This window comes from Canis lupus, chromosome 4 (assembly GCF_011100685.1).
Source record: "Canis lupus familiaris isolate Mischka breed German Shepherd chromosome 4, alternate assembly UU_Cfam_GSD_1.0, whole genome shotgun sequence".
NCBI classification, from domain to species: Eukaryota; Metazoa; Chordata; class Mammalia; order Carnivora; family Canidae; genus Canis; species Canis lupus.
In genome coordinates, this window is record NC_049225.1 from 84288013 (window position 1) to 84432191 (window position 144179).

Genomic DNA, 144179 nt, shown 5'->3' on the forward strand with positions numbered 1-144179 from the left:
AACCTCTAGTGGACTGTGCTACTCAAATCTTCACTGATAATTTGGGGAAAACACTAATTTTATTGTAGCATGACTTATTTAGTTGGATTTCTCAATGGATAAATTTGCATCCTTAATTTTAAATAGACAAATAAATGCATTAAAACAAAGTTTTAGCCCTTTATCACCTTAAATGTATTGACTATTTACATGGGATAAGGCCATGTAATCACTTTATGATTGTGTGTGACACTTTATCACTTTAATGCCTGGAAGAGTAGATGCTACATAAATATTTAAATAAATAATAAACCAATTTCGTTGAGAAGTTACAAGAAGTTTTCTGAAATTCCACAACTTAGCAATTTCTCACTTTCCAGATTCCCCCAAGACCCAATATTCTGTTTTTTTAGATAGTTGGTGATACTAATTATCCTATGTCAATCAGACTATTGTAATGCACAAAATAAAAGTTCTTTGGAAATAGAACTACATTTTACGCTTCTGTACTTGTCTAGTAAATTGAAGAGTTTAAAAAGTTGGGAATAGTCTAAATGACCTGAGATAACTTGGCTTTCTTATATCTGTTCAAAGCGTTAAGCAACCTGTGGGATACTTGAAGGCTTTTCTTCTAATAAATACCTTTTGGGTTTTCTACTGGGCCACATTTATGTACAAAGCACAGCCCTAAAATGTTACTTGAGTTTTCAGGGAATATGATATGTGAGCATTTTCTGCTTTTGACTCCAGCCGTTTTGCCCATTGTCTAGGATCTATGCATAGGAACTGTCTATCTCTTCCAGCCTATTCTTGAATATGTATGCATGCTTATATACGTATTTTTACATGTATGTATTACCTATCAAGAGACAAAAAAGAAAAGATGATACTATCTAAACCAACAACGATATATATAGTGAATTACTGAAGTATGAGATTTTTTTCCCCCTTAGGGCAATGACTCCCAAGTGTCAATTCCAAATAAGTGCTAATTTATACCAAAACTTTCTTCTCTGTCTGCTATTTGAAAGGACATTGCTTCATTCTAAAGATATGTTCTTGATATTCTTTGATGTTAAATTAATTTAGTAAATGATTGCGCTTATGGATAGTAGTAAAAGGCAAAACAAAACAAAATACCTGACAAATCAATCCCCTAATAATGTACAGAAAATTTATGGATAAGATATAGTGATCTGACTGAGCATATTGGTTTATGTGAAGGAAAGTTGAAGTTTTCTAGAATTGTGACTGATTCACACTGAACCAGGGAACTGAAATTCTCATTAGAAAGCCAATCTGTCAAATTAGAAATTACTAATATGGCACCAGGCACCCAAAGTCACAGTATTTATGCTTATGCGTGAGTGCGTATGTGTGTATGCATGTGTACATAAACACAACTATGGGGAGGTAGATCATAGTAATAAGATTGAGTTTTAACCAAGGAATGAGGAATGGAAACAAAAAGTAGTAAATAAATCACATATTTAAAAAAATAAATCACATGTTTCATGGTGTCAGTATTAGAACACATGATGTATGCTTTTGCCCGCGGTGCCCAAGATACAGTACCTGAAATGTGAGATCTTCCTCTGGCAAATTCAAATGTAGTCTAAGAGAGTGATCACCTAAGGAAGTACTCTGCTCTCACTCTTTGCTATACACATTTCCTGAAATTCTTTCTGATGCAAAGCCATTGGATATGTTAATAAATACAACCTCAGAGCTAGTATAATTTGCTTATCTATGTAGTGAATTATCAATTTCACAGTTTGGCTCTCAGAAGTTATTTTTAATCTCCAAATTCTTAAGGGCATTTTCTTGAAGTATCAGAATTTTAACTACTAAATACACAACCTATGGAAGCAATTTGGAAAATATTTTGAAGCAGGGTTGTTGGTGCTTAATTCTTAAAAAAAATATGTTATGAAAATACAGTTAGTATTCTTGCTTATTGGAGGAAATCCAATATAAGAACAAAATCAGATATACATCTTTTGTATTTCTCTTTCTCATCATTTTATTTATTTATGAAAATAAAACTCTCACAAACATAAATATACTAAAATTTTGCTATTGCAAGGGCTTTTTAAATAATCAGAGATTTTTCTTTCCAGTAAGCATTTTCACATTTAGGTTAGAAAGCATTTATTGTATTTAGTTTAAAATGCAAGCAAGTGCATTTTAATTTTATTTTGCTTATTAGTGAAAATTTTCAATGCTGTTTTTTAGTTATGCAGATATTGATTTGGAATTGGCCCATACCTTATAATTGTTATATGCCACTATGAACTGTAAATGTTTGGATATCTGATTATAAAAATTATTTGTAAATAATTGGCCCACTGATTTGAATCCTAAAAATGTCATTTCTATCTCCTTGCATGCATCATTGACTAAACCTATTAGCCTGGTATAGGTAAAGTTCCCTTTGAAACTCATGACTGACTTCAAGTTTCATCTCAACTTTGTTTCAGATAATTCAGATAGTCAGCGCTGCAGACCGAGATCTTTCACCTGCTGGGCAGCAATTCTCCTTTAGATTATCACCAGAAGCTGCCATCAAACCAAATTTTACAGTCCGTGACTTCAGAAGTAAGTTTAACCACATGGAAAACTTACCTCTTATCATGTAACTTTGTAAAAGGACACAAAGGTAGCAATCAGGGTTATTTCTGAAAGCATCCAAGTTCATAAAATATGGAAATCCATATAGGAGAAATACAAAATTCTATAGCTAGCAGTAAATCAAATATTTGACCTATATAGGTTGTATCTAATGAGGCAATTTGCTTCCATTTATAATGTGGACAGTGTCTTAATGAGTCAAGCAAAAATAGCCTATCTGGGAAATTGAATACTTTTCTATGTTTTAAATATATCATTTGTGCCACATGCTCATTACTTCCACACACAAATAGGTGACTTCTTGGTAACTGGTTCATTTGAGTAACACAGGACAGTAGGCTAAGAATACAGGCTTTGTAATTAGAGGTTTTCCTTCCCACTCCATTATCTTAAGTGGCAGATTCTCAGTGTATTAAGCCATAATTAATAATTTTAAACTCATAGTTGAAATTAATCAATCTCAGAGTATTTATATTAAATAAAATAATGCATGCAAATCCTTTAACACAATACCAAGGGGATTTTAGTTATCACTTCCCCCATCAGATCTGCGCTTACATATCTACCACCAATACTGCTACCATCACCACCACTGCCAGCACTACTAATACCTTCACACCTGCTACTGTTACACTCATTACAAAAATACAAAGGACACTGGATTGAAAATATTAAAGCTAAGTACTGGTCAGTTCTTACACTATTAGTTCTGTGACTGTGGATATTTTAATCCCTTCTAAATTTCCATAGTTATGAAATTGGGATTAAAGACACCTGAGTTCCTAAGATTGGAGAGTAAAAAGTTCATTTCTTACCAAATGCTGTGTTTGCACAGAACAAATAAACCAACTGTGATGAGATGATGATGATGACGATCATGATGATGGACAGAAGTCAAAGGGCGTCTGAGAAAATTTACTTTTCTGCAAATATTTAGAGGAAAGACATCAGACATTTTGTCTCAGAAGGAAATTCAGTAGGATTTGCTTCACCTAATACTGTGGTGTGAGGAATGGCTGTAAATGCAACAGGGCCCCAGACATGAAGAGCCTTATAAGTAGAGAGACTACATATTTTGTTATGAAAACTAAAACAATTTGGAGAACAGAAATGGACACCATCAGTCATCTTAATTAGAACAGTTCACATAAAATAAAGCTGTCCGAGACAAACCAGACCATATGGTCACCCTAACTACAGGCCATTTAAAAGGATTATAACTTAAATCCAATGACTTCAGAAGCCTTTGAAAGGTTTATGATAAACACAGTACGTTCAATTTGCATTAGGGACATCAGTTTGGATGCAGTGTGGAAAAGATAATGGAAGGGTATAGGATTACTTCTGATGCTATTGCAGGAGTGGGTGAGAGATTCTAAGATTTGGATAATGGCTGATGGAGATACGTGGAGAGAAGTAGAATTCACAGGACTTGATGCTAGATTCCCTAGATTCCGTATGTAAATACATTGGATAAGAAGACTAATCAGACTTCCAGATCCATAGCTTGGGCAACAAGATAGATGGTCACATCATTCAGGAACATTGACTATTTTCCTCATTGTATCTTTGCTGGAGAATCTATATTTGATTAGTCATGATAATATGAATCAGATCATTTTGCCTCATAGCATATTTTTTTTTCACAGTTTGAACACCGTTTGCTATTCATATGTCATTTACTATATTCCCTGTTTTATCTTAAGTTATATTTTAAGGGTAAGTGTAAGTTTCTAAAAACTGAATGGAAACATTGCTTTCACCTCACATATTTACTTAAAAAAAAATCCCCCCTGGGGGTAGAACATTTAAGTTCTACTCAGCAAATTCCAGTTCTGTACCACAGTGGTATCAACTGTAGTCACCATGTTATACATTAGCTCTTCAGGCCTTTTTCATCTGATAATTAAGAGCTGGTATCTTTTTACCAATCTTTCCTCATTTTCCCCACTCTCACATTTCTACTGTCTGTTGTTAGGGGTTCTTTTTTTTTTTAATTTTTTAGATTCCACATATAAATGTTACCATGTGCAACATTTCTCTTTCTCTCTCTGGCTTATATCACTCAGTATAATGCCCTCCGGGTTAAGTCATGTTGTCACAGATGACAATATTTCCTTCTTTCTTACAGCCGAATAATACTCCATTGTGTGCATATGTATTTATGGTTTATATGATATAAACTACCTTTATTCTTCAGTAGAAACCATTTTAAGAATGGACATGAGGTTTAATATCTTTTTTCCCCACCATGAACAACACAAAGAATTTTACATGGTCATATATCAATAGTAATAATAGAGTGAAAATAGAATAGTCCCCCCTTTTCTTTTGGGGGATGTGTTTCAAGACACCTACTGGATGTCTGAAACCAAACTACAGGTAGTACTGAACCCTGTATATATAAATGTCTTTTACTCTACACACATACCTATGATAAAGTTTAATTTACACATTAGACACAGTAGATAATTTACAGCAATGATAATAGAATCATTATAACATTCTGCTCTAATAAAAGTTATGCAAATATGATCTCTCTCTTCCTTAATCCATCTTGTACTGTACATACCCTTCTTCTTGTGATGATGTAAGACGATAAAATGCTTACATGATGAGATGAAATGAACTTTGGACCACACATCAGAAAGTGGATCATCTGCTTCCAGGCCACTGTTGACTTGGGGCAGCTGAAATCAGAGAGAGTAAAACCATGGATGGGGGGGAGGGGCCTGCTGTAAGCATAAACAAAAGGGTAGGGCGCCTTTTGATATAATGCATTCAGGAACGTTGAATCCATGGCTCCTCGAGTGCAAATATATCAGCTTCTCCAGCCCCTATTTTTATTAATAATTTTCACCCAGGTTTCGAACTTCAATCCTGACTGTTCCTTTTCCTCAGACACAAGTATTCAATCAGTTACTGAAGATTTCAATGTTAATTCAACTAGTATCCATTTCTTTATTCCCTCTGTCATCATAAGTACCCGACATTACTAAGTCTCACTGGGAATATTATAATAGACATTTGGCATCTTGATTTTTTTTATTTTCTCAATTTAAAAATATCCTCTATATAATAGCAAAGTCACTTCCCCATGGAAAACAGTATCCTCAAGTAGAGTTTCTTCAACTTAGTGTTTCTACTGAAATGAGTCTAGAGAAACTGCCTAATTTTTAGCTGTTGAATCTAGAATACACAAAGAGATGAATGGAATATTACTGAGATAGTAACATTTTCTGACATACCTCTATTTTCATGAGTAATATATATTTCTAAAATTAGTTTCCGTGATTCCAAAGTGGATATCTTGTAAGGCTATAAGAAAGGAAATATTAATACATTTCTTCAAATAGAAAAATATTTCTAGGAGTTACTTTAATAGACACAAAAAAAGAAATGGTGTTATGAATAAAACCAAATTCCCACTTCTATGTGTAGGAAGTAAAGGAAGTAAAGAACAAATGCATTCAAAATAATACTTTTAATTGCAGCATTATTTGCATTTATATAAAATTTGAAATTTTTATTGCCTTGAATTATTCTCAGTAAATATTGCTCTTATTGATTTTGTCAGTATTAAAAAGAATTATTTTTGTACTTATATTAAAATGGTAATTATTATAATTTATTATGTTTAAAATTTTTAATGAATCTTGATGTTTGTAATACACTTTTCCATTTTTCTTATAACAATTGATATACAAAAGTGAAAGATATATATATATACACATACATACATATATTTTTTACCATATTATGATACAGATCTGGGAAAAATAAAAAAAATACTCAATTGATATTTGTCATATTTTAATGAATAGATTTTTACATGAGATCTTTTATAGATTCATGCTTTGTAATCTCTGCTCTTCTATCATGTAAGAAAACACCCACATATGTATTTTTTTATCAGAGATTTTGATGTTAAAAAAATGGGTCACACAACATACTTCTAGTCTTACAGTTTTATATTCTTTGTGAATTGAAAATGTAACTCTCACACCAGACAAGATTAATGTTTCTTCTTTTCCTAAGGATTATTTGGATTACATTTGATTACCTTTGGCAGCTTTCAAAACAATAAAAGAAAGAATTAAAATACGGATGCATTTTGCTTATGCAAGAAGAGCTTCCTACTGTTTAACCAATACCAACTTTAGGATTCGAAGCAAAGCTTTTAGTAACCCTCTTATCATAAATGTCATGTTTTGTAGACAACACAGCTGGAATTGAAACCCGAAGAAATGGATATAGCCGCAGGCAGCAGGAGTTGTATTTCCTCCCTGTTGTAATAGAAGACAGCAGCTACCCTGTGCAGAGCAGCACCAACACGATGACTATCCGCGTCTGTAGATGTGACTCTGATGGGACCATCCTGTCTTGTAATGTGGAAGCGATTTTTCTACCTGTGGGTCTCAGCACTGGGGCTCTGATTGCGATCCTACTGTGCATTGTTATACTCCTAGGTTGGTTTCAATATTAATCACATATTCTCTCTCTTACTCTCAATCTCTCTCTCTCTCCTCTGTGCCGCTCTCTTCACAATTTGCCACGTCAGTTTTTCTTCATTGAGAGTCACACCTGGCTAGAAGGAAGATTATCTACATTGAGTATTTTAATTTATGTATCATCAAATTAATGATAACTTATTAATCTTCTATTTAACACCTCACGTGTATATACCGTTAGGAATAAATAAATGACATCAAAACCACAAAGCTGTGTTCCAGCCCTTAGGGATCGTCAACTAAGAAAACAGTTTGCTGCACTCACCACTGTGTGAAATTTTCTATACTAAAGATCCCCGTTTACAGCAGTGTTTCCTTAAAATGGTTTTTACATTCCAGTAATTATGGCTGCCTAATGGGATATTGTATAATTTTAAAAATATACTGGATGCATAGCAGCCTTAAAATGTCAGTTTGATAAAGGAAGAAACGAGAAAGAATAGGAGAGGAGTGAATGAAAGTGAAAGCACCCTCCAAGTTTGCTTTTTTTTTTTATTCCTGTTTAAACTGTCAGCCAGAAGTAGTTCTTGACTCCATTTTTCTCACATCTCCTCATGTCCAAATCTACCCATTCCCATCAGAATATAGTGCACCGACCTATCTAAGCAGCACTGCAAAGGAAAAGGACTGAAGTAATGTATTCTGTAACATCTCTGTAAGAATTAATAAAAATCTGCTTTAGGGGTTTCCCTCTTCCATCACTTCTGTTCAGCTGGGCCCTCTTTGCTTATTAACTTTCTGGCAGTTTCACAACATGAGAGAGAGCTTTTCTGTCTTGGCAGGCATTTCTTTACATTCAAATTGCAACAGACGTACAATCGGGCACTGGGGATCCGTGTATGTATGCTTTGCAAATGTAGATACCCTACCTTTGTCTTTAAGACATAAAACAAAACAAACAAACAAACAAAAAACCCAGGATGTAAAGCGAGGAGTAACGCATTATATGACAGTTTATACAGAACATTCTCTAAGTCAGAAGCTCCTGTTAGTTTGAAGGTTGAAGTTCTAGTCCAGTTTGCATGGTAGAGATATTAATGCCACACAAGTACCTGTGGGTACAGGGGAAAAAAAAGTTTCCTTTATATCCTTATCATTGATAATAAGTCATCTCTGGCATCTGTTTGTGCTGATGATATGAACCTTACAAGGGAAGATTCAAAATAACATTCCCACACCTAAAGTTGACTGCCATCAGGTAGGTGAGTCACCTCAAATCAAGTCTGTCTTTCTTTCTTTCTTTCTTTCTTTCTTTCTTTCTTTCTTTCTTTCTTAAGATTTTATTTATTTACGCATGAGAGACAGAATGAGAGAGAGAGAGAGAGAGAGAGAGAGAGGCAGAAGCAGGCTCCATGCAGGGAGCCCGATGTGGGACTCGATCCCAGGACTCCAGGATCGCGCCCTGGGCCAAAGGCAGGGGTTAAACCTCTGAGCCACCCAGGGATCCCAAGTGTTTCTTTTAAACGCTTCTCTCTTGTCTAGGAGCCACCTGAGCCCCAGAGTGTTTATTTCCATATCAACCTGGCATGATTTGGTGGGTTCCCGGTGCTCACCTTTGGCCTCTTTGGCCCCTTTACAGCGTAGCAAGTAATCTTCTCAGGTCAGCAGCATCCTCCAAGTGCTTCCTGAGTATCCACGGTGCTCTTTCAACTCTTCCAGCACATGGATTTCAAGTATACAGCAGGGAATGGGTGGTTAGCCCTGCCATGGGGTATACCCAAATATCCAACTATTCTTGGACTTCCTTAACCAATCTCAGACTCCTGCAGATCTTTCTACTTAGTCTTTTTTTTTTTTTAAGTTTTCATTTATTTATTCATGAGAGACACACAGAGAGAGAGAAAGGCAGAGACACAGGCAGAGGGGGAGAAGCAGGCTCCATGCAGGGAGCCTCATGTGGGATTCGATCCCGAGACTCCAGGATCACGCTCTGGGCCAAAGGCAGCCGCTAAACCGCTGAGCCACCCAGGGATCTCTTTTCCACTTATTCTTAACCGTTTTCATACCTTCCCCAGGATGAGGGGAAGCAAGAGCATCTTGTGGTGCCCTGGTATCTTTTGGGGAGCCCTCAGGCACAGCAACTAGTAATGCCTTTCTCAGCCAGAGCAACTCTAAAGCCATTGTGTATGCAGGGCATCTCTATGGGGCTTGCACTTTCTCACTCACTCCCCCCGAGGTGAGCTATAGGCTTTTTAGTTTTTGGATTTCCTTAACCTCCGGAGGAGTGCAGTGTGTTAACTGTCTCTCCAAGGCCTGTTGTACAGAAGCTCTCCCTGTATTTCTTTCCTCCCTTCCAGTTGGTCAAGCTTTAATTTTGGAGGAAGAGGAAATAAAGGAGCTTTTGCTATCATGCAATCTTCTCTGATTTCTAATCTTATGACAGGGATCTTCCAGATTCTGCTGGAGTAAATCAAACACACTTTGGCTTTCACCATATTACCATCTCTGTGGAGAAGAGAGGGTTTTATGATGAGCAAAGGTGAGCACTGACTTAATCATTTGGACCCAGGCCCATTCACTTCTAGAGGAAATAAATGCTTTCTTTTTTTCTTTTTTAAGATTTTATTTATTTCTTTGAGATAGAGAAAGATCGAGAACACAAGCAAGGAGGAGGAGGAGAGCATGAGGGAGAGGGAGAGGCTGGCTCCTCACTGAGCAGGGGACAAACCTTTGTGATTTATAATGACCTGAGCCCAAGGCAGAGACTTGACTGACTGAGCCACCCATGAGCCCCATAAATGCTTTCAATTTAATGGATTGTTGTGCATCAACTAGGAACAGAAAGAGACTTAAATTCTGAGAGTATATAAATTATTCTAAAATATTATCATGCTTCATGAATGTAAATTGAACACTTCTCAATATGGCAAGACACAGAATTGAAATAATTAGGGGTCTTGGCTGACATACTTTATAAAACTAAGGCCCTTATATTCTATACTCTTTATTCCTTCCTTTCTGCTTTCCTTCCTTCTTTTCTTCCTTCTCTTTTTAAAATGTATTTCTTTTTAAAGTTATCGTCACATGAAGATTTGGGTTTCTTTTGTTAGAAATACAAGTAATGTTGCAACTGGGATATCTAGCTCTGAGTAATATGTAAGTGTTACTTATGGGCTATAATATGCAAGTTTTATTACACCAACCCTGTACAGCTCTCTGTATGCTTAGAACAACCATTCTTTCAAAAAATTCATAACGTACTTTTTAGATGATAGTAAAGTCTTTACATATAAGTTAAATGCAAGACTGTAGTTGCTTGACTTTGTGACGAATTTTGCTGAAATTTGTTAGCTCCAATTTCAAAATGAAGTTGAGATCGAGACAAACACCAAACAATGTAAACATCGATCTGATCCTTATTGCATAGTGTGTTTACTTTGAAAATAATGTGTCGGTCAGCCCTGATCAATTTTATGGAGGGATGACCTACATATTCTCAATTTTTTATATATTCTGCAATTTTTGTCTTGTTCTAGCCATAGTTGTGCTGTACGTAGCTCTGCGAAGACAGAAGAAGAAAGACACTCTAATGACCTCCAAAGAAGACATCAGAGACAACGTGATCCATTATGATGATGAAGGAGGTGGGGAGGAGGACACCCAGGCGTTCGACATTGGTGCTCTGAGAAATCCAAAAGTGATTGAAGATAACAAAATTCGCAGGGATATAAAACCAGACGCTCTCTGTTTACCTCGTCAGAGACCACCAGTGGAAGATAACACAGACATACGGGATTTCATTCATCAAAGGCTACAGGAGAATGATGTGGACCCCACCGCCCCCCCATATGATTCATTGGCAACATATGCGTATGAAGGAAATGGATCAGTAGCAGACTCCCTTAGCTCTATAGACTCTCTCACCACAGAGGCTGACCAGGACTACGACTATCTGACAGACTGGGGACCCCGCTTTAAAGTCTTGGCAGACATGTTTGGGGAAGAAGAGAGTTATAACCCTGATAAAGTCACTTAGGGCAGAAGCCAAGGATAAAACACAACCAAAAGGAGAAATTTAAAAGAAACACAAATAGAAATCTCTCTCTCTCACACACACACACATGCATACATGCACGTGCACACACAGACACACAGACACACACACCAGGCTTTGTAGGACACAATCATTTGATGATCTGGTTTCTAGCAAGTTGCTGTAGTTATCATATTGTCAGTTTTGTTTTACTCTGCCAACACAAGATAAATCCTATTACATGTACTTGCTTGGTTTTGTTTTGTTCTTTTGGATACACACTGAGACAAGCTCAGGCCTATTAAATACAATTTACTGACATGACAACATAGAACGGAGATAGCTATGTGGCATCACGGTGGAAGAGTGTTAGATTTTTCTTAATTCCACTAAAGTGCCTATTGAAACTCTTATCATTTAAAATGGTGTACAATACACTCTGCTGTGATGGCATTACAGGATTCAGAGACACAGAGGACAGAAAACAAAGACACTGTCTTTATGTCAAGGAGCAATAGCAACATGCTGACTTCTAATTCCTTTTGAGGAAGACAGAAGAATACTTTCTGAACTCCATCTTCTTATAACTCAAAGGGTTTTTTTTGTTTTGTTTTGTTTTCTTTTCTTTTTTAAACTGTATGCCAAAACACATTTGTTTTTCCTACCCTTTCAGAAAGTGGAAATAAACGCGATAATATAAAATTCATTATGTAAGTCCTGAATTTTAAGAGCAATGTTTGACCTTAACCTTAGTTCCTATTAAAGGTGTTCAGCAAAATGTTACTTTTTTCCAAAAAAAAATAAATAAATAAATTTCAAAAAAGGAAATGAAAAAAAAAAATCCCTCTTTATAAAGAGAGGCCTCAGGGCTGAAACTCCACATTAAATAAATATTGGTTTTGTCTTAATACTGTGCTGGTGTGTGGAAAGTTGGTTTTAACAAATCACCAGATGATGGAAGTCTTCAGTCAGAGACAAAATTTTTAAGTTGTGTTTCTATGAAAATTTTTAAGGAAAAAAGTGCCATTAATTTAAACGTGAGAAGAGAAATTCATTACACAGCTTCTCAGAGTTTCTTGTAAACTAGTGAGTTTTTTGTGAGCAGAGAAAATAAAATACATATCAAATAACACAGGATGGATTTATAGCATGTCTAAAAATATTTATTATGTTACTAAGCAAATGAAAAATCAGGGATTTTAGAAAATTCAACCAGTGACTAATTCCTAAAATAAACAAAAATGCAAAATTAGGCAGTGGATTTATTTATTTAATGAACATGGATTTCAACTTTGTAACCATTATTATTTTATTAGATCTCACAGTTGCTTCTTTAAGCGATCACCTAAAAACAATTCCAATACAAATGACCCCGCGCAGCTCCTGTGCTCTGTAAAGAAGTGTTACTTTTTAATTTGATGCTGATTTCTGAGAAATGTTAGATTTTATAAGCATACCAGTAAACTACCCTCATACACTTTACTTTCAAGTGAGTTGTACACTATCTAGAAATGCACTTCACAAAACAGAGAACTATGAAGTGATAGTATATTTTCTTAATAATATAATTATACAAGTCACTACTCAACTATTGAGACTATCTATAGGAAAAAAATAAAAATTGCTTATAAGATCGATCCTGAAACTGCGGTCAATACCTAGCTGTATTTATGAAATATTTATGAATCTATTTGTATTTGCAAAGTTGTAAAGTAATTCACTCACGGGAAAAATGGGTAGAAATATGAATAATATAGGCAAATTATATTCAGTCCTATTCATTCTTAAGTATTCAAAAATATGTAAGCAAAAATTATGCGGTGGCAATTTGGCTGTTTGCACTTGCACTTCACGTCCTTGTTTTGGTGTCGTGTAGTTGCACACCTTTCTTGTTTTCCCTCATAGAAACAATTACTGAACTTCTTCCTCTCAGCACCCAGATTTTACTTGTGTCTCATCTCTGGGAACCGCACTAGAATATTCATGTAGTGTAACAATTTGCGGCATGATATGCCTTGGGAAATATTTATGTAATTTTTTAAAGCTGGCAATGTCATAACCATACTGGAAAAAAAAAATTAAGGCGACTTCTGGGTCTGTCCTAGCGACATGACTTGCTATGCAGTGATGCATGACCCCTTAAAGAAGGTTAATATGCAAGATCGCTTCCAGCTGACAACATGATTCTTGTCAGGAGCTACTGCATTTTGTATTTTGCTAGAGAATCTAACTGCCTCCGCACGCCGTCATATATAGGAAGCAATGATGGCACAAAGAAAACTTGGGAAGGGCAGGTCATTTCAAACCACCTGCCTGAGATGTTAAGCAAAAAGGTGAAATGGGTGAGTCTGACTTTTAGCAAACTAAGAAGCTTTAATTCAGTACTTCTAGTTATTTTTGCTACACGCTGCAATAGTTTGCTAGGGCTGCCATGACAAAGCACCACAGGCTGGGTGGCTTAAACAACAGAATATTATTTCCTTGTGGTTCTAGAAACTAGAAGTCCAAGATCAAGGCATCAGAAGGATTGGTTTCTTCTAAAGGCCTCTCTCCTTGGCTTGTAATTTCTTTTTCTCCTTGGCTTGGCCATTTTCTGCGTCTTCACATAGTCTTCCCTCTGTGCTAATTCCTCTTCTTTTTAGGGCACCCAGTCATACTGAGCCCACTCACATGACCTTGGTTTACCTTAATTAACTCTTGAATGCCCTGTCTCTAAACAGTCATATTCTGAGGTACTGGTGATTAGGACTTCAAAATATCAGTTTTACGGGGATGCAATTCAGCCCCTAACAGTCACACAGATGTTAACAGAAAATTTAAATATATGTGATTTATAGGAAATAAGCAAAGAAATGTGAAAAGAAATAACTTTGAATGGAAATCATTTCAGGTACAATAGGAAATCTGAGGAGTGATCTGGTGAAAAGGGATCTCTCAGTGATCATAAATTGGAATGATTATGGGTTATATTTTAGTCTAATCGATACTTGTAAATTGTTTCTAATTTTTTAATCTTTTAAATCTTTTAAAAATTTTTAATAAGCAGCCCCTGGCCTTCATTCAGGAAATAAATGGTATTAAAAAAGGCTTAGAATTTTCAGGGAGAATTTTGGCTAATAATACTAATCATACAAAATTTCTTAATTACATTACATATTTACCTTTATGGAAATATATATGTACATATTCTATGTAACATATGTATGTAATATATATATATATATATTAAATGCAACTTTTATGCTTTAAAAAGTATTAAATCAACACATAAAGTGAAACAGTGTGATATACTAAAAATATTTTAAAATTGCTTTTCTGGCAAATTCTATCACTAACTGGAAATATACTATTGGGCAAGCACCTTTGCCTCATATTCCATTCTTTTTGGTAAAAATAATTTGTTGCCCTTGGTGTTATCTCAGTTTCTTCTGTAATTTCTTGATGCTTACATTCTAGTAACAGTTACAGAAAGTCTATTAAATCATTTGCATATTGATTACATAAAATTAAAAGAATTATAGAGATCTTTAAGATATAATTAACAAAAACCTTTGAACTATGGATTTGATTAATTATACATTGGCTCATCATGTACCACATCGGGAGAGCCAGGCAAACATTTCTTAAGTCATAATTGTCAAAATTCTTCAGCAAGACAATAGTAGAATGTGCACAGAAAGAGAGAGAAAGATCCTGAGCCAAAGAGGAAAAACAAGTGATGGGAAGAAAAGGTTAGAATTGTGTGTCCTTCCTGTCTTTAAGAGGAGACATTTTAGAAATCCTTAGAAAAGGTTTAGTGACTAATGTACTAAAGTGAGAATTTTTAAAAGATTTATTTATTTATTCATGAGAGACACATAAAGAGAGGCAGAGACATAGGCAGAGGGAGAGGCAGGCTTCATGCAAGGAACCTGATGGGGGACTGGACCCAGGAACCCCAGGGTCATGACCTGAGCCAAAGGCAGATGCTCAACCGCTGAGCCACCTGGGTGCCCCGTAAGATGGGAATTCTTAAATTCAGGTTTATTTGCAGCTATATTTAATCTGGGCCCCAAACTAAGAAAATTACTAAGATGTGAGTAGCAGCATCAGTCTCTTTCCTAAGAAAAAAAGGACTGGGAAGGAGATAATTTTACAACCTTGTGGTTGAAAATTTCTCTTGCCTCCTCCCCTAATTCATAGTTTAAATAGCTACACAATTCTTATTTGGATTAAAAAATATTTTGGGCGTATTTCCTATCATATTCTGGCATCCAACCCAGCTGACAAAATAGAGGGATGAATGTATCACCCTTTCCTTTTATGTGATATATATTTTTTTTCCTGATGATATTCAGAGTTCTTATCCTTTGTGTTATAGAATTCCACACTAATGTATCAAGATGAGTCTTTTCTCATTCTCATGATTAGATACCCAGGGTGTCCTTTCCATATGGAGTCTCATGTCCTTTAGTTCTGGAAGATTTTTTGTATTTACTATCTGATGGTTTCCTCCACTGTGTTTTCCTCTTCACTCTTTGTGGGGTTTTTTAATTGTTTGTTAGACATCTTGGGTTTAAGAATTAATTGCATTATCTTTTAACTATCTCTTATCTTATGTTGTATCCTGTTATCATGATTATCTTTTCATCTTTGTTTTTCAGGTTTGTTTGTTTGTTTTTGTTTTGTTTTGTTTGGTCTTCCAGTTCTATTGATAAACTTTCCAGGGATATTTTTTTTTCTGATTTCAGGAGCTTGATATGGTTATGTTGTTGTGTTCCATCATCTCCTGTTGCTCTGCTCTTGTTTTTAGATCATTTGTTTCTTTACTCCCTCTGATAATGTTAACTCTAGCTGTCTTAAAAAAAATGTGTGACTTTTTTCCCCTTTGAGATGCACATATCAAATAGAATAGGGTAAATAGATGTATAGACATTCATTTTAGTTAATTCTATTTTGATTCATGTCTCATTCTAGGTCTCTGCCATATTTGATATGTCCAAGTCCTGACACATTCGAGGACTATAATGAGAAGACAAGTTCTCTACTGTGCTGCCACACTGGTTTTCTCATTTGCAATTTTATACCCGATTTCATTCATCACCATTCCATTAGCTTCCCAATAATTTACCCAGAATCCTTGTCTGCTAATAGGCTATATGCCATCTCTCCTTTGTTGTGGAGATGCACTCACACGCAAACACTCACACAAATAAATATATATGCATATATGTATAATTTAGAAATATTTTTCTATAGAGAAATAATGTTTGCATCTCTATAGAGAAATAATATATACATATTATTTATATGTTTATATATATTCCCTTATCATTAGGTCATGTAATAACTGTCTCAGAATGAAAGGAATTTACCTATATAAATGTAATCCATCATAATGACCCAAAACTTTGAAAAAAACGTTTTTCTCATATATATTGTTACCAAGCAGGTAAATTTAGTTTATATATGTACACATGCATACGTATACACACAAATATATATATGTAATTAGATGGTTGATAATTCCAATTTGCAGTAAATTTTGGACTGCCACCATTTTTTTTTTAAGATTTATTTATTTATTTTAGAGAGAGAGCACAAATGGGAGGGATACAGGGAGAGGTAGAGAGAATCTCAAATAGACTCCTTCCATGTAGCATAGAGCCAGATGTGGGACTGGATCCTGTGACCCTGAGCTCACGACCTGAGTTGAAACCAAGAGTCAGACACTTAACTGTGTCACCCACATACTCCTTGAACTGCCACTTAATTCCTTTATTCAAGTCCCTTATGTTTCTTAGTATAGTAGATTTGCATAACAGTCAGAATCATTAAATTTCTCAAAAGAACTTAAACTGCAATAGGAGCTTAATTGTATTTTTTAATTGCGCTTTAAGATTAAAGAAACAACAACAACAAAAGATTAAAGAAACAGAAAGCAAAGATGTCCAGACAACTTGTGCAAAACCAAGAAATAGTAATGTAATGGGTGGCAAAGCTCTTCAATTGTGAAGTTCAAGTAAATCTAATCTTGATTTCTATTCTGGGATTCTTCTCACTGTTTTTCCAACTCTTACACTGTTAACATGTCACATTTCATTGATGAGTGTAATTAACACAAACTCTTGGGTATTCTGGACCACATTACAACACATTATTGTACTTCCTTATTGTAAAGAAGAAAGAACCTAAACATTGTTGATTCTTATCAGTGTCTTACTCAAGAACAAGAGTTTTAAGACATAAGAGTATCCTACAATACAGTAAAAAATTATACAATTGAAAATTTTGATCTATCTTACCAAGAAGCAATGTGTTTAAAACTATATCAGTGTGCACTTCTTAATAAAGATTCACATTAATTGCCTAAGTACGGTCTTAACTTTCCCAAACTTTTCAATCTAATTATGTCTTTTTTTCCCCTTCTTTTCACCCTTGTGTCACTAGTCCTTATTATCACTTAAATTTCCAATGTCTTTCTTTTTTTTAAGATTTTATTTTTATTTTATTCATGAGAGACAGAGAGAGACAGAGAGAGGGAGAGAGAGAGAGAGAGGTGGAGACACAGGCAGAGGGAGAACCAGGCTCCAGGCAGGGAGCCTGAAGTGGGACTCGAACCCAGGACCCCGGGATCATGCCCTGAGCCAAAGGCCAATGCTCAACCACTGAGCTACCCAGGCATCCCAAATTTCCAATTTCTTTTTTTTTTTTTTTAATTTTTATTTACTTATGATAGTCACACAGAGAGAGAGAGAGAGAGAGAGGCAGAGACATAGGCAGAGGGAGAAGCAGGCTCCATGCACCGGGAGCCCGATGTGGGATTCGATCCCGGGTCTCCAGGATCGCGCCCTGGGCCAAAGGCAGGTGCTAAACCCCTGCGCCACCCAGAGATCCCCCCAAATTTCCAATTTCTAAATGCAATTTACTTACGTTTCTCACAATCCATCGTCCAGTGGTATTCGCCATATGGTATTCACCATGATTGAAAATTCCAATGTGTTGTCACTGACTATTACCTGAGACAATTAGCAGTCCTCCCCTTCCCCTCTTCTGCTGTCAATATTTTTAAAACTGTGATAATAGTAACAGAAAGTGCTGCTAATCATTGAGCATATATTCTACAAAAAATATATAGCTACAGACATTTGATGCTCACCATAACTTGATGAGTTAATATTATCCTTATTTTACATGAGTTTAAACTAAGCTTAGATGTGTAAAGTCACTTGACTGTTTAGATGCATTTAACACATGATGGAGCCACTACCTTAACACCATTATCGTATGCACACTCCATCCTTTTACCCATGGTATACAGGATTCTTCATTTTCCCACCTCACTCACTTATAACTGACCACTTAACAATCTGAAATCTTGTTTTTCTTTCTACCAATGCCTCTTGAAGTAACTCATGACTTCATAATTGAAAACCTCAGTGATACTTGCTTTCACTGTAGAGTTAAGGACACCTTCATAGCTCATCTTCAAATTTCTGTTTCCACCTCTCAGTTCACCCATTTTTTAAATCTTTTAATTCCTCACATACCCCTCACACAGTTTATATAAATAATTCCACAAAGTTCTCCCAAAAGCTTTCTTGTCTTTTAATATTTCATGTATTTTTCATGTCATTGACATTTGGAGATTCATTATAAGTATGATTCTCACTTTTGTATAAATAATATTCAAATAATCCTCAAATCTGTATTTATACGTTTTCTCTTTTTATGAGGTGAAAGAGTTTTACTTGCATATATTTGCTAGTTTCTGAACACATCACCTAGTCCATCTATTGGCTTCAAATTCATCAGATCCCAGTCTAAATCTTCCTCTTTCAGAACTTAGTACTTCTATTGGTATAGTACTATATATTATATATATATATATAATTATATATAATATGTCATATATAATTCTATTAATAATCATTTATATACTTAATAACATATACAAAATAATTGTTTTATTTATTGATCTGTTTAATCTGGTATATTCATGAATCTCATTTCTAGGTCTGATAAGCTCTTCCTGATAGATTCTTTCATTACTTTATTATTTTATTATTGAAATAACCTTTTTAAAAAATAAACTTTTAAAATTACTAAGGCAGTACAGAAAGTTCCCATGTGCTCCACACCCAGTCATACTAAAAACATCTTATATTAGTTTGGTGCCTTTGTCATAATTAGTGATAATATTTACACCTTTTTATTAAAGCCCACACTTTGAGATTTTTAAATTTTTACCAAATGTACTTTTCCACTCCAGGATCCCCTAGTTGATAGCACATTACAGGTAATTATCAGGTTTCTTCAGGTTTTTCATGTTATGATGGTTTCTCAGACTTTATGTATGTATGTATGTATTTAATAATCATGACAGTCTCGAGAATTACTGGTCAGGCATTTTGTAGAATATCCCTCAATTGGTATTTGTTGAGTTTTTCCCTCAAGGTTGGACTAGTTTTTTGGTTTTTTGAGAGGAAGACCACAGAGTTAAAGTCCTACTTTCCTCACATCGTATCAAACAAATGTGCTATGGAAAAGATTTATTACTGTTGACGTAACCTCAATCATCTCTCTGAAATGTTTTATCAGTTTTCTTCCCTGTAAATAATTCATTTTTCCCAAATCCCATACTGTACTCCTTGGAAGAAGGTCACTCTGTGCAACCCACAATGAAGGAAGTGTAAAGTTATCCTCTACCTTTTGGAGACAAATTACCAACATAAAATATTTGGAGTTTTTCTGCATGGGAGATTTGAATATCCTTCATCTACTTATTTGACTAGGAATACATAACTGTATTTGATACTTTGGTTCGTAATCCATGACTATTTCAGTTAGTGCCTTTGCCATTTGCATATCCTCATTACTGCTTAGTTTTTGTTTTGGTTTGGTTTGGTTGTATGTCTTGAACACTTTCTTACTTTTTGCCACTATAAGCTTCAGGCTCATCTTGTATGTTTCCAGCCCTAGATCTAGAATCTGCCTTTTCTCTGAAAACCTTGCTTCCTTTTGTGAGAAAATTGAATTACCAAAACCTGGATGTTAAGTTACTGAGATCTTTGTGTTTCTAGGTCCTCCTAGGTGGCAAAACAAGGGTATATATGTATCTAACAAGTGTGTGTACGTAGTTAGGTAGGTAGGTAGTTAGATAACTCGATATCTAATCATCTGTACTTTTATTAAACTAAAACAGTGCATTATATAAATTATATATAATAATTGTACGTTATATATAATCATTATATACTGCCCTCTCTCTCTCACTTATATGTAACTTCTTATTCCAGCACTGAAAAACCTACTTTCCAATATTTGCTATTTAATTATTTAACTCCAACTCATAGATATAGTGGGTCAGAAATGATATCTCATATTCTCATGCAAAACAACATTATCAGAGTTATTTGACCTTTAGTGTTGCAGACCGGACTCATTTCCGAAACGACTTTGGTCCCAACGTTTCACTCCCATTCCCTTAAGTAAGGTTGTTCTATCCATTTGTTAAACAGATGATTTTGTCACACTCTTCATTCAATCATTGGATCATCTAGCCTTCTAAAAAATATTTTAAATTTTTTCATACATTAAAGTTTACTGTTTAATGCTGGAAAGTTCTTTCTATAGATTTTGAAAAATGCATGGTATTTTGTATTCATCATTACGATTCCATATAAAATAGTTTCATAAATTAAAAAAAAAAATCTCTGTTCTTCAAAATTCTTAACAGCTCCCTCCCTGAAACCTTTTGTCTCTGAATATCATTCCATTGTATGGATGTACCACAGTTTATCTATTTATCTATCAAGGGACATTTTGGTTGCCTCAACCAAAACGTTGCAATTATGGGTAAAGCTGCCCTAAGTGTTTGTGTTCAGGTTTTTTGAAGAACATATATTTTCAAATCATGTGGGTAAATAGGAGTTCAATTGTTGGATTGCATGGTTAAACTGTTTTCCTTTGAAAGAAACTGCCAGAGTGTTTTCCAAAGAGGCTATGCTATTTTGCACTCCCCCCAGCAATGAATGACAGCTTCACTGTTAATTATTCTTACCAACACTGGTATTAGTATAGATTTTACCAATTTAATGCAGTAGTACTTCATTTTTTTTAATTCCTAAAGACAAAATATGTTTGGCATATCTATATCTTTATATGCCATGCCAACTCTATATCTTTTTTTGTTAGGGTGTTTATTCAGTTTTTTTTTTTCCAAATTTTTCATAGTTTTTATGTCTTTTTCTATCTTTTGGTTTTAAGTGATCTTTGTGCATTTTGGATACAAATCCTTTATGAGGTACACACTTTATAAATATTTCCTCCCAGTCTGTGGCTTGCTTTTCAATTCTCTTAAACTGTCCTTTACATACCACTTTTAATTTTAATAAGGTCTAAGTAATTAATTTTTTCTTTCACATGTCGTGCTTTTGTCATTGTATTTAAATGTCATCACCAAATCCAAGATCACTTAGATTTCCTATGTTTTCTTTAAAAAAGTTTAATTATTCTACATTTTAATTTACATCCATAATCCATTTTGAGTTAATTTTCATAAAAGCTATATTGTGTGTGTTACATGTATTTTATTTTGTAGCATATTTACTTTCAGTTGTTCTAGCACACCTTGTCAAAAAGGGTTTCTATTCTTTACTGAATTGCCTTTACATTTTCATCATAAGTTAGTTGGTTATATTTGTGTGGGTGTGTTTCTGTGCTCTCTATTCAGTTCCACTGATCTCTGTGTACACTCTTTTGCAAAATTAAGCTGACTTGATGACTGTCACTTTATGTAAGTCTTGAATTCCGGGAGTGTGGAGTATTTCAACTTTGTTCTTCAATGTTGACTATTCTAGGATTTTTCCTTTAAGGCCAATTTTTTTATATCTACAAGATAGCTTGCTGGGATTTTGGTAGAAATTGCATAGACTATATAGTTCCAAATGGAAGAATTTACATTTAACAATAATGAGTCTTCCAATCCATAAACATGCTTTCTCTCTTTTAATTTAGGTGTTCTTTGATTTTTTTTCATAATGTTTTTGCAGATTTCTGCATACATGCCTTGTACATAATTTATTAATTTATACCTAAATATTTTTTTTGTGTGTGTGTGTTTTATAAATAGTATTTTTCAAAATTTAAAAGTCTGGTTGTTGCAGATATATAGGAAAGCAATTGACTTCTGTTTAAATTAAACTTGTATTCTATAATCTTGCTATATTTACATATTCAGGAATTTCTTTGTAGATGTCTTATTCAAATAAAGAAATTTTTATTTCTTCCTCTCCAATCAATATATTTTTTATTTCATTTTCTTATTGTACTAGCTAAGAATTTCACTATTATCAACAATGTTGATAGCAGACATCCTCCCCGTGTTTCCAAACTTAGGGCTGTATAGAGTCCTTCACCATCGATGATGTGATGTTAGATAAATATTAAAAAAAAAAGATATTTTCATCAATTTGGGAATACTTCCCTTTATTCCTATTTGCTGAGATTTTAAAAATCATGAATGGCTGTTGGATCTTGTCAGTGTTCTTCTACATTAAATTTTCTATATCGAATTATTGATACGGTGGATTACATTAATTAAATTTTGGATGTTGAAACAGATTGAACCTTGATGGAGTTACACTTGCTTGTGGTATATACACGTCATTCTAACATCAAAACCGGGCACATTGTTGAAATAGAAGAAAAAATACAAAAATCCTAAACAAATGTTAGCATATCAAATTCAATTCTATGTAAATTACGGTAGTCTCTATTTTCCCTGATTTTAAGCCATTTCTGGTTTTGATATTGGGGTAATGTCGGTCTCATAAAATGAGTTAGGTATTATTACTTCCTGTATATTCTGAAAAAGATTGTAGACAATTGGTATCACCTTTTCCTTAGCTCTTTGGTAGAATTCTCCAGTGATTGAATCTGTGTCTGATACTTTTGTTGTTGTTGTTGTTGTTATCTTCTTAATTATGAATTTAATTAAATAGATACAGGGTTACTCAGGTTATTTTTCCTTGTGTGAGTCGATGTAGTTTATTTCTTCAACTGATACCTTATATCTTAAATTATCAAATTTGTGAGCATAGAGGTTTTCACAGTACAGAAGTTCCCTCTTGTCCGTGGCTTCACTTTCCAGTTAAACTTACCTGCAGGTCAGAGAAGATAAGCCTTTTTCAGATATATCCTCCGAAGGTCAATAGTAGCCTAATACTATGTCATAAAACTTCATTTTACTTCATCTCATCACATAGGTATCTTATCATCTCATATCATCACAGGGAGAAGGAGTACAGTACAGATTTGAGAGACCATGGGCACATAATTTCTATTACATCATATTGTTATAATTATTTTTATTTATGTTGTTGATAATATCTTACTGTGTTTCATTTATAAATTAAACTTTATTATAGGCATGGGGTTTTAATAGGGTTTGGTACCATCTACAGTTTCAGACATCCACTGGGAGTCTTGGAACAGATCCCTCATGGAAGGGTTGGGGGGGTGGGTTGTTCCCATTTTATCATTTTGATATTTATACATCTGTAGTGATGAACGCCCCCTTCTCATTTCTGATATTATCTGTTTATGTCCTCCCACTTTTTATTTTTTCCTTTCCTGGTTAGTCTGGTAAGAACTTTGTCAACATTACTGATCTTTTCAAAGAACCGGGCTTTGTTTCTATTGAATTGTCTAGTTCTTCTTTAAAATTTCATTGATTTGTGTTCTAATTTTTCTTAGTTTTAATTCCATTATAATTAACATATATACAGTCATATCAGTTTCAGGTGTAGAATGTAGTGATTTAACAGTTCTATGCATTACTCAGTGCTCAGCATGATAAGTGAGCTCTTAGTCCCTTTTACCTAGTTCATTAATTCTTATATTTTATTTATTTTAAGCTTAAATATTTTTTTTCTCATAGGTCTCTAAGATACAGCTTTAGTTTGTTTCTTTTAGATCTTAGAAAACACTATTTCCACTCCATCTCTTAAACTTCGATAAACAAGATTTTTGTTTTCATTTAGTCCAAAATATATCTTTAATTAACCTTAAAACTCCTTCAATATGTGTCCTACTTAGAAGTGTTGCTTAATTTCCAAATATCTAAAGATTTTTATAGTTATATTCTTTATTATTGATTTATTTTAATTGCATTGTGAATTGAGAACATTTGCATGCTTTTTAAAATTTATTAAAGTGTGTTTTACAGCCTGGAATGAGATCTATATTGGTGACCATTCTATGTCACCTTGAAGTGATGTGTATTGTACTGTCTGAATGGAGTAGTCCATAAATGTCATTTGGATAATAATAGTACTGCTTAGGTTATGTATATCTTTTCCCCCTCCAGATTATGAAATCTTATGTATTACAAAGTACTGGGATTACAGGTGATTTTGTAGGTTATATCTTTACTGACTTTCTTCCCTGCTTGAGCTAACATTTACTAACAAAGAAATGTTGAAGTCTCTTATAAAATGAGTAAATTTTTCTCTACTATTCCTTTAATTTCTATCAGTTATTGCCTCATCTACATATTTAATTTTATAATTATTTTTGAGAGTTAACTCTTTTTTTCAATGCCTGGGAAATGCTCTTCTTTACCTCTGTTAATCTTCCTTGTTCTGAAGTCTGCTTTGTCCAATACTCATATAGTTATTACAGCTTCCTTTTGATTAGTATTAGCACAGTATCTGTTTCTCTCCCTTTGCTTTTTTCCTATTAGAGTCTTTATGGTTTTAAAGTAGTTTCCATGTACATAAAAATATCATTGTGTGTGTGCATGTAATCCTCTGAAAATATCTGACCTTATATCTGACCTTAACTAGTGTATTTAGAACATTATACAGGAGCCCTTATATGTGGTGGGAGGTGTTGAAGAGGGGGAATGTTCTATAATCTTCTGATTAAATCCCAGTGTTTTAATAAGACTATGTCTCAAGTGTGAGACCTTCATAAGTATTTGTTGAGGGTCACTGGTTTTTATTTATTTTTTATTATTGTTTTTTTAGATCATCCTGCCCCATGCCCTTCAGTGTTTTCCAATCTACTTTTTTAATGTTTTAATTTGTTGCATGAAAAAATTTCATTCCATTCTGTTATATACTCTCATATGTTGTTGCTGTAATTTTTCCATATAAAATATGTAGTTAATATAAGGAACCAAATTTGCACTTCACTGAAATAAACTAGAATAAAATTTAATGGATGAGAACTTAAGAAAAAAGAGATGAAACGTTTAATTTTTGTATTTTTCCACATAAATTTTTAAATGTGGTTGCTTATGTGCATGTGTATTTTTACGTACATATATATCACTCAAAATATTGCAAGTGGTGTATCTATACTTTCTGAAATCCAACAGTATTAAACAAAGGACGTGATGTTTTAGAACTGCTATATACATATCTGTTCAACTACAATATAGAATATCATGTTACCATTTAAGAAGGTAATGTGAGAATAACCTTTAAATCACAAACACACACATATGTCATTAAGCTGATGGACACAAAGAATGAGCAGAGCAAAAGTCCAGCCTTTCCTCATTATAGTTTATAATAAGCATTTATTGTAACATCCCTTAAATTCTTGAAACAGTGAAAAGGTCATATGCAGAATAAAATGATAAAAATTCTTTAGGTGCCCAGCATATGAATGTTCCAGCTGTAGACACAGAAATGGAAAGGAATGTGAAATCATTACTTTAAAATGCTGGTTCATTATGGCATCTGTAAACCAGCTTGATAAGATTAAGTCACCTTCAGAAAATATAGTACAAATATATTTAAATCATCTGTCCTTATAAGGTTGTTACATTTGGGCTCAGATCATTCTTTCTCTTACAAATATTACCTTGTATATATATTCAAGTGATATGAGTAATCTACAAAGTAGAGAAACCTGTAGAAATAATCAAGTGGTCCTTCAATAAGAAAACGATTTAGAAATTAGTCTAATTATTTTCGTATGTATATATACACTGAAAGATGATTTGAATAAACATTCAGTGATAATATAATGTATTTCACTCACAGCTATATGTCTTCATACTTTTTTTTTAAAGATTTTATTTATTTATTCATGATAGTCACAGAGAGAGAGAGAGAGCGAGAGAGAGGCGGAGGAAGAAGCAGGCTCCATGAAGGGAGCCCGATGTGGGATTCGATCCCGGGTCTCCAGGATCACGCCCTGGGCCAAAGGCAGGCGCCAAACCGCTGCACCACCCAGGGATCCCCATACTTTTCATCTACACAATCCCTCTGAAATTATTGCCTCTCAATTTATAATGCAAATACAATTCCTCAACCTAATTAAATAACATACCTATAGTCACATTGCTTGTAAGTGACAATTATATGGAGAAAAGCAAAAACAAGCAAAAACAGCAGCAACAAAAACAATAGCTCTAAAAGCTCCCAATTGTTTTTATCTTGCAAAGAACTATTTCTACAAAAATATAAAGAGATATATATGTATATGCTCTTATGTCTATTTTCTCACATCAAAGATGCTTGGCTTCTGAGGTAGGCCATTCTATCAAAAGAATCCTAATTTTAAAGAATATCAATATATTAGAAAAGTAAACCTCTTTCTTATTGCACCACAGATGTCATATTTCACCTGGTAGTTCACTAAAAACAAAAGTGCATTTTCATCACATTTTTAGTTATAGAATTTGAACCTTTAATTTTTTTTTCAAATGTGAACACTGAGACACTGAGAAGTTATATAATTTCCCATGGTCTCAAAGCTAATAATTTTCTGAACTCTGCTACGGACATTTGTTAGACTGACTCCAATGGTTAAGCTCTTTCCATATCATTTCTCTGTCTCCTCTTGACATACCTAAGCTTGATAATCCCTTACTTATCTCTAGCCTATTTCATTTTCCATTCCGTATGGAAGTTGTTTTCAAATTATCTGCTAAGTTCATTTCCAATCACTGCCACACAGCACAATTCCTATATATCTTCCCATGTATCTCTGCAGAAATGCATGCTTCCAGCTTTACAGAGGGGCTATTAATTCTGTTTATTCCACATATTTCCACTCATTGTTCTTACCTTGTCTCATATCTTAGAGGGACTATTTAGAATATTTTCAGGAATGCCATACTACAGTGCCTTACACAAGTATATAGTATCTGTGACCTACAGGCGTTCTGGAATTTAAGGCATGAAGTTCCAAAGAGTATAATTTTCAGGTCAATATACTTTGTTTGATTCTTATTCTTATACAAACTGACTTATTTGTCTTTGGTTTTATTTTGCCTGATATCAAGTAGTTAAGAATTTCAATCTACTCTAAGCAATAATACAGATTTATATTGTCTTGGGTGCTTTCATTGTGATTCATTCATTCTTTCAAGAAATATTGATTGTGGATCTAATTGGCACCATTTAGGGAAAAAGCTACACAGGAGAGACTTATATTTTGTTTTTTTTATATGAAAAAGGCATATTATATAGACAAGGCAGGTTATAAAGAATTTTGAAAAAAATGTCTATCGTTTTTAAAAGTACTCAACCCCCATCATAATTAATATATTTCCAATCATTCTTCTTTAAATTACCACAAAGTGAAAAATGAGCCATTCAAACATGCTTTAATGCAACCCTCTTTCTTTTCTAAGCTATCAGGGTCTGGCCATTATGATTACTTAATAAATTTCACAAGAGTATTTAAGAATAATTTTGTTCTGGGATTCTTAATAAATTATTGCAGTCTGCATCAGCAAATAGACTGTCTTCATAGTTGTATAAAATGATGAACTCACTTATCTAACTAGATATAAAGTTTATTTTCAAAATAATCTGCAACAATGTAATAATATTTCAATTTAATTATTTTATTTTTATACTTTTTCAACATTTTATCTATTAGCCGGCATCTTTATTTTTGTTATCATTCAAAAAGAATTCATACAAGTATTTATTGATGATCTACTCTGGCAACACATTACACTAAATATTGGAGAAATAAAGTTGTCAAACATTCACATTCCCTGATATCCCTCCACCAATACACACGTATGTATGTATAAATAGGTATATATCAAATAAATGTATAAAACTGACATTCTTCTAAGTTTGGAACCTTCGGAAAGGGAGATTCTCTATTTATGCTTTATTCTTATGACGAATCGATCGTTTTCCTCTATGCATAGTACATCTCCCTAGAATTCATAGAAGGTAAACTATAAACACCATGCAACACCATCATTATTTATGAATTATATAGTTGTGTAATTAAGGGTTCTACTTTCAGTTAATTATTTCAACCCTCAACCTTTTTTGCTTTTGCTTATTACACATAGATTTCAGTGACCTTTTCATTCAGAATAAGGGACAAATAGTATCATTTCATATTATAACCATTAATGAAAAAGAAAGTGAATTTTAGGAGGACAAATAAAACAACCACCTGATAGCTGCCTTTTCATAGATCTAAACTTTAATATATTGGAAAAGTAGTAAACAAAGCAATGGATTTTGATAAGACTATCTGAATATGAAATTTCTTAGCTAGCTTATGAAGAGAGCATGGTATCTCATACAGTGTCAATCCTTCCCAACATCTCAACAGTTTCCCTTTCCTTGTGTGTCAAGAAAAACTGTTCAAGAAACTCTTTTACAGTTGTGGTATTTTTGATCAAAAATATATTTATTTTGTTCAGTGATACTTTGAATTTTAACAAGGTAGATAGCAGGGTGCCTGAGTACCTTAGTCTATTAAACATCTACTCTTGATTTTGGCTCAGGTCATGATCTTGAGGTCATGAGATCGAGCCCCATGTCAAGCTCTATGCTCAGCACAGAATGCCGTGCTTGGTATTCTTTCTCTCCCTCTGCCCCTTCTACCACTCACACACCCTTTTTCTCTAAATAAATAAATAAAATCTTTTTTTTTTTTTTTTTTTAAGGTAGATAAAAGCACCTGTTTAGCCAAAGATGATGTAGTACAGTTTTAGTTCTGGAGTTGCAGACACCAGCATGCTGGGTATTTTAAAAAAGTTGAAATTATTTTCTGTAATAATAAGAAAGGATTGTCTTGGATCCCTGATGTGTGATAAAAAGCACTTGTACTGAGTGTGCCTGAAATTTTTATAATGGGTGAATCTGAAGAATTATAACATTGATGACACCCAAAGACATGTGCATCCCTAGATCCATGTCCTGGGGGCTTCATCATGTGACATAATGTCACCATTTGGAAATTTAAAAATGTAATGCAAGGTGGGACTTGAAAATATACTTGGAAATTGGGACAAGCCCCTCTTTTTTTTTTGTATCTGATCACCATATAAAGGTGCTTGGGTGGGTTCCCTAAAAACATGTGGCCAGTAGCAAAATCCCTGGTATTATAAGAAAGACTGTCATGAACACCAAGCTCAAGTTGAGTCTTCTGATCACTGCAGTCTCATAAGTGACCACAGGAAACCACTGGAAGAACCAACCAGCTTGCCTGGGCCAAATTGCTGGCCCACAGAATTGTGAGGAAATAAAATGTTGTAAGCCACTACATTTTAGAGGAGTTTGTAATCTACAAGGTACTACAAAGACTTATATTTAGATAGAGTCATAAGTCTAATATGACTATAATGAGATAAATGTAATACTAAATAGCATCTGCTTATCACTTTATATATAACACATATTCACTGTGATTATTTTATTTGGCCCCATGACTTTCTAAATTCTTATTGCATTTTTTGTTGTTCATTTGTCTCCTTCCATATTGTAGTCCTAAATAACTAAGTACAGTGTATGATAAAGTAAAAGTACTCAATGGGCCACTGAGCAGAATCACAGATATGTACTAACCTTCAATAAAATACATTTATCATTTTTGGCAATAATTAGAAATACTTTTGGCAAATAATTTGAATAACTTGCAAGATAGTATTTGAGTTTATTTGGGTAATAAAAGAAAAATTGAATATTGTACTATACAGACTAAAAATATTTATCTATGTCAACACTCAGATATTTGATAAATTAGCTCTTAGCTACTCTGGTAAGGTGAAAAATATTCTCCCCCAAAGATATTCATAGACTAATCTTTGGTATCTATGAATGTTATTTATAAAAAAAAGCTTTTAATGATTAAGCTAAGGATGTTGATATGAGATGTCCCCAAATGCAGTGACATTTATCCTTATAAAAGAGAGGCTGTTGGAGATCTGAAAAACACAGAGGAGTAGGCTATGTGTACACAGAGTGAGTGAGGTTTGAAGACGCCAGCCTTGAAGATTGGAATGATGTGGCCACAGGCAAAGAAATCAGGCAGTAATCAGAATTGGGAAGAGGAAAGGAACAAGTTATCTTTTAGAATCTCTTGAGGGAGTATCTAGACCTCAATTCTGGAGAAGGGAAATTAACTTTGGACTTCTAGCCCCAATGACTATGAATGCAAATTTCTCTTGTTTAAATCTGCCAGATTTGGGTGATTTGTTATAGCAGCTGTAAAAAAACTAGTGGAATTCTAATCTATCAAAATAGTTAAGCAAATTTGGAATTATCTTCCAAATTTACATTAGAAAATTTCCAAAATAAATACAACTAATGACTCATTAATGTAAGTAAATACCTGGTGAACACAAAATGTTAATAACCTGGATTATCCACTGTTGTTTTAGTATTTATAAAAAAAGGTATTCGATGTCTTAGGTTCCATTTAAATGCCTGTTAATAAAAAGTTCTGAGTAGGTGATACATTCAGAGTGGTGAGTCCAGTGCCAGTTCAATTATAACCATGATATTATTACTATAGATTTTCAATTTTTTTCAATATTCAGTATTTTTAGTATGAGGGGAAGCAAAAATAAGATGTAAAGTTTTCATTGGGGGATTGACATTTATATTTGAAAAGTTTACTCTGGCTGGTATAAGGGAAATATTATATAGGAAAGAGTGGAATCTGGGAAAATAGGAGATTGTTACTGTATACCAGGTAAGGATGATTACATTTAATCAATATACCATGAGTATATTAGCCTCCAGCTGTTGAAAATTTGGGTGATTTCTGGTGTGGGGCTATTAATAAAGCTGCTATGCAGACTACTTAAAAATCTATTTGTGTTCTCTGTTTTCATTTGTCTTGGGTTAATAACCAGAAACAGAAATGGTAAGTCATAGGATAAGTGCATGTTTAATTTTTTTGGAAACTGCCATACAAATTTCCAAAGTATTATATTATTTCCTACTCCCCCTTCTTTTTCTGAGATTTCAATTAAAAAATCAATAATCACTATATATTTGTCCCAAAAGTCACACAAGCACAAGGTCTTTTTTTTTTTTTTTTTTTTCGGTTTCAACTTTTTTTTCTTTCTATACATTGGTTTGGATGGTCACTCCCTGATTTCAAGTTTATTGATCTTTAGTATTTTTAGTTATTTAGTTTTTATTGCATTTAAAGTTTTCTTCAGGGCCAATATCTGCTCTCTAGTAACTTCAGTGAACTTTTAAATTATTTAATGAATTAAATTATTCACTGGGAATTTCATGTATTCATAGTTTCCATTTCCCAATTGAATTTTTCTAGTTTTATTTTTTAAAAATTAAAATCTGATCATATTTTAATATTCTTTTTATATGCTAATTGCACCATATTGTCATTTCTGGACCTTTTTTATCATTTGGTATATCTCCTGGTTGTAAATCACATTTTCTTGCGTTTTTAAAACTTTGGTAATTCTGATTGCCTGTGGAACCTAATGAATGCTACATTTTTTTATGTCTAGATTTTGCAGTCTTCCTTAATAGAACATTGTGTTTTATCCCATTGTTCATTTATTTGCAGACATCACATATTTTTGATGCTAATGTTTATAGACTGTTGCAACAATTACATTGCCTCTACTTCAAGACTAGAACAGTATACTCCTAACCTAGGTTATTTCAGGGGTCTCTACTGATACCTATGGTGTTTCTAAGGGTCTCTTAACTCTGACTGCGTAGAACTCAAATATTTCTTACCATATATGAGCTCTGCTGCTTGTACAACTGAGAGTTACCCAACAATGATCCCTTGCCTAGTTTTGTGAAGTCTTAATGTCTGCATGCGCGGTGTTGTGTTGCGGTAAGAGCTGAATGGAACTCCTTTTTAGATCCCTGCAAGTCTTTCTCTCTCAACTACCTTTTTGTCTGGGATCTTGGATTACAGAACTTTCACCCCTATTTCCATTCTCTGACTTCTGAATTCTTCTTTATTGTGCTCTTGCCCCAAAAGTGTCTCTAAGCAGAAAACCTGGATAATTCAGGAGCCTACTTCATTTTGTTCTCCTGCCAGCAAGGATTAGTCTTGCTTCTTTTTTGTTCTCCCCTTAACTGAAAATAGTTATGTCTCACTTTTCTCTTGATTATGGTGGTTTGTGGTAGGAGGAGGACTCATCTGGTACCCCTACTCTATTGTAGCCAAAATAGCAAGGCTCCTAGCAAGACTCCTAGCTCTGGGAAAGGGTGGAAGGGGAGGTGGGAGGGGGGTGGGGGTGACTGGGTGACAGGCACTGAGGTGGGCACTTGACGGGGTGAGCACTGGGTGTTATTCTATATGTTGGCAAATTGAACACCAATAAAAATAAATTTATAAAAAATCTTATTGAAAAAAAAAGAGAAAAAAATAGCAAGGCTCTGAAGTAATGTTTTTGACCAAATAACAAAGAATGGATCCTGCAGGTGGGGAAAGGGTGAGTCTTAAATAGGATCCAGAAAGACTAATCCAGAAATCTTGAATACTTAAAAAACCAAACATATAATATTTTCTTTTTTTTTTCATATAATATTTTCTTATAATCCTCCTCAGTTGTCTTGTTTTGTTTTGTTTTGGAGGTGGGTCACATACTATTTCTTACCACAAGCCTTCTGACAGCAGAGCATCTCCTTTTTCACTTTCCCATTCAAATCCAGTATCAGATTGTGTAGCTCTCCATGTACTTACCCTATCTGCCCCTTTCTCTGCTTTTCATTGTGACTGTTTTAGCAAGGCTCTCCCATTACATCTTGACTAGAATATATACAATATTATCACTTGCTTTATTATTACACTAACAAAAAGCATGGCTTGAAAGTAACGACTTTAAATATGTTAGTCCATTCAGGCTGCCATAACAAAATGCCACAGATTGAGTGGCATAAAAAACAGAAGTTAAAAAAAAAAAAAAAAAAGAAGTTAATTTTCTCACAGTTCTAGGTGCATAAAAGTCCAGTCAGTTTAGTTTTTGGTGGGGGCTTGCCTCCTGGCTTATAATTCAGGTTCTTTCCTTACATGGCCTTTCCTAGATGCCTGTATGGATGAAATGGAGGGAGTTGTGGGAAGAGCCAGCTCTCAGGTGTGCCTCCTGATAAAGAGACTAATACATCAGGTCCATTAAGGCCTAATTTAACCTTAATTACTTCCTTAGTATCTCATCTCCAAATACAGGCAGATGGGGTGGGGGAGGGCTTCAACGTATGAATTAGGCAAGGGGAGGACATGGGGGTCATAATCAGTCTCTAATAGACTACTATTAAGATTTATAACACCATTAAAATATTTTTTAAAAAACTAATATAAAATATTAAGACTTTCAGTAATGGTTGTATATATGAAAAACAAAACCCAAAGTTTCTTTACAGTTTTCTTCACTGATTGGTGCATAACAAATCATCTTTTCCTGTAGATTTAGGACATGATGATATACTTTTCTTTTATTTTGCAAATCTATTAGGTATACACATACCCACATAGATATGAAAATATATAAAATTATAAGCATATTATATTAATTACATTCATTAGATACCAAATATGTAAAATCTATGTCTCTATATATCAGTACCAGAATAATAAACTGATTAGGCTATAACTTTCAGATAACATTGAGAGAAGTAGAAATTAAATTATCTTTTCATGTTTACAAAGTAAAGTCTCATAAATTGACATTCATAATCAGAATTATTTCCACATGTTTCTTGTTACCTGAGCTCTGTGATAGATTATTACTAAATGAATGTGATGGACTTCATCCGAGTTCTACATAATTTATCATTGCCTAAAAATTCAAGGACATGACTGGAGAAAATGCTGAGAATATAAAAATTGGGCATGTGATTATCAGGCATGGGTCTTATGTAGTATACCAGGAGAAATTTTAGAAAATAAAATTATATGTATGACAGAGCATTTTTTTAAATAAAAATTTGTAAAGCAGAGAAAAGAAAACATTAAGGAACTTAGAATACTATCTCATTGCACACATTAAATTCTAACCACTAGTTTAAGAGACTACAAACAAGAAGAAAGTACAGAAAATAACAATGAATATATCAGTAGAAATTTTCGTAAAATTTTATGTTAATTTCCACAGAATATATTAGAGTAAGGTCAGCTGAAGTTAAGAAGGAAATCATGATTAATCATAATAATTTATCCAAGAAGTAATAAATTTCACAAGTAAATTTTTTATTTTACAATCTTACCTTTCCACTTAAATCATTTGTGATAATTATAAAATCTACTATACTTACTTACTTACTATACTTACTATACCTGTAGCTAACGATATTTTTCATAAAGTGGTAATAATGTGATTTTACACAGCTAGGAGTATGAACCCCCAATATCTGTCTTACTTAAAAAATATATAAATAACATGTATGTATGTATGTTTATATATGATATACAGACAGAATGCGATTGTTAATAAATGCAACTGATGCTAATTAAATGTGTTCATTGCACAGAAGAAACTGATTACTCAACTTTCATGTACCTCCTTTAAGAAAGTGATGGATGATTTAGCTGAGAGCATTGTGTGAATTGTAACACCCTTCAAACCAGTGCTATCATTAAATTACTGTGTTTCAAATCTTGATCATTTTTGCAAACCTCCGCGGTCTTTTCCTCTTCATCCACCGCCACGTGACTCAGGGGGGAGCACGGCAGCTGCAGGGGCTCGGGGAGGGGCTGGGGGGGCGCAGGCCTGGCGCGGGGGGCCGCAGGGGCCGCCCCCCTTATTTCCCTGGCAACGCTTTTTGAATCTCCATCTCCCCCTGGGGGGCAGGGGTAAGAGGGAGGTGCACCCTGTGCAGGGGGGGCACCGGGGGGCAGGGGTAGAGGGAGGCGCGCCCTGTGCAGGGGGGGCACGGGGGTGGCAGGGGTGGAGGGAGGTGCGCCCTGTGCAGGGGGGGAGCCGCCGGGGGTAGGGGTGGAGGGAGGTGCGCCCTGTGCAGGGGGGGCACGGGGGGGGCAGGGGGGGAGGGAGGTGCGCCCTGTGCAGGGGGGGAGCCGCAGGGGGGCAGGGGTGGAGGGAGGTGCGCCCTGTGCAGGGGGGGCACCGGGGGGCAGGGGTGGAGGGAGGCGCGCCCTGTACGGGGGGGGGCACCGGGGGACAGGGGTGGAGGGAGGTGCGCCCTGTGCAGGGGGGGAGCCGCAGGGGGGCAGGGGTGGAGGGAGGTGCGCCCTGTGCAGGGGGGGCACCGGGGGGCAGGGGTGGAGGGAGGTGCGCCCTGTGCAGGGGGGGAGCCGGAGGGGGGCAGGGGTGGAGGGAGGTGCGCCCTGTGCAGGGGGGGAGCCGCAGGGGGGCAGGGGTGGAGGGAGGTGCGCCCTGTGCAGGGGGGGCACGGGGGGCAGGGGTGGAGGGAGGCGCCCCTCTGTTAGGGGCGCGGGCGCAGGTGCCTCAGGCCGCAGGACCTGCCCCCGACGCGCGGGGCCTGCAGGGCGGTGCCAGGGCGCCCGGTGTCAGCCTGACCTCGCGGTCCCGGGGACCCGGGTCCGAGCCCAGCCCCCCGCGGAGCCCCGAGCGGGGTGGGGGCCCGGGGGGGGGACCCGGGGGGACCCGTGTGCCCGGGGGCGGGGCGGGCACAAGGCCCGGGAGGAGCCCGGCGGCCGGCGGAGGGGCCGGGCTGACCTGGTGGCCTCGGGCACCTGCCGGGGCCCAGGGCTCGGGGACTGGGCGAGGGCGCAGCGGGACCCCGGCCTCCTGCCTGCTGCGGGCTCAGCCCCCCCCCCCCCAAAGCCGGGCCTTGCTGGTTCCCTGCGAGGAGCCCCGTGCCCCAGGTCAGGGGGCGCAGGTGCGCTGGGCGGGACAGACCCGGAGCTTCCATGGGCCTGGATTTCGTCCACCGCCCGCGTAGCCACGCGCCGCCTTCTCAGAGCTGCAGATCTGTCAGGTTCTCTGCCTTGGGGCCGCAGGGGATCGACTCAGAATGAGTAGCGGCGACACCGAAGCAGCCTGTCATGGAGACATTGATTGGATGTGCCACTTTTTAAAATTATTATTATTTTTTTTATGTCATTGAACTGTTGCACTGTAACAGCTTCTCTGTGTCTTTCCTGACCTCAACGTGCTTGAAAACATCGTTTCTCGTCCCACATGCCCCCCTCTGTCCACCAGGATTGATCCCAACAGACTGTAGCTTAAAAGAAAGGACAGAAATGTTTGTACTCCGGTTGCTAGTCAGCCAATGCTGAGATTTCCTTGTCCTATTTTCTTGTGTTGCTTACACATAGACCCACACGTACACCTGTTCTTGCTTTTGATAAAGATCTATGGCAATCTCATATTCAAAAGTATCTATGATTTTTTTTCAAAAATATGATTTTTTCTTCAAAAGTATCTATGAGTTAAAGAAGAAGAGCCGTTTTCCTCGTACTGTCACATAACATGACTTACGTATATATAATATTTTCCAAAACCACGCAGCGTCAAAGAGATGATGCGCTAAATTTCCTACCTCACGTCTGTTTCCTGTTAGGAAACTGTGTGCTTTGCCCTTGAACTAGGCCCTCCAGACCCCAGCCACCAGGGCACAGCATGTCCCCTTGACGGCCAGGCCCTCCAGCTGTGACCAACCCATGAGACCACATTCCCATGCAGATTGCTGCAGGGTTGGGAACAGACTAAAGCCATGAACAAAGCTATTCTAAGGCTTTTGTCCAAATTAAAAAAAAAAAAAAAAAAAAAAAAAAAAAGAAAGAAAAAGAAAACAAAAGAAATAAAGAAAAAAAGAAAAGAAAGGAAAGAAAGGAAAGAAAAAAAAGAAAAGAAAGAAGAAAAGAAAGGAAAGGAAAGAAGGAAAGTCAAAAGAAAAAAAAAAGAGAAGTAAAAAGTAAAAAGAAAAAAAGCAAAGAAAAAGAACAAAGAGAAAGAAAAAAGAAAAGAAAAGAAAAGAAGAAAAGAAAAAAGAAAAGAAAAAGTGTTCTTGGGTTCTACATGGTATGACCTCAGAAGCAGCTGAGCCCCGTAGTCACCATGGGGTATGAGATGACCTGCTCATGGGACCAACACAGGAAGGCCAAGCAGAGAGAGAGAGAGAGAGAGAGAGAACCAGGGCTGAATCTCGATGCCATTTTTGAAGCTAGAGATGCCTTTTAGATTTTTTGTTTTAGGAGCCCACGAATTTCCTAGTTTGCTAAAAAAGATTATGCATTGGGTTTTTAGGACTTTTCTGTAGGTGAAGAAATTTTAGATTAACCGCGGGAAGTGATTTGTCCTTTGTCAAACAGTGACAGCGTTTGTAACTAGACTTTTGTCTCTTTAGAGCTTTCTCAGCTGCTGGTTCTCAATAAGGGTTTTAGTTGCGTGACGGGAAAAATGTTGTATATGCGAAAGTTAATGTCCCCTCTGTAGTAGACCATGAACACGATCAAAGAGTTGTTTTATGAAACCCACTGTTGTCTGCTCCATTTTGTCTTATTATTTTGCTAAAAGAGTGATCGATTTGGAGTTCCATGTGATTAGGAATAAAGTTATATGGAATCTGAACTTCACTTTATTAAATTATGGTTGCTTAAGATACTACAGAAAGTTGGGTTTTGTTTGCTGGTTTGTTTATCCTTTGAAATTGTTCAACATTTTAACCAGAGAGAGGGAGAGACACTCAAGTGTTCTTGGTACTAATGACAGCTATCCAGTTATGTCCTACCTTGAGGTAAATCAGTTAACAGGTTTGGATTTCCGTATTTGTATGGAAAATCCGAAAAAATGATTGGATTATCTATAATCGATTTTGCAGTGTTATTAAGGTTAGTGTTAAAACCAGCATGTTATTAAGACCGTGCACAGCGTTACCACGCACCATGTTGCTATTTCAGAGCGCTCAGAAACTGGACAGGTGTTATTTGGCCTCTGATGGAGGACCTTTAACAGATCCTAGCCAACCCTTAACAGTTTGGAAAGTTTATATAGAATTTACGATTTTGTACCGTGTAAAGAAAAAAAAAATTAAGAATGTGGAACTCTGGCTTCAGTGGAGCAGCATGACCATATGTGAAAAATTAACCGCAGCTAAATAGCAGATGTGCCATTTAGTCAGGGCCTGCGTTCTGGGTCACGCTTCACACACACTCCTATTTTTTGGAACTTACTGATTATTAATAGCGTGTGAAGAGTGGCCCTTTTTCAGCCCCAGCATTTTACCAGCTTACTTTATTGCCCGGATCCTGAGGGCATTTGGATTCGTGACCCTATAGATATGCATTGACAAATATGGACATAGATATTCGTGACCCTATAGATATGCATTGACAAATATGGACAAGCTCTTGCTCATGAACGCAAGAGCCAGGCACGCCGTTGCAAAATTATATTCCAAGTAGGGGTTTGAGCAACTTTGAGCATTGAAACTGTGCGCCGAGCAGCATGCATGGTGGCTGCAGGGCCTAATGAGGTGATCAGTGGGCGACACTGATGCAGAGCTGCTTACCGGTCAGAAAAGCAGATGTATTTGCCAGCAAGCGGTGTGGGCAGAACAATGCCCTGGGGACAGGGGGGCACTATAGTACGTGACGTAAACTATGGGGAAATCACAGCGACAAAAGAGACCTGCTGTGGTGTAGAAGACGGAGATTAAGCTGAACACAAAATTATATGTATGATTTGATTGCAACTGTGTTTAACGTACTCCACTAAGACTGTGGCAAAACCACAAAAGTAAAGGATTCGGGTCTCTTTGGATTTTTGTTCCTTATTTTAATTTTCTTTTTTAAAATTTTATTTATTTATTCATGAGAGACAGAGAGAGGTAGAGACACAGGCAGAGGGAGAAGCAGCTCCCTGCGGGGAGCCCGATGCAGGATTCGATCCTGGGACCCCGGGGTCACGCCATGGGCCCAAGGCTGATGCTCAATCGCTGAGCCACCCAGGTGCCCCTCCTTATTTTAAATTTTATTTAATATTCTCTATTTTGTGATAAAAGGGATCAAATGAAAAATAGAAAGTAGGCCATCTTATTTGAGAATAGCCATCTTTATATTGCTGAAGTATAATATCTCAATGAGTTTCATTTATTTATTATATAGAATATTGTAGACCTACTATGTCATAACCTGATCAAACATTCATGACTCAATATGAAAAATATTAAAATATTATCAGGGTGACTTATGTTTCAGAACAGTATTTTCCAAAAGTTTTTATACATGAATTGCACAATAAAATTGTCATCTTTTCAGTTTAAAAATATGAACATTTGCGCATCCATTTGTAAATCCAAATTATAAACTTGCCTTGCAGTTAATTTATCTATGAAGTATTTGTAATACCTAACCTTTGTTTTCTCAAGTCTAAAACCGTGTATCAGCAGATCCCATCGTTTATTGATATTTGTAGACCATTGTTCTAGAACCAGAGGACCTACCATGCAAAGGCATGTGCAAAACTTAGAAATCTCCCTGAGAAACACAGGTATAATGAAGAAATTGCAAGGAAAGTATCAAGGATTCCATGGTGTAATACAAAGTCTAAATCATTTATGGGGTGGTATTTGAGAAGGCAAATAAATAAGACATTTTTTATTCATTGAAGCTCATGATCATTTCCAAGATCGTTACAAGAGAAATGAAAATGTTATCATGTGTATTACTGTTAAATGATAACATCAGTGATGTGGGATAGGTTGTGAACCCTGCTATTTATTTATTTGTTTATTTATTTAAAGATTTTATTTAATTATCCATGAGAGACACCCAGAGAGAGGCAGAGACACAGGCAGAGGGAGAAGCAGGCTCCAGGCAGGGAGCCGGACGTGAGACTCGATTCCAGGACCCCGGGTCACGTCCTGAACCAAAGGCAGCTGTTCAACCACTGAGCCACCCAGGAGTCCCTGTTCTGAGGCATTTTAAGCAAGAACCCGAGAGACATTTGGATACATGGCCTTTGTTTTAATTGCACAACTCCAAGTTTACAAAGAAGCCTGCGCTTGCTTCTGCATTGGCCTGGGGAGTCTGGAGGATATAAATGAGCACTGGGCTCATACCTGGGAGTCTGCCAGTATTCTGCTCAACAAACATTTATTGTTTTACTTTTAATCACGGACACATTGATTCTAAGATATTCAGTTGTCCATTGTCGCTTAGTTTCCAATTTTGTCAAATTTTCAAACATCTGATTCAGATTTCATGTGCTAAAAAATGTTACTGCATCTACTGTACATCACTGTTATTCTGTTTACAGGCAGACTATTCTTTTTAGCTGAAAATAGTTTATATTCAGATGTAACATAGGCATGTGAAGGACTATGAGGAACGTCGATACCTCCTGCAGTAGATGTGGATTAGGGACCAGTTTAGTATTCTTAGAAAACTGAGAGGTCAAGAAGAGTAAAGGGGAAAATAAATAAATAAATTAATTAATTAAAAAAAAAAAAAAAGAGGAAAGGGGATGTAGATTCCAAGAAAGCCAGGGTTTCATTTCCTAATCAAGGAAGCAGAAGGGAAAAGGGAACTTCTTAGAAGATCAAGGCAGTGGATCACTGGAGAGGGGAGGTAAGGGCTTTGAGGGGTGTGTGTGTGTGTGTGTGTGTGTGTGTGTGTGTGTGTGTCCAGGCTCGACAGTAAGTGTGCACTGACATCCAGTCAGTTCTAGGTTCCATGCTATGCACTGGCAGGGCTCCAATTCATTTACAAGCATTTCATCACAGAGGCTGCTCAGGGGTCCTGCTCAGGGCTGACATTCTTGGTATGTCTTCAAGTGCAAGTTGTGTTAAATTATTTACCAATTTATTTCTGTTCCCTTTATAAACTCCGCATGTAGATAATCTGGTGTTTGTTTAAGTGACCGCCCGGGACCCGAAGCTTAATTGGAAGAGAATTATGTATGAACTGGCCTGATTTTGATAGTAGAAATGCTCTGCACTTGACAATAGCGATGGTAAATAGGATTGCAGGAGTCAAGACCTAAGAACATCAGCACCTAGGACTTCAAAGTTCCGTTAAGCAATAGGAATATTAAATTCTACTCCAGTCAGAGTTTTCTGTTCATCGTTCATAACTGTATATATCACGCCGAAAAATTGGTCACCGGTAAATTATATCGTAAAACATGCAGAAAGCGATTCTTCAAAATAGTTTTAGTATTGAAATATAGACAAAATATTTACAGCAATTGGAAAGGCTGTATATACCATGCACGCATGGCATTTTAAATAAAATAAATACCATGCATCTATTTATAAATTATCAACTTGCATTGCAGTTAATTTAAATATGAAATAGTAATAAAACTTAATCCTTTCTTAAGATTACATGTGAATAGAAAATTTAATAATTTTGTGGGGTTTTTCGTTTTGTTTTGTTTCTATTTATAGACCGCAGTTCTAAAATCCAGAAGACCTATGATGGGAAAGATACATAAGCAGCTTAGGATCCGGCTGGGGAAGGCAGTTACGATCTCTTAATGCAGAATTGAGATCCGTAGGAGGAACTGAAGGCAGTGGTGGCGGATGGACTTGATAAGAAGATGAACATTTTCCTGGGCACGCTTCTTAGGCTTGGCTTACCATCTCTGCCCCTTTGTTGCCCCCGTCCATCTCTTTAAACCCTTACTTCTCATAGGAATGATTCATTCTCAGATGCCCCCATCATCTTCCCTTTGGACTGGGTTCAACTCTTGATATATTTATACCATTCTTTAAAACAAGAACTCTGTTAACCTCAGTGAGATTTGTGAAAGAAATCATGTATTTTAATCTCTTCTGCAAGACATAGCTCCCCTCTCATTTGTGTAAGTTGAAAAGTTATCATTTTCACAGACTTACCTATTCAATGTCCCTTAACATCAACCTCATTTAGTGAATGGAAAATAAATGGATTGTACATTGGCCTTTGATCTGGTTCCTCAGGATTTTAGGGAAGGCTGATCATTCTATCAGAGATTGTTCCTGAACAAATGGTGACATATGGATTTGTCAGTAAGAGCACACCTTTCCAGGTGTTTTCTTTACAATTAATTGTAAAGAATATATTTTTCAATATATTTTTCAAGAATATAATTTACAATTAATATTATAGAATATATTTTCTATGCAATCTCATGAAATAATACTTTGGTATTTTGAAAACAAATTGTTGAGATTTTTCATCATGAGTGATCATGTATTACTTTGTCTTTGTCTTTTATTCTTTTAATATGTTGTATTAGGCTTACTTTTAGGGTAGAAACCAATCTTGGATTTCTAGGGTTAAATCCAAAAGTATGAAGTCCTTAGACAGTCCCAGCAATTCCCACATTCTTACATACATCTAACACAGAAAATATATAGAAATACAATGTCAAACAATGTGCACAGGATGATTCTTATACAGAAGTGTAAATATAAAAATCTGTATTTCACCAACCTCACTTTGCCACCCCTCACTATCTCATGTACAATGTAACTTTTCTTTAGTGATATTCAAATGATTTCATAAAATGCACTTCTACTAGGCTGAAGAGACACATTACTTTTCTAGGTATTTTTTTCCAAATATGACATGAGATAGTAAAAAAATATAAAATGATTTCAAGACATGATCATATCTTTTTATTCACAGCAGCACTCTGAATCTAGCATTTTTACATTGCTGAATTGAGGTCGAATATTAAGAGATGATGTACCAAAGTGGCATGTTCATCATTCTAAATTAACTCAATAATAAATTGGAATACATTTGGAGAAGGTAATAGAATAAGTGGTAAATACTCCAGTTTCACTCTTGTATAAGATGGCCTTTGTTCTATATTTAATCATAACTTTAGATATTTATCCGTTTTCAATACCACCATCATTTTCCCTTTCAAGGAAAAAAAAAAGTATGATGTAAAATAAAGTTCTGACTTCTTAGCATAAAAGAATGAACCCCATTCTTTTAGGTATTAAAAATTTGTAATAAGGCATTAAAAATATGTAATATTGCAATATTATAACATGTAATATGGCACAAAATGTAAATAGCAAGAGAAATAGAATTTGCAAGATACGTTAGTGGAATTTTGTGAAATCAGTTCTGCAAGGAAATTGAGTTGATGTCATTGCTGATTTGCTTGGTTACCAACCCTGTGGACTTCTGAAGTATTAAAGTGCTTGGAAGCCAAGCATCATCAGCTAAAGGATTCATGATCGAGGAGCAGAGTTGTTCCTTGGTTGATTTTAAGTTACACCAAATACCAAGTTCTAAGGGATAAAAAGCAGAGAGTAGCTAAATTCTGGGAGGATGAATATTTTCAAGTCTACCTGGGTTGAGGAAAGCTTCCATTACTACACTGCTTAAGAGAAGCCAGAATTTACAAGACTCGAAGGAGTAACTAGGGACTGATTCTTTCTCTAGTAGACAAGAATGGAGGAAGGAGGTAAGTAAACTGGAAGCAAAAGGGATGGTTTAAAATATAACTCTGGGCTTTCTGCGCTGGAGCTCGTGGTGGCGGCAGCAGGTGCGCCCTCGACATGCAGAACGACGCCGGCGAGTTCGTGGACCTGTACGTGCCGCGGAAATGCTCCGCCAGCAACCGCATCATCGGCGCCAAGGACCACGCGTCCATCCAGATGAACGTGGCCGAGGTTGACAAGGTGACCGGCAGGTTCAACGGGCAGTTCAAGACCTACGCTATCTGCGGGGCCATTCGCAGGATGGGCGAGTCTGATGACTCCATCCTCCGGCTGGCCAAGGCCGACGGCATCGTTTCAAAGAACTTCTGACGGGAGAAGACCACGGATGGGGGACATTTGTCATAAATAAACAGTAAAACCCCCCCCCAAAAAAAAAATAACTCTGGGAGCGGAGTAAACTATGAGGTATTAAGGAGATTGAAGAAAAAAGAAGAAAAGATTGAAAAAGATTGAGTGTGATCAAGTATGCAAATCAAAGATCCTCTAAAGGTATTAGCTGTAAGGCTGATTTTTTCCCCTTATGTTTCAACAGGGGTTGTTAATTAGACACTGTTTTGGTTCCCACTCCTCATACATCATGATATTTGGGAAACGTAACCTTTTAATCATGATTTATTTAAGCCTCCATTAGATAAGTGTTTAGCTTGTAAATGGGTGTCATGGTAATGGCGCAGAACCTAGTTTCTAATCCTGAGGATTCTTGCCAGAGAATTGAGGAAAGAAAGACTATCCCCCCCACCCCAGTAATCCTTGAGCCAGAGATACCAGCAAAAGAATCTCCCCAAAACAAGGACCATAGGCTTATTCAACACTCAATATTCTAAAAATGGTAGAACTCATGACACCGGGATTGCTGAGATAAGCATCCCAACAAAATAAATATGTATTTAAGAATAATTACTTTACTTCCACAGCACATCATCTGCAATAGCAACTTTCAGGCAAACTCTTGATGATGTATTTTGATTCGAGTATTGAGGATATGCGGTGACTCAAATTTGAACCCTCACCTTTGCTGTGGGAAAATTATACCCATCCTTTGTAATACCAGTTTCTTAAATCTAATACTGAACACACTGGCCTTCAATCTTTTTTTTTTTTATTTAAAATTAAAAAAAAATCTTATCAATTTATCTGAGAGAGAGAGAGGCTGTGAAAGAAAGACAAAATGAGCATGGAGAGGGGCAGAGGGAGAAGAAGAAACAGGCTCCCTGCTGAGCAAGGAGCTTGATGTGGGGCTTGATCCCAGGATGCTGGGATCGTGACTTGTGCCAAAGGTAGATGCTTAACCCACTGAGCCACCCAGGTGCCCCTCAATCTTTTCTAAATGCATCTTGAACTCAAGATCCAAGGCGCTAATCTATTTTGTTCATGTGTTCATCAATATTTTTTTAATATAGAATATCCATACAGACTAGTTTCATTTATTTAAAATTCATGAGCCCAGTGCCTTTCATCAGTGATCTCCTAAGAGGAATCCTGAACATTTTCTCTATGTTATTAAGAATTCTATAATTTTGGGCACGTGGCTGGCTCAGCTGGTTAAGCAACTGACTCTCGATTTTGCTCAGGTCATGACCTCAGGGTCCTGGGACCCAGCCCTGCTTCGGGCTTTGCACTTAGTGAGGAGTCTGCTTCAGGAATCCCTCTCTCCCTCTGCCCTTCCTCCCACTCTCACTCTCTCTCTCAATCTCTAAAATAAATAAATAAATAAATAAATAAATAAATAAATAAATAAATAAATAAATCGTATTTTTTTTTTTTTAAAGGAATTTTATATTTCTGTTAGGTCCCATTCCCTTTTAAAATTCCCTATTTCCTTCACGGAGAAAGAGAAACCCGCTTCCTAATGGCCACATCTTCCAAACGGCATTTTCCAAACTACGTGGTCTTGTCAAGGATCCCTAATCTCAAAGTAGACTATTTTACTTTACCTGTTCCCACCTTCCTTAGTGTCAGATGGCAGGAGGTGGAAGCCGCCGACTCGTACCTCTGGATTCTGTGATCTATGAGCACAGAGCACGTATGGAGAACTTGGTTCTATTTAGTGCCCTGTCCAGTCTAGGCTATAATAGGATAAGGTCTGGCACAGAATAAAGTGTGTCACACACAGGTCACCTACACCACCAGTTCAGTGATGTCTAAGTACACTCTTACATTTTCTTTTTTTCCACAGCCTATGGTGGGACTTCCAAAATTAGGACAGGGTGTCCTAGGTGTTGTTAAACCTAGTACTCAGACCACTGACGTCTGATTCATACACATATTATAATTATTATAATATATTATAATACAATTATTAATACAATAATATATTATAATACAATTATTATGATATAAGTTCCAGATTGCCATTGCTTTTTTACTGCTTTCATCTGCCCTTGTCCAGCTTTTCCACTCTATTTTCTTTTTTTTGGCTAATAAATATAAATTTCCTTCTCTCTCTCAATTTCCCTGTAACATCTGGAGTTTGGCGTGTGCATAGTTCTCTTTCCTCCATTACTCTTCTCTTTTGCAATTGACTCTCCAAGCAAATACCACATATCTTTCCATAATATAATCGGTTTGCTCGGTTTAAGGAAGAGATTTGTGCAACCTTCCCAAATATCCTGGGCAAAGTTTATTCATTTTGCTTTCTGAAGTATGATCTATCTCCACCACGAAAGTCTTGCTAGATGCCTGGGAAGGTCTAACGTGGTGCTACCTCCCGTACCACTGCTGGTTTCAAGCCCTCCTGGGGTGCTCAGTGCCTAACCTTGGGGCAAGCTGGTGCCTGCCCTTCTCCAGGAAAAATTCAGAGATCTTTAACCATTAATGTTGGATAATTCAGAATATATAAACTACCTTCCATGGGTTCCTTCCTATAATAGATTGCACAAAAAATTTCCTGAAGGGATCAGAGTGATAAACTTATTCAGAAAAGCACAGTTCCAACTTTCTAATTGGATGGTTTCTTCCAGATACGTATATTTGTGCCACTGGCCACGACACCATGATTAAAACCGGCTCCAAGGCATCCTTTTTCTGAAAGAGTAATAATCTCGACACCATTACTACTTATGTTCTATTACCATCCTCAGCACCATTCATTCTCTCCCGAATTAGTTGGCTTCCAGGAACCCCCTCATTTGGTTCTAGAAGGGGTTTTAATTCCAGCAGAACTGGATCCAGTGCCAAAGTTTAATATTCCCATATATTGAGGTACTGCTCCCACAATTCCTTAATTGCGCCATAATATGGGCCAGGATATTTAGTTATTGCTGCATTATTAGAAATCTTACTACATGTGAGATTGAGTGTAAAAAGTATTCCAAAAAATAATACAGTGTTTGGTCTATTTCCATTAGGTCAAACAGTGTTCACTTCAGATGATTCTCTGCCTACCTCCTCTTTCTTTGGTCCTTTTTCTGACACTCTTCTCCCATGATCCTCTAAGTTTTTTTTATTTTTTATTTATTTATTTATTTTTTTTATATTCTAGTTGTCCTCCTTCCCCCACCTCCACCCACCACCTTCCCCTCTCTCATCACCCAGTTTTTTTCATTTCTGTTCTTTGCCTGGGCTCTATCCTGGATGAGGAAAGTCAGAATGTCCTACCCTGTGGGTCTGTGAAAGCGACTCTTATTCCTTTGGATTCTTCAGTTAGAATAATCCGTATGAAAAACAAGCTTTTCCTTGTTCATACTGGCCATGTTTCAAACCTCCATCTAATTCTTCAATATTGTTTAAGTTCTCAGAGAAGGCAAAAAGTTTGGTGAGATCAGAAGGATAAGATATCCTTCTGTCACATATCAGTTTTCACTATATTTTCAAAAAGTGAGATAATATGAAAACTTTGTAGACATAATTATATTAACAAAAGCATTTGTGAATGCCTCAAGTATCCATATCGTATACAGAAAACTAATCATTTAGATTAAGTGTAATTAGCATATATCATTATTAATCATAGAAGTCGAGCAAGACTTTAATTTTTATTAAAATTGTGAAAAACTTGGATAGATAAAATTTATAATCAATTATCAATTTAGATGTCTTATGTAAAAATTATGAATTTTAATATTCTATCATTAATTTGCTTTTTATTTAGCAACCTTTTATTTACCATCTAGATAAGAATGGTTCCAGAATTTATCTCACCTCAATAATTAATTGAATTAGTTTTTTAAATTAGGTGACTATTTTTAAGTTAAAACATATATTTTGTATCCAGAATTATATTTGTTTTAAATGCGACACATATTTTTTTTAGTTTCATAGCTTTCTCTTAAGAACATATAAATAGCATTTCATTGAAAACCATTTTATTAACACTGAGGTACAGCAGGTGATTTTATTATGAAATTGGTCAAAGATTAAAAATTCTTCCAACAAAGGCAAAGATAAATGGGAGATACTTCTATTTAATTTTGATTGTGGGACTTTGCAATATATTATAATCATTGTTTCATATTAGAAATATGAGCTTTGTTCTGCCAATTTCTTTAGAAGACTATTTTCCTTCTTTTGGTTATAGTGTTGTGGGTTTCAGATTAAGTTGCAGCTATGTGATGTGCTGTTAAATAAAAATTCAACTTCCAGTAGGTTTAAAATAGAAAGTCACTGCCTGACTCCAGGCTCTCTGCCTGGTAATTGCAGAAAGAACTTCGTTAGGTCCATGTAGAATGAATGAGCCCAGGCTCTCTGAAATGCTGTGCAGACAATCCATCCAGCTGAGAAAAGACTTTGAAGATGATTGCCTTAGGAATTCTTGAACACACAGGCCGAAGGAGTGACTCTAATTCAAAGAATGCAAACCTTCTTGAGTTTTATGAAGATAACTACTAGAACCACTGGGAAGTAACTACTTCCTACGGGACATAATTGGCATTTTAAAAACATTTTATCTGACTGGGTTAGCAATGCAGGTTGAAATAGAGACCAATTTACACTTGTTGGAGTTTTATAAGCACATCTATGTCACATTTAAAAATAAGGAATATAAGGACCATGTCCTGAATTGAAAGTTAAATAGTAGCATAAGCCAAAGATTAAAATGGATGGCCAACGTTATGATGTCTTTTCATATCACATGTTAATCACATACATATTTTTTTTCAATTTAGATAACTCAAATGACAATGAAGGAAAAAGTTTAAAACAGTAAAGATTGTAAGACCACAGTTTTCATAGAAACTCATAGTTATGCCCCAGTCCCCATGTTTCCTTCTTCCTTACGGGGTCTTTGATTATTTTATGGATAAATAGCTGCAATTGAGGTGGTACCGCACTCAACCTGGGGTTAAATTCTGGTAAAGGGGATCTTGCGAGAAACACTGAGTAAGTAGACGCTGTTCTCAAAGTGAAGAGAAATGACTTCTTTGTTCTTTTCTCCTCCTTCTAGCTGAGTAGTGTGGAGTTCATGGTGAAGCTCATAAAGCCTCCGCGGAACTCCCAAGTGGAAGTCATATGTAGAATTGAGTAATTAAATACAAGATCCCATGCTCCCCCTTCCCTAGATTATCTGTTTCAGATTGTTCTGTGTGACAGAGAAACTTCTATGTTCTTTCAACTGTGGGTGTTTTGATTATCACTCCCAGGCAAATTTAATCCTTAGATGATGCACATTGTATAAAATCATGCCCTGCTCACTCATTACATTTGTCAATGAATTTTAATATAATAGTTTTTAACGGACATAAAATTAAACTGCCTCTCCTATCATTGGTCCTATGTATGGACTCAATCTTTGACCAGTTTGAATAAGATACTGTATTCCCTTCACTTTTCTGAATAATCCTTTCAAGAAGTGGTCACTGAGATTCTCATCAGAAAGCAGGTTCCATGCCTTAGGATAAAGGACCCCAACACATGATGAGGCTTGAAAGGTTAAACAAAGTTACACCTGCTACTTTGGTTGAGAGGAATATCTCATAGTGTGATGAACTAGGAAGCTTTCTAATTAGTAGAAAGCAGCTACTCTGAGGGAGATGTGGTCCACATTTCTCTTTCCCTTGAAATTCTCCATAGTCTATCTGCTAATGAGAGAGAGAAAGAAAAATCAAACCAGAGAGCCAAGATGAATGTGAAGTTCCTTTGAAGTCATAAGTCTCCTACAGCTGGAATTTTTATTTAATTAAAATCCAAAAACTAAATGAGTTTGTCTTGTGGTTTGGTCATGACAGATATGCTACACAGCAGTGATTCTGAAACTGGAATGTGGCACTTGAGAGCTTGTGCACACACTGATTGCTGGGCCCCGCCCCAGAGTTTCCATTTAGTGAGTCTGGGTGGGGCCTAGGGATTTGACATATTCCCAGTGTCAAACCAAATCAACGTGAGTTCATTCCTTGTTGAGTCAGCTACTCAATCAGGTTGAGTTGTCACACAAAGAAAACTTTTATTTGCAGCAACTAAAGAGTACAGGCGGAATGGATTCCAAAGGGGAACCCTCTTGCACTGTTGGTGGGAATGTGAACTGGTGCAGCCACTCTGGAAAACTGTGTGGAGGCTCCTCAAAGAGTTAAAAATAGACCTGCCCTACGACCCAGCCATTGCACTGTTGGGGATTTACCCCAAAGATACAGATGCAGTGAAATGCTGGGGCACCCGCACCCCGATGTTTCTAGCAGCAATGTCCACAATAGCCAAACTGTTGAAGGAGCCTCGGTGTCCATCAAAAGATGATGGATAAAGATGATGTGGTCTATGTATACAATGGAATATTCCACAGCCATTAGAAACGACAAATACCCACCATTTGCTTCCACGTGGATGGAACTGGAGGGTATGATGCTGAGTGAAATAAGTCAATCAGAGAAGGACAAACATTATATGGTCTCATTCATTTGGGGAATATAAAAAATAGTGAAAGGGAGTAAAGGGGAAAGGAGAAAAATTGAGTAGGAAATATCAGAAAGGGAGACAGAACATGAGAGACTCCTAACTCTGGGAAACGAACAAGGGGTGGTAGAAAGGGAGGTGGGCAGGGAGTGGGGGTGACAGGGTGATGGGCACTGAGGGGGGCACTTGATGGGATGAGGATTGGGTGTTATTCTATATTTTGGCAAATTGAACACCAATAAAAAATAAATTAAAAATAATAAAGAAAATCCATAAGATCATGAAAAAAACAAAACAAAGCAAAAACAAAACAAAAACAAAAAAACAAAGCTGTAATTCCCCAAAGGAGAATGAATAAGTTCCTTTTGTTCAGGGTTCAGATGAATATTTAGATAGGGAAGACTTGTCATTGTATGTAGAGGTGGGATTAAGTTTGCAAGTTTACCTTAAGGAAACACACCGACATATATATTGTATGTTATGTAAATGGAGCTGAGGCTCCTCTCAGGTGGAGATTTTAGAATTATAATGAAGTAAAGATATGGTAGGTCATTCTGGAGTTCAGTCCATAGTTCATCTGTGTAGGTACAAGTGTGGGGGGGTTATAGCTCAAAAAGGTCTGGGTGATCTGGGCCATTAAGGGACTTTGTCAGGGAAGTTGCCATCATCTGAGGGTGGTTTTGTGTTTCATGTACCTGGGTTAAGGGGTAAGAAGGAAAGAAAAGCTTAAGGATAAATGTAAGACAAATTTAGTGGAGTGGGCAGTAAATGTCTAGTCTTGGGATCTAACTGGCGATACCAGGTAATGCTGATAATGTGGTTCCATGGACAACATTTTTAGAAATTTTTCTCTAAAGCTCTGAGGATTCCTGTTTAGTAATGCAAATGAGTATAGATTGCAGGGTAAAAGGGAGTGCGGTTGTCATGTCTGTGTTCCAGAGAATTCGTATGTTGAGACTGCAACCTTTCATGTGTTGGTATTAGGAGGTGGAAAAACTGGCAGGTGATTAGGTCATGAAGGTGGAGCCATGAATGGGATTAGAATTCCTTGTGAAAGAAAACCCAGAGAGTTTTCTGCAAGTTTTTACCATATGAGGACACAGGAAGAGGATGGATGGTCTGTGAACCAAGAAGTGGGCTCTTCTCAGACACCAAATCTACTGGCACTTTGATCTTGGCCTTCCCAGCCTACAGAACTATGAGAAAATTTCTTTATTTTTATTTTTATTTATTTATTTTATTTATTGCCGCTCAGACAATGCTCATTTATTGGAATAGATCAAAAATAGTAATACAGAAAAAAAATCTGTTAATGGGGATACCTGCATGGCTCTGCAGTTAAGCATCGGTCTTCAGCTCAGGGCATGATCCCAGGGTCCTGGGATCGAGTCCCACATCAGCCTCCCTGCATGGAGCCTGCTTCTACTTCTGCCTGTTTCTCTGCCTCTCTCTCTCTCTGTCTCTCATGAATAAATAAATAAAATCTTTAAAAAGGAAATCTGCTAATAATATCAAAGATCATGCTATAATATTTTTGAAAATATGTGGCAGTTGTGTCAAAAATGGACTGAATTAAAGTCGAGCCATTTGTATTCACAATGAAAGCCTGAGTTTAGGTGCTGACATCAGATAAGACAAAGTCAGATTAACCTAAAAAAAAAAAAATGTATATGCTAGAATGACTAGGATGACCTCCTACTGCTGGCTCTTCTGACCGGCCTGAGGATACAGACAAAGTGGGAAGTCTATGTGAGTGTAGAGTATTAAGATAAGCTTTTTGTAGAAGACCAGGTACTGGACTGAAGCATGCATGGAATTATGTGGGGTGCTTTGAAAAAATTCAATTTGAAATCCTCACCTAAACTGCTGTTGAAGTTTAGGGGAGTGATCTCAGTTCACTTGAAAGTAAGAATCTTAGGTTATTTTGGTGCAAAGGACTGTAGACTCTGAGAAACAGTGTTCTTGGAAACAAACAAACTAAACAACAACAAAAAAATAACTTTCAGAGGCAGCCCATAGTACCTGGCTCTCCATTCTCTCCCGGCAGTGGGATCACTCAAGAGTTAGTGCCTCCTTCTTCACATCTTCTTTCACTTAGTTTCCTGCTTCTCTGATAAGGACCTTGTGACTACATTGGGTATCCATCTGGGTATTAAGAGGAAAAATAAGCCAAATAAAATAAAGGCACAGACCTGTGTGGACATTCCACCAGAGAAAATAGACAAGTATCTATTCACAATCAAAGATGTTCAACATCATTAGGCATTAGGACAATGCAAATTAAAACCAACTTTGGGTAGTACTTTCCATTGACACTAAGGACTATAATACACAACACTGTTAATACTAAGTGTTGATAAGAATATGAGGAACTCCCCCCCACAAAAAAGAAAGAATATGAGGAGATCAAAACCCAAAAACCCCATACGTTGCTGCTAGAAATGTGAAATGTATATCCCTTTGGAAAACAGTTTGACAGTCTCTTAAAGGTAAGCGTATATTTGTATACGATCCAGGATTTTACTCCTAGGTATCCACCCAAGCAAAATTAAAATCTATATTCACGCAAAGACTTATAGCAATGTTCACAGGAACAAATTGAAAACACCCAAATAGTCATCAACTGGTAAATAGAAAAAACAAAATATAGTCTAACAATACAGTGATAAACTCTCAGCAATAAAAAGAAACAAGCCAAGGATAAACCTAACAATGTCGATGAGTTTCAAAACCATTATGTCAGAAGGAAATATCAAATATGAAACTATTTCAATTATTTCGTTTTATTTAATATATCTTCAGTCTTTTTCAATGACAGGTATTAAAAATTTAGATAAGGATATAAAAATACACTAATCCACATCGGAAGAACCTAAAGGTCATACACTCTTAAAAACAATGTGAAACCAGTTCCCCAGCTTCCTGCTAAGAGCAGCTTTTTCAGGAAACACATTAAGAAGCTTAAATTTCTAATCCTTCAAACTGACTGGGTGCTTGAAATGTGGAAATGCCACAAACCAGTAAATTGAAACTAGTCCTGTATAACATAAAACCCATGGAGAGAAACCACAATTAAGAAAGTAAAAGATTTAGAAGCAAGGCTTATTTTTAACAAGTGCTATCAGGTTACAAAGCGGGCAGACAATGGAAAGAGCTGAATAAAAAAAGAGAGAGAGAGAGAAAAGAAAAGAAAAAATGTCTTTAGGCTCTCGGCGCTCCTCACTTTCCTATTACAAAAATATTTATTAGAATTAATTGTTTTTAGACATACTGTGAAGCTTAGTGAAAATCTTTTAGTTTTACTTCCTCTTAAATATCTATGTTTCTTTGCCAATAGCCGCTCTTTGACTTAGCTTGGAGCCTCCTGATGTAGGGGTTGTATAACCTGACACGCCTGGAATCAAATTCAGATTCAGCTAAATGAACTAATCCAAGGCAAATAATGATAAGAAGAAGAAGCTTCAGTTTTCTCATCTCCTAACGGGCATAGTGACATTCACTTTGGCACGGTCGTTTTTGGGGGAGGGTGTTGGGGTGTATATTTAATAGTCTTCGCAGCAGCATGTGTTTAGGGCAGGTAGGATTCTAAAGTAAGTAAGACCCACCTCCCAATATTCCTGGCACTTGCTTAGTAGACCACACATGAAATAGGGTGCAGCTATCAAGGGATTTTGCAGATGTAGATCCAGGCCAGTCGACCTGTAAATATTCATCCAATACAGATGGGCCTGGCTCAATTAGGTAAACTCTTTTAAAAAGCAGAATTGGCTCCAGCTGTTAGCAGAAGAAAAGGTCAGATTCAAAAAAATAGGGAGGATGTGATGCACCATCACTGCCTTGAAGATGGAGGAAGTCATAGGATAAGGAGTCATGTGGGCCCTGGTGGCGGAGCGGGGAGCGGTTTCCAGCGGGCGGCCATCAGGGAAGTTGGGATCCCCAAATCACAAGACAAGGATGTCAGCCAACACCTGAATGAGCCTGGAACTGGCTTCTTCCTCCAAAGGCTCCAAGTTATGTGACACTAAATGAAGGGCCCAGCGGGGCCTACCTAGACTTCTAGGCTATAGGTCTGCGGTACAGTAAATGGATGTTGCTTGAAACCACTAAGTTTGTGGCAATGTGGTAAACAGCAATTGAAAACAAATGTAACGTTTAATAAAAGAGAGTTCCTCCCTCCCTTTTGTACAGGTAGGTAGAAACAATGATTAAAAACTTTTTTTTTTTAAGCACACTCTGCTAGGTGTGATGCTTACCTAGTGATAGTAACATTTATCATAATTATTTATAAAATCGTAAAACCTCTTTATAGAGCCTTTTTAATTTCTTACAAGTGTTATATGAAAAATATTCACAGCCTATTTTAATACCTGCTGCGCAGGTCATGTTATTCTTACCATCAGAGTAGTTTAGTATATGAAGTCCTTCTGTATCCTTAGCTGTTTTTCCATTGGATAATGGGGCCTCCACATTTCAGTAAATACAGGAAATTTCAAACGGGAGGTGTGTACTCATAATGAACATATTTAGAGTCATAGTAAAGCAAAATCATAATTTACCTGGCGAGTTTTTTGTGTGGTTAGATTGATTGCAGATAGATAATTAATATTTGTCTTATATCAGGCATATGTAGAGATACATCAAGCCAGAATACAGCTGTTTCTCACCCATTTCTAGCTTCTTCCTATTTGATACGTTGTCCAAGTGGGAGTCAGAGGACACCTGAGTCTGTGCAAAGGTCTAGCTTTGGTAGAAATGTATAACCTAGTGAACACCTTTCAGTGTTTCCACAATACAAATACACAGCTACAAAAATATTTGAAAAACACTGCAGCAATGTAGATCCAGGTCTAATTAATTAACATTATCTGAAAAAGTTATTTCATTTGCTTTGACCACTCTTGCCTTGTCCCCACCTGCCGCAGCCCCTGTCATCGTGGCTGCCTCGACTGCATATCACCTCAACCCTGAATAGAGGAGGTCTGGGGTTACTGAGACTGAAGTAATTGATGGCAAAACGAATCCCTGGAAACTAATGGGTAAAGATCAAGGGGAAAACAAGGAAGGAGGCTTGCAAGTCAGAGATAGCAGAGTGACTGGAAAGTGCAAAAAGCTGAGACCCTTGAGCAACCTGAGAATACTGCTGATGTCAAAGGAACCAATAGGCGAGTCAAGAGGAGGGGAGTGGAACAAGGCCACCAGAGGGGAGCTGAAGAATCAGAACATGGTGACCATTTGAGTAAAGGTGATGAAAATGATGGGGGGACATCTGAGGACAAGGTGCGAGCCCAGGACAAGTCCTTGAAAAAGGCAGAGGGACCTTCCTCTATGGACTCAACTGCCTCGATGTTCATACTTTGCTGAGGGCAAAAGTCAATATTAGCCCCACGCCCAAGATCCTGTGAGTCTACTTCAACATATAAAAATTCCTTAAGACATTTCCTTTATCTCTAAACCCCCAAGATATGTGTTGGCGATCATCCCCCAAGCACATGACCCACCGATATCCATCTGAAGGGTCTCCTGACTCAGGATTTATTAGATGGTAATAAGTGACCATTTCCCAACAATAGCCAGTCCCCTCAAGGTCCTGGAAACTTTGCTCCCCAAATTCCTCCAAGAATACGCTATCTTCAAACCCCTCCCAACTCCCAGGTACATAATCAGCCTCCCCTCACAGGCCCAGGGCAGCAGCTCTTCCTGCCCACGGGTCCTGTCCCCGTGCATTAATAAAACCACCATTTTGCACCAAAGATGTCTCAAGAATGCTTTCTTGGTCGTCGGCTCCAGACCTCACCCATATTCCAAAACTGCATCAAAAAGAACACAGAAGATGTCTTTGGAGAGACTCATTTTCCCTCTGTTTTCAGTTTGTTAGTGAAGATTCTGCCTTTGTGGTAGAGCAGTGGCTTTCTTGAAGAAAAGGACCAACGTACTGCCCATGATCCCAGCATCCAGCGACTGCCTGGGCAGGGGAGCCCCAGCCAAGGTCACCAGGAACCTATAAGAGAAGCCACATTCCACGTGGAAAATGTTGATCTTGAAAGAAAGAATGTTGAGCTCAAACAACCACCCGGCAGGAGGTAGGAAATCTTGAGTTTAACTTAAATATTCTGAAAGATGCAGTCGATGGAATACTGGTGTTGAAGAGGAATTGTACTTTTCAAATGAAAAAAAAGTTTGAGGAGGACGATAGAAGTGAAGACTCCAGAACAAAAGCCCTCAATCCTCTCTGCACCTTAGAATTGTCCCTGAGTAAGGGCCAGGCAGGGCTAGGTCTGGAGAGATAGGGACTGGGCCACGGAATCCGCCTCACAGAAATCCGAAAAATGTGGAGATGAAAGGAAACCAGAGGTACACAAAGCAGACCACCCCTGTCCCAGGTGCCAGACGTGAGGCCTTTGTTATAACAGCTACTTGTGACAACAAAAAATTACCACTGGACCCCAAGAAGGATGTAAGCCATTAAAAGTGCTCTCACTGGGCCTTACTCAATGGCGGTACCAACAGAGACGTTGAAAGGATTTAGGTGCCAGGGTTGGCTTTCAGTAGAAGTCCAGCCTAAAGGCCCTGTGCGGCAGCCAGGTCGGGACCCCTCTCACGCCTGAGAGTTTTTTCTGTATCCTTGCTTGCTCAACTTCTATTGCTTTGCTCATTCTCCTTTGTCCACAAGATTCATTCTTCAATTCCATGAAGACAAGAACCTAGCTCTCCCTCTTCACCCCCACGGCATGTTTCCTCAATCCCACAGACCAAACCTAGGGTTATTTATCTTGAGTGGAAGCTTATTTCAGAAGTAAAAAACCTATTTTTAACAGCTTATCTATCATTGGTCTAGTAATAAGGAAAAATGGTTTTAGTCCCATAATTTATGGTAGCCGATTGAGAAACTTTAGGTGATTTACTTGTTTAGTCTTCACATTCGTATTTTATTTATACAGTGAAATGTTTAGTCTATAGACAGCATCTTTGGTATCTATCTCTCTATCTCCCTATAAAGCATATTTTGGAATCAAATTGCCTAGGGGTAAAGGTGGGGACTTCCTCTTTCATTTTTTCCTTTCTCTTTCTTTTTCTTTCTCTCTTTCTTTCTTTCTTTCTTTCTTTCTTTCTTTCTTTCTTTCTTTCTTTCTCTCTCTCTCTCTTTCTTTCTTTCTTTCTTTCTCTTTCTTTCTTTCTTTCTTTCTTTCTTTCTTTCTTTCTTTCTTCTTTCTTTTCTTTTTCTTCTTTCTTTCTTTTCTTTTCTTTCTTTCTTTCTTTCTTTCTTTCTTTCTTTCTTTCTTTCTTTCTTTCTTTCTTTCTTTCTTTCTTTCTTTCTTTCTCAGGACCATGGGCCAGTTATGTAACTTTCTTTCTCTCATTTACCTCCTCTGAGAAAAGAAGGTAATTTCTTTCTTTTTTTTTAAAGATTTTATTTATTTATTCATAAGAGACACAGAGACAGAGAGAGGCAGAGACACAGGCGGAGGGAGAAGCAGGATCCATGCAGGGAGCCCGATGTGGGACTCGGTCCCAGGACCCCAGGATCATGCCCTGGGCCAAAGACAGATGCTCAAACGCTGAGCCACCCAGTCATCTCAAGAAGGTAGTTTCTACCTCACAGTAGAGAATAAATAAGATAGTGTATGTATATGTAAACAAACAATACTTGGAGCATATCAATCCTTTAACCAGAAGCTCATATATTTATACGAATTTTAAAATATAATGATAGAATATAGATGTTCCATATTCTCTTCAATAACAGACACATTTATATAGCATAGTATAATATGTATCTATATAATTAATAATATATTACATACATTTTTCTAATATATCCTAAATTTGTATATCACTTATGTTAAGATTTGTTTATGTGATACCAGCACTCAGAGTGTGAATTAGAAATCGACTATTTTTTTTTTTTTTGATTTTTAGGTGATTCTTTTTTTTTTTTTTTTTTTTTTTTTGAGAAAGTATATAGTACCCTCATTTTTACTGGTTTTCCAATATTTCATTTTTTATGGTAAAAAATATCTATTTACTTTTAAATCTAAATGAAAGCCATTCTTCAAATTTGTTGTAGGTAAGGTACCAAACAATGAGAGCTTAACATCAATCTTACTAAATTCTTTTGCCTACCATAATCTGTTTGACACTATTAACACGAACAGTATCCAGGATCATTTGGTATGCATTTCAGATGAAAATTCTATTAGTTTCTTTTCGAAATTGAAAATAGTTAATCACAAACTATTAATGTACTTTAATTTGATTTGCTATTGGAGAAGGTAATTGCTCTATTTTATAATCAGTTAGTGAAATAGTTACAAACAGCAAAATTGAACAAAGAAGGATGTTTTCTCTAATTTCATGAGCTTATAACTGAGAAAATAGATAATTGAATGACATTTTTAATTTGAGTACTCACAGCACCAAATTATTAAAGTATCAGCCTTAGTAATCAGAGTAAGTATAAAGGGCTTACTTCTGCTTTTCACAAAACTTGGACATTTATTTAAAAATATCAAACCTGGATAGAATGAGGTCAAATACCAATATGTATATATCTCAATAGATATCGCTGCAATATTAGAACGACTTAGTAAGAATCACTGGAAAATTTAGAATTGGAAATAATGGGAAAAGATTATCCTTGTTTGTAAAAGTACTGATGTGCATGTCAACTGAAAAAAAAAAAACAAACTTAATGTCATTACCTTTGTTTTAAATCAAAGAAATAGGGGATCCCTGGGTGGCTCAGCAGTTTAGTGCCTGCCTTTGGCCCAGGGTGTGATCGTGGAGTCCCAGTATTGAGTCCACGATCAGGCTCCCTGCATGGAGCCTGCTTCTCCCTCTGACTGTGTCTCTGCCTCTCTCTCTCTGTGTTTCTCATTAGTAAATAAATAAAATCTTAAAAAAATAAATAAATTGAAGAAATATTTGCTTCAATATCTTCTTACCTTAGATGCATTGGTTATTACTGATTTTTTTTACTTCATTAAAAATATTTACCATATTTGGTGAGTTATAATACTAGAAGTGTTATGGTTTATCACACGGTATAAAAGGGACTGGAAATAACTGAAATAATGGTAAGACTTTTAATGGGAACCTGGATGTAATTGTTTGGTGAAAATGAGCAAATATAAGCAGTTTAATTGGCTTTAGTGAAGAGTGTTTCAAGGAAGGTGAATAAAACAAGGTGACAGATTTATGGGTTATATAAAGAAGAGAAAATGAGGGTAGAAAGATAATTTCAGGCAGGTAATGAATATCAGATTAAGGAATATAGCTTTTATTAAGTGGACATGGGGAGAAAGTAAAGTCTTTTGAGAAGAGTAGTGATCAGGTTATTGCAGTGTTTCCAGTAAGGGTGAGAAATGATGATTATTGAGGTCTAGAATGTAAGCTAGGAAAGCATCCCTTCCCTCTCTACATCACAAAGCAATGTAGAATGAATGAAAACCGATGTCTAGATTCCTAGAACTATCCCAGTGAACGAAAGGGCTGCTTTAGGAAATGGGGCAGGAAAGAGAGGGAATGCTGTTTTGGGCTTTCAATATTCGCACAGAGAAAATAAGAATGAAATGATACAGAAGTGAAGAATGATCCACAGCCACTAATTCTTCTTCCAATATGTGTTTGGAGGCCGGTGAGGATGGGAGATTATAGGGCACACACACACACACAAAAAACTAGGAGTAAACCCCCTGGAAGCACAGAATGCGAAGATGGTAAAAGTAAATCTGGCATTGAGACAGAATTAGTCCCAGGACACGCATAGTGTGTCCTAAGCTGCAATAAACCAACACATAATTTTTTTTTTCAGTGACAAGGTTGAAAAGGACAATAAGTAAAAAAAAAAATGCTATTTTGTTTGTAATTAGAAACTCACTTTTGATTGAGTAGAAATGAAGAACTAGTTGAAGTTTCTAAAATGAATTTCTAGAATTTTTATTTTATTTTTTTATTTTTTTATTTTTATTTTTTGAATTTCTAGAATTATACGTATTCCTTAACATACTTTAACAATTTCATCAAATGCTGGAATAAGAAAAGAGAAAGTCAGAGATGTCTTATGCTTTAGACTGACTTCCTAACCATTTATTGAATCAACTATAAGACGATTGACTTGTTGATGGGAAGAACACCAGGTTTGTCGCACTCATGGTTTATGAGTTAGATTGAAGGAAATATACTAACTAGGTGACCTTGTAAAAATGTTAATGGTATTTACCATTAGAGAGATACTGGGAGCTCCTCTCTGGAACATGCTTCGAGCAGGATATATCTAGTCTCTGTGTGGCTCAATGGAAAACCCAGAAATCATGGGTTTAGGAGTCATGGCTGACAGGCGATTAGGACATAGTAATAGAAACATATTTCCATTTAATGAGCATTATACAGAGAAGGAGTTTTGAAATCAAAACAGTTTTTTTTGTGTGTGTGGCCCATTACTCAAAACCTCTTCTATTAAGAGGTAATGACAACCTGTTTCAATAAAAGATAAAGAGACCTGCTGGGGGTGCCTGTGTGGTGTGGTGTAGTGGGCTAAGCATCCACGCAGGGTTGTGAGATCAAGGGCTGCAATGGGGGTCCACCCTCAGCAGGGAGTCTATTTGAGATTCTCTCTCTCCCTCTCCCTCGGCCCCTCCGCTCCTCTCTCTCTCTCAAATAATAAATAAATAAATCTTTAAAAAAAGAGAGACAGAGACATTCTTAGAAGTTGCTTCAGACACTTTTGGTTCCTCCAGAAAAAGAAATTTCTTCTGTTTCTTCCTTTTCTCTTTGATTTGTATCCTTAGTAAAGGTTGGTGTGAACACAGCCACGGGCCTGATTCGACGGTTAACCTTTGTTTTAACGCAGGGAATTATCTGGGAGTCTTCCACAAATTAGTATTCATTTTATTCATTGAGAATGAAGGCAATGTGTAGTATTATTTTAATTACTATTGTCCAAAGTGCACATATGGGGAAAAAGAGAGTATCCTTTTTCTCTCCTTTTGTCCATCTTTTGAAGAATTATACTTTCATGGGGATTTCTTCTTTACCTGTTCACGTAATATTTATATTTGACTCAATTATTTTGGAATTGCTTTGCACATCTCTTAATTCAATAAACCTGACCCAAGATCAACTGAGTTTCACTGATTATCTAATACATCCTTAGCATTTTACACACAGAAATAAACCTCAGAACACTGTGAAAAGAATGGCTGATTGATTTTACCCATGAGACTAATGAGATATAGGAAAGTTAAGAAAAATATAATTTAGTTAGCCTCAGCAAATCTGAAACCGTTTTTGCCCTAGGGTTATATCTTCCTTCATATTTTGCAGTTAGTAGAAAATCGTGCATATTAAGTCACAAAATCCCCCATGTTTTCGCCTATGGTCTCCTTTTCATTCTACTTCACCTCCTGCCATTTTTGGCTTGGTTTAATTTTCATCTCTTCTTCTTCTCAGTCCTGTCAGACTGGTCTTTTTTTTTTTTTTTTTATCCTACTTGTGCCACCTACTCAGATCTTCATAAATATTTTGGTTTCATTAAATAGTCACCTGATATGTCTCTAAATGCAAAAATGTAACTTCTAGGGAACTATACATTTGCTATCTAGAGATCTGAGGTTATGTGAGCAGCAACTAGTTTTCCCTAATTTGGTCCTTTCATATATCAAGGCAGTCTAATTACATCACTGCAATAAATATCCCACGTACCTTAAATCTCAAAGATTTGGTGGTTAGGCAATAGGCTTTTTCCCTGTGTCCTTATTCCAGAATCCAAGTGCCGTTACTTCTTTTATTTTTTTAAAATAATGGTTTTCCACTATTTCATGCATTTTGTGATTCACCACCATAACACACAGTTGTGTATTAAGCGTTTATAAACTATAAACTCATTGCTAGGTGCTTTGCTATCTTTTTAGAGTTAAAAAGTGTATTCATTTGTGTGATATGTTGCTCCAATATGTTCAAATGACTATCGCACCTCACTTTATAATTCTTTTGGCTTTAAAATTTATTTTTTTCAAAGATTTATATATTTATTTGGGAGAGAGAGAAAAAAAGAAAGAGAGTAGTGGGGAAAAGGCAGAGGGAGATGGAGAGAAGCAGACTCCCCGCTAAGCACAGAGCTGGACCCGTGGCTCCTTCTCAAGGTCATGAGATCACGACCTGAGCCAAAAATAAGAATTGGGCCCTTAACCAACTATGCCAGCCAGGCACCCCAGTTTTAAAAATTCTTAACAAGAAAAGCAAAGAAGAATTACGTGCTAATGGGGATTTACTCGTTATACACATATCTTAGACATCTTCATATGTCTTCATATGTTTATTCATAAATTATATGTACACATGTCAAATATACCTTCATGTTTATGTGTACATTATGCATACGTATAAGACATATAAAAGCATAGTCATAGTATGTGTGTATATATGCACTTATACATGCGATGTAATAATAGGAACTTGAGAACTTGATCTTTTAAAAAGTAACCTAAAATGTATGGTACTGTTGAAATACCAATTTTTAGCTATTAGATGATTTACTTTCATTTGCCCACTAACTATCCTAGATATCTCACTTTGAAACAAGAAATTTCAGCAAATAAACTCCTGGGGAGTTTTACTACTCCTTGATCTTCTAAGCAGAGATGAGCAAAACTCAGATCAGCAATATCAATGCCCATAAGCTGTATTTTAAAAGTGCTTAAAAATGAAGCCTATGTATAAATCTACTTTTTGGGTTAATATGTGATGCTCCATGTTAATATTATGGGCTGATTATGTTCTTTAAAATGTAATATGTTGAGATCCTAACCCCCTTGTACCTCAGAATGGAGATAGAGTCCATAAAGAGGTAATAATGTTAAAATAAGATCATTAGTGTGAGCTCTAAAACGGTATGACTGATGTCCTTAAAAGAAGGGGAAATTGGGGCACCTGGGTGGCTCAGTGGTTGAGCATCTGCCTTTGGCTCAGGTCGTGATCCCAGGGTCCTGGAACTGAGTCCCACATTGGGCTCCTGCAGGGAGCCTGCTTCTCCCTCTGTCTGTGTCTCTGCCTCTCTGTCTCTGTGTCTCTCATGAATAAATAAAAAGGAGTATAGTGTTCTACATATCTGAAAAAATATTTTATATATTACAAACAATAATAGTATGAAAAATAATCTGTATGTTTGTACAAATACAAATCTGAGTACTAGTTTATAACTAAATACATACTTTATCAAATAAATGATAATATTTTAAAATTTGGCTTCAATTTGTGAATAATGTGAAAAGGAAAATAGCTAATGATTTGAAATACATTAGTACTAATTGCTCTGCAGCTCAAATATCTGGAATCAAAAGGAGATCTAATTCGGTAAGTTAGAATACTTGCATGTAGCTTCATGTAATTTAATTAACTTTGGAAAACAGGGCATTCTGTCAGAGAATATAATCACTTAGTAAAATGAACAATGGTATAAGCATGAAAAACTCCAGTTAAATTTCTATCCAATTAACTCAATTCAATAGTTTTAATAATTTGGTTCTTATTGATAGGTGTATGTGTATGGTTTATGGTGGCATATGTATAAATGTGCATTTGTATATTTACATTAATACACAAACATATTGGTGCTACCTACTAATTAAGGAAAGAATGAATAGATCTAGGTTTGACACAAGTCTACAACATATTAATGAAAGAGTAATATTTGTTCAGGAAATATAAATGCCTTTGGGAAGGCATGTATCATTTATCTACCAATAATATTGCATTATTGTGGAAGCTGCTTCATCTCTCCAAAGTTATTAATAATATATGCATTTTAATAACTTCTCTGGGGATGAAGTTAAAAGTTAGTAAACAAAATTAAGACTTTTAACGTTTTCCCAAATTGATAAAAAAATAACTTTAAGTATGGCTAAAATCACATCAAATAAATGTAAAAAAAATGGCACCATCAGAAAAATGCAAATGTGCATTGCCAATTGTTCCCTCCAAAATAAATGCAGCTAATATATTTAATAGGCCTTTAGCATGAGTAAAGAGAACAGTTCAAATCCCATTTGAAAATTCAAATGAAATAGTATGCTTACCTCCATTTCATTACCAGTTAGGCAAACTGTCTTTAAAATACACTGTAAATAAAAACACTGCCTTAAAAAAAAAAAAAAACACTGCCTTATTTGCCATTTTTGGACCTTGTGTGCATGTAAAAATAGAAATATCCAACTAGTCTTTGAAGCCAGACAAGAATGGATAACATCCTGAAGTAGTGAGTGTATCAGGAGATTCTCAAAAAGCAACTATAAGCTATTCTATCTTAAGCTATTCTATCCCACACCTGATCTGGGATATTGTAAAGGAGACATACATATGTACGTATACAATTGAGAGATCAGAAATTAATTATATTTATAGATCTCATTCCCTTAAAAACAGTTGGATCGGATTGTCTCCTTTTCCCTTTAGCAGGAATATAGTTTAACCAGAGAGAATGGGTCAAATAAAATATTTTCGGTTTGGGGGTAGGGTGGGGATTTCTTTCTTTTTGAGTGAAGTAAGCGCTGGAGTACACATTCATGACTTTTGGGTAAGAGATCAAAATTACAAATGGTCTTACTCTATCAGTAAGAGGATGCTTTCTATGTATGCTTCCTTTCCTGTTTCAGGTGAAACTGTGAAAGGGAGGGAGGAAAATGATTGTTGAAACATGCAGGAAGATATTTTGGAACTGAACATTGAAAAACGAGATGTGCTGTTCTTTGAATTGAAGTATCTGTAACTAGTGCACGAAAAAGTCTTAGAAGAATATTTTGGCAAGCTCTCGTGAATCTCCAAAGCAAATTGTAGGCCTTGGGGATGAATTTTGATTATGTACTGGATTTCAAACTAAGTTGGAGAAATTTTAATCAAAGCTTTTGCTTAAAATTGAGTTTGGAGTAAGTGGACAGCACTAAGGAATGATTATGAAAATTTCAGAATTGTTGCTAGGAGGGTATACTGCGCAATTTCAAGATGTCTCCTCTGTAAGAATGACCTCCATTTTAGCAGTTCCTATGCTTCTCCATATCAATGATATTTTAATTTTATTAGAAAAAGGAATTTAAAAAAAAAAGAAAAAGGAATTTATAGATATCTTTATCTGTTATGTCAGGCGCTCAGAAATAAGCATGTGAGGCCAAGATATTTACTGTCATCTATTGGGCATTGTTGAAGAAACAGTACAATGGAGAAGAAATATTATGATTAATGTTGAATTTTGAGTTACCAAACCAAACATTAAAAAATGTTTCCCATATTTCCCAAAGGAGTTTGCTATTTTGTAGTTTACAAAAATACATATAGTATTGGAACATTAGAGACTGTCAGGATAGAAGCAGTAGAGTCTTATTAAACCAGTAAGCCTGAACATAGAAATGTGTGCAGTGAAATTTGGCACAGTTTTTAAATTTGGATAGTGAAATTAGCTTATAGCTTTCTGGCAGCCAAAGCACAAAGAGAATTGGGCTCAGCTACAAGTTTCAAAACTTGTAACTAGAATGTTGGTTTTAGGAACAAGTTTCAAAATTCATAACTTGTTCATAAAATTAATATACCAGTACACTGAGGAATCATAAGTAGGAAAATGGTGCAATTCTGGCTTCTGGCTTACGTTAGGTGGAGATGCCAACAGAAGGAAAAAACAACACCATTGCCCAGAGATAAACAAGGCAGTATTGAATTCACAAGGTTTCTCTAGAAACCTATAAATAACTGAAATTACTTTCCCTTATAACTGAGTCAGTTTGCTCCAGGGAAAACTGCTCTTCTTGATAGTTTTCAGCAAACCAGCTTGCCAAGGGAGGGAAAAATAAAACAAATTCTTACACATTTCTCTTTCCATAAACTCCCTCCATTAAAAAAAATGAGTACAACTTCATTTTGGTGACAGCCTACGTGACTAATTTCTCTTAACCATGAATAATTTCAGTTTTACATGTGAGTGTAATAAATATCAGTTTTTCAACACTTCTCAGAAAAGGAAAAAATTGTATGTTTTATTGACAGCTGAGAAAGTTAATTTTGGTTACTTCTTTAATAAAGACAATCCTTAGTGATTTTATATGACATATTCAATAGTGTTCTTATAATAAGCAGAATAACATTTTCTGTGTACAGTTATAATATTCCTCAATCAGCTCAATGACATAACTACAGAATATATTTCCAGAAAGCAGTTTTATGTAGGAACAGCTACTTGTGCTGTTGTGCGATGATCAGCATGATTTCACAGCAAGATTTGGACTATCTCTATCTATAGCTGTAAAGGTTGAGTTTGAGCTAGATTCACTTGGACAGTTTTTAAAGTGCAGATTCTTTTTTCACACCTTCTAATTACAATTCTACTTCTTAGACTTACTTATTAACCAAGATTTTTAAATAACTAACAACATAAGTCTGATGCCTATGGTGTCAGGACAATAAATTGGAAAACACTGATTAGGGTTAAAAAAAAAAAAGTTGGAGGAAGTGGGATTTTTAATTCTGTAAGAAAATATTTTAAAATGATTTTCCCTCCTAACTGAAGAGTTTATTAAAATACAAATAGTAGCAAATAGATTATACTCTCAGTCTTGGAGTTGATATAATCTGTGCTCAAGTTAAAACATATCTATTTGTTAAAAAGTCAAAACAGGAGATAAACTTGATATCCTTAACATAATTAAAAATAAACCTACTCAAATCCATTAAGAGCAAAGCAACATGACACAAAATTCACTTTGTCAAGGTGACAGGATGTAAGTTTGAAAGTTTAAATACAAAAAAAAAGTAAATAGAATGGTTAATAAAGAGATTTTATTTCTACTGCAAACAAATGGAGAATGCAATAAAAGCATAATTATATTTATAATTGAATTTCAACAAAAACATGAAATGCTTAGTGATACATTTAATAAAATACATGTAAAACTTGTCCATTTAAAATTATAAAGCTGGTTTATATAACTTAAGATTTAATAGATGAAGACACATACCATGATCATGGATTAGGAGGATCAATATTGTTTAGACATCAAGGTCTCCCAAATTGACCTTTATAGTTCAATTAATACTAGTCAAAATTTGTCTAGTAGGGGACTATCTTTGTCCAAAGAGAAATTTAACCTTTAGCCTCAGCTCCTGTGAAGTAATGTCCAAGCCTTTGTATTGCCTACCTTATAGGAGTATCTTTGTTTAGTTGGAGGCCTATGGCTTCTCTGCATAATCTCTGCTAACAATGTGATTTATAGTGGAGAACGTTGAGCCACATCATATCAGTTTGACCCCTAAAGGGTCTGGAAACCAAGGTCAACTATGTGCATGAGCAACCATTTCTATGTGATCCAGCCCTAGTAAAAACTCTTGACACTAAGGCTAAGGTAAGCTTCCAAGATTGGCATAGTCTACTTATATTGCCTCATATTATTGCTTGGAAAAATAGTTTCTTCTGTGCAAGAGTTCACTAGGAGAGAACAACCGGAAGCTCTATACCTTGGTATCTCCAGGGCTTTGCCCTATGTGCCTCTTCCCTCTGCTGATTTTCATCTGTATCTTTTTGTTGTAATAGACTACTACTATGAGTAGAACCTGAAAATAATCATGTAGACCATGAGATCTGTCCTTGGCATCAGAAGTGAGACCTTGGGGACTATATCAGCTATAATAGTGTTTCCCCAACATTCACCACTCACCCAGAACCTTTGAGTGTGAACTTATTTGCAAATAGGTCATTATAGATATAATGAAGTTAAGATGAAGTCTTACTGAATTACAGCAGGCCCTAAAATCCTATATGAATGGCAATCTTATAAGAAAAGGAAAAAATTGGCACAGAGACATCAATTCACAGGAAGAATAACACATAAAAATGGAAGTAATGATTGGAATGATGCATCTACAAGCCAGAAAAATCCCAGGGATTGTCAGTGACCATAAGAAGATAGAATGAGGCAAATAATTCTTCTGTAGAGTCTTCAGAAGGGTTAGGACTGTGTTGACTCCTTCATTTTGAGTTTGTAGACTCCAGAACTGTGAAAGAAAAAAAATTCTGTTATTTTATTTTATTATTTTATCATTTATTATTAATTTTTAAAGATTTTATTTATTTATTTATGAGAGATACAGAGAAAGAGGCAGAGACACAGGCAGAGGGAGAAGCAAGCTCCATGCAGGAAGCCCAACGTGGGACTCGATCCCGGGACTCCAGGATCATGCCCTGGGCTGAAGCAGGTGCTAAACCGCTGAACTACCCCAGGATCCCCAATTTCTCTTATTTTAGACTATGCAGTTTGTGCTTACTACAACAGCCCTAGGAAACTAATATAAAGACTCCCAATTTAACAGAATTTCATCAAGAATTTTGTAGAAACTATTTTATTCTAAAATATTTATGGAAGCACAAGTGACCCTCCAAAAAAAAGCAATTTTACAAAAGAAGGAAAGAAAGAAAGCCAGCTAAAGGGGTCACACTAATTGATTTCAAGACATTCTATAAAGCTACTTTAATCGAGACATGGGATGCCTTGGTAGCACAGTGGTTGAGCATTTGCCTTCAGCTCACGTCTTGATCCCGGGATGTTGGGATCGAGTCCCACATCGGGCTCCCTGGAGCTGGCTTGTCCCTCTGCCTGCATCTCTGCCTCTCTCTCTGTGTCTCTCATAAATAAATAAATAAAATCTGAAAAAAAAATGATATTGGCATAAAGATTTACATTCACATCATTGGAAGAGGATATAATCCAGAAAAAAACTTACATGTATATATAATCAGTTGACTTATTTTTATTTTTATTTTGTTCGATTGACTTTTTAAAGTATTATTCCAAGGCAATTAATGAAGAGAAAGGTGATTTTTTTTTTTTTTTTTTTTTTTTTTTTTGAGAAAGGTGATTTTTTAACTAACTGTTCTGGAAAAACAGGAAAGCAATCTGGGGAAAAAAAAAACAACCTTTGCTTGTCTTACATCAATATAAAAATTTACATGACATGTAGATCTAAATGTAAAATGTTAAACTATAAGACTTATGGTGGGGAAAATACATAGGAGAAAATCTGTGTCCTTGGAGTAAAAACAAATTTCTTTGGATGCACAAAGCACACACACACACACACACACACACACACACACACAAAAGGAAAAACTGATCCTGTAAAACTTGAGCACATCTACTATTTGAAAGACTTAAGACAAAAATAAGTCAGAAGTGGAAGAAAACATCCTCAATTTTTATATTTGGCAATGAAGTTTTATCCAGGATAGATAAATAATGCTTACATTTCAGTAATTAGAGCACAACAATTAAACAAATACAAATGGGTCAAATTTAACATGAAATTTCACAAAAGAATATATTTTTTCATATGCATAGCCTATAAGCACATATAAAAGTACTAAGCATCCTTTGTACTCAGAGAAATGCACTGAATTTCAACAACACTGTGATGAGATACACTACGCACCCGTTAGCATGTCGGAAATTAAAGAGGGATAAGGTGGCCGGAATGTGGAGTCACCACAGTACATGTACATTGCAGGTAGGAATGTAAAGTAATACATCAGCTATGGAAACTATTTTCAAGTTTTTGTATATTGTTTTAATAATTTATTTTTTATTCATGAGAGACACACAGAGAGAGACAGAGACACAGGCAGAGAGAGAAGCAGGATCCCTGTGGGGAGCCCAATGTGGGACTCGATCCTGGGACCCTAGGGTCAGGCCCTGAGCCAAAGGCAGACCCTCAACCTCTGAGTCACCCGTGCGTCCCATCAAGATTTTTTCTAACTGTACAAATACACTTAACCATACTACCTGTCATTTTAGCCTTAATCTCATACACAAGTCTGCACGTGAATGTCCACAGCAACTTCCTTTAGAATAGTCTCAAAGTGGAAAGAAACCAAATGCCTGCCAGCAGGTGAATGGGTACCAAACATACAATGGAATGCTACCCAGTAATAAAAAGGAATGGCCTACTGCATCCATGCCACAAAAGGGGGGAATTTTAAAAGAACGCTGCTAAAAAAATACATAAAAAACAAAAAAGACCGAAAAATAAAATAATGCTGCTGAGTCAAAGAAGCTAAGATGCGATCCTATGTTTATAAAATGTTATAAAATGTAAATACACCTATAGTGAAGAAAGCACTTACATTCCTCCAACTAATGAAATAAATCATTATCTTTGTGTAGTCTAATTTTTAGTTTTATGTATCATAAGATCATTTTAAACACATCACTAATATACATACTAAATAACTGAGTAAGATGAATATCTCTGCATATATTCATGGGTATCAAATTTGTTCTTTACTCATTTGCAATCTTTCCAAGTTGGGAATTAAAAAAAAAAAAAAAGAAAGAAAGAAAGAAACAACTTTCATCTGTAAAAGCAATTCAATAGAGTCACTAAAATGTTCAATAATTGACTAAAATTACTACTTTAAAGCTACTTTATAGGTTTTCTCAAGATAGACACTAAGAGCGAAGCACTTCTTTTTTTTCTTATAGAATCATAAAACTCTTATCATCACTTTATCAATTTATAATGATTTTCTGACAGTAAAAGGCAGAGAGGGAATAGCACTACCACCCTAATAACAGTATTCAGGGCCACTGAGAAATTTTAATACTTACAAACCAAATTATGGGATTAGGGAGGTCAGAGGGAGCAAATTGTTTTATACTCTATACGTCTCATTTTGAGAATCTCATGAACTAAAAAATCACTTCAAAGCATTTATAAAATGTGAAATTTGTCAGACACTGCAATGGAATTTTATTTTTAATTTATCAAGTCAAGTAATTTTTTTCTCTTTTTTTATGTACCTCTTTAGTAGATTATTATAAAAAATCTAAACTATATATCACCAAAATTTTCTCATTTACTTTATGATTGATTTTCCTTAGACTTTGCTTTCTCTAGACATTAAATTAAGCATGTTTTGAAATAATGAAAAATGAAATGCGTGGGTGGCTCAGTGGTTGAGCATCTGCCTTGGGCTCAGTGCATGTTCCCAGGGTCCTGGGATTGAGTCTCACATCAAGCTCCCTACATGGAGCCTGCTTCTGCCTGTGTCTATGTCTCTCTTTGCATCTCTTATGAATAAATAAATAAAATCTTTAAAAAATACAATAAAATAATGAAAAATATATTTTGCTATTAACATATTCAATACACATGAATACTAAATCCAGTAAATAAAAACATTGAAGTACTCAGTGTAGTTAAATTATGTGTCAACTCATTAATTGTTTATAAATAATTTATTTAGTAAATTTAGACAATCTAGGGTATGTTTCATTAACTCTTCCAAAAAGGATAATTTCAGTAAGTCTTCAATGTTTATTATATTAGGGTCAGAGTCCTTGGGCAAACATTTGATTTCTTTTATGAAAGTTTTTATTATTTCCTCATTTATATGTATAAACATTGTTTTCTTGCTTGCATATAGCAGAAACATTTCCTAACTTTTTCTCTTTACTCTCATTTTGAAATGATATATTGTAAAGTCATTATAAAATGTTATCTGTTTATATATCTGTGTTCCTGATTATATAAACTATAAATGCTTACACAAAATAATATTGAATATAGAGAAAAATTAGAAAATAGAAACCTATCATGATGTCAATAGCCAATTACACTTTGTGTATAAGTGCATAGGAATGATAGTCGATTTTCTGATAGCAAAAAGGACAAGAGGTTTTTAGTTTTTAGTTTTCTACTTGCTGGTATAACAAATTACCAAAATCATACTGACTTAAACTACAAAAAATTGCTATCTTACAGTTCTGGTGGTGAGAAATCCAAATAATTCCAAATGCTCTCATTGGACAAAAATTAAGGTGTTGGCATGGCTGCATTTCATCTGAAGGCTCTAGAGGACAGTTCATTTCTTGCCTTTCCCGGATACTGGAGGCCACCAATGTTTCTTGGTTTGTGGGCCATTTGCATCTTCAAATCCAGCAATCTCATGTCCCTGACCCTTGCTACCACTAGCACATCTCCTCTCTACCTCTCTTCTCTCTCTCTCTTATGTTTTTAAGGGCTCTTGTTACACTGAGCCCATTCAGATAATCCAGGATGATTGCCCCATATGATGTGTTTTTAACTGAATCATTTCTGCAAAAAAAGTTGTGGATATATGGTAATATATTCATGGGTTCCAGAGGTTAGGATGTGTACATTATTGGAGACCATTGTTCTGCCAACCTATACAAAATAAAAATAGTCATTGGAATTAATATAATGATTAAGGGACTTTAAATGAAGCTTCTTGTCAAATTTTCTTTTTTATTTCATTTAAAAAAATTAATCATAGTTTTTTTCTACTGTTAGTAGTCAAATATCCTGACAGATTTGAGTATTTCTTAGGATAAGCATAAAACCCTTTCTCTCTCCCCAAATGTTCTATAAAAATTTGCCATTCACACCAATATTGTGTCGGTGGTACCTGGAGAATAAAATTAAGGAGTGTTTTTTACATGGTCATTTATGAGAATAAATTTGTAAAAATATCATTAAAGAGAGTAGTGGTGGACATATATGATTAAAATGGAAGGAAGGAAGGAAAGGAGGGAGAAAGATCAAGAACAAGTCATTAGATCAATCATTCCTAAAAATATTTGGTAAGGAACAACATTTCCTTTAGAAGTATTTAGGTTATAAAAATTAAGTATTTGTGTCATGGATTATAGTTTCTCTCTCCCTCTCTCATCCATCTATCTATATCTATCTATCATCTATCTCTTTATCTGACATCTTTCTAACATCAGTCTCTCCTGTAATACTTACATTTATACATATACTAGAGCCATATCTTCCCACTCAGAAGTCATACTATTAAAGATAAACAAGTTTTTTTTTTTTCCCCCAGTAAGTCTCTCAAGTAAGTGCATACACAAACACACAAGTGCATAAAATCCCTTTGGTCTGCAACACAGTAATATAAAGTTGCTCTTTGAGAAAAGATAATGTGAAAATAGAAATATGAACATCTTTTAAGGAAAGAATTCAAATTTAATTAAATAACAACTATAAAGCTAGTCACCTGAACATAAATGTATTTTATTTATACACACACACTGTGCTGTCAGGGAAACAGAATATATGGCTAGGGAAATAAAAGCCTTGCTTAGCTCTCACACTGACATAAAGATCTCTTGTAATAATAATTGGACCATGTTTTCTTCTTCCAAGTAACAAGTGAAAGTTTTTCCTCTTCTTTTTTCTTTCCATAAGGTGAAAAGAGATAAATACTCTTGCCGTGAAACCGTTTTTAATATAGACAATTTTACCAATTAAAATGATCAACTTTATTGGCCTAGATATCAAAATTCATGGAATATGACTTGGATAACTGAGAAAAAAAAAGAAATAGTAAAGCTGGTGGGAGTTAGTGATAATTATTAATTATCTCAAACATAATGAGCTTCCAAGGATTTTACTATTGGATTTGCCATTAGTTTCCTGCTTTGTTATAAAAGCTATATAACATCACAATCTATGGTGTATTGTTACTTTTATTGTTTGCTATTAAGATACTTAGGTTGCTTACATTTAAAGAAAATTAGCATAGCTCTAGAGTTATCATCTATATACGTGAATCCGTGTCTCCCCGCGCCTCTGGTAGATCCCTAGTGGAGATGTAATTGAAAGTGCTCTGCTGAGGGAATTGCCTTCAGGAGAAATCTCTATAAGACTGAAGAATACAGTTACAGCAAATGGGTACAAGATGAGAAAAAATACAGTCTCAGATAAATCAGGCTTAGTCACAGGGGAATCTGGAACATAAATCACACTAACAAGTCGTCTTTAAAGTAATGTGGCTGGCCTTTTGTATTCTGATATTATTCAATGTTGAAAGCAGGATGCCCCTGCCCAAGGAAGGGGTGCTCCTGAGTAAGGAAGTTCTTCTCAGCCCACAGGCAATGGTCCTGATAAAGGAGATAACTGAGTCCTTTAGCAGCCAGCACATGACCACTGAGAAATGGTGCCCAGGGTCTCTGTCAACAGGCATTTACTATGGCTCACCTCTTGTCCTGCTAAGAGTCACTTTTTTCTAAATTCATTGCATTCAGGCACAGCTACTCTGGGATTCTGGATCATTACATGGGAACAAAGAGAGGATTAATAAAATGCATATAGCCCTCACTGCTGCAGTTGATCCTGGGGCCTTAAAGGAGAACCAACATTTCCCTTCTCTATCACCCATTTAAATTACCCTGACTCCTCACTAGTATTTCTGTTGGTCAAAGTGCAACCAACTTGGTTGGTGGAGATCCACGGAGGTCTGAGACCCTAGCAAGTGTGACTTTACCAAGTGTGGTTGTTCTACCTCCAGACCGAAACTATGTCTTGGATCACCTGAGTGACAAATGTACCTTTCCATGTACATACTACGTAACAGCGAAGCAGTCTCACCTTCCCATGATGATTAAGATCAATTGCACCTGCTGTTTGGTAATTCCCTTCTACGCCTCCTAAATTACTGGCATGAAGGTTCCAAAGGAAACAGATGGCAACTGTATGTTTAGAGAGATTCTTGGTCTCCTCTTAGAACATACAATGCAAATTCCTAAAGTGATGGTGAGCAGTGTTCTTGCTACCTCAACTCCTGGACCCTGGATCCACACATTCTACCTGTGAGGGATGATGTCCAGTAATGGCCATTAGCTTCAGAATTATACAGAATCATGGAGCACAGCTTCCTGTTCCATGTGGACATAATTAAGTGTGCGTGTGATGGGATTCATTCACCAGCGTTCTTAAAGTCTTTGTTAGTGCCAATCATCTCTGCTATTTCTCCAGGATGCCACCGCCACCTCCTTTTTAACCCACCAAAGTGGCCAAGGGCAGAGGTACTGTATTGTGCATGTTTCAAGGATTGCTATTTGGCTTTCTTAATGGCAGAACCAATGTAAGGGACCTAACTGCTAAACATGCCCATTCTGATTTTGTTCTAGGTCAGGAACAATAACCGCTGTCGCTTGCCAGTTCCAGTGAACCTATTCTGAGAAGGACCTGAACCAGGGCTCCATTGGCTATGTGCCCCTTCACTAAGTGGGGGTCATGGTGGTGCTTTGGGTCCAAGGACTTGAGCATAAACTCAGACCATGTAAACTGTAGTCCCGACAAGGTGTAAGTATTGCTCTTTCCCAAAGTATGTTTATTTTAATAAAGGGCTATGATATTGGGAGAGGAAAACTGGGAAAACATGCCTACACCAGCCATGGTATTGCAATGTCTTTCCTCATGGAGATCTAGCATCTTCCTTGGTAGATGAGTTCTATATCTGAGAACTATTATCTGGGAACTGCCTAAATATCTGAATTTCAAAAAGATATTTCAACATATTTTTGTGGCTCAGCATGCTTTGCAGTTATTCTGATCTTGCTGTACAATAATTATGCTCATTTTGATTCTGTTAAATGAGGTCATTTGGATTTTGCTATGCTAGGACTCCATCATTCTCATGGCTACCAAAGATCCAGTTCTGTAAGAGCATCTCCTACTGTAAACTTAATTCTATAAGAACTTTTTCTTAATTTAAACTTAATTCTTTTGTTGTGAGATGGTAATGATATCAACCAGTCACATATCTTGAAGTACCACATATGTTAATGAAGATTTCTAAATTTATATGTTTGGCAAGGACACTTTCTTCTTTCATGAAGTAGAAGTCTGCAATTCCAACTATCTACTCAATATTTCTCCTTGGATAGCCAGTAAACATTTCAAAAGGAAGCTATCACATACTGAAATCATGATGTTCTCTACCCTTCAAAAGTGATCCACCCGTTCTTGACCATCTCATTTAACGATAATTTCATCATTTTGATTTCTAAAACCAAAAACTTTAGAGTTATCTTTAATACTTCTCTTTTATCTCCGTAATATTATCTATTAAGATCTCTATGGAGAATACCAAAATATAATGGGAATCCAATAACTTACCTTCTCATCTTCCCTACTGCCATCATTATCCTTCATCTGGATTATTTAATACCCTCTCAGTTGGTCTTCCTTCCATATACAGTACCCTTCACTTCTCTCAAGCTTACCCTCAAATAACAGTTAGGGTGATCCTTACTTTCATTTTTTTAAGATTAAAAATTAATTTATCTATTTTAGAGAGAGAGAGAGAGAACACGTGCATGAGTTGGGAGAGGGGCAGAGGAAGAGAGTCTTCAAGCAGACCCCCTGCTGAGTGGGAAGCCTGATGGGGGCTTCATCCCACCACCCATGAGATCATAATCTGAGCCGAAACCGAGTCAGATGCTCAACTGACTGAGCTACCTAGGTGCCCGTGATCCTTAAAATAAAATCATCTATGTCACCCATCTGCTCAAACTAGTCATTATGTTATAATTAAAATAGCCACAGTTTACTATTTTTGTGTAGCAGTCCTGGTTACATCTGCTTTATCATTCTCCTTTATTTTTTTAAACAAAATTTATTAATAGTTGTGCTTAAATAAGCCAGAAGGGATTTGGTGCATCTCTACTCTGCATTTTTACCTTCTGCCTTTTTCTTGTCTAGTGTTTGAAAATGTTTGTTCATAGAACAGAATTCCCAGTTTTACACCTGATTAAATTTCAGACATTTAAGAATATCATGCCTGTCACTTACCAAACTTTTCTAGACACAGCGTAAGAAACAACTTTCCTACAAGAACAGCATTTAGTTAATTTGCTGATAAAATACACTGAGACAGGAGTGTTTATGAAAAGCTAACTTTACATTTTCATGAACTGGTGTGGAAGAAACGTTCCCTAGAACTTCAAAGGACACTTAGCATGTATGAATACATAAGGGTACCTGTAATCAGGTCGAGTAGAAAATTTTAGTTTATAAATATGTGGAAAAAGTGCACAGAATAAGTGATGGGGTGCCTGGGCGACTCAGTTAAGTGTCCAAATATTGATTTCACCCCAGGTCATGATCTCAGGGTCATGAGATTGAGCCCTGCATTTGGCTCACTCTGGGTGTGGAGCCTGCTTAAGATTCTCTCTCTCCCTCTCCCTTTGGCCCTCCACCCCCTAAAAAATATTAGTAGCTCTGCTGTAGAGAAAATTGGGAATGGCAAAGGATCATGCTAGAGTGGTTTTATTATTTCTTTTTATTAAGTAAGTATAAGTAAGTAAGTATAATACTTACTTTTTAAAAGTAAGTATTATTACTTTTTATTAAGTAAAATAAAACACACGTGCACACACACAAAATCCATTATCTCAGATTTTAATTAAATGATTCAACATCACAAAAGTGTTAAGTGAGTGTTGTTATGAAGGATGGAGGGAGATGAGGAATTTAAGGATTTTATGCTCATTTGGAAAATAAACCAAAGTTCAGTTTGTCCTAAGAATTGCTCACACATTTCATTATGCCAACATTGACCTTGCAATAGTTATTCTGCTGTCAAATTTTATTTTTCTTATATAATTTAAAAAAATTTTTAAATCACAACCTACTTGGGGCGTCTGGGTGTCCCAGTTAGTTAAATGTCTGCCTTTGGCTCAGGTCATGATCTTGGGTCCTGGGATCCAAGTAGACTCAGCAGGGAGCCTACTTTTCCCTCTCCTTCTGCTCCTCCCTCTGCTCATGCTCTAAAATAAACAAGGGGGGCAGCCCCGGTGGCGCAGTGGTTTAGCGCCGCCTGCAGCCTGGGGTGTGATCCTGGAGACCCAGGATCGAGTCCCACGTTGGGCTTCCTGCATGGAGCCCGTTTCTCCCTCTGCCTGTGTCCCTGCCTCTCTCACTCTCTCTGAATAAATAAATCTTTTAAAAAATAAGAATAAAATAAAATAAACAAGGAAAATCTGTAAGTAAAAAATAAACAAATAAATAAATCACAACATACTTACATCTACTTTAAGTCAGCCAATAAATGAATTCTTATTTTTCACTTCCGACACACCAAAATTTCTTTTAGGTGCACAGGAAAAAGGGGAAAACCATACAAAGTCCATGGCCCCCAAAAGTTTAATCTACATTTAGTATTCTGTATGGATCTAGAGGTAGTATACTGAACCTTAAAAAAATATTACTTGCCAAGTAATCTCAACAAGTACTAACACAGCAGCTGTCTGATACAAGTCCATGGACTGGACAAGGCCTACAAAAGAACCAGTGAGCTTAAAGGTAGGTTGATCAAAATTTCCCAAACTGAAATACAAAGAGAAAAAAAAAATAATCTTTTAAAAGATAATACAAAACCCAAGAACTGTGGGATGCTTTTCAAAAGGTCTAACATATATGTAGTAGATGACCAGAAGGAGAAGAAAGAGAAACTAGAAAAAATATATTTGAAATTTTGATGGCTGAGAAACTTGTAAAATTAATGACATGCATTAAGTCACAGATCCAGAAACTTTAGGAAACACCAAGCTGGATGAATACTAAAAAAAAAAAAAAAAAAAGAAAAGAAAAAAAAAGAGAGAGAGAGAGAGAGAGTCTAAGGCACACTCCCTGCTGAGCATGGATCTCACCCTGATTTGGGGCTCCATCTCAGGACCCTGAGATCATGACCTCACCAAAGCCAACAGTCAGACACTTAATCGACTGAGCCACCCAGGTGCCCCAAGATAATTGCTTATTACCTTTGATGTGTGTGAAAATCATCTGTCTAGATATTGGAGCAATTTTTTTTGTTTGTTTATGGGATCCATCCTGCTTCTTCAGGTTGTCACAACATAAGTAAGGTTGTGAAAAAAAATAAAAACAAAACAAAACAAAACAAAAAACCTCATAAGCTCAGTCTATTCATGAGAAAAAAAGATCATCATGCAAATCCTGATTGAGGGACACTGTGCAAAATATCTGATCTATGCTCCTCAAACCTGTTAGGTGACAAAAAGCAATGAAAATCTGAGAAAGGTCACAGCCAGGAGGAACTTGGCTGACAGGATGACTGAGCATAACATGGTGTCTTGGAGCAGAAAAAGACAACAGGTAACAACTAAAGACATTTGAATAAAATGGGGACTTTGATTAATAATAATGTGTCAATATCGATCAGTTGGCTGTATCCGTAATAGTTAATAGTAACACGTATACCATATTGATGTAGAATGACAATTCAAGACATTGGGTGTGATACACGGAAACTCCCGCACCGTTTTGCTCATCATTCTGTAAATCTAAAATTGTTCTACAGTGAGAAGTTCATTTAAGCATAAAGTAAATGAGACTGTCCGGAAAAGAATGTGGAGCATTCCATCGGGTGTCATTCTTCGTAGGTTCCTTTGCGTCACACAGGTGATGACTATGACTATGTGATGACTATGAGCCCACCTTGTAACGGTCCAGGTAAACACCATTTTCAGAAGAGTGTGTGGGTGGACCGCGGTGGGGAGTTAGTTGAAGAGGCAGGGCAGAGGCCTTGAGAAACACCAAGAGATGAAGAAGAGGGATGGCTGGGGAATAGAAGAGGCACTGCAAGGTGGGGATCACGGCCCCCTTCTGGTTCTCAAGACTCTGAAATGTGAGACGGAAATTCTCAGTTATTTAAGAAACATTCTTATTCCTGGCAACTCTCATAACAAATAGCAAATGGCTTGGTAGAGTAAGATGCTTAATTTGTATCCGTAACATTGACATTTTATTTTTCTTACAGACTCTTTCATGTAAATTGGTCTTCACGTAAATCGGTACAAATAAAAAATGGTGTGATTCTTAATATGCAACTAATTGCTGCTCCATTTAGAGCCAATGTGTAAAAGTTTGAAGGCAAATTCAATTTGTTAACTTAAAAACAGTTGGAAAAGTACTAACATCCAAGTAGAACAATTGGCAGGGTGTTGGGGGGGGCGAATGCATGATCTGTTGGTTCAAAAATTAACAAATTCAAATCTCGAATAAACATGCATTGATCTTAGTACAAATTTCTGTTTAAAATTCCAGCTTGTGCTGCAAAAATGATGTATCTGTTTCTAAGTCTTCCTATTAAAAGAATTCCAAGCCTGATATTATGCAGATTTGAAACTGTTTTGGAAAATAGATGCTCTCATAAATGGCAAGAGGCATAAATAATACAAATTTTTTTGGAGGGCGTATTTTTCACATGTACCCAAATCCTTCAAATCATGCATGCCTTTCGGTTCTGAAATCCAAATTATAAGAATTTAAATTAAGAAAATTGTTAGAAAAGTGAGATTGGGTCTATGTTTAAAAATTAAAAAAAAAAACCACCCTCAGATCTATATATCCATTGGCTGTATTAATGATAGGGTGTACAGCCGTTCAGGTGAGGCATTATCATATGAATTCCAATAAAAAGATGGTATTTGTGAGTAGAGAAAAATCTGAACATCATGATGATGATGCCAGCTGGCAGCTGCTGAGCACTGACGTGTCAAACGGTGGTTTTGCACGTAGGTAACACGTATGGGATCACACAATTCTCTCCACCTGCCCCCACCCCCAAGTGAGCAAGTATTTTATAAAGAAGAAAACTGAGGCATGGGAAAATCAAATAACTTATCCAAGGACACAAAGCCAGGACTCGTGGCTGAGGACCTATCTCAAGCCATTTGACTTTGGATGCCAAGGTCTGAATCAGGATCCTAATAACCCCCTAGATGGACCAAGGATGCCCAAGATGACTCCATTTGTGTTTTAGAGAGAATCAGCAAATGCAACATGTGTCGCGAGGCCCAGGGAGCCATCTGTCATCAGAGCAGAAATGGCCATGGTGCATTGGCACATCCATAAAAAGAGATTTTCTAACTCTCCAGTCCGAGGAGAAACTTCTTTTACTCATTGATAATGAAGGCTCCTGAAGCCGACCGATGAGATCTATTTTATAAAGACAGAACAGGCAAGTTTTTGGTTCCAGTATATCATACATCACAGGATGAGCTTTGATTTTTGCAATATTTATTTTGTCTCTGGCTAAAAAAGAAAATTTCATCTTGTCCACGGGTTGTCTAGGAGCAGCATTTGATTGTTAGCTGAGCATCTGCCAGACACTTTCCTTCAACAAAGGAGGAGAAAAATGGACTTTTGAAGTGACTGTGTTATAGTGCAGTTAGCTGGGCTCTTAGAGAATTCTTTCGGGCTGCGTTTAAAGAAGTGTTTGGTTGGATAATAAGGACTTTCCCCTCTCTTGGCCACAAAAGCGCTTGGTAACTAGACTGATGCGTTTATAGGGGTCGATACTGAACCTTTTTCTTTTTTTCTTTTCTTTTCTTTTTTTTTTTTTTTTTTTTTTACTTTGTGAAAGTGTTTGGGCTTTTGTTTTTCCTCAAGCTTGCAAATTTTCACAGTTACATAAATTTTAACATGTTTTGCACTGCACGGTCAAAATGTAACTGAACGGAATACTGTGTAGGAAATTCCATTTCTAAGTGAAGCAGGACTTCAGTTGTCTTTCGCTATGTTAAAAAGATAAATAAAAAATAAATAAATAATTAAAAAAAAAACATCTCTCATAGGAATCGGTGGATTGAAACAATACCTTTTTGCTACATTTGAAGATTTTCTGGGTCAGGATCGCACCTGGGTGATCGCTGAGCTCTGTGTGGGGTAAACTAGAATTCTAAGCAGTGTTTCACTGACAGCGTGTCTGGTCATGGGAAGTCCAAGGTCATGGAGAGACATCGCACGGAAGCCCAGGGCCTTTGCAGGGCCCCACTCACCCGGGGCCCCGAGCTCCCATGCACCTGTCCTTCAGGTAGTTAGGCATTTCACAGGACCTCCGAGGGGTGCACACCTCCAAGACAGAAACTGCCAGATTTATTTATACTTTCAAGAGAGAGTGTGCGCATGGTGGTGGAGGGGAGTGGCGGCAAAGGGAGAGAGAGCGCCCAGACTCCCTGCTGAATGCAGAGCCCCTGGCAGGGCCTGATCTCATCTACCCTGAGATCAGGACCTGAACCAAAATCAAGAGTTGGATGCTTACCAAACTGTGCCACCTAGGCACCCCAATAATTTGTTTTTGAAAAATTATTATTGTTATTGTGAGAGTTGTTCTGGTTGATTTTAAAATGGTGCTGTTATTGTCCAGGGGTTAAAGACGTATAATAAAATTCATCAATGTGTACATTGAGGCGTAGAGTTTTGTAATTTTCACTAAAAAAATTACTTAAGATTACTCATTTTAAAAATGTCCTTATATTCTTACAGGCATGTAATCTGATTTTTGAGATTCTGTTTGTCCTGGGATTTACTTTGATGCAAGCAAGTGGTAGATTTAGAGTTTTTGTTTTTGTTTTTGTTTTTTTTGTCGATGAAATTGCTCTCAGGCTCACAATTATAGATGCAAACACCTATGCTTGTGTGCTCAGAATTTACTGTTTCACATCAATACAAAATACAGAACCATAAGTACTGCAGTAAATCTAATTAGTATGCTAAAAACTCGCATGCCATGATTAAGCCTTTCTTGACTAATGTTCTGTAATTGTAATTTATCAATTTATTTCAATTGTTTATCTTCTAAAATCATATTACTTTATAATTATCTTTTATTTTTATTTTTTATTTTATTTTTATTTTTTTAAGATTTTACTTATTTATTTGTGAGAGACAGAGAGAGAGAGGCAGAGACATAAGCAGAGGGAGAAGCAGGCTCCATGCAGGGAGCCCGATGTGGGACTCGATCCGGGGACTCCAGGATCATGCCCTGGGCCAAAGGTAGCTGCTCAACCTCTGAGCCACCCAGGAGTCCCTATCTTTTATTTTTAAATTCTACTTTCCAATGCTTTACGTATATTGAGAGTGGCAGTTTTGGGGCACGTGGGTGGTTCAGTTGCTTATGTGTCTGTCTTGGGCTCAGGTTGTGATCCCAGGGTCTGGGGATCTAGCCCAGATCCGGCCTGGGCTCCCTGCTCAGCCAGGCGTGTGCCTGTCCCTCTCCTCCCCACACCTGCTCTCCCCTCTCTCTGTTATCTCTGTCTCTCATCTCTCTCTCAAATAAATAAATAAATAAAATCTTAAAAAATAATTAATAAAAAAAATAAGGGGCGCTTTTTCAGTACCAAAACACTTTGTTTATTGGTCTTTTTGATTTCTGATCTTAACTTGTATTAGAAAACAAGCGAGTAAGCAAGCGAGCTGCCTCTCAGGGCTAATGCTGAAGGCCAAATGTCTGTAAAGTGGTTAGTGGGATCCAATTTGCTTGAAATTATTACCAGCTTTATATTCATATAATATTTTCACTCAGCTTGGGCCCTGTCGAAAATCAATATTGCAATGAAATCTATTCTTCGCTACGGTTACTCATCGAAATCCTTCTCATTCTGGGCAAGCTGAGTTCAGGTGGTTCAAGACACCCGAAAAGATCTGATTAAATGAAACAACAAATGATGGATGTAAAATGGAGATTGCTATTTCGGATGGCAGGGATTCACGGGATTGATACAAACATCAGTAGACCACAAACGTGTTTATTTCAAAAGTTGAACATTTAATTCTAGAAGCCTTTCAGAAATTACTTTTTTTCCTCCAGAGCTTGGACTAATACTCACATTTTAAAAAGTTAAAATGTGAGTATTAACTTAACACTGTTTTACTCAGGGGGTCCAGTTATTTACCTGTGGATCAATGCCAATGCCATCCCAAATAAATAATGTCGACTGTCTGATTCATTCCCCATGATACTTGAAGTGCAATGCCGTATTTGGGTTGGAAGCTCATAAATCTTTGAGGTTGGGTGTAGAGATTCCTAAGTACACTTTGTTCTGATAGCATTAAAGATGAGATTTGAGGCTCTCCGACTACAGCACTATAGTTTCTCTGTAGATGATACTATTGCAAATGACAGCCTACAAGTAACCTAATCAATAATTTAAGTGTTCTACCCTGGACCAAAATATCCACAAGGAAGGAATTCCTAAAATAATACATTTGATGTTTGGATAAAAGAGATTTGGTGTTTCAGAGTTGTGGTTCATCCACATTGAAGTGCTGTATTTGCAAACTCTCCCACATTCATTAATGATTTAAAAACATCTACTGTCTTTCAGCAATATGTTTTTCCATTATTTATTTCCGCCAAGGTGGGGATAATTAATTTCACTTTTTTTTTTCATTCCAGGTTGTGATTGAACAAATATATTTTATGGCATGTAACCGCATATCATTGTTTTGGCATATTATAAATTTCTCTCACCTGACAGGAGTCTTGAAATTGTGGCCCTACAGTTCATCGTTAACTATTTTCCTTCAATATATTTGTAACTTATCAACTAGCATTTGACCAACCTCATCTACTTTTTAATTTAGTTTCAAGTGAATTATTAACCTAGAATTACGAATCATGAAGTTCTAAGGGAAGAATAAATAAAATTTTAAATAAAAGCATATGTGTTAATTTCCATTAGAAAAGAAAGAAAAAACACTGTTTTATAATAATTTTGAGCTTACCCTTCTGATGGAGTATTAGCAACTTTGAGGTGATCAGTGTCACCTTTTATTTAAATTAAAAATATTAATATGGTTTCCTTAAGACCATTTTATAAAATCATGGCAAAAAGAAAGCCAATTGCATGAGATCATCAGAAATTTAACTGCACTTAATTTTTGCAATTCATGTAAGTTTTTCGGCTTAACTCCTTTGTTTTTTCTGTTTTTGTTTTTATTTTCTTCTAAGACTAAAAGTAGTGGTGTGCCATATTAGTCAAGGAAAACTTAGAACAAGTTAACCCTTTTGTAACAGTAGGAGCATCATTTAATCAATTGTGACATAGGCAAGAATGATTCACATTGTGGAAAAGATTAAACTTAATAATGCTTTTGCCCATTTGCAAAGATATGAGTGTGTTTATGCTTTAGAAAAATACAATCCTAATTTGTTTAGAAAGTTTTTGTTGATTTATGGTTCAATGCAATGGAGCAAGTGTTACCGATAAACACATAAGTATGTTTGGAAATGAATCAGAAGGGTGGAGAACAAGTGCGTTTTTGAAGTCGCTTTTTAATATAGTGGCTAACATTTTTCATTTTCAAATATTTTTAGTAAAATGTAACCTTCATGTAGGGAGAAGCACTTGGCGTAAATATACTAGGCAGCTAATTTTGATAAATTGAACACCCCTATGTAATGAACACTGACACTGAAATGCACAATACCTGTGCTTCAGTGTCACAATCAGCTTAATTAACCATGGGTAACAATTATCCTGACTTTCAATCTGCAGGATTCGTTGTGTTTGCTCTTGGGTGTGGTTTGCACGAATTTAGGAAGAAAATCTGTTTTCTTTTGCACAATATCTGCTGTGAGGTTCCTCCACATTGATGAATGCTATGTGCATCATTTATCATCTCACTGCTATAGCATAACCAGCGTACTGAGTATGGTGAGCTTGCGCATATATTCTCTAGCTACCTGGCTGCTGAAAAAAAAAATGCACTGGAGACTATTTTCATTTCTTCTTGCTTTTTAAGAATCATACTTTCTTCTGGACAAACTTCTTTTGTGGGAAGATTTAAAAAAAAACATTAAATTTCTTGAATAGGTATCAGATTATTTAAATTATTTATTTCTCCTATTTATTTAGCTTTTGTCTATCCATTTCATCTAACATGTGAAATTTATTGCCATAAGGTGTTCATGTTATTTCTTTACTATCTTTTTAATGTTGGAAGAATCTATTAGGGATATCGCCTCTCTCATTCTTATTTTTTTTTCTTTAATTTATGGTTTTTCAACTCTTTTTTTTTTCTTTTTCTTAGTCTGTCTAGAAAGTTATCTTTTTTTTTGCTGTTGTTGTTGTTGTTAAAATCTTCACAAAGAACCAGCTTATGGTTTTTCTATTGATTTTCTATTTTGTAGTTGTGTGATTTTTTTTTTCCCCAGAGACCTTTGTTCTTTCCTTTCTTCTTTTTACTTTGGGTTTCATTTGCTTTTCTGTTTTGGTTTATTATGGTGGAAACTAAGAAGCATTTCTTCTTTTCTACTATGAGCATTCAGTGCTGATAATATCTAAGCAGAACTATAGTTGCATATAGTTGAATTTGTATATGCTGGTTTTCATTTTCATTAAGCTCAAAATACGTTTTAGTTTCTCTTTTAATGTATTACTCGGTTTATGGGAGAGTTGGAATCTCATCATTTTTTCCCCAAATATCAGGGATTTCCCAGATATGTTTCTGGTACTTATTTCTAATGTAATTGTATGTGGTCAGGTAAAAACTATGTTGTTTGAATCTTCTAGCATTTTTTGAGGCTTACGATTTGACCCATATATAGTTGATCTTATAAATGCTCCATGTATATCTGGAAACAATGTGTATAATGCTCTTCTTTTTTGGAGTATATCTGGAAACAATGTGTATAATGCTCTTCTTTTTTGGAGTATTCTATAAAAGTCAATTAACTAAAGTCGATTCATAATGATGTTTAATTCTTTCATATATTTACATGTTTTCTATTTTATTGTTCTATAAAATATTGAGAAAGAGTGTTGAAATATTACACTATAATTGTGGATCTATTTCTCCTCGACATTCCGTCAATTTTGTTCATATGTTTTATTTTTATTTATATATTTATTTTTGATGTTGCATGGAGTTTTGGGGTTAGCTTTTCCTTTCTTTTTAAGAATTATTTTAATTCTTGTGTAGTTAACATACAGTGTTATATTATTTTTAAGTGTTAAAATACAGTGATTCAACAGTTCCATATAGTACTCAGTATTCATCATGATAAATCTACTCTTAATCTCCATCACCTATCTCACCCATCCATCACCCATGTCCCCTCTGGTAGCCATCTGTTTGTTTTCTACAGTTAAGTCTCTATTGGTTTGTCTCTTTTTTGTTATTGTTCTTGTTGCTGTTCATGTATTTTAAAGTTTTAATTATAAGGTGCATAAAGATTGCTATGTATTTTTGAGAAGTCAATCCCTTTTTTTCTTATAAATGACCATTTTTATCCCTGGTTATATTCTTTGTTATAAATCTGGTTTCTTTTCTGACATTAGCAGTTTTATTTTGATTATTATAAACATTTTGTACCTTTTATTTTTACATACTGTCTGTCTTTATATTTAATGTGGGCTTTTTGTAGGTAGCATATAGTTGGGTTTTGCTTTTATCCAATGTGAAAATCTATATTATTTGTGATGTTTAGGCCTTTTATATTTAAGGTGATTATTGATCTATTTAAAGTTATGTTTAAAATTTTAGGAAATAATATAAGGTAATGCAGAATTTGTTAAGAACGTTTAGAACTAAAAATTAAGAAGGAAACAGTTAAATGTTGTTGAAAGATTTGAAAAGCCATTTCAAATTATTTCAAATGATGAACCAAAAGAAAGCCTGAAAAGAAAACACAGAATTTAAGACAAAATAATGATGATAAAACACCAAAAGGAGCAAAGCATAATTTCTGACACGAACAGAAGATTAAACAGTTGATATAACCCCTTAGAACATTTGTATCCATAAGAACAGAGTCCTGAAATATAAAGTAACATAATACATGGAAAATTATCAAAATCTATATTTTAAATATTAATATATTCTAGTAACATAAAAACATATAATATTGAGTAATGCTATTAACAAGCTTGATTATATAGACCTAGGTATGATTTTGACATAAAAATAAATGAAATATTTGTTAAAAAGCATTCATTGGATGGTCATGCATATTGAAAAGCCTGTAGGCCATAAATTCCCAATAAATTTTGATAAAATATTTGAGAGTAATTTATAATTTGGATGTCCCATCTTCTGTAATACTTCAGTGCTGTTTGTTAAAAATAATGTCATTCGCCTTCATAACTGCAGTGTAACCATCTTCATAACTACACTATAACCATCATATTAGGAAATTAACTTTGACATATTACTATCATCTATTCCACCAACCACATTCAAATGTCTCCAATTGCACCAATAATGTTCTCCATATAAAAAATCCAATCAAGGATAATGAATTCCATTTATTTGTCATGTTTCCTCTGTGTTGCTCCTGTTTGAAAAAAAATCCCTAAGACTGTTTAATTTTTGTAACATGGCTTTATAAGTTATTGGCAAGTTTTGTTTTACCTGTTATTTGTCATAATATATTTCAAGTATGCTTTTTTTCAAGAATATCACTTCATCCTTTCAAGTGGTATACAACTTTGATTTGTTACATTAGTGCAGAACTAATTTTGATCACTTGATTTGGTTAAGTCAGACAAGTTTTTCCACTGTAAGGTAACTGCCTCTTTGTAACTAATAAGTGTTTGGGGGAGAGCTATTTTGAGATTATACAGTTTGCACTTTCAATGGAATTTCCACCCATGGTCTATACATCCATTGGTATTCTATGACAAAATTAATCATTTTTTACATTGAAATTGGAATTGGAGTCTATACATCCATTGGTATTCTATGACAAAATTAATCATTTTTTCATAATTGCTATATAGTGATTTTCTAATTCCAACTTTTTTACATTTATATATCCTCTCTTACTAAAAGAAAGAACATGTTTTTCCTTGACATATATACATAAATATATATATTTATTTGTCACTACAACTACTTATAACCGTCTTTCCATCTTTCTTAAGAAACTTTGATTCCTTTATGGAAGAATGGAATTAGTATCCAAATTCTCAGTTTTTGTCATGCTCCCAGTTCTCATTTTTTCAAAAGACATCACTAGGACATGCACACACGCATGTGCACACACACAGATTTACATTATGTGTTTTTCCTATATCTATCTATCTATCTATCTATCTATCTATCTATCTATCTATCATTTGGCTATCTATTGAAAACCATGAGTTTACACTTGTATCTCCAATTCCAATTTCAATTCTATCTTCCTCCCTTCTCACTTTTGGGTTCCCCTACTGTGGAGTACTATAGTGACACTCATTGTTCCCCCAAAGTAATATGTTTCACAAATAACTACTCCATTTATTTCCAAAAGCTTGAGCTTTTTATCCTCCTAAAGTGGGTTAGTCATCTAAATAAAATTCACTTAATTTGAAATTTCTTTGCAGTGATTCTAGCTCACTTTTGGTATCTAACATCATTCAACTTAATATTTTAGTCAAGACTTACTTTTTGATCCTCCAGTTCCATATGTATTTGCTACTTAAATAGTAAAAAATCTTACTCTATATTATTCTTTAAAAAAAGATGAGGGATGCCCAGGTGGCTCAGTTGGTTAAGCATTTGTCTTCAGCTCAGGTCATGATCTCAGGGTCCTGGGATCCAGTCCTTCACTGGGCTCCATGCTCAACAAGGAGTCTGCTTCTCCCTCTTCCTCTGCCTCTCCTCTCTGCTCTTTCTCTCTCTCTCTCTCTCTCTCTCAAATAAGTAAATAAAATCTTTAACAAGAAAATGGAGGTAAAATATCAGAAAAATTTCAATACAATTGTTCCATGGTTTAATATATTTCAAAGGATGGTGATCTGAACCTGTAAATATTCTTAACCACATTAATAGAATAACATCATATTATTAATAATTGTTTTTACCTTTATTATTCTTACTGTATGATATCATTTTAGACTACTCCATGATTTGGATTCAAATTGGGTCTGTGTTACAATTTAAAACATCTCACACTAAATTGATAAGGGAAGCAGAGCTAATAGTTCTTTTTTACCTGAATAAAAGATGTAGAATACTAACCATGCAACACACTAAATAATATGCCATTTATATGCGTAATGTGTGCAGAAAAGCCCACAGTTGATTATGTTAATATTGCCCTAAATCAATAAATGTGGAGGAAAATAGAAAAAAAAAAAACTATTTCCAATTCTAAATAGAAGTAACAAAATACCATAAAACAACTTTTATTCATTTTATCACTTTTTAAATAATTTATTATTTTCCTAAGCTTTTAAAAAATACTTATCACTCCCTTAATATATGTTACTCTATTTTTCAAACTCTCATTGAAGGAATTATGTTTTTTTTGTCATATTATTTTTAAAAGATTTAATTAATTTGTTCATGAGAGACACAGAGAGAAAGGCAGAGATATCAGGAGAGAGAGAAGCAGGCTCCCCAGGGGGAGCCTAGTGCGGGCCTTGATCCTAAGACCCCGGGATCATAATCTGAACCAAAGGCAGACATTAAACCACTGGCTGAGCCACCCAGTTTCCCCGTTTTTTTGTCATACTCTTTAAAAAAATTAACCTGTGAAAAAATATCTTTAGAAGAGACATCTGAGGCAAATCACAGTAAGACATACATGCTTTCATTTTTTAAAAAAATTAAAAAAAAAAAAAAACCTCTGGTGCCTTATTCTGGCATTATCTATCTATCTATCTACCTATTTATTTACGCGTCCTCATTATCTATATTAGCTTCACCGATGTCATTTTGTACTACTGTGATTTCAACAACTTACTCCTTCAGAATTTCACAAAATAAAATGTGCAATTTATTTTAGATGAAATAAAATTAAGATTATCAAATATTAGAAGCTGTGTGGATGAAATGCCAATTCAGGAGTTTTGCATAGAAATTTCCTAGTTCACGTAGTCCTTTCTTGCAGGTAATCTTTTTAAAAAAATAAATATATTTACTTATCTCGAGGAGGGTGGCTTGAGTGGGGGAAGGGGCAGAAAGAGAGGGAGGGAGAGAATACTCAAGTAGACTCTTCGCTGAGAGCTGGATGTGGGGCTCTATCTCAAGACCCTGAGATCATGACATGAGCTGAAATCAAGAGTTGGCTGCCCAACCCAATGAGCCACCCAGGTGCCTCATGCAGATAATCTGAGTGAGTCTTCCCTCTACAAAGTGACGGAGGTACCTAGGTTCCTTCTATTCTATTGTTCTGCTGTTCACTGGGCCCACAGCATCCAACTAATGGTAGGTGAAAGTGATAGTGCAGTTGTCCTGCTTCAGCAAACTGATCTGAAAATGACATGCATTTCTCTCCATTCTAAAATAAAGAGAATGAGTCATGTGGTTGTACCTAGATTCAAGGAATTCTAAGAAATGTAGGCCTTAGTGAGTGGCCACTCATCAACAACTACATGCTATGGACGGGAAATCACAAATCTTAGTTGAATAACCATCTTTATCTGAAACATTCAGATTATCAACTCTAATAGCTAAAAACTGTGCCTCAAAACATTATTTTCTGCAATATTAAAGAACTAGGATACGGTAGTATTGTGATTGAAAATTTAAACTCTCTTCGCTCCACATCATACCCCCAAATGCTTGTGTTTAAGCTCCTCACCCTCTATGACTAGGTCACATAACTATTATTAACATGTGCAAAGGAAAATATGGGCAATATTTATAAATTGCTGCTTATAAAAATTTTAAATGTTCACTTTTTTTCACAGGCTGAATTCTCTAAGGAACGAAATCTGTAGCAAATGGATTTTAATTTTATACTTAGGAGTACAGAGACAAGGGGCCTACATCACCTCACTCAAGGATGGAAACTAGTTGCCATCAGAACTGGAGGATTGGAGCTCTCAGTTCCAGTCTCCTGACCTAGCAGGAAAGAGGGGCTCTGGATTGAATCCATCACCAACGGCCAATGTTTTGATCAGTCATGCCTATGTAATGAAGTCTCATAAAAACCCAAAAGGACAGAAGGTGGAGAGTATCTGGGTTGTTGAACAAATGGATATGAGCATGGAAACGTGTAACCCTTTCCTGTACCCTGTCCTAAGCGTTTCTTCCCCCTGGCTGTTACTGAGTTACATCTTTTTATAATGAACTGGTGATTTAGTAAGTAAAATGTTCCTGTGAGTTTTGTGAGCCACTCTGACAAATTAATCCAACCAAGGAGAGGTCAATGGAACTTCTGATCTATAGGCAGTTGGTCAGAAGCACAAGTAACAACCTGGGCTTGGAAGTGATAATCTGAAGTGTGTGTGTGTGTGTGTGTGTGTGTGTGTGTGTGGCTGGGGGCACTCTTGTGGGACTCAGACCTTGACATGTGGAATCTGATGCTATATCCTGGTAGATATCAGAATTGAGTTGAATCCTAGGAACCAAGCTGGTATCAGAGAATTGCTTGGTGCAATCAGGAATCCACCCTCCTCCCCCACCAAATACATACATTGGAACAAGATATGGAAGTGGAATCATTCCAATGATGTTTTTCTTAAAAAAAAAAAAAAAAAGCATCATTTTTGCTAATGTTTGAACTCATGATATTTGAATAAAATATATAACCACAAATACTTCTTGTACATTCTTGAATCAACATATTCAAGTAAGTCCTATGTCTGGGATTGGAATGTTTTATTTAAGAATCCATAAAGAATTTTTGAATTTCCCTTATATTGTCAAATATATACAGCATACCACCTACACAACAACTGCTAATATTTCAGTTCTAGACAAAATTGCATTGCTTATTGTATTTAAAATAGTCTATTATGGTACAAGTCACATGGTTTAAAATAACTTACTATCACCACTTTGAGTTATTTGTTCTCTAGCAGACACTGTTAATAAAAAGCTTCCCATTACATGTTAAATAAAGCGTTAGTAAGATTGACTTTTGGATAAAGGAGAGATGACCTAATTAAAATTCATAATAGACAATGTCAGTAACCTCTCTTACTTTCAATGATAAACTCTCCTTCAAGGATAATTTTGAGAAGCAGATATGCCTGGTTGGTAGGAGCTGTTTTCTTCCCTTTAATTCCAATTAGAATGTAACATTGTTAAAGGCTATAGATAAGTTCAAGTGGAAATTGTACCTTTGCTGGAGTTGTTTGTGTAGCTAAAATGTCCAAAGGCTCAATCTGATCGGTGTAGCAATGGCCAGAGGAATGTAAACAATTACCTCCCAGATGCAAAAAAAGAAAAAAACAAAAAACAAAAACAACAGTGTAATGACAACCAAAGAGCCTTCTGGCTGTTACTATTCAAAATATTTCTGCTCTGAGTTACTGAACCTCCACGTGCCCCAGTCCATAGTCTGCAAAGCTTCCTGGTAAGCCTCACTGCCTATGTGATACGGACTATAAACCTCCAGGTTCAGGTGAACAAATCGTTAAGAGCTCCAAAGACATTCTCGATTTGCCATAAGTATGATTTAATGTAGAAAGAGTAAAAGGTTTTTTTCAATAATCTGCTGTGTCATTTAACCCAGAGGTGGCTGACACTCCATCAAACTCACGTCTGTGTACCACAGGGCCACCTACAGCAGACACCTGTGGCTCTCCGGGGGCTTTATTTCTGGCCAGGTGCACATGCATACCTGCTCCAGTCATGTTTGGAGTGTCATACAATTAAGGGCCTGAGTCATGTAGGAGCCACCAACCCATTGCAGAGAGAGTTGGCTTCCTTGCCCCCAAGAGGGTAACTCTGAGGCGTGTGCTACATCCGTCGGAGCTCGCTAGCATGACCATACCTCATTCACCAACAGCAATAATCTTTCATAAGGCAAGCTTCACTGGCTTTCTTCCTTCCTTATCCCCCTCTCTTCTCTTGCTACTGGATTCTTACCCAATAAACCAGTTGCACTCCAGTCATTGTCACAGACCCGGGCTAAGAAATGTAACTCCTTCGTAAGGGGTTCCCTGGGTTCTACTAATGCTATCTGTCTTCCAGGACTCATAATCTGACTGAACGTGAGATGTTCCTCTGCTCATTAAGTCCAAAATATGTTAGTTTTTTTCCTGTAGCATTTAGAACAAATCATTTAATTCTTGTGTGCAACATCTGAGGAACTAATTGACTTTCACTGGAGAGATATATTATAGAAAGAAGCTATCTTGAAACCTGAGATCCTATGTAGGATGATAAAATGGTCACACTGTTTGTGACATATATGAAATGAGACTGACTGAGGGAACAAAATATTACAGCATCTTTCTCATATTCAATCTATATGATCTTTGACTGACATGGAGGTTGACCTTTGCATCCCCCCTCCCTCTCGCCACCACCATCACTCTACTTTCCCTTCTATTTTCGTCCTATTTGTGGAACAAAGCCTTGGTTATTTGATTTGATCAACAAGAAAAATTGAAGGTTATTTTTTTTTAAGAGTTTCTTCAACAGTAGGGGGAGCTTTTAGCTTACATGGAAGAGAATAGTATTTCTAATTGATTTTCTTGGTAGGGAAAATCAGAAAAATGAAACATTATGGTTCTTTCAAGATATGTTTTAGAAGAATTAGGCAGTCTCTGATTCCATTTTCATGAATGACACGGTAGCTTTCAATTTGTTACCCATTTAAGGAACACAATAGAAAAAGAAGTATTGCTTCTTACTGACCTTACTGATGTGATCTGGTCTTATTCTTGAATTGCTAAATGTGGCTTATATCCTGGAGCAGTCAGAATATTCTAGAGCTCTTGGAATTATGTTACAATTGTCAGCTTTTTGTTTCCTAAGGAAATAGAGTTTAGGCAAATGATAGTGAAGGAAGCCTACCCTGACCCAATACATTATTCAATGAATGGATGGATGGATGGATGGATGGATGGATGGATGGATGGAGGAGTAAAGAAAGTGTGAATTACCTTAGTCCTCAAAGAGTGAGGCCAATTATTATACACATACATACATTTTTATGCATTCTGAATTCAAAAACCTTCTGAATAAATAGTCAATTAACTGGAAGGAAAAGACAAATTCTTATAGCGAAGTTTTTCTTATTTCCAAGATGCTTCCCTGCAGAATGGGAATCTATATTGCTTTTTCTTTTCAGCTAAATAATTTATTGTCTCATTAACTACCTAGGTTTGAAATTGTGTATGAACATGAGTCACTAAAATCATACTCAATGACCTGATATTATAAAAATGCAGACTGGAGAGGGAGAAAAAGCTCCAGGGAATTTTTTCTTGCAGGAAACCATATTCTCTCCTTGACTATTTTTGTGATATGAATTACAGAATCCTTTGTTTAGAATTCCTCTGACACAGCATTCCTTTCTGTCACTATTTAAAGAGGCAGTGTGGCACAGTGACAGCACCACAGCTTTGCAGTTATAAAACCTAGGCTCACAAGGGAAGGATACTAACATATTGAATATAGACTATGTCTTAAACTCCTTCTTAGGTGTGTGCATTTATTATTCCGTTTAATCTGACCTTCTGAACATTATGATGCACCATAAATCATGGGTCCGAGCATGGTTTGGAAATAATCTCTGGGTTAGAATCCAGACTCTATCACTTCTAGAGTATGTAATCTTGAGAAAGTCACTTAACTTCTCTGTGTTTCAGTTGTAAAACTGCAAAAAAGAGAAAAATGGTGACGATGATAGTAACTACATTGCAGTGTTATTATGGGGATTAAATGCATTCTTTGTTTCTAAAATACTTACATTATTATTGGGCAAATAATGAGAACTACATAGTGTGGGTTTCTTTGGTCCACAATTTTAAAATTAAAAGATTATTAGAGTGATAATGGCAACTGTGTATATGGGATATTTTTCTAATGAGTGAATCATGCATTAGTGAGAATTTGCATCAGGATCTGTTTGAGTAGGTAGGGTATCCCTTGCTCTGATATTAGGAAATCATGAGGCAGTAAACTACACAATATTCTAAAGACATGAAGAGGCAAAATGAGAATTAAAGCTCAGTGCTTGTGACACGGAAGACAGTGAAAGTATATTTGCATGGAAGATGAATGGGTAAGTAAGTTAATAACATGTCTGAGTTCTGACTCTTTCCATTATATCAGGTTGCTTCTGGTTCAGGCAGTGTGTATATCAATTGAAGAAAAGCCTTTGATCTCCTTTGACAAGTCAGATGAGTGGTATCATCTATCCTGTCAACCACAACCCTATTACAGATCTCTTACATGACAAATGAGGTGGGTTATGAGAAAGTCCTTTAAAAATTGTGAAACACCGTTTTCAGTGTATGCTGTTATTTGGCAGGTGATATGGTGTGTGTCATAAAACAAACCTGGATTTGAATCTTGCTAGGCTTGCGACTTTGATAATTACCTAACCTTTCTAAACTTCGGATAACTCAAGAGTAATGACTGTAACAGTTTCTAATTTGTACTGAAAACTGAATGAGGCAGATAGTATATGTGACGTAGCTTTCTTAATCCTCACTGGGGTGCTAATCAACACAGTGGGTGTTCAGTATCAGCCAGATGTTACGATCAAAATATTGTTGTTTGTAATCCTTATTGTTGCTTAGTAAGAGACATTGGTAGGCCGCATTTCTTTAGAGCAATAGCATGTGTCTGACATGCATGCTAAGATCTCCCTATCCTATGACCATGGCAGCCGTTGCTCACTCACTGTGATCTTCCTTTTCCTGCTCTGGTGGACAACAACTACTGACTGGAATGGTACATGGGATATAAGTTATTTGCCATCTTTCTCCCATAAGATTATTTTCATGGACTGTACTAAATATGGAAAATGAAGATAATGAATGATCCAAATGCAATTTTTTAGGCAAAAAGTAATCCAAGATGATGGCATGGAAAGTCTTAGTCCTCTTCCCATCCCCACCCCCCGAAGTACTAATGTAACAACAATCTACAGGCCAAAATAACTTTTGGAGAAATTCAGATTCCTATTAATAGGTCACAGTACCCTCAGGTAGCACAAAGTTGACTGTGAATAGTCTCACATAAGAGATAAAAAGAGTAATTTGATTTTACCTATTTCCCTATCACAAGCCCACACAACTTTGTACTGAGAGAAATCAGCTTGCCTGTGACTTCTTCCTTGAGGAGAAAGAGTGGAGCTTGACTCCAATGCCCAAGGCTGTAGTTTCTGTTTTACCTTATCCAGACTGCTGACAGGACTGGCATAGTTTGTATGCCTGGGGGCAGCTAAGAACAAAAGAAAGTAAAGGACAGCTTGCTGCAGCTGGCATTGCTCTGGGAAACTGGGAAAAGGTATAGAACCTCAAGCTGCTCTCCCGAGAGAGGGAAAGGAATGGAGTATCCTCCAACATCCAACCTCGCGGTAAGTCAGAAAACAGATAGGGAAAGTAATTATAGATTCTTAAAAAAAAAAAATCTGTCTAGTTAGTATTCCACCGGCATAAGACCAGAGAGTACAAAGTGATGGCAATATTTAGGTTACACAAAATAGATTTTAAGCCAAAAAATGTCACAAGGGAAAAAGAAGGTGACTTTATGACAAAAGTTCTAATTCATCAGATAAATATAACAATTATAAGTATATATGCACCCAACATTAGAGTACTCAAATACATGAAGTGAACATTGACAGAACTGAAAGAACTAATTGATAGGAATACAATAATAATAGAAGACTTCAGTACCACATGTTCAAGAATGGAGAAAATACGCAGACAGTAAATTAATAAGGAAACAGTAGACTTGAAAAATCCTATAGACCAACTGGAGCTATTGCAGAACATTCCACCCAGTAGCAGGGGAATACATATTCATCTCACTTATGCATAGGATAGTCTCCAGAAGAGAGCACATATTAGGTCACAAAACTAGTCTTTACACATTTAAATAGACTGTATCATATCCTCTCAGGCCATAACGGAATGAAACTTGAAATAAGTAATAGTAGAAAAGCTGGAAAATGTATGAATATGTGGAAATTAAACAACACATTCTTGAACAATCAATGGGTAAAACCTGAAACCCAAAGAAATATTAGAAATATATTGAGACAAATGAAAACCAAACATGGCATACCAGAACTTAAAGGATGCAGCAAAAGCAGTACTAAGAGGAAAGATTATAGCAATAAATGTCTACATTTAAAAAGCAGCAATATCTCAAATAAACAACCTAACTTCACACCTTAAGGGACTAAAAAAATAGGAAGGAAAAAAATCAAAATTAGCAAATGGAAGGAAATAAATATCAAAGGATAAATAAAATAGATAATAGAAAATTTAAAGGATGCCTGGGTGGCTCAGCAGTTGAGTGTCTGACTTTGGCTCAGGGCGTGATCCTGGGGTCCTGGGATCAAATCCCACTGTCAGGCTCCCTTCATGGAGCCTGCTTCTCCCTCTGCCTGTGTCTCTGCCTCTCTCTCTCACTCTGTGTCTCTCATAAATAAATAGAATCTTTAAAAAAAATAAAAAATATTTAAAAATCAATGAAATTAAGAGTTGGATATTTGAAAAGATGGACAAAATGACAAACCTGTAGCTAGACTAAACAAGAAAAAAAAGAGAAGACTCAGATATAAAAAATTAGAAATGAAGGAAGAAATATTACAACTGATTCTATAGAAAGAAAGGGATAAATTCCTAAAAATATACAACCTATTAATACTTAATTATGCAAAAATAGAAAATTGGAACAGACCTGTAATTAATAAAAATATTGAATCAGTGAACAAAAATGTCTCAAGAAAAACAACAATGAACAAATCCAACACCAGAGGATGTCACTATTTCTACCAAGATATTTTTTAAGATTTTATTTATTTATTTACTCATGAGAGACACAGAGAGAGGCAGAGACACAGGCAGAGGGAGAAGCAGGCTCCATGCCAGGATCCCCATGTGGGACTCGATCCTGAGACCTGGGGATCACACCCTGGACAGAAGGCAGGTGCTCAACCACTGAGCCACCCAGGCATCTCTTTCTACCAAAATCTTAAAGAAGAATTAACACTAATTGTTCTCTGTTTTTCAAACTCTTGCAAAAAATTAAGAAGAGGGAACACTGTCAACCACATTTTATACAGACAACATTACTCAGATACCAAAGTCAGAAGAAGGCAGTATAAGAAAAGGAAATTACAGGTCCATATCCCAGATGAGCAATGATGCAAAAATCCTCAAAAAAAAAAAAAAATAGCAGTACATTAAATTCAGCAGCACATTAAAAGGATCAAACATGTGACCAAGTGGGATTTAACACTGGGATGCAAGAATATTTCAACATAAGAAAATCAATTAATGTGATACAACATATTAAAAATATAAAGTTTTAAAATCTCATGATCATCTCAATAAGATGCTGAAATAGCATTTGACAATATTCTACACACTGTCATGATAAAAACACTCCAAAACACAAAAAGATTAGAAAAAAATTACCTCAACATAATTAAATCCATATATGAAAAGTTCAGAGTCAATGTCATATTAAACAGTAAAAATTGAAACCTTTCCTCTAACATCAGGAACAAGAAAGGATGCCTTTCTTACTACTTATATTCAATATAGTTCTGGAAGTCCTGGATAGACCAAGGTAGGAAAAAGAAATAAAATTCACTCTAAACAGAGGGGATCCCTGGGTAGCTCAGTGGTTTAGTGCCTGCCTTCAGCTCAGGGTGTGATCCTGGAGTCCTGGGATCGAGTCCCACATTGGGCTCCTTGCATGGAGCCTGCTTCTCCCTCTGCCTGTGTCCCTGCTTCTCTCTCTCTCTCTCTCTCTCTCTCTATCTCTATCTCTATCTCTCTCTGTCTCTCATGAATAAATAAATAAAATCTTTAAAAAAAAGTCACCCTAAACAGAAAGAAGTAAAAAAAAAAAAAAAAAGACTTCATTTATTTATTCATGAAAGAGAGAGAGAGAGAGGCAGAGACACAGGCAGAGGGATTAGCAGGCTTCATGCAAGGAGCCCAATGTGGGACTCAATCTCAGGACCCCAGGATCATGCCCTGAGCAGAAGGCAGATGCTCAACTGCTGAGTCACCCAGGCATCCCAAGAAAGAAGTGAAATTCTCTCTGTTCACCAATGATATAAGGTTATATGTAGAAAACTCTAAATATTACACACACATACATAAACACTTTAAAAATTCAGTAAAATTGCAGGGCACTAAAATAAATATACAAAAATCAGTGTGTTTCTGTACACTAACACAAACTATCCAAAATGGAAATTGGGAAAGAATCCCACTTAAAATAGCTTAAAAAGAATAAAATGCCCGAGGAAGTGAAAGGTTTGTACACTGAAATCTATAAAATATTTATGAAAGAAGTTAAAGAAGACATAAATAAATGCAAATACATCCTATGTTTATCGATTGGAAGACAATATAATTAAAATGTTTATACTACCCAAAGTAATCTACAGATTCACAGCAATACCTATAAATAGACATTTTTTTATATAAATTAAAAAAAAAACTAAAATTCATATGAAATCATGGAAAACCTTGACTAGTCAAAACAATTTTGAGAAAGAAGAATAAAGATGGAGGCTCCTCATACTTCCTGATTTCCAAACATGTTACAAAGCTATAGCAATCAAAATAGCATGCCAATTGCCATAAAGACAGACCAATGGAGCAAAATGGAAAACTAAAAACAACAACAACAAAAACCAAAAAAACACCCCACACATAATTATCAAATCATCTTCAACAAGTGTGTCAAGACCACACAATGAGGAAAGGATAACCTTTCAGTACATGATGATGGGAAAAGTGTATAGCCACATGCACAAGAATGAGATTGATTTCTTATCTTCCACTATATATAAAAATAAAAACACAATGGACTAATGACCTAAATGTAAGATGCAAAACTTTATGACTCCTAGAAAACATTGGTGAAAATTTCATAACATTGGTCAGGGCCATAATTTCTTGGATGTGATTCAATAAGCACAGGCAACAAAAGCAGAAACAGACAGGTGGAATTACATCAAACTAAAAAGCTTCAAAAATAAAATAAAATAAAAAGCTTCTACACAGCAAAGAAAGCAATCAACAAAATGAAAAGGCAATTTATAATATGGGAAAATACACTTTCAAACTATATATCTGACAAGGAGTTAATATCCTAAAATATATAAGGAACTTCTACAACTTCACAGGAAATAACATAAAATAAAAACCAACCAAAAAAAAAAAAAAAAAAACTTGATTACAAAGCAGGCAGAAATCTTAATATATTTACATTTCTCCAAAAAGCATATGAATGGCCAACAGGTACATGAAAAGAATTTAACATCAGAAATCATTGGGAAAATGCAATTCAAGACCACAATGAGGTATCACCTCATACCTCTTAGAGGGGCTAAAACAAAGAAAGAAAAGATTCAAGTGTTGGTGAAGATGTGGAGAAATGGGATCCCTTGTACACTATCATTGGGAATACAACATGGGTGTAGCCACCATGGAAAACAATATGGAGGTTTCCCAAAAAACAAAAATAAAAATATCAGTGGATCCATCATTCTTACATCTAGGTATATACCTCGAAGAATGGAAATTGGGGTCTCAGAAAGACATTTGGACCCTCATGTTTGTTGTAGTATTAGTCATAATGATCAAAACATGGAAACAACTGAAATGTTCACAACAGATGAGTGGATAAAGCAAATGTGGCACATTATTCACGCTTCAAAAAGAAGAAAATGCTACCCTATGCAATGAAATAGATGAACTTGGAAGACGTTATACTAGGTAAAATAAGACGGTCACAGAAAGACAAAGACTGTTTTGATTCCACTTATACATGAGCTGTCCAAAATGGTCGAACTCTCAGAAACAGAGAGTAGAATGGCAGGTGCCATGGCTGGGGGGAGGGGAATGGGGAAGAGCTGTTCAGTGAGTATATGCCAGATAAATAAGTTCTAGAGATCTGCTGTCCAGCGTTGTGCCTGTAGTTAACAACACTGTATTTTGCACTTAGAAATCGAGGAAGTATGTCTCCTGTTGTGTTCTTGCTACAATAAAAAGGTATATGTTAATTGATCTGAATAGTCATAAACACGCTAAATAAATCACCAAATTTGAAAAAAAAATCAATGCTCAAAACATTCAAAATTTCTTTAATCTTAAAGATACATATTTTTGAAGGTTTTATGTATGTCGGTATGTATTTGAGATAAAGAGAGTGGGAGCCAGGGGAAGAATCGAGGGTGGGAGAGAGGGTGAGGGGAAGAGTGAAGCAGACTCCGTACTGAGCACAGAGCCTGCTGTGAGGCTCCACCCGGGGTTGGATCTCTGGATTCTGAGATCACGAGGTTGAGTCACGACTTGAGCCCAAAACCGAGTTAGATTCTTAACAGGCTTCGCCACTCAGGTGCCTCAACGGTGCATTTTTGGTGCAGGTGTGAGGATTCCACCAGTAATTGTTCAGAAAGTGATGATTTTTGAAATGTTTTCTCATTTAATCCTCCTTATACCAAGAAATGTTATGTTTTCGAGATAAGGAAACTGATATTTGGAAAGTAACATATTCAAGGTCACATGACAGTTAAAAATTGGAGCCCAGGACCTCAACCTTGCAAGCAGTACAGAGTAGCAAGTCCTCATGTAACCTCAGGATTCCCAGGACATGAAGAAAGTCATGCCTATTCATTAAGGGCTTGAAAACCCAGATCAAACCCAGTCTCCTTGTCTGCAGCCTCATTTACATAGTCTAAGTTTTTTACTCTCCTTCCATTATTTTCTCACTTTAATGATCATTTAATAAATATTTAAATAACTATTATGGATTGTGACTTTAAGTCACAATCTAATGGTAAGAGTTATATTCTAGTGATTATAACACAAGGAAATGACATAAATGCAGTTAGCTAGGTTCAAGTATTCCAGGAGGATTCAGAGGCAGCAAAGGCCACTGTGACTTGCCTGGTTGGAAGTAGCTTCTTACCTAAAATGACATCCGAGCTGAGATCAGAAGGGGTGATAGACAGGAAGGACAAAGAAGGATTGTGAAACGATGAGGTGTATTATAGTTTCCCTAGAATAACTTGGATTCATACTGCGGAGTTCTGGGGAATGAAACTTGATAAACATATTAAGGAGACTCTGGGCACAGATTTGAATTCCGTGTCTAGATTTTGGATTTTGTGGTTGGAGTTGATACCGTGCTGAGCAGCTGAGACCCACCCTTAGGAATGAGAATCAAGTGTCCTTCTGCTGGGGGGTGTTGGTGGCAGACTTCACGCACCCATCAAGCTCTCTCCTGGGGCAGCCTGTGTCCAATGCCTGGTTATCTGGCTATAAAGTTTTGGCTCCTTTACCACAGGTCAGGAAAATGCTGATGAGTTAACTTAGCTGCTGTGAATCATCACAGCCTTACTTACTTTGCCAGGTCCTGATTACTTCTCTCACAGCTGGTTATCTGGGAGGGCTCCCTAATGGGCCCCGGCACTAGAACCCAGGGCGTCATAGAATGTTTAAGAACAAAAAGTACATTGAAGAGTTTAGTACGATTGTTTATCTTTCGAGATGGCTCATTGAGTTTAAGCTTTTACTATGCTTCTTTTTTTTCCCCCAAAGCACTAATAAAATGATATCAAAGGAATAATGTCATAATAGAAAAAAGAACTAAAAGGGAACCCTCATTTTCAAAAAGATATTTCTATAAACTTCAGCTAAACAGAAAATCTGTGAGAACCAGCACTATGAAAAAGACCACAGTAAAAAAAGAAATAAAAATAAAAATAAAATAAAGAAGTATTCCAAGATAAGAGAGGAAGGGGACACAATGGGAAAGAAGGCAGATATCGCGAAAACAGGAGGCAGAAATTCTTCTTCAAATGCAATGTATATTTTAAATGTAAAGTGATAGGCGTTAAAATGATTAAAATAATCATTTTCATTGAATGAGGAGAGAGATGTGGTTTTCAATCTGTGAACTAAATCCTCCTCTTTCATAAAAGGGCCTCAAGATGATCTATTAAATTACTAATTTAGAAAATATCATTTAAGTGTGTAATCCCCCAATATAGGCCTATGTCCAAACAAATATTGCTGAGTCAGAAATGGACTGGGACCAGAACACGAAGGAAAGATCCTCTCTCCTTTAGCATAAGCTCCTCGAAACTATTTTATATTATTTTTTTATGTGCCTGCATTTGTATGACAATATTTAAAATAAGGGACATACTGATACAACAGCCACGACTGATACATTTAGAACACTTGAGTGTGGAAAGGACGCAAGTAGATTAAAGACTTAAGAAGTCACTAGAAGTTCAGCCAGGTAATTATGATGACAATGGGAATAGAAAGTACCACTGTCATTTCTCAAGGTCAGACACCAAGGTCAGGCATCTGACACTATAGGAGGAAGGCGAGAGGAGATAGTGGGTCAGTCAGAGTAGCAGGTTTGAAGGATCGGTGTAAACACTTTTTGGTTTAGATGCACGTAGAACAGATGCTAAAATAGGCTCAGCAGGCCACCGGAACTGTGAGCATGATGTGTGGGAAATAATTAAACCGCAGATCCTATTGTGTTCGTTTAAAGAGAAAGCAATCTTGAAATATTAATCGTGGTGTTTGTATATGTCCTACTCCTTCCCTTTTCATTTGAAGGGGTTGAAGTACCTTGAAAAATGCCTGGAGTTATCATAGCAGGAATGGCAAGAAAAGGACACAGCTTGTATTTAAAAAAAGAATTGTAACCAGGTCCTGAAGTCAAAGTAGTGCAGACAGAGGGGATGCGAAGATCCAATTAATCCCCTAGGAAACTAGAAAGAGCATGGAGAGGAAAAGAAAGAAACATCAGAGGCCCATGTAAGAGTGAAGAGGAGTCATATGGGATCTGAATGGGGTGGAGAAGATGATGGGTCATGGAGGCCATGAAGGAAGTTGAGGGTCAAAACTGGGGGCTGTAGGGCTTTGGATGAGAGCATCAAAAGACAGCAGGACCTTATGGAGCCAGACGGGTGGGAGATAAAGTAATGGCTTGACAGTGTTAACTCCCCCGTCAAGGTAGCAGCTTACCTCCCCTAAACAGAGACTGGCAGGGCTTCACCTTCATACAGGAAAAAAGAAAAAAAAAAGAAAAAGGTTTCCATCAACCATTTCCCATATGTCACCAGAGACTCTTTCAACAGAAAGATGCGCACCCATGCTGTGATTTTGTTCTGCTTAGCACGAGGAAATGCCTCTTTGCCTCGGCCAAAGACCCTCGTGAGCCTCACCAAAGCACAGAAGTCCTTGACTTCTGAAGGGACTGTGGTAGGATGAGCTTTGGAAGATAGTGGGTCTGGGCCTAGGGGGACACACACTCATTATCCTCTGCCATTCAGTGGTTCAACTTATACTGGTATTGTCACTTGATTTTCCAGTGTCTACAAGGGCTGTCTTTCTCAAATTTAGTAAAATCTTAGTGGAAAAGAACGATTCTTGTGTAACGATCTCATGCCCTCGTGCAGAATGAGGTCTACCATGAATACTTAATCACAATTATTGACTTAATGTGGTTAAGTGTAGAAATGCAGAGAAATGTTAGTTAAAGAGGTGCCAATGTCAGTTATATAAGATGAATAATATTTGATGTTTTAACGTGCAACATGGTGACTGGTTAACTAATAATACGGTGCTGTATACTCAAAATTCAGCGAGAGGAGGTCTTAGATATCCTCACCAGGAACTTGAAGAATGAGAACTATGCAAGGTGATGCATGTGTTCACCGACTATTTCCTGGCATGTACATACGTATCAGGTCATCAGGTCATAGCCTTGAACTTACATGATGTTACTTGTCAATTATATTTCAACAAATCTGGAAAAAAAAATCCTACACATTAGAAAATGCCAATATATTTCTTGAGAATTTTTAGAACTCCTGCATAGTGTTAGACTCCATTCCGAAAAGACTGACTTTAAAAATAAGTATAAATACATGAAAAAAAGTATTAGTCTCAAAAGGACTGTTCTCTCTCTTCCTTGTTTTCCGCTTACTTTGCTCAGTAGTTCTCTCTGTGAGAACAGGAAACTCTCTTCCAACATAAAAAATACCCAAAGAAAGAGAAACTGTACAAACCAGCTTGAGTTAGTCTCTGAAATATTTCAAAACCTATGCTCACCTTTTTTTCCCCCCTTCCTTCTTTAGGTATTCACTTCCTTGGTACCTCATTTTTCAGTCTTTCTTTGATTTATATTTAAAAGCCTGGGTGAGATGAATGCTTTTGGAACTTAAGTATTTTTAAGGCAAACTTTGCTAGGGAAGGGATTAATAGGGATCAGTAGGGGGAAAGCTGCAGCATTTGCTGACATAGTTCGAGCAGTGGTGCCTGCGCCAACTCATCCTGGCTGGTGCCAGCTGGCCAAAGTGTGCTACGCATGGGAATCTCACGTGTCAGAATTGGTATCAGGAAAACTTTTGAGAATGTTTTGTTGGACATTTTAATTTTAGATTAATGGATAACAAATGTGTTGCTCTCTCTCTCTCTCTCTTTTAGTTAGGACACGTTGGTCTCAGGGACATTTTATTCTATTTCTAATATAAGAAAGAGCAAATGTCAGGATGTTTTGACCCTCATCTGCCCTTTTATTCAATCTCTTTGGGAACTCAAAAGAGGCCTCTGAGATCAATATCTTATACTCATATCTTGTTATGATGTTTAGATGATGGACTCCGAATTTAGCGTGAGTTACTTTTCTCTCTGCTCTCTACTAAGTTTGTGAATTTTGTTTGTTTCCTCTTCTAAAAAATATGATGGATATTAATAGTGCCAACTATAATGCAGGATTTTCAGTACTGAGATAAATCATTGAAGGCTCTAGTTCCTAGCCTGAGCATATCGACACTCAAAAATCTTGGTTTTGGAAGTATTATTGTAAAGTGAAAATGAAGGCTGGAGGAATGAAGACATTTACCAAAAAGTTACAAAAACAGCATCACAGTCCAGTTGGGTTTCAATGTCATTCTTTTGATTTCAAATTTACCTTCAAAGCTTTTCTTCTATATTCCTTAGCTCAGAGAAGCTCACATCTTTTTTTTTTTATCATTCTTCTCAAACTATGATTTATGTTTTTAAATTTTCATAAATAATAATAGTCAACAGGACATAATACAATCTTATAATCCTGAGTAGAATTAATCCATGTTTGTAACCCTAACATTTTGAATTAAAATGTGGAACCCATGCTATAAACATGAAAAATATTTAGACTTCTATATGTGTTGGATTTTAAAGTCCTTGAGTAGGTGCTAATGTATCATCGATGCCAATACAGGCCATGATGTAGTATATTAAGAATTCAATAAATACCGCAAAATAGATTTTCCCTCAGAAAATACATTAATGTTGGTAATCTAATGATTTCTGTGTGTTGCTACACCATGAGATTGACAATGAACATTAACAAGATCAGTATCAAGCTATAATTGATTAATTACCTGCTCTCTAATATAATAATACTATTAACTTTGAGTTATACTTAAATGAATTATTTGAGCTCTAAAAATTACTGAAGCAAAAGATTTTCAGGAGAATGTATGACATAGATAACTATCCAAATTAATAATAAGAAGCTTTTTCCCCATGTACTTGGACAACCCAATTTCAAAAAAAAAAAAAAGGTGTATGTGAAGAGATAAATATGTAATTTTTTGTTCAAGTAGTGATCAGCATGAACTGGAAAATCATGTTACGCCCTTCTAGCTCTGTGACCTAAAATTGAAGGTTAATAACTGTCCTTACTCCCCCTCAAAAATAGCTTTAATGTGGCTGTATTCCAACATGAGGAACATCAAATAATTCATATGGACTGATTCTTTTTATAATTTATAGTGATTTTTTAGCAATTAAATTTGTGATAACTTTAATATATTAGCAATAAGTTTTGATTTATTGTAAGAGTTGCTTATTTTGAAGTGATTTTAATGATCATATATGATATTTTTAGATTAGTTTCTGCTTAAAAAATATTGTACTTCGTTTCTGATACATGGACAAGAAAGTACCTTATAGTAACATAATTGAATATGGAGCTCCATGAACAAGCAGCCATGCAAACTGAAATAATTAGGGAACAAAAGAGGAAAATGTGCCAAAAGAAACTTCTAAAGGTTCTATATACCCAGTTGTGTAAGCCTGACTTGTAAGAATGAGACTTGAATCTCTCTCACCCTCACACAGCACAACTAAATTTTCACTAAGTACGTCGAGTTTTATCTTCAAAATCTCTCTCCAGTGCATCTGTTTCTATAAAACCGGAACAGGCTAAAATGTCTCTTGGGTGAACAAATTCCAAATCGACTTTTTTCTTCTTCTACTATCTTAAAGGAATCCAAAGTGATATCTTTAAATGGAAATATGAATATTTCATATCATACTTTTGCTCAAAAGGCAAAAAAATATATATCAGCTTCATTCATTCATCAGGAAAATTCATCAGTTTCCCAGTGGCCTTAGGTAAAAGTTCAGAAATTTTATCATGGTCTACGAGGTCTTGAATAATCTGACACCACCTCTCAACTCCAGCTCATACACTTCTCTTTTATCTCTCTTTTCTCTCTTTCTAAAATTTCCTTCAAACATGATCCCTGTCACTACAAAATATTTGCAGATAGTCTTTCATTTCTCTCAAATTTTATTTTTCTCACTATTGTATCTTTAGTGCTTTGTATTGTGCCAAAACCATAACCAGCTCTTAGTATACCTGCATATATTTTTAATGGGATGATTGCATGGATAATTGAAAGCATGGGTGAATAAACTAATAAAATACAATGAAGTGCTATTTGCAAATTATTAATCCACCTTATGCATTAGACTTGCGGTGGCTAAGAAAATCTGTGTTGATATAACATCATGCCTGTTGCAGGGTGAGACCTCAGGAGGCATGATGCCTCAGCTTCCTCTTTTGAGCTTTATCTCCTGCCATGAGAAAGCATAGCTCAGGTACTCGGGATCCCAGAATGTGGATACATATGGTGAGGACTTGTACCCCAACCACAGCTTAGAGTCAAGTAGTTGATCTGAATTGAGCTCAGCTGACACACAAGTACATAAGTGAGAAACAAATCCTTTGTATAAGCTACTCAGTGTTCAGGCTGTTTTCAGTGATAGCTGAATAATTTATAATTTTAATAATAATTTATAGTGGGAAACAAGGCCATCTATTGAAATTAGATAGTATAATATTAACATATCTTAATTATATCTATAATATGTATATATAATTATACCATGTAAACATAAATACCTGTGATAATATGAAATATGTAAATAAATTACCTCTTGCTATCTAAGTAAGAAAACCATTCTGACACTCATTCTAAAAGCTTAATTAAAACTTACAAAAAAATGTGTTGAATTCCTTTACAGTTGTCAAGAAGATTATTTTCCTTATTTTAACTCCCTACTTTTCTTTCAAGTTACAGCCATATTAAACTTAGAGTACTGTTTCATTCTTTGTAGCTAAATATATGCATTGGAAGAAGTTGAATCTTGTGGATTCCTTGAAATTCTTGCTTTCATCTTCTCAACCATATACCTCTGTTTGGCGGAGAAATATCTTTGAAACATAAACCAAGGCTAGATTTTATTTTCCCTTGTCCTCTTCCAAGAATTGAAGAGTAATTGGAACAATAAGCTTATGTTCTGTAGCTCTCACTGTACTGCTTTAGCGGATTGCTATTACTTTTCATAAGAAGGCAGACTGTACAGTGGTTACCCACAGGGCATGTGTTTCTGATGAATGGCAAGTGTGGGATGCCTCAGTCATTAAAAACTCCGGGCGGAATCTATTCCTAGAAACGCATGCTGATGCTCACAGGCAGTGGTGCATAATAGTAAGAAATGAATAAGAATTATCTTTTTTTTCGATAGCATACACATTTCAAGTTTTCCATAAGGGTATATTTTAGGTTCACTGGTTTCTAAATGCTGCATCATATCAACATCTAATTTATTAGTCTCCTTTCAGACTTCTTTGAACTGCAAGAGACATAAACGTCATTTAACCCACTTTTATAAGATGTGTGGGGGCTTTAAAATATATTGATGTTCAAACCCACTCCAGACAAACTTGGATCATTGGACTTGGGCAGGAATATAGGTTTATTGAAGCTCTCAGGTTAATTTTAATATGCATCCGGGTTTGAGAGCCTTGATTCTAGTCTAATCCCTTTATTTCATTGAACGGAAACTAAGGCCCAGAGAAGTAGTTTGGTTTATTCAAGATGACTAAGGAAATCACTGTAAACGTTAGTGAGACCCATCAAGTTCCACAACATAATATTTCTTGTAATGTAAGTGAAAGAAGCGTCCTCTTAATCAGCATTATTTTTTCTTTTTTTTAGCATTATTTTTTCTATGACTTTTTCCATCCATCTCAGCAAATATTAGCTCGAAGTCTGAATTCAAGCTTATATTACTGTTAAACATACAATCTTATTTTATTTTATATACACATATAAGGTATGTATATACACACCTATAATTTGAGTCAGTAAATGTATTTCAAAAATGTCAAGTTCAAAATTAAAACTATTTCATGTATAAATATAATGTGAAGATTTTTAATGACGTACCATGTAGTCCTTTTTACACTAGTATAAACCACAATTTGACTCATATTTACTTGGTCACATGGCATCCCCACATAATAACTGAGAGAACTCATAAGCAGGTCTGTTGCATTTGTTTTACATATGATGAAGACTAGGGAGGAAAAAAGTAAAAAGCAGAAAGCAAAAAAGGTGAGGGGGGTTGCTTACAAATATGAAATAACCCTCAAAATTGTATGATTTTGAATATTATATATGTGTGTATATATGTATGATATATATGTATATACACACACACGACTGTAAAAAATAAATCTAAGTAAATATGGAAAGGGAGTCTGTAAGAATACATATTGTCTTCATAAGCTAACCTCTTTCAGATTAAGAGAGCTATAACTAGTGGTGAATTAAAGTAATTTTTAAGTAGATTTTACCAAATCCTGCTGTGGTCCCGCTTCTCTTCATAGAGTCACAATAAAAGTAAAGCAAAAAAACTGAAAATGACGTATATTTGACCTATGAAAAAATAAGAAAACAAAGAGAATTAAATACAAGTATTCACAATTAACTTATATTTTCAAAATTCCCCTCTTTCTAAAGAATGTACTGTAATTTAATATTGCCTAATTCAGTATATGGTATTATCATGGAACTTTTTGTTTTCCACATATCCTATTAATACACTTAGTTACCAGGAATACAGACATTAATATCTCAGGATAGTGAATCTCCCTAGTAAGTGCTCCCTGGGGAAAAGCAGCAATTTACACTGTTAAACAAATGGATCATCTTATTAATGATGATCATGTTAACAACACCACCAGAATCTAATGTTATCTACACTCCATGGCTGGAAGACTCAGAAGTGTCCAAAAGATCCTTTCCTTTTTTGCTGTTTCTAAATGTATCTCTCGGAAGGCTGGGGCTGTCTAATGCCCCTTTCACTGCAACAAGGTCATTTTTAATGAACAAAAGTTAATTAGGCCCAAATGTATCTCTTTTGGTGCAACTGGTGCTATCACAATTTGAATAGTCTCAGACTGCTGGGCATAGGGAGGAAAAATTAGAAGTGTATCTCACTAGCAATGTCAATCGAGTATTTTTAATGAAAGAAATTCCACTGGGAGTGGGAGGAAAGAAATATGAAAGGCCTAGAAATTATTTAAGGGGAAAGAGGACAGGAAATTTGCAGAATGAGTATCAGAAACCTAAACAGTGGAAATAGAATGATTATGGAAGGCAATTGAATATGAATGTTGAACACAGATTCCAAAGCATCACTGACAGCAATTGTTGATGTACTAATTAAACACGCACACGTACACACAACGTTGACGTAGAAGCACTTTGATGGTCTCAGTTAATCCATATGTCAGCATAACCTTGATCTGATTTAACTGAGTTTACTGGTTCACTTATTACTACGATATGTTAACAAGCTTGCCTTTTCTGTTTCTTCTAAAAATTAGTCCTATCATTTTTCAGTTGTATCTTCAAATTGACCTACCAGTTATTTGCCACAGGAATATGATTACCTGTTAATGAGAACTAGGGAACTAAACAGATCATGAAGATGGATTTTTATATGATAATAGACATGGAACTATGAACTAGTTTATGTCTACAGATTGAACCACATAAAATTGCTCTTTTGGGTCAAAAATTGTCAATTATCAGCAATTCTGTGTGATTCAGCACATCATGGGGGAGAACTGATTTTGAGAATGATGGAAATACTTAAAGACCTATCTAAATCACCTAAGATTTAATTCTATAAGGAAGACATCTCAGTACATGCCTTGGCAAAAATCATTTTATAGTAAGTGTTCTTTCAAAGAAGTTGTAAGCAGCTCCTCTCACCAACCCAATTCTGCTGACTAGGACATTGAATTTCAAGTATTCTCCAGATTCCTTTGATTCAGCACCCGGTACACTGGCTCTTACTCCTCTTATCTGCAGCCCTCTAGAGTCATTGGAAAACAACTCTCCAGCAGCCTGGTCTCGTGATGTCTGCCTTCACAGCCACGTTTTTACTCTTATTGTTTCACTGACAAATTTCACCTGCAAATTCTTGAACTCTGGGGTTTCTTATATTCAAAACAAAAGAGGTATGAAGTCTACTTTTCAAACAAAGTAAAAATTTACAAAAAGAATCAAATTGCCATATATTTACTTAAAAATGTGAACTTAGAGATTTGAAATAAAACTTTAAGAATCATTATTAATCCTGTAGTTCATTTTACAGCACCCTTTGGAATTGACACAGAGGGTGATGGTGAGGGCCATGATATGGAGGGTAGATTGGACAAATAGATCAATGGGTTTTTTTTTTTCACATTTGAAGAGGAGGATGCATATAAATGGTAATATTTTAAATAAGCAAGGAGTCAAATCTCTAAGTGAATAATGAATAAATAGAAAATCTTAAAAATAGGTCTAATTATTTCATGTTTTCAATAGAATGCAGAAAAAACATAAAGTATGTGATAATATTTTCAAACTATTCCATGTTATGACTAAGTGTAAATAAAAGAAAAAAAATGTTAACTTACATAAAGAGATTTTAAATAATTTCAAATTTGATTTAGAATTGGGAAAAACAGTAAGTCATAATAACAGAATAGAGGGTATCATTTCTAAACTAGAATTGTTCTGCTTATATTGGTTTCTGTTGGTAAATTCCAGCATATTACTTAACCACTCTGTTATTGGATTTCTCATATTTAAAGTTAATAGGTCAAAAATTCAAGACTCCCTTAACAGTTCATAAAGTTTGACTATTATTCTATGCTATATAAGCAAAGCCATTTTAAATTACTCCCTGTTGTTATTTTGATCAAGCATATTTTTTATTGACATAAATTTGTTAGGAAACTCTAGCAATACTAAATAAGGTACTTTTTCTATTATTTTCCATTGACTGTTCTCAAGAGTAACATGTTGGCTTTCTCAGAAAAACCCAATATTAATAGCACATCAAGAAAGAAAATAATCAGCGTAAATTCATCTTGAAAGTTACTGTCTGTAATGCGGATTATTTGTTGCTCCACAAAATAACAGGCTGACGTTTATGGTTCCTAAATCAATCCAATATTAGAAAATAATGTTCTTTGTAAATTCAGGTAGAGAACAGTGCTGAATTCTCAAATGTGTATTACGGCTTTTATTTACTTTATCTAGCTATTTATTTTCTGTTTACAACACAGACCGAGTATAGTTGTCAAACACATTTTGTGTAGATTTTGTAACTTGTTTTAGTACATGTGATTTCATGAATCCATACATTTTTACTGAAAAGCCCTATGTCTAAGACTCTCTGCACTGGACATTTTGGTGATAGGACATGTGCTCTATTCCTATGTGATAATAAGAAACACAGGAAACGGTGCATTCCAATAAAATGTATCATTGGCATGATACCAAGGGACTACTAGAGACACTAAATAGAATGTACAGAAGAAAAGAGAACACTACCAGAGGCAAACCTGACACGACTGGATTTGCATAACATTCCTGAACTTGGGCTCATTTCCAGATATATAGGCCCAAATAGAGAATAATGAGCAAGGAGTGTATGTTAAATGTAGGATGCACCGAGACAAATAAGCATTCAGAGAAAAGCAAACAAACAACACCAAAACAACCCCAAAACAAAACGAAACAAAACCTATAGGAGTGGCAATGTTACCAGTACAGCCTGGACTCAGGTAGTTGGTTCAAATCCTCACTCTGATCAAAATGGTATGACATTAAGGGGGTAAACTTCAGCTTCCTCATTCCTAAGTTTATCTCATTTGGTGATAATAGTGTGACAAATAAATTCAATCATTGTATAGAATCAAGGTGATTGGATAGTGTCTGACTTTAACTAAAAAATAATTGCTAATAACCATCATAACCATTTAATGAAGCAACCTCAAAGACATTTGCTTGTGACAATGTTGAAATACTAGGCTCAAGGGTTTGGGTATTTCATCAAGATTGCCTAGAAAATGAAACTTTATTTTTTTTTTTTTTAAGATTTTATTTATTTATTTTAGACAGAGAGAGAGCACTAGCAGGGTTAGGGAGGGGGCAGAGGGAGAGGGAGAAGCAGGCTCTCTACTCAGCAGGGAGCCCAACATCTTGATTCCAGGACCCTGGGATCACAACTTGAGCTGAAGGCACATGCTTAACCAACTAGGCCACCCAGACACCCTGAAATTTTTTAAAAAATGTTTAATTGGAAATTTTATTTTGTGTCACCATATATTAGTCATTAAAAGTGATTATAGCAGAATAGGTAAAGAAAATAAGAAGCAAAAAATAAAATAAAATAAATAATAAAATAAATTAAAATAAAAAAATTAAAATAAAATAAAATAAAATAAAATAAATAAAATAAAATAAAATAAAATAAATAAATAAAATAAAATAAAATAGTTGAGCAATACTGGTGACTAAAACTGCATAGGGCCACGCACCTGCATATGGAATGTGATGGGAATTTAGAGTCAGGGCTGACTCCAAAATTTAGAATGAGAATGACTGAAGGGAAAGACCTTTGACAGAACAGACGAAATCATAATGAAGAGCAGTTTGGGCAGAAAGGCAATGATTTTAGTTTGATATATTTTATGTTTGAGATGACATCTAAATGTCAGCATATCTGCCAATTTACGTTAGAGATGTGTTTTCATTGTGTCAGGTTACTTTCACCATATTGGTTGAAGCCTCATGATAGACACGGGGACACTATACAAACAAAACTGAGAAAATAATCTCATTTTACAGATGGGAAGTTAAGGAAATTGAGACCCAGCCAGATGAATTACCCGCAGAGCCAGTTTCCCTAACTCCCAGGACATTACCTTCCTACTCCACTTTGTGACTCTATGGAGAACAATATTAGGATCTATGAGAATGAGCTCAGATGTTAGGAAACATTACCCAATTAAAGGTAATCTCCTGGTCCAGTATGCCTACTACTTTAAGGAAAAATTTTAAGGAGAAAATATAAAGAGACCATATCCAAATGTCATTACTTAAATAATTTATATAAAACATTGCATTTTCTTTGTAAGAAACTCATTTAGTAAGTATTTAGGAAAATGTGCAATTAAAGTAAGTCTATTATGTGAAATAAAGAGTTTGTTAACTTAAATAAGGAAGTAAACTGAAGCAATCTAGTATTGCCAGAAATTGAGTATGTTTGGGAATAGCAGAATTGCAATTCAGGACAAGTATGCTCTAGCAAGCCACAGGCAAAGCCGTTGAGGGTTTGAGGCAAGCTGTATTTGTGGGCAAATACCACAAAGTTGGGGAAGTCCAGCTGGAGTCCAAGCAGGAAATTCACTGGCTTGAGGAGGGGGAGAAATTCTTAATGTTCATGGGTCAGGAGGTAAGACTCTGTCTTCTGTGAATGAGGCATTTACAGGAAATCAGTTTCTCAGTTCTTAAGTTCTATTCTTTTGAGGGTTGTATGTGTGAACGTCTCCATTTCTTTTTCTCTGGCTCCATTTTAGATTGAAATCCTTTCACAAGTTAAAAACTTCATACGTTGAGGCACCTGGTGCCTCAGTCAGTGAAGCATCCAACTCTTGGTTTCTGCTCAGGTCATGATCTCAGGGTTGTGAGATCAAGCCCCATGTTGTGCTATGTGCTGGGCAGGGAACCTACTTAATATCTGCTCTCTCTCTCTCTCTGTCCCTCTCTCTCCTTCTCTGCCTCTCCCCCCCCCCCTCTCTCCCTCTCTCTCTCTCTCCCCCTCCCTAAACAAACAACTTCACACTTCCAAACACTAGATTTCTATGTGCAAAGACAGGTGATGCTATCTTGATGGAACAACGGGGATGTGGATTCAGTAGTTCTGTGTTTGGGCTTGTTCATGAAATTTTTTTTTTTTTTACATGTTCTACAGGTGATTCTTACTTACCAAGAATATTGAGAACTACTGTATCCTGGGAAGAGGGAGACCTTCCAAATAAATGAAAGTCCCATTGTTTCAGGGGGAGAACAAAATACCGTCTTCCCCAAACTGTGTAGTTCAGCACCAAAGACAGTTCAAATGGTTACCAAGGTTACACTAGACATTTTTGGAAAGCCTAAAGTCTGATAATTATGCCCCACAATGCTAAGCTCGTTAAGTTTCTTCTCTACCTAGAAACATACTTGTGACTCTCTGGAATCTTATCTTATTACAGATTTTACTTCTCCAGGAATTCTTTATGACCTCACATAGGGTATTAAAAACTCCTCACTGCTCTTGTGATCTAAGTATTCACAGGATCCCCTCGTGCACACTTCTTTTCTCAAATATTTCTACTCTTTTCTCCTATATCTTTGTAATGTGATAAACACATGCCTTATGGGATTACTTTCTTCACTTCCTGCTTCCTCCTGAATATCCCGGGCCTCTAAAAGGAGGGAATCTGATAGACTGAAGATTTGAGTCTCTCTAAAAATTCATATGTTGAAATCCTCCCCTCTGATGTGATGGTATGAGGAAATGAGGCCTTTGGGAGGTCATTAGGTCTTGAGGGTAGAGTCCTCATGAGTGGGATTAATTCCCAGAATGAAGGAATGCCAGAGTACCCTCTCACTTTCTTTCCACCTTATTGAGGACACAAGTGGAGATCAGGAGTCTACAACCCAGAAGAAAGCTTTTACTAAAAATCTGGCCATACTGGCACCCTAATCTCAGACATCCGGAATCCATAACTATGAGAAATAAATTTCTGTTGTTTACAAGCCTCCTAGTCAGTGGTTTTCTGTTGGAACAGCCCAAGCTGACTAACACAGGGCCTATTCAGAGTAAATTGATATTTGCCAAGGGTAGCCACTCCTTAGGGACCTCACCAGCACTCTAGGGAAGGAGAGTTGTTATAATTCCTACATGTAGGCCACATGTGGAACCTGTCGGATGGGACATCTGACCATCTTACAGTATTGCATTGGAGCTCATATGTACCAAGGTTCTGGAGAAGGGTGGTGGTCAGTTACTACACAAGTTATTAGAGAAGAGCAATTCAGGAAAAGTCTTTGAGGCAAGATGATACCCATCATGCTGAAAAAATATGAAGTGTGACTGAGTACATGCCGGACGGCAACTTGCTCGATTATCTCCACGAATGCAGCCCAGAAGAAGTGACTGCAGTTGTCCTGCTGTACATGGCCACACAGATCTCTTCTGCAATCGAATATCTAGAGAAGAATTTCATCCATAGAGATCTTGCAGCCCGTAACTGCCTAGTGGGAGAAAACCATGTGGTAAAAGTGGCTGACTTTGGCTTAAGTTGATTGATGACGGAGACACGTATACTGCTCATGCTGGAGCCAAATTCCCTATTAAATGGACAGCACCAGAGAGTCTTGCCTACAATACCTCCTCTATTAAATCTTACATCTGGGCTTTCGGGGTACTGTTGTGTTTTATTTTATTTTATTTTTTTCATTGGGCTAGATGATTTTTTATTTTTTCTATTTTTTATAATAAATTTATTTTTTATTGGTGTTCAACTTGCCAACTTACAGAATAACACCCAGTGCTCATCCCGTCAAGTGCCCCCATCAGTGCTCATCACCCATTCACCCCCACCCCCTGCCCTCCTCCCTTTCCACCACCCCTAGTTCGTTTCATAGAGTTAGGAGTCTTTCATGTTCTGTCTCCCTTTCTGATATTTCCCACACACTTCTTCTCCCTTCCCTTATATTCCCTTTCACTATTATTTATATTCCCCAAATGAATGGGAACATATAATGTTTGTCCTTCTCTGATTGACTTACTTCACTCAGTATCATACCTTCCTGTTCCATCCACATTGAAGCAAATGGTGGGTATTTGTCGTTTCTAATGGCTGATGAATATTCCATTGTATACATAGACCACAGCTTCTGTATCCATTCATCTTTCGATGGACACCGAGGCTCCTTCCACAGCTTGGCTATTGTGGACATTGCTGCTAGAAACATCGGGGTGCAGGTGTCCTGGCGTTTCATTGCATCTGCATCTTTGGGGTAAATCCCCAGCAGTCCAATTGCTGGGTCGTAGGGCAGGTCTATTTTTAACTCTTTGAGGAACCTCCACATAGTTTTCCAGAGTGGCTGCGCCAGTTCACATTCCCACCAACAGTGTAAGAGGGTTCCCTTTTCTCCGCATCCTCTCCAACATTTGTGGTTTCCTGCCTTGTTAATTTTCCCCATTCTCACTGGTGTGAGGTGGGATCTCATTGTGGTTTGGATTTGTATTTCCCTGATGGCAAGTGATGCAGAGCATTTTCTCATGTGCATGATTCTAGTGGGATGTCAATCCCAAGGGAAACTACATAGACATGAAAAAAAAATCATGTTTGAGTTGAGTAAAATTCTGAATAAGAAATTATACTCGAGGGACACCTGGGTGGCTCTGCTATCTAGCATCTGCCTTTAGCTCAGAGAGTGATCCCAGGGTCCTGGGCTTGAGTCCCATGTTGGGCTTCCTGCATGGAGCCTGCTTCTCCCTCTGCCTGTGTCTCTTCCTCTCTCTCTCTCTCTCTCTCTCTCTCTCTCTGTGTGTGTGTGTGTGTGTGTCTCATGACCAAATAAATAAAATCCTAAAAAAAAAAAAAAAAAAGGAAATTCTAGTTGAGCATGAGTGTTCTAGGTAAAGCATGTTTTGGGGACATGGGAATCCCCATGACCCAGAGAGTATAAGTCAAAAGAAGCTAATGGTTTCACACGTACCTAGAGCAGCGTCAAATTCTTAAATAACATAGTAAAATGTCCAGCTAGTTAGAGCACAGAACATACTTTTCTGGAATGTTGATGTGGCTCTTATAAAACGGGCACAGCTAGGATTTGTTGGTTTAAGTAAAAATTTGATAAGAATGGAAAATCAGAATCCTTCTTTTTGGGGTTTAACAGTTTTAATTTAAATACAATGTCACGAAAATCTGAAAAAAGAAAATGACCTGTATTATGTTGTCTGACCTTGTTTTCATCATTTAAGTCTAAACCCACAAGGCTGAGGAGTTTCTGTGGTTATCCCAGGACCTACAGGATCCAACAAAAGTCTTTCAACTCTCTCTGGGGTTCCTAATCACAAGACAGTCAGGCTATCTTCAGGCAGTCTGTCTTCATTGGCCGAAGAGAAATACGCCAGCTTTGGACTGAGGAGGGGGCTTAAAGAAATAATAGATGGTAAGAGGATGAAACATGAGAACAATTCTTTTTTTTTTTAAAGGATTTTATTTATTTATTAATGAAATACACAGAGAGAGAGAGAGAGAGAGAGAGAGAGAGAGAGGCAGACACACAGGCAGAGGGAGAAGCAGGCTCCATGCAGGGAGCCCAATGAGGGACTTGATCCCAGGACCTCAGGATCAACATCCTGAATCAAAGGCAGACACTCAACCACTGAGCCACTGAGGCGTCCTGAGAACAGTTCTGATTAGAAGAAAAGTGAGCAGACGTAGAGAAAGAAAGTTGCCCTATGTCCTTTCTAGTCACTTTCTCATAGGATCTGTTGCTATCATTTTTTGAGCAATAAAGGATTATAGGTAGAGGAAAAGACATTGAAGACAGAAGGACAAAGTAAAACCCTGAAGTCTCATGTTGTTTAAGCTGCAATGTGTTTTATCACCTGAGAACTGGTTTTGTCTTTCTTGCAGATACACTCTCAAACACTCTTTGCATTACATTTACATTACTTGAAACACATTTTTGTCACCTTTGTAAACCCTTGAGGCTTTTGGGGGAGGAAACATAAGGCATTCAGTTAGCCCTAATGGAGAACTCTTTTAAGTGAAGGTGTGAAGACCTGTGGGATATGTTAGTCACCATGATTAGACATGGTCTAGAGGCTGTTAAATAATCAAATGTTCACAGAATAAAGGTGTGTATGATCACCATAGAGGATTACACGTACACACATGCAATTTTCTTTTTACTTTTAAAGCTCATGTTGTGTGTAAATGCCTTGCATTATGAACTTTGGCAGCTTCCTTAGCATGTCTGCTAATTCCTGTGAGCATTTACTTTATAGATCTTATGTATCTACTAACTCTAATTAACTTTGAAATAAGAATATTATTGATAGCATCTCGTGTGCAATTTAGCATCTGGCAGATGGTAGATAAATTAGCACATGTACCTTGTTCCATGGGAAAATGTATAAGCAATGTGTTTATTAGTTGAAGGGTGTATGGCTAAAATTTGTGACCCAAACACATATTTAACCCAGGTCAATTAAAAAAGAATCATGAGGGCAGTGGTTCAGCGCCACCTTCAGCCCAGGGCCTGATCCTGGAGAACCGGGATCTCGACCCATGTCAGGCTCCCTGCATGGAGCCTGCTTTTCCCTCTGCCTGTGTCTCTGCCCCCCTCTCTCTCTGTGTCTCTCATGAATAAATAAACAAAATATTTTTAAAAAATTAAAAAAAAGAATTATGCACACTTTCTAATTAATGCTTTATGGGAAAAATTTATATAAGTGTGATAAAATGATATGTTAAAAAAGTAAACTTTTCTAAAGACTGTGTATCTAATTTCTAAAATACAATGATATATACCATATAGAATATTGACAAAATGTTATTAAATAATGCATTCAGGGTAATAAAACCTTGCACAGTTCCTATCATATGCATGATGTGAGAAAAAGGAGTAAATGAAGCAGTCTCTGTGTTTAAGGCCCTGAGAGGCCACAAAGGCAACAGACAGTATTGAAACTATTCAAAAGTGTCACATCAAAGATAGATAGATGATCGCTAGATAGCTAGATATAGATATAAATACACATACGTATAGATGTGTATATACCCATATAAATATATTTACTGGGCAATCAAATTATATAAACCTTTATTTGTTTCCTAAGCTATGATCATATACAACATAACAGAATTTAATGTTCCATGTTTGGTATTTTTATCTTTGAACTAGCAGTTCTCGGTTTATTATCTAGGAAATAATTGCTTGTGTTTTACGTAATTGACACGTATCATGATCTTCCCAAAGAGAAGCATTTCAGTTCTAACATGATATTGAATTCTTTATCACCAGCATTTGATATTTTTAAGTAATCTTGGCCTCAATGTAGCTAAACACATTTTAGGATACATACTTCTTGGACAGAAGTTTTCAACCTTTTTGAAAACTTCCTTCTGCCTGAAAACAACCAAATCGACCGAGAAACATTTATATGACCTCAGAGTAATCTCAGCCTTAATGCCAATCACTTAGTGGTTTATGATTTTAAAAAGGCACTTCATTCTAGTTCAGCATTTTGGTTTGTTTTTCCTTTTTTATTGACAGCTTAAAATTTTTCTTGGTCAGTGGTTTGGCCCTGCCTTGCTGACGAATTAGAGATAGTTAAGAGATGGCATTCATTCAACATAAAGGTAATATTTTGCTTTCATAGAGATAATATTCCCAATTTATTTTTAAAAAAAAGCTTTTCTTATTTTAATGGCTTTTCCAGTAGTGGGGATGTTTTATTTTTCACATTAAAAAATTATATGCATATTTTTTATTGAAGTTCGATTTGCCAACATGTAGTATAACACCCAGTGCTCATCCAGTGGGGATGGTTTTGTGGCTGAAATTTCTCTCCCACTTTACCAGTTTCCTTCGTAAGTGCATAAACAAAATAAGTTTGGAAATAATACGTGTGCCTGTGGTGTACTTTATTTGTCTTAATATTGATGTACCTGATGCACAGATTTAACCTCAATGTGGGCAGTGCTATGCCTTATGGAATGCCCTTGTGGTGGTATCATTTTCCTAAGAAGCTTTTTCTCTGCAAGTATATCCTGTTTCTTGCAGTCTCTGCTTCTCCCATTTGTCAAAAGGTCTTGTGCCAACATTTTACAGAAGCCTTCATTTTACTGAGCATGTCAGAAAGGAATACAAAATGGAGGTACTACAACCAACTAGAAGGTAATTGTGATAATCCAGACAAGAGATGGCCAACACCTCTCTTAAGTACAGCAGTAGAAATTAGTTCAACAAACACTGATCCACTACCTAGAGGCTAAGTACTATTGGACTGACACTTTGAGGATCCCCACGTCAAATACAAACAGAAAGCATAAGAAAAGCAATAGCTATTTTCAAACCCCTTACTTTCGGGTAGAAGTTGATGGACAAAACACGTGATGAGTTCACAACACCTTAGGAGATAATGAGCGCTGGAGGGGAAAAGAGAATGTGGGGAGGAGGGATGCAATACTCAAGAGAGTAGTCAAAGAGAGTGAGCTTGGAGGGAGGTAAGAGAGTGAGCACTCTCACACCTGGTGGGGAGGAGTAATGTTCAGGGAGAGGGGAGTGCAAATGCTCAGAGGTAAGAGCAAGGGACAGATGTCTGGAAAGCAAGATGGCAAAATGGCACAGAGGAGGTAGGGGGAGGTTAGTTCAGTGACCTGGGAGTGGAGACTCAGACTGTTGTGAGCCTTGTGTCTTCTGATTTGATGGGATTTAAATTAAATCTGAGTGAGAAGCCACTGATGGTTGGAGTAGGGGCCTGAAAAAGATGACACTCATGTGGTTAATTGTACATTAAAAAATTCACAAAATATGCAAAAGCCTTGACAATGCTTTGGAAGGAGTTGAACAGTGACCCTGAAAGCCTTCGTACACCTCCCCCGACGAGGTTTACTGGTGATCTTACAGGCAACGTAATGAAAAGATTTAGACTTCACCTTTAATATAGAATAGCAAAGTACTAAACATCACCTATCACTGGAGATGCACTCGATCTTCCTCTCGTGGTGAAAAGCAGAAGTATCTAGAAAACTATACGGCAATAAAGTCCAGTGCAATTCTTTCTCAGCAAATACTGCTGTAAAAGTAATTGGAAGTATTGCTGCAACTTTGAAGGGAAGAGACATTAGGACAAATTAGCCTGTGTGGGTGATTTGCTATATTCCCGTGAGAGTACAGGTATTTCTAAGATGAATCAGCTGAAGGTATTTGCTGGATTCTCCTTCAATAAGGAAAGAAATGAAGAGTTACTTTTTTTATGAGGCACTCAAAGAAAGATATATCAGAGGCATATATAATCTCAACAGTAAATGACTTCTTCAATAAAAATTGTATTTTAGGAGAAAATTGTATACATATAACGAGTGATTGAGTACCTAGACAGCATGAATTTTTAAAAAGAAAGATGTATTGAACAAATATTGTATGCAGTAAGGAATAGGTACTTTCCTGGTTAGTGCTAGGGACTATCTGTACATTTTGTAGGTGAAATATAAATATATAAATGACTATATATATAAATAGATATAAATGACTTTTTATTTAACAAGACTCGTGCTTTGGATAATATCCTATAAGTAGATCTTATATCTGAGTTTAACGAGGAACGTCTTTTATGTTAGCCTGACGGGTTTTACTTATTAGACCAAGCTATGCAAAATGTTAAAATAATAGATCTAGCACCATGCCCTGAGGGTCAGTAATTCTGACTCAGTAGGACAAATGGAGGGATAATATTGCAGAGCTAAGAATATTCTATGGAATATCCTACATTTCTCATTTTCTTATATCCAGCTGGTGTTGGTATTAGCTTCTGTGCCGGAAAAAAGTAAAAGTATCTTTTGGCTGTGTTCTTAAAGATGACACAGGACCACTCTGGATCATTCCTTGGACGTGTTGATGAGTATATTTTGGAGCAACCGCTGGAAATTTCCCTTTCAAAATAAATACAATTTTTGGTGTTCTGAAGACTTATTTTAATTTTATTTATTTATTTTTTGCTTTTTTAATGTAATTTTTAAAATATCATGTATATATTAATCCTCTATGGGGGCAATGGCAGTACCTGTCAAAATTTAAAATGTGTTTATGTTTTGCCCAAGTTATTCAGTTTCCGTTTCCAGGGATTTTTTTTGTTTAGGGTGATTCTATTTATCTCTAATCTATTTTTATTTATTTATTTATTTTTATTATTTTTATTTTTTATTCAATGAATTAACATAGAGAGTATTATTAGTTTCAGAGGTAGATGTCAGTGATTCATCAGTCTCCTATAACACCCAGTGCTCATCACATCACAGGCCATCCTTAATGTCCATCACACAGTTACCCCGTCCCCTCACCTCCATCCCCTCCAGTGACCCTCGGTTTGTTTCTTATGATTAAGAGTCTCTTATGATTTGTTTCCCTCTCTTATTTCATCTTGTTTTATTTTCCTTTCTTCCCCTATGATCCTCTGCTTTGTTTCTTAAATTCTACATATAATGAGATCATATGATAATTGTATTTCTCTGATTGACTTATTTTGCTTAGCATAATACCCTCTAGGTCCATCCACATTGTTGCAAAGAATAAGATTTCATATTTTTTAATGGCTGAGTAGTATTCCATTGTGTGTATTGTATTCTTTTCCCATTCATCCATCAATGGACATCTGGACTTATTCTGTAGTTTGGTTATTGGGGCCATTGTTGCTATAAACATTGGGGTGCAGGTGCCCCTTCAGATCACTACATCTGTATCTTTTGGGGAAATACCCAGTAGTGCAATTGCTAGGTCACAGGGTAGCTCTGTTTTCAACTTTTTGAGGCACCTCCATGCTGTTTTCCAGAGTGGCTTGCATTCCCACCAACAGTGTAAGAAGTTTCCCCTTTCTCCACATCCTGGCCAACCACTGTCATTTCCTGGCTTGGTCCATATTAGGCATTCTGAATGGTGTGTGGTGTCATCTCACTATGGTTTTGATTTGTGTTTCCCTGATGCTGAGTGATGTTAAGTATTTTTCATGTGTCTGTTGGCCATTTGTATGTGTTCTTTGAAGAAATATCTGCTAATGTGCTGTCCATATCTTGATTGGATTATTTGTTCTTTGGGTGTTGAGTTTGATAAGTTCCTTATAGATTTTGGAGACTTGCCCTTTATCTGATAAGACATTTTCAAATATCTTCTCCCATTCCGTTGATCGTCTTTTGGTTTTGTTGATGGTTTCCTTTCCTGTGCAAAAGCTTTATATCTTGGTGAAATCCCAGTAGTTCATTTTTGCTTTTATCTCCTTTGTCTTGGAAACATGTCTAGCAAGAAAGTGCTGTGGCAGAGGTCATAGAGGTTGCTTCCTGTGTTCTCCTCCAGGATTTTGATGGATTCCTGTCTCACATTTAGATCTTTCATCCATTTTTAGTCTATTTTTGTGAAACTGGAAATAATCCAGTTCTATTCCTCTGCATGTGGTTGTCCAATTTTCCCAACACCATTTGTTGAAGAGACTGTCCTTTTTCCATTGCATATTCTTTCTGGCTTCATCAAAGATTAATTGACCATAGAGTTGAGGATCCATTTCTGGGTTCTCTACCCTGTTGCATTGATCTCTGTGTCTGGTTTCATACCAGTATCATCCTGTCCTGATGATTACAGCTTTGTAACAGAGCTTGAAATCTGGAATTGTGATACCACAAGTTTTGGTTTTCTTTTTCAACATTCCTTTGGCTATCTGGAGGTCTTTTCTGGCTTCGTACAAATTGTAGGATTCTTTGTTCCAGCTCTGAGAAAAAAGTTGATGGTATTTTGGTAGGGATTTCATTGAATATGTAGATTGTTCTACATAGCCTAGACATTTTAACAATATTTGTTCTTCCAATCCATGAGCATGAAAATTTTTTCCATTTCTTTGTGTCTTCCTCGATTTCTTTCATGAGTGTTCTATAGTTTTCTGAGCACAGATTCTTTGCCTCTTTAGTTAGGTTTATTCCTAGGTATCTTATGGGTTTTGGTGTAATTGACTCCACCCCAAAATTGCTAGAACTCATACAGGAATTCAGCAAAGCAGTGCACAGAAATCAGTTGCATTTCTATCCACTGACAATGAGACAGAAGAATGAGAAATTAAGGAATTGATCCTACTTACAATTGCAACAAAAACCATAGTATTCTGTAGGCTTAGTAAATATTGGTGAATATTATTTAGGTATACTATAATAATCTGAGCTTGACTTGCTTCCTTCTTTCCTTCCTTCTTTTTTTCTTTCCTTTTCTAATTATCTTTCCTTTTCTCATTCCCTACCTACCCACTTCATTTTCCTTTTGTAGTTAAAAAATAATTCTAAAAATATCCAGGTGGAAATTTCTACAGGCTATGCTAGGCTGCATAGCTATCCCTCATCCCCTCAAAAATGACCATCTCTGAAACATGGTAATACATTTATATTACATGCCAGAAGGAACTTTGCAGATGTGATTAAGGTAAGGATCATGAGATGGGACCACCAGTATCCTGGAATACAATTGAAGGCCCAATGTAGTCATAGGATTCATATAAGAAGAAAGCATGAGATCAAGTCAGAAAAAAAGAGATGTGAAGACAGAAGCAGAAATTAGAACAGCAGGTGGAAGCCCCATAAACCAAAACACATAGTTGGTCTCCAGAGGTTAGGAAAGTCAAGGATGCAGATTGTCTTCTAGAGCTTTTGGGAGGAACTCAGTTGCACTAACACCTTGATTCCAGGATTTCTGACATCAAGAATTATAGTATAATAAATTTATGTTGTTTTAAGCTATAAAATTTATGTTGATTTGTGATAGCAGTAATAAGAAATGAATACAGATCTGTATATGGAGCTAATGCATGAAAGTTTGAGAACTTGGTGAATCTAGGACATGTTAAGAAATTCACTATGGCTAGTGTGTTGGATGCATGCAGAAAAATGACAAGTTATTAGCCTTCCTGTGTACATTTCTTGACTCTGTTTTGGGTTCTCACATACAATTTTTATACCTTATTTTATTTAACTGGTTATTTTTTTATACTCTCTGATGGATGATCAGTGCTGTTTTAATTGCTGTTATACCCCTAGCACCACTAAACCACTATCAAGATATTTTTTAGTGACTGAAATAACTGAAATAATGTATTCCAGTTTGATCTTGGAAAAGGGTCAAAATATTATATTGAATGTCAGAAGTACTATAAATGTGCTATTTCCTATAATAGATATATTTTCTCAGTGACAGTGAGTATATTTGATCTTGCCAATGAAATATTTCTTAGTTGGTTGTAAATTACTTGATGCTTCATGATTTCTTACATTTCAGGTGTCCTTCCCTTGTGATCTACCTTTCCAAAATGGCATCAGTATCTTGTGTTTTTTTTTTTTTTTTTTCATATCACTGGGATGTGCTACACCATCTCACACTGGCCTCAGGACCTCCCTATGGTCGTAGAAGCAGTGTTGGGTTTTCATCACAAAAGTTTGCTTGCTCATCATGACCAATGCCTAATGATTCCCTTCTTGTGACTCACTGTAGTTGTCATGAGTGTCACTGTCGTGGTGGCCTTTTCTTGTCCATGTATCTATCTACTCATCTCACTCCTCCTAATGTGGACTTTTCCCAATGATCTCCCATTGAGCATTCTCAGCTCTATTATCTTTGCCCCACAGGAGCAAATAGGTTTACTGACCTATTTGTTGTGTGTTGTCTAAGAAGAAAGAGGGGAAGTATTTCAGGGCCATCTATATAAGTACTTTCCTTGGCATCAACATTCTTATGCTCAGACATCATATTAGATTAATTGTTGGGGGACACCTTGGCAGCTCAGTAGTTGATGGCATCTGCTGCAGCTCAGGTTGTGATCCCAGATCTGGGATTGAGTCCCACATCGGGCTCTCTGAGGGAAGCCTGCTTCTTCCTCTGCCTGTATCTCTGTCTCTCTCTATATCATTCATGAATAAATAAATGAAATCTTAAAAAAAAAAAGATTCATTGTTAGGGCACCTGTAAGATTCTTTAAGAAGAGTAGTCTTTCAGCACTGGAGGAGTGGAGGAATGAAATCAGCCTCCTAAGCCTATAACCAATTTATTTTCAGCCAAACCCTTAGCTAGATCTGGGAATAGAGACAGATCTTTTTTTTTTTTCTTTTTTTTTTCTTTTTCTCTCCTTGTCCCATCTTTTAGAAACAAAAATGGTACCCATTTATCTCTTCTCTTTTATCTGAATACTGTCTGAAGAGCTATACTTTTCCAGCTGCCTTATAGAATAAAACAGCAATGAAACAAAACAAAACAAAATAATCATCAACAATGAAACTCTATGGTCTGAGACTATGAGACTCATACTAACATATAAAAAATTCCACTTTGGGAATTCTGAGAAATCTTCCTTCTCTCTATTCAAAAAATATCTGAAGCATCTAAATTGCTTTTAGGGTATTTTTCTTGCCTGAGCTTTTAGTTTACCACCCCAATGCTATCTTGATATTCAAAGAAAAACAATGATCCCCCTATTATCAATCAAGTCCTGCCCTTATCATAGACCGTGGAATACCTTTTATTTTATGGCTAATGAAGCCTTAAATATGGTAGGCTCTAGAAATTCTCTGGAACAAAAATATTGTGGTTTAACATCTTCCTTCTATAAAAACTTTATTTGGTAGGTGGTTGAAAGTTATTGAAGGATATTGAGCAGAGGAATGACATAGTCATACCGCAGTTTCAAAAAATACTGTCAATATGTTGAAAGGTTTTATTGGATTACTATAGCTCTAGAGGCAAGGATACCCATTCAACATTGGATCGGTGATCTAGATGGGAAGCAAGAGGGTTGTAACCTTAGCCATGACGCTTCAGATACAGAGAAGGTAAACTTGAGCTATAATTTGGAGATAATGTAGTAACTCAGTGAATATGGCAGAAAAAGAGCAGTGAAAGTGTGTGCCTCTGATAATTCCTTGGCTTTATTAATTTTTTTTTGATATAGGAAATTGAGGAAAGAGTTAAATTAAAAAAACCCTAATTATAAAGTAGCCTCTGCCTATGTGCATTATCAATGGGATGGAAATCCGGATGTAAACTGAGAAATGGAATTTCAGCAGGAAAAGTGAAGACTTAGGAAATGTAAATGTATAGGATAAATAATTTTGAATTTAAGGAAATAATTCATAGCAAAAACTATTTTTTTAGGGATCCTGGATGGTCAGAGGTTGAGCATCTGCCTTGGGGTCCATGATCCTGGGGTCCAGGATCGAGTCCCTCATTGGGCTCCCTGCAGGGAGCCTGCTTCTCCCTCTGCCTGTGTCTCTGCCTCTCTATGCATCTCTCATGAATAAATAAATAAATATTTAAAAATACTTTTTTATGTTTCTCTGGAGAAAAGAAATTCCCCCCTTTTTTATAGCAGGAACACCAGTTCCTAAGTGACACAAGTCAATAAGCAGACAGGTTTGACATATATTCACTCTGGTCTAAAATCTTTTTATATGTTCACAATTGTGGGAACAGTTATTTGCCACTTTTTATATTTTTATTCTCCTCTGTGTAGTTCTCATAGCTCTATTATTTCCCTCTGTACTTACCCCCTTCACCTTTCCCTCGTAAGCACAAAGTGTTTATGACATGGCCTCAGGTAATTGCCGTGTTATAAAGTCTTACAATCCACCCGGCACCTACCCATATCCTGCATATAGACGTCTCCATCTCTAGTTTTCAGACGGGGCTACAAGTTATAGGCCTAATAGCTGGGTAGGAATTGGGTAACTAGTTCATTTTATGTGATGATTTTTCCCTCATTTTTGTGTGTGCCACCTGGACTGCTTGAAGTTGTACTGGCTATCAAGTCCTACCCAAAAGATTGAAGGAATTTTTTGAAAATATAAGCATAGCTCACAAAAGTCTCACAAAATGGACAGGTGACCTACTTGTATCCATACTTACTAATTAATAAACATTCATCAAGATGTATGAAGTACAAGTAAATATTTTACGATATATACAGAAGAAACAGAAGTGGTTCTTTCTAAATTTGACACAAAATTGTTTCTATACTTGATCTGCACATTGGTAACCCAAAATGAAATGAAAGGCAATTCTTTAACCTTTAATATTTGTGACATTTGCTTTAATATTGAACAAGTTTAGTAATTGTATATTGTAATTGAATGAATATAATATTCCTCCGCTATAATACAATCACTATAATTTCTGATAGCACGTTTAGATGGGTGCCTTTATTATAAGAACCAATCAAAGAAAATAAGAAAAAGATCACATACACTTTATTAGTCAAAAAATTGGAAGGGCATTTTATATTTTAGCTTTAGAGGAAGCATAATTTGATGACATTTGAATGTTCCCTCTATTTAGGACTTTGTCATGAAAATTGCCCTATTTTCTATGCACATTAAATGTTCTTTCAGAGAAAACATAAAATATTCCTGGATTAGTTCCCAGGTGCTGTTAAATATGTCCATTCTGCCTTGTAATTTGTACATCATTGTCTCACGTGGTGTTATTTGTGTTATTGATGGACCCATTCATTCTCGGTTGTAGGCTTCCTGTCTTTTTAAATTCTTTAGATGATCCTGCTTGTAATTACCCTTATGCTGAGCCCTTTCACTGTTATTTGAAGAAAGTTTTATAAATCACATTATGCATACACAACAGCATTGCTGTGTGTGGATTCTATTCTGTTCCATGTCTGAAGCCTCATCTGAATGTTGAAAAGAGGAATAAGAAATAGCCAGTGGCCAATTCATCTCCATATCTTTCCTCTGAAGGTAATTTCAGAGAATCTTTTCTGTCCCATTAATAACCTCCTTGGAGCAGCCTTATTGTTTAGGGTCACATTCATCCCTGTCTAATTTGCCTTAAATATTATGATTAGTCATCCAAGTTGTATGTGGATATCATTGACATTTCCAGATTTACCATATCTGGAATAATGAATTTCACATGTGTATTATTCTGTTTAGCAGAGATTCCAATTGCTTTAGAACTTTTATAATCTGTTGGAATACTTTCAGTTTTAAGAATTATAAGACTTTGGGACACCTGGGTGGCTCAGTGGTTGAGTATCTGTCTTTGGCTCAGGGAGTGATCCCAGGATCTGGGATTGAGTCCCACATAGGGCTCCCCACATGGAGCCTGCTTCTCTCTCTGCCTGTGTCTCTGCCTCTCTCTCTCTGTGTGTGTCTCTCATGAATAAATAAATAAACTCTTTAAAAAATATAGGACTTTGAATTTATTTATTTTATATTTTAAAATATTTAATTAATTAATTAATTAATTAATTAATTTATTTATTTATTTATTTATTTGAGAGAGTGAGTGAGAGAGAGAGAGGGAGAGAGCACGAGCAGAAGCATACTCCCCACTGAGCAGGGACCCCCCCCCGACTGGAGCTGGATCCTGTGACTCTGGGATCATGACTTGAGCTGAAAGCAGATGCTTAACCAACTGAGATATCCAGGTGCCCCAGACTTTTAATTTACTAATTAATTTCATACATTTGCAAGATTGCAATTAACTTTTTTATTTTTTCTATTTGAAATAATTGGTATTTGAAAACCATTATTTATTTCTTAGTATTTGTATAGTTCCAGTTACCACAGTTCTAACATTTTTTTTTAGCTGAGGTCCACTTGAAAGAACTTCATTGTTCACTCATTCTTCTGGGATTCTATGGGATGTGTGTATATAGAGAATCTTTAAAAGTGTTTCTTACCTCTTCCATAAATCTAATGAAAATCTAAACTAAAGAATAATTGAAACGGAGGAAGCTGCTTTGATTAAACGATCATAGTATTTTAGATATGGGAGTAATTTTTGGTAAGGTTCAACATTTTCTTAGGAATATATTATTACTCGAAGATACAAGGAAATAAGTTTTTCTTACTTGAGATATAGTTGAATATATCTCAATAACTATGATAAGTAATGAAAAATATGTACTTTAAAATATTCTATGAGCTTTTGATTCTTTAAAATGCTTAAATATATTGTGATTCCCCAGTACAGAAAATGTGATAAGACATATTTCCCAAAGCTAGTTTTTTGAAGACACTCTTCAATGATTCACCTGGAAAAAGAAACAGCAAGACATAACAATATCTAGCTGTATATAAGAAAAGAACTGACCCCAGTGTTGTTCAATAATGTGTGTGTATTACCTAACTCACTAGTGGTAAAATTAAGATAGTACCTAGGCTTCTTGAATCCAATGTTCTGGATTCTCACCTGTGTCCCATTATTCTTAATAAATTTGATCATTTAATTAATAAAACATGAATTGAGTACTGAGTATATACCTTGTAGTAGGCACATTGCCAGACTCTGGATATAGTGTCTAGTGTCTTTTTTTTTTTTTTTAATGGAAAAGAGAGAGGGATTACCTTGTTCCACTTTTCATGGAGCTTAAAGTACAGTGAAAGATGGGGGAACTAACTGATGCCACTATAAAAAAAATCACCACAAACATAGTGACTTTAAAAGGACACAAATTTATTCTCTTACAGTTCCAGGAGTCAGAAGTCTAAAATCAGCTTTATTAGGTTAGAGGAAAGGTGCTGGAAAGGCTGGCTCCTCTGGAAGGCACTGAAAGGAAATCTATGTCCTTGCCTTTTTTTTTCAGTTTTCAATGGCTACCTGGATTCTTTGGCTTGTGGATTCTTTCTCAAAATGTATCATTCAGTCCTGGCTTCCTATTGCTATCTCCACTGACTCGTAATTCATCTTCTGAATCTTATAAAGGACATTGTGATTATATTAGACCCATTTGGATAATCCAAGTGGCTAACTAGCAAGTTAGCATGATTTCACTGTCACATGTAAGTGAAGTCATACAGTATTTGTCTTACTCTAACTTATTTCACTTACCACGATACCTTCTAGGTCCATCCATGTTATTGCCAATGGCAAGATTTCATTTTTTTTCTATGAATGAGTAATATTCCTGTGTGTGTGTGTGTGTGTGCATACCCCACATATTCTTTATTCACTTATCTATCAATGGACATTTAAGTTGCTTCCGTATCTTGGTTATGGTAAATGTAAGGATGCACGTATCTTATCAGATTAGTGGGTTTTTAAAAATTGTTCATTGGTTTGTTAATCCTCCAACTTGAAGGCCCTCTTTACCTTTTGTGAGTTTTTTACGTGGGATTCCCATTAAGATGGGAATCTTAATGTACTCTCTTCTTTATATTATTGTAATTTACATCTATTTTCTATCCCTTTACATTGTATATATTATCCCCCCCCAGGTTTATTGAGATATAATTGGCATATAACAATGTGTAAATGGAAAGTGTACAGGGTGTGGATTTGACTCATTTATATATTGCAAAATAATTACCATGATAGCATGAGCTAACACCTCCATCAGTTCATGAAATTACCATTTCTTTTTTTGTATGTGGTGAGAACACTTGAGATCTACCCTCCTAGCGACTTTCAAGTATTTATTATAGTACTATTCACTGTAATCACTATGCCGGACATTAAATCCCCACAACCTAACTGTTCTATAACTGAAATTTTGCACCCTTTGACCGTTTTCTTCCCAAGTCCCCAACTCCCCAACTCCTGGTAACCATCCCTCTACTCTCTGTTCCTTTTAACCTCTTTTTCTTTCTTTCTTTCTTTTTTCTTTCTTTCTTTCTTTCTTTCTTTCTTTCTTTCTTTCTTTCTTTCTTTCTTTTTCTTTCTTTTTCTTTCTTCTTCTTCTTTCTTCTTTCTTCTTTCTTTCTTTCTTTCTTTCTTTCTTTCTTCTTTCTTTCTTTCTTTCTTCTTTCTTCTTTCTTTCTTTCTTTCTTTCTTTCTTTCTTTCTTTCTTTTTTTTGTTTTAGATTCCACATATAAGTGAGAGGATACAGTATTTTTCTTTCTCTGTCTGACCTATTTAGCTTAGCATAATGCCTTCAAGCTTCATTCATGTTGCAAAGGGCAGGATTTTTTTCTTGTGGTTGAATAATATTCCATTGTATATATTTACTACATCATCTTTTCTATTAATCTACTGATAAACACTTATATTGTTTCCATTCTTGGCTATTGTTAATAATGCTGCAATAAACATGACAGTTCAGATATTTATTCTAGACCCTTATTTCATTGCTTTTGGATATATACCAAGGTGGATATATTTTTTGAAGTGTAACATGATTTATTCACCTTAGTCTTTCTCAAAGCACTTAGTATAGTGTTTTAGAAATAGGAGATGGACGTTAAAGATCGGTACAATTGGTTAAACCAATGATATATAGATTCATTATCAATTTACTTGAAAATATTAATTTTTCAAGTAGTTAGCCACAACCAGATGAGATGTAGTGAAGCAAAATGAATCAGAAATTGCTATGGAACACAATAGAAAAATAAATATGAACATTAAAATAGATCACAAATAAAAGTATCAAAACTAGTTCCACAGGATTTAATAAGATTGTTAGTAATGATAAAGTATTAATGAGATCTCTCAAAATATCTTATGATCCATTTTCACCATTGGATGAGTGTCTGGAGTAGGCGGGCATAGGCATAGTTGGGGAGAAGATTTGAGGCTTGATTAATGCAGTGGATTCTACAGCTGGCTCCAATCAGAGTTGAGAAGACATAAGAGGACAAGTGAATCAAAGCCAGTCTATAATAGGCTTATTAATCCAAGGAGATAAATGGAGAATATAAATCAAAGTAACAATGTATAAAACTGTGGCCTATAAAAATCAGAAGGCAAAAATCTAAATATATATGCAAAATTAAGGTAGGTTTAGCTATAGATAGTTAATGTCCATGTTATTGATGTCGACATCCATTTTGCTGATGTGCCTAGTGGTTATGTTGGACAAGATGAAAGGAAAAACGTTGAGGAGAACCGTATCTCTTTCTTCATTCTTCTCCTATATCAACCAATACAGGAATGGGATCAATGGGATTGACAACTAATTTTTTGGATTCTCAGAAAGTTTTCCACAAAATTCAAAGTTTAGGAATCTCTAGCACAAATACGAGTCACCAAGTAGTTAATTTTAGGATATGGAAACACAAATATAATTAGCCAGATAACCTAACTACAGCGATGTTAGAATAGTTATGGGATATAAGCTGGAAACTTACTACTTTACCACAGACAGAGAAATCATTATATTAATTTGAATGTTTATATAACATACTGTATTGCTTAAATCTTTCTACACAAGTGGCACAAAGTTATAAATTTGGTTGACGTACCTATTTTCAATATACCTTAATATCAAGGAGTTAAATCCCCTATGACCAAATTTCATTCAATCACCAAAATATTTCTGTGGTTGGGATGCATGCTTTTCTATGAATATTTACTTAGTGGCAATTATGTGTTGTCCACAATTTCACAGACTGGTAAATTAAGTCTAGTCTATGGCTTTATTTACATGCAAACCTAGATGGAGAGACAAGGTAATGGCCACGTATAGTTTAAAGAAACTGCAGAAGGCATTATGAGAATAAAAGAACAAGTGTGTTTTCCAGATTAAAAAAAAAAATATTTTATTTATTTATTTATTATTATTTTTAAATATTTTATTTATTTATTCATGAGAGACACAGAGAGAGAGGCAGAGACCCAGGCAGTGGGAGAAGCAGGCTCCATGCAGGGAGCCCGACGTGGGACTCGATCCCGAGTCTCCAGGATCAGGGCCTGGGCTGAAGGCAGCACTAAACCGCTAAGCCACCCAGAGATCTCCCCAAAATTCTTTTAAATGGAGTTGATACTTTATGATTTTCAGTTAGAAAGAATAATTTCCTCTCTTATGGAATTACTTTGATAGGAATTCATCCATAATCTTGTTTTTTGTTTGGTTTTAATGAGTCTGATATAGTAAATTGAGCCCACAAACATCGTTTTAAGTATCTTTGTAGGTTTCAGGTTTTTTGCACCACACACACACACACACACACAATCTCATTCAAACATATACGTGTACACACCTTGCATGTGTGCTTTATAACGTTCAGTGTTCCCATTAGTACCTACTCCCTTGTTCCTCAGAATAAGCCTCTTGGATAGAAAGGAATTGTAAAGGGGAGATAGAAGCTAAATTCTCCCAAGCTATTTCTTGCATCTATACACCTCACTCACAAAGAAAAGTGCAAGAAAGCAGTTCATCTTCAAGTGAGAAAATGCAACAATAGCATAGGTATTTCATGCCATTAATGAGTGGTAATTTACTAGTTTATAAGAATAAAGAAATCTGGACTTTATAAGAGCATATTTGCATACATTCAATTGACACCCAAATAATGTACGCAAAAAAAAAAAAAAAAAAAAAAAAAAAGCCAGAAAGCAATTCACATTCAACAAACTGGTGTTAAAAGAAAAGTTTAAAACCTTGTTAGGGAAACAACTGACTTAAAATACCAGTAAATATAAATAGGCGGATCATAGCTACAAATAAATCAAGTGGCTTAATATTCATTGGTTGTGAGGAGTCACAACACTGTATATAATTAGTTATCTGGAAAAAAATAAAGATCACCAGCTAAGGAAACACTGATATATCCAGACAAATTCAGGCCTGATGAAGTATGATCAGTTAGATCATAAAGGAAAAAACAAATATCTGTCATTCTATTCTCCTCAGGGAACGATTAGAGCTGATAAATCTGTGGGCTATAGTATCAAACTGGGTGATGCCAGCTGATTAGTCCCAGAAGTTCTAGAACAGCTGGCAGTCACCCAGAGTTCACTTGGTAGTGGGGGACCTAGAGTTTCGACTGCACAATAAACTGACGCATCACAATTGACCTGGAAATAAACCTGGTAAATCGAAACAGGTTTCATGTTTAAGAAATTGTATATGTTTAAAAAGGCAATATATTAACACTGGAATCTAAAGTAAACATATCAGGAACTTTAAAACTAAAATTGGGGTGGAGGGAGCCAAAAAAACTCCCCCTTTTGTTTCATAATGGAAAGGGAACAACCTGTGGTTAAAAACTAACTAGATGAATCTTTTGTAAGATAAAACATCAAGCTCTGAGACCATAGCTGGAAGCCAACAGGACCAAAGAGGAAGTTACACTATTTTTTTTTGTAATCAATTGACAGAAATTTGGGAGTGTGGAGGACAGAGAGAAATGGGAGACCTATATCGGGTAACGCAACTGACCTTAAGAGAACTGGTGAGAAATTATTGCCAGGCAGATCACCAAAGGAAGATCAGACATTCTCTTACATATTTTGCACTGCTGTGATGCAAAGCCCTTGCACTGCCACAGATTTCCATTCTGATCTGGCACATACATCACTGTCTCTAATAGTGATAACGTAATAGTAATAATAAAGAAATGAGGAAAACTTTATCTTATCTGGGCCAGCTTGGGGCAGAAGAGGAGAAGTGGAGTGGGGGTATAACTACCTGGTTGTACTGGAAATGTAGAGTGATTTAAGAATAATCTTCTCTTTAAAATGAAAGACTGCATTTTACCACAATATTTTTTTTCTAAAATGCTCTATTTCAGGAAATTGCATGGCATCCTCCAGTGCCAAAAAGGGGATGCATGTTAGACTTTTCTTTCCTTACATTTTCTCTAAGTCATATTCTACAAGTTTGTTTTCTAACATTTTCTGAAATTTCAAAACCCAGTGCTTCTGCTGTAATGTCCTGGTTTAATGAACTATTTTGTCATTCATGGATGGATTAATTGAATGACTTTGATCACTGTTGGCTTCCATACAGACTTAAATTCTTCCTTCACATGACTGGGAAGTGAGCATTCTTGAATAGCTAGCTATCTAACACACTCTTTTGGTTACAGTCTTTTAGGGCCTCATCATTTGCAGCTCTACTTTTTAAGTACTGCTCTGGGGCCAACTACTAGTTGAGTAAAAGGGGCGATGGGATCTATCCAGGTAGATGGTTCATTTCATTTTTTTAACATTTTTATTTATTTATTTATTCATGAGAGACACAGAGAGAGAGAGAGAGGCAGAGACACAGGCAGAGGGAGAAGCAGGCTCCATGCAGGGAGCCCGACGTGGGACTCCATCCTGGGTCTCAGGATCATGCCCTGGGCTGAAGGCAGTGCTAAATCGCTTAGCCACCCAGGCTGCCCAGATGGTTCTTTTCAATTTGGATTTTAAAATAAATTTAAGAAAGTTTTTAGATTGTGTCTTAGGAGATGTAATATGCTCATGTGAATGGTCTGTTTGTAGAAAAGATAGATTTGGAAGAAATTATTTTCCATGATTACTTTGTCCATTAAACACCTTCTTCCCTTTTCTGTTTCACCCTCAATTAATATCCCATAGAATCCTACTTACATGAACACTGTAGAAATATGCCCTGTGCCTTAAGTATAAATTCAAAGTTACTTAGAATGGTATAAAAGGCCATAATCTTGCCTTTGGCTAAAAATCCAATTACATTTCCCTTTGCTCATAACCTCATGATTTATGTGTTATTAATGAAAAATGTATTTAATAATCTGCGAAAAAATCCTGTTTTGTGAACTCTAGACTGGAAAATCTCTTATCTCCCCTTCTTCTGCCTCTTTTTTTCTTATTAAACTGGCTTAATGCTCTCTAAATTGAACTTTCTGCAAGCAAAGAATGTTTTATAGCAGCACAATTCAACATGGTAGATGTGAGCTACCATGGTGGCTGTTGGGTCCTTGGGGTGTAGGTAATATATCTCAGAGAGTGAAATTTTAATTTTTAAAATTTTAGTTAATATAAAGATAAGTTAGAATAGTCACATGTGTCTAGTGGCTCCGTATGAGACAGTGTGGCTCGAGCTATTTCACTCAGGCTATTAACAAAATCTCTACTGGCGACATACACCAGCTTCCAAGCTGAAGATGACCTGACATTTCTCTTTCCTCAGTGTGTCTAACCACCTCTTTCCGTGTTCTTTAATCTTCTAGTGTCTGACATCACTTTTATTTCCATTTTTTAAGTCCTTTCCTTTCTTAGAAAAAAAGGTTTTAATTCTTACCCTTCTTGACTCAAGGTGCTTCAGATTTTAACTGGCTGGAAATGGAACTCTTACTCAGCTTTGTCTCTGCTGACTTTGACAGGGAGTACGAAGATGCCCACTCAGGGGTCACTGGGGTGATTTCCTCAGTCATGCATGTAAGGGCATTTTAATCTCTCGTCTCAAACCCACCTCAACAACAGCAAAAATATCTTCCTATACAATACATTTTACTTTTATCTTAAATCTTCTTATTTATAAAAAAGTATCTAGAATTATAATGATTAGTAGAGCTTGATACTTCAGCTGCTAGGCTTACTTTGCATGAATCGGCTCACTCATTCCAGAAGCTCTACTTTGGCATGAGATACAGTTGGCAGCTTTGGTGCTTAAATTCCTTGTTGACAGAAAGATGGGTGAAAAAGCATCTTGATTCCTTATGCTAGAAATAAACACAATGCTACTTTAGAAAGACATGCAATTCAAACTCAGATTAGTTCTTGGTATTAATGTCCTACTGGAGGCAAAATGAAAAAGGCTTGTTTGATTTCTGACCTCATATGTTGAGTATGGAAAAGGAAAAGTGGTCATTAAAATATTTTAAGGAGTCAAAATGAGAGTAAAGTAAAAACATGATTTATGACTAAGCAATTCCTAGAATTATGTGATTTAAAAAAAACAAATTTGATTTAACTATAACAATTATTCATGGAATTATAGACATCAGGGAATATTTTTATCTAGAGTTACATTTCTTGGCTTTAAAATAAAACATGAAAATATAGCCAATTCAAAGGTATTGTATTTTTTGATACATGCAGGAAAAAAAAAAATCTATGCTTAAATGTGAACTTTCTGGAGATTGAAAAATTGTATCAATATAGATAAAAGAAAACCACTATATAATGGTTCAGTAACTATACTTTACCTCTAATGATGAAAATAAAATATGCTTGGTGGGAAAAAAAAATCTTTGAAGGCAGAGTCTCTGTCCAATGATCTGTGACCTGAAGATATACAAAAGGACTGAAGCAAAGTAGGTGTTCTATCAATGATTTCTAAGCCAGTGACAGAAATAATGATTGAGGACTAAATGTAGAGTCAGAAAGCAGAGTCCTTTCCGAGCTGTGCTGTCAAATGCTGTTATGATCTGGGCAAAATTCTGTATCCTTCAAGCCTGAACTTCTTTATAATAAAAGGACATTTTGTCCTCGGGAAAAAAAAATAATTTATTGTATTTGCGTACTGTTTTGTTTCGATTCTTATTAACACTCATGAGCCTGGAGAAAGTGGAAGTTTTTAGGGTATTATGAAAATTTTCTCAGACTGTGATCACAAGTTCTGATATCTAACCTCATCTCTGCTGCTATATGACCTTTTATTTTTATTTTTATTTATTTATATATTTTATATGACCTTTTAAAGTCACTTTGGTTTTTTTTTGTTTTTTGTTTTTTGTTTTTTGTTTTTTTTTTTTTTTTTTTTGAGTCACTTTGAACCTTTCCACCATTACTTTCGTTTAGAATTGTTTCCACTATCGGTTCTTACACTAAGAGTTGGTGATTTCTAGGCGATAACCTGAATCAGAAGCACATAGGACTGATGAGGATGCTGTAACATCACCAAACATCTCTTTGTAAGACCTTCAGGCTGGTGATAGAATGTTCTTAAGAAATGAATAAAGAGGCACCTGGGCAGCTGAATTGGTTAAGCATCTGACTCTTGATTTCAGCTCAGCTCAGGTCATGATTGCAGGGCTGTAAGATTGAGCTCTGCCTTAAGTTCTGAGCTGGGTGTGAAGCCTGCTTAAGATTCTCTCTCTCCCTCTCTCCCTGCCCTCCCCCAGCCTAATAAAAAAAAAAAGTGAATAAATGATGCAAATCACTGATGTACATATTCTAACATGTCATAAAATTATATTCGCTGTTCCTTTGATGAGGCAACCTGTATCAGCCCATTTAGCAAAAGATAGCTAATACTGAGAAATTTCAGTTCTGTAGGAGGTCAGGTATTTTCTATGAATTTCCCCACGATGATAGTGAGTGCCTTCACCAAATTCTGCTGGAGCTCAGTCAGAGATTTACACAGCTGAGAACTTCCAATTTTCTGATATTGCTTGCTATCTAAAAGCTTCATCTTTCTCCAGTAGAGTTTCGGAAGATTAAGTCTTAATGGCATGAATTATATTATATAAGTTCCTATAAAGATATGAAATTTTAAAGAGTAATTTCAGTGTCAATTTAATTAATCCTTCAAAGCTCATACATTTTCATGCAATTAAATTAAATTTTAAAGATCTGTTTCCTTGGTCACTTCATTTGTAATGTGAAATCTTTGTAAAAAACTTTGCAAATTTGAAGTAGAAGTCTTTTTTTTTTTAATTGTTAAAAAATCATTTGCTCTGAGAAAAAACAAAATAAACAACAAAAAAGTAATTTCCTCAGAATTCTTTCTGAGATAGTTATTCTAAACTGAAGAAACTGTAAGGTACTTATTGTATTGTATTGGAACGCAACAAAATATTTCTTTGGTGTTTTTTTCCTACTATTCCATTAAATATTGTGATGGTCATATTTATTTGCCTGTTTTCAACATTTGCAGACACAGAATAAAATTACTGTAATTTTCTGAGCCTCCTCATAATCCTATTATTGAATTCTATCATCTCAAGTGGTTTATGCGATGGAAAAGCCAGTAATTATGACTGTATCATTAATTATTACTTGCCATCCTAAAAATAGAAACTAAGAACCTGGAGGTTATTGGCTTTGGTTAAAACCTTTCAGCACCAATGTAGTCTGTGCCCTCACATAAGGAGATGCTGTGTTAGAAAAAGATACTAGAAAAAAGTTGGAAGCTGAAGAATGCACTAAACTTGCCTAATGGCCATAAATACATACTCACCAGTAAGCCATGTACACAAAGGCCTAATCTGTGAATATAGACTGAGAACTTGACTCCAAATGCAGTCACATGGCGGGTTAGGGCTTCAGTGTATGTGTTTGAGGCGACACGATTGAGTCTGTAACAGGACACACTGAGCAAAGTTAAGAGACATCCTATAGAAGGAGAGAAAATGTAAACCATATATCTAATAAGGGTCTGGCATCAAAAACATACAAAGAATGCTTGTAATTTTGTAACATAAAGACAACACAATTGAAAATTATATACATTATATTAATTAAAAATTTTAAGGAGCACCCGGATGGCTCAGTGGTTGAGCGTCTGCCTTTGGCTCAGGGCGTGATCCTAGGGTCCTGGGATCGAGTCCCATATCGGGCTCCCTGCATGCAGCCTGCTTGTCCCTCTGCCTGTGTCTTTGCCTCTCTCTCTATGTGTTTCTTATGAATAAATAAAAAACATATTTAAAAAAATAAAAATTTTAAAATCTATTAATGTCATGTCATTATTCCATGTGCCTATGCACCTGGGAAGAAATCAGTCATCTGAAGGTAGGGAGAGTGGCTTTTGTGATAGGCTGGCAGAAGTCTCTAGTAGTCCTTTTGGCTACTAATGTCTAGATATTTGCTTTTCTGAGTATATAACACATCCATCCTTCCCCTAATGGAAGCAACACTAATGTCATTCATTTACTTCTATCCATTAATAGCTAAACCTTCAAGGTCTCTGAGTGACATGGAATTCCCCCCAACAGATCCAAATAAGACCTGGACCTATCTTGAAATCTACAAACTGAAATTCTAGATACAGGCCCCATGTACACCCACAGATATTCCATTGAGAGAAGAAGAGTCAGAGAAACACACTAGCGGATAGCCGGTTCCCCTGCTTCCTAGTGGCCCACTTGGGATCCCCCCCAAAACAATTTCAAGGACTTTTTTACAGTTCAGAGTTTTAAAAACAAAAGCATCTTCTCTATAAACTTTTGTGAATTGTTTGCACTTGTGACTGTTTTAAATTTAAACTGAGTGTTCAAAGCCAAAACCAAAATAAAAATAATAATAAAAACAAAACATGAAAAATAAAGACTGCTCTGGCCAGAATAAGTATCCTAGCTAGCTCACAGTGTAAGAACTTGATTCTTCTCTTGGGGACACGTTTTTCCCCATTGTCCATTGTGACCCTGGATTTGTCTTTGGGAACATTGGAGAAAGGAGACGGGTGTACGCTTATTCAATAGCTTTCTCTGGCTGCCATGTCTCAGATACGCGTTGTGGAGATTGCCATTCTTGGGGATTATAAAAATCTTGTAGCCCATTTCCTATTGGTGTCATTTGGCCATGGAGAGTGTTTAAGGCTTTTAGTTACAAGTCAAAGTAGGTTTCTTTAAACAAAATTCCCTGAAAAATATTGGAAAAATCTTATTTGCTTCTACCCAATTGTATATTCACGTAATCACAGTCAAAGCCTTTGTCCAGATAAAATTTTTAAAATGTGAATGAGATTTCTTGTTTCTTTTCTAGCTTCTGGGTTCTGTTCATCCTTCTTGTGATATAGTAGCCATGTCTTTGTAGAGAAGAGGACAAGACTGCTAAGGCTGTAGTTATGTAGACTCTTGCCTGTTTCAGTTTGAGATAAAGGTAAAGCTAGATATTTCCAACTTCAAAGTTTGCCTATCTCCTGTTTGTAGATTCCAGGCAGAGAAAATCTCCTTTAATAAGCTCTGTTTCCTTTCTCTATCTGTTTTCCTTTTACCTCAAACATAAATTAATCTATCATTTGTAGGACTCTTCTGAAAAAGTGTAAAAGCAGTGAACGTAATGCAAATTTAAAAAGTAATCTCAGGGGCACTTGGGTGGCTCAGTGGTTGAGGGTCTGCCTTGGGCTCAGGGTGTGATCCCGGGGTCCTGGGATCGAGTTCTGCATTAGGCTTCCTGTGGGGAGCCTGCTTCTCCCTCTACCTCTGTCTCTACCTCTCTCTGTCATTAATTAAAAAAAAAGTAATCTCAACATTTCCCTAATATGCCTGAAATTAACATGTTA

At 36.0% G+C, this 144179-nt stretch overlaps 2 protein-coding genes and 2 long non-coding RNA genes across 6 annotated transcripts in view; 3 read left to right on the forward strand and 1 right to left on the reverse strand.

Moving 5' to 3' along the window:
• The window catches only part of CDH12 (cadherin 12), a 1036190-nt gene extending 1024382 nt beyond the window's left edge, over positions 1 to 11808 (forward strand). For all 3 annotated transcript variants that reach the window (XM_038535417.1, XM_038535416.1, XM_038535418.1), the window contains 3 exons: positions 2460 to 2577; positions 6828 to 7079; positions 10598 to 11808. In XM_038535417.1, the coding sequence (XP_038391345.1) occupies positions 2460 to 2577; positions 6828 to 7079; positions 10598 to 11097 (870 nt within the window). In that variant the 3' untranslated portion in view covers positions 11098 to 11808. The remainder of the gene's footprint in view (positions 1 to 2459; positions 2578 to 6827; positions 7080 to 10597) is intronic.
• Positions 11809 to 43732: 31924 nt separating this feature from the next.
• On the forward strand, positions 43733 to 44082 carry LOC119876172 (40S ribosomal protein S21). Its single transcript, XM_038533758.1, has one exon. It carries the CDS (start codon positions 43779 to 43781, stop codon positions 44028 to 44030), a length of 252 nt encoding a protein of 83 aa, XP_038389686.1. The 5' UTR covers positions 43733 to 43778; the 3' UTR covers positions 44031 to 44082.
• Positions 44083 to 67481: 23399 nt separating this feature from the next.
• Positions 67482 to 116728, reverse strand: LOC111095663. The gene is made up of 4 exons (XR_005358664.1): positions 116492 to 116728; positions 111012 to 111093; positions 79839 to 80021; positions 67482 to 68570 (listed from the first exon to the last, which is right to left on the reverse strand). It is a non-coding gene; the product is annotated as an uncharacterized LOC111095663 (long non-coding RNA).
• On the forward strand, positions 79830 to 92222 carry LOC111095662. The gene is made up of 2 exons (XR_005357664.1): positions 79830 to 79986; positions 91808 to 92222. It is a non-coding gene; the product is annotated as an uncharacterized LOC111095662 (long non-coding RNA).
• Positions 116729 to 144179: the final 27451 nt, after the last annotated feature.

Coding starts and splice junctions, on each gene's coding strand:
- LOC119876172 (XM_038533758.1), top strand. CDS start 43,779: ATGCAGAACGACGCCGGCGAGTTCGTGGACCTGTACGTGCCGCGGAAA.